Source organism: Saccopteryx bilineata, chromosome 1 (genome assembly GCF_036850765.1).
Source record: "Saccopteryx bilineata isolate mSacBil1 chromosome 1, mSacBil1_pri_phased_curated, whole genome shotgun sequence".
In the NCBI taxonomy this organism is placed as follows: Eukaryota; Metazoa; Chordata; class Mammalia; order Chiroptera; family Emballonuridae; genus Saccopteryx; species Saccopteryx bilineata.
The window spans coordinates 104,049,374-104,193,552 of record NC_089490.1 but is presented as its reverse complement, the minus strand read 5'-3'; the positions used below and the strand labels follow the sequence as shown (position 1 = coordinate 104,193,552).

The 144,179-nt window shown below is 40.7% G+C and overlaps 1 protein-coding gene across 6 annotated transcripts; it reads left to right on the top strand.

Moving 5' to 3' along the window:
* The first annotated feature begins 67,361 nt into the window (after positions 1-67,361).
* IGF1 (insulin like growth factor 1) lies at positions 67,362-138,653 on the top strand. Of its 6 annotated transcripts, XM_066263020.1 has the most exons (5): positions 67,364-67,677; positions 72,015-72,171; positions 117,293-117,474; positions 118,978-119,029; positions 133,021-138,653. In XM_066263020.1, the coding sequence occupies exons 1-5, from the start codon at positions 67,615-67,617 to the stop codon at positions 133,074-133,076; spliced, it is 510 nt and encodes a 169-aa protein (XP_066119117.1). In that variant the 5' UTR covers positions 67,364-67,614; the 3' UTR covers positions 133,077-138,653. The 6 variants fall into 6 exon arrangements, with proteins under 6 accessions (XP_066119071.1, XP_066119117.1, XP_066119089.1 ...); XM_066262974.1 differs by lacking the exon at positions 133,021-138,653 and having other exon boundaries at positions 67,362-67,677; positions 118,978-119,409; XM_066262992.1 differs by lacking the exon at positions 118,978-119,029 and having other exon boundaries at positions 67,365-67,677; positions 117,293-117,486; positions 133,017-138,653.
* Positions 138,654-144,179: the final 5,526 nt, after the last annotated feature.

The following is a 144,179-nucleotide window of genomic DNA, read 5'->3' as shown; positions in this document are numbered from 1 at the left end:
AGAAGAAGAAGAAGAAGAAGAAGAAGAAGAAGAAGAAGAAGAAGAAGGAGGAGGAGGAGGAGGAGGAGGAGGAGGAGGAGGAGGAGGAGAAGGAGAAGGAGAAGGAGAAGGAGAAAGGGAAAAGCAGAAAGAGGGAAGAGACTACTAGATCAGAGTAGGGATAAAAACTAGATGAAAAAGAGAAAAAAGTGGAAAATAAGAAAAAAGAAGAGAAAGAAATAGAAGTGTGTACAAGTAACTGATGATCATTCTCTACATAATACAAAACTTTCTGCTGGGGAAACAAGAAAGAGCTTGTAAGATGGATGGAGAGCTTTCCCCTCAGTCTCAGGCTCTCTCTCCTGATGTCTTCACCTCACGGTGCTGCGTAAATCCTTTCCTTGCCTCATTGAACATACCTAACTCCCAAGGGCATTCTGTCCCTCTTTCTAGCCCAGGACTGAATAAATCTTCTCTTCTTTGCCCTTTTGTTACCAGAGACAAGCTTTAACTTTTTAAATTAACTTTTACTAATAACCAAGGGGGAACAGAAAAAAATATATATGAAAGTGTGGCAAAATGGCTAAATGTGCCACTAAAACAGTCTAAGCTTAATTTAAGTTAGCCAAATCTAATATGCAAGGTGCCTAATTCAACCTGAATTTTTTCATTTACTCAAATAATATTTACTGATTGCCTATTAGGTGTCATGCATTGTTCTAGGTTCTGAGTATAAATCAATGAACAAGACAGAAATCCCTACCCAGAATCCTCTCTCGTCATATTTTAACAGGGCATCCTCTATGACCAATTCAACATATATCCTCTGCCTATACCTGCTTAGAATACTTTGTTTGCAAGTGACTGAAACTCTATTCATACCAGCTTAAGCAATGTTGGGAACTTTTTTGCTCATTAAAATGCTAGCTTTAGGTGTGGCTAGATTCAACACTTCAATGTTTTTTGAAGGAGTCTTTTCTTTCTCCCTCAGTTCTCTCCTTTTTTTTTTTTTTTTTTTGGCTTCATTTTCAGATGGGCATTCTTCATATGGTGGCAAAATGGTTGCTGTCAGTCCTAAACCTACTGTGTCCTTACAGTGTCTGTCCCTAAAAGAAAGAGAAAATATCTTTATTGATAATGTCAATAAAAATCCAGTGCAAATTTCTGATTGGTCAGGCTTAGGTCATGTCATCATCCTTAAATACAGTCAAATTCCAGTTTTACACTGTCCTAAGTTAAACATACAGTGGCAGTTCCAAACAAGAAGCCAAAAACAACAGTTGTTTCACAGTAGATATCCACATAGATATCCTTATTTCCTCAATTAATTAGGATCTAAGAATCAGACATTGTTGAGCATCACATTGGGAAATCAAAGGAGAAAGGTTGTATTCTTAAACAATACTAGGTTTAAAGAGCCATCCCATGAAGAATAAGCTCACTCACCCAGCTTCAATCTCACCTTCTCAACTTTTCAAGGTCTCTTTCATGTCTTCTTCATCTTTGCATCTCCTAAAGAATACTGCAAAGCAATATGTCTACAACAGGCACTCCAAAAGGATGGCTAAATTGCCCAGATGAATGCAGGAGGTGGGGGAGAGGAGAGGGAAGGAGAGGAGAGGAAAGGATAGCAAGGGAGAGGAGGGGAGGGAAAGGGAGTGGGGAGAAGAGAGGAAAAAGGAACTGGAGAGGAGAAAGGCAGTAGGAAGATATGGGGAAAGGAAAAAGAAAGAAAAGGAAGGAGAACAGAAGTGCAATACAGTGTTCAGAGACTATACCCTGAAGTCAAATATCCTGATGTTCAAATCCCACATTGCCATTACCTTGAGAACATGGACAAGACTTCAAAGACTCTGAGCCTTAATTTCATCATAGTATAATGAGCATAACAATACTTTTCTTACTGGGGTCATAAAAATTATGTGCAATGACAGTTGTAAAGCTCTTCAGCTCAATCAGCTCCTGGTACATGACATTCATTTAATGATAACTTCTAATGTTATCCTTATTTTACACTTAATGTTACTGTATGGGAGTAGGGTTATAGGGAGGGGCAAAGTGAGGCCCCCCAGAGCCTCAGATGGCTTTCAGAGGCCATGAACAGCTCTGTGCAGAGGTTCAAAATATGTTCTGGAAAAAAAAAAGTCTGCAACCAAAAAACTCAGACCATTTCTAGAACTCAATCCAAACCAAACCTTCTTGAAGGTCATAACGTGTTCTGAGGTTTCATTCCACTATTTTTCACTTATACAGTCCTCGGCCCTGCCAGGGCTGAGCTAGGATTTAAGCTCAACATAGCCAAATACCACAAGGGGGGGGGGGAGCCCAAGCCCTTTGCCCTAAATGTATTTCCAACCCAACAGAGAACTAAAAGCCCTGGAAAGCTGCAGGCAGCCTGCGATCCCAGCAGCCACCTCTTCACAGTGGACTCCGAGCATCATCCTGTGGGTCTTAGGGTGCTGACCACAGCCCCCTGATTCCACTGTTACCTCCATGGCCACAGAACCAGAGAGGACTGCTGGCAGTCCTTGCATTCTGGTGATCCAACCACAGGCTTGGTGAGAAAGGAAGGCTGCCAGAAGTGGGATAAACGATCCGATTTTTCCAGAAAGTATCTTCCCTCCAGCAAGGCCAATGTTGAATGCAGTCACAGAGCTGATCCATACCCACTTTCTCTATAGAAAAAGTACTGTATTCAGTAAACTGAATGTTTCGATTCTTGCAAAAATAAGAGGGAAAGTATGGAAGATAAGATGTGATGGCTCATTTAAAAAACTTGGTAAGAAAATTGCTTATGGAAAATAAGACAAAGAGAGGAGGGGGAGAATTAGGGATAGAGGGATGGAAGGAAAAAAGAGGGAGGGAGGGAAAGGGAGAGGGAGAGAGAGAGATCAGAACACTGACACCTGTTAAGGGAAACAAAATATAGTGTGTTATCTTTTAACACCTTGTGCTTTCCAGTGACTCCTGTGGATTTTGCTGGATATGTGGAGAATACTTGTAGGAAGAATAGATTCTAGAAAACAGCCTTTTTGCACTTAACATGAAAGGAAGGAAAGATGACCTGAAATAGAGGGATCTCTTACTAAGATGGGTAATAGCTATTGATTCCAACAAAGTTTATATCACTGATAAAATTGTGTATATGAGAGAGAGAGAGAGAGAGAGAGAGAGAGAGAGAGAGAGAGAGAACATTTTTTGAAGTCTACCATTTACTGGCTGTATGACTTTGGGAAAATATATGTAGCCTCACTTTGCTCATTTAAAAAGTGGGTATAAAGTAGAATCAAGTGATAAAGATTGAATGTGCCCAAGTATGTAATGTGCATGGTATCAGAGACATCATGATCTTCAATAACTAACAAAAAACCCCTGTTATTAGCAATATTATTCTCAAAGAGGTCTAAAACTCCAAAAGATACAGAGCACTGATCTGGGCCAATTCCAGTTCCAACAGTCTGTGTACCTTCCTACCCCAAATTCCCTACCTGCTCTCAGCCCGATGTCCTTCCCACTAACATAGAGGAAGGAGAAGACAAACTGCATGCTCTTCTCCTCTCCGGTTTTTGTCTTTCACCTCTTTCTTCAAAACCCACATACATATGTGCACACCCTTGACCAAGTGCAGTGATTGCAAGAAACAGTAATTTTGTGTCTGTGCTAAGTACTGGGATCAAAAACATGAGGAAGGTCCCTACAGTGAGACAGCATTAGGACAAGAGTGTTACAGTCATAGTCCACAGAGGTGATTCTGAGAGTCGGTGAAAGGGCTTGGAAAACCACAGATCACTGGCATTTACCCCTAAAGCTGAATTCAGTGTCTAGAAAAGATATCAGTACACTCATGTGTCTAGAAACATTATGTATAATAGCCAAGAGGTAGAAGCAATCTAAGTGTCCACTGATGGATGATGAACAAATAAATACAATGTGATACAGCACACATGCATGTGAAATATTAACCTTAAAAGATGGAAAATTCTGACACATGCTACAAAGTGGTTGAAACTTGAGGACATGATGCTATGTGAAATAAGCCAATCAAAAGACAAGCATTGCCCTGGCCGGTTGGCTCAGCGGTAGAGCGTCGGCCTGGCGTGTGGGGGACCCGGGTTTGATTCCCGGCCAGGGCACATAGTAGAAGCGCCCATTTGCTTCTCCACCCCCCTCCTCCTTCCTCTCTGTCTCTCTCTTCCCCTCCCGCAGCCAAGGCTCCATTGGAGCAAAGATGGCCTGGGCGCTGGGGATGGCTCCTTGGCCTCTGCCCCAGGCGCTAGAGTGGCTCTGGTCCTGGCAGAGCGACCCCCCCCCCCGGAGGGGCAGAGCATCGCCCCCTGGTGAGCAGAGTATCGCCCCTGGTGGGCTTGCTGGGTGGATCCCGGTCGGGCGCATGCGGGAGTCTGTCTGACTGTGTCTCTCCATTTCCAGCTTCAGAAAAATACAAAAAAAAAAAGACAAGCATTGCATGATTCCACGTATGTGAGGCACTTAGAGTTGTCGGATTTATAGAGACAGAGAATAGAATGGTGGCTGCCAGGGGCAGAAATTGTTTAATATCTATATAGTGTCAGTTTTCTAACATGAAAATAGTTCTGGAGATTGTTTAGACAACAATGTAAATATACTTATCACTACTGGGCTGTACACTGAAGAATAATTAAGGTGGTATATTGTATGTTATGTGTACATTTTACCATAATTTAAAAAACAAAACATATATCACTGGACCCCACCCTTCAAGCTCGGAGTGAGATCCAAGAATTTGCATTGCAAACAAGCTCCCAGAAGCTACTGCTGCTCTATGTTGGGGATCACACTGAGAACCAATGCTCTAAAAATCAGAAGCATTACCCCAGGCAACACTATAGCCACTGCTGGGAGCTGGTACCTTAGAACTGGGAGCTAATATATATAATGGGACTACAGTGGAAGTTCTCTGTGTTTCTAGTCCAGATGCTGAGTTGGCCCACAGGCTCCTGAGACACTGGGTAAGAAGGATAGAGACAGCCAGCTAATGTTTCTAACACAACTGTTTTTCTTGGCACTTAGCCTGGAAGCCCTTCAGGAGCAGGAACTATCTTGAGCTTCCCCAGACGTCTTGATTCTTACATCAGGCTTTTTATACAGTACATGCTAATCAATATTCATTGATTCAATCAGAGAAGGTCACTATCTGCAAAGTGGGCCACACAAGGCAAATGCACTAACTCAATAAGTATTTATGGAGCACCAACTTGGTACAGGCAATTTCAAACAGATCTAACTCCAGCTTTTTTATTATTATTATTACCACTATTATTGTGCATAAAGACCCAGAGCAGTGCTGAGCACATAATGAATTCTCCATGAGTGCAATTTTCCTCCCAGCATCCTGTTTACCAAAGGGCTATTCCAGCCTTCACTGTCTTTTTCCAGGTTCTTAGCCCTCTTCTCCTTTTTGGGCAAATAATTTTTGCTAATACTTCTTAAAGATTATTATGAAATTTCTCAATCTTCTACCCCACTCCCACAAACTACAAATATACTCATTTTTCTAAGTATTCTTGTCTTCTTCCCTCCTGTTTTAAAAGGAGAAATGTCCTTTAAGGCTAATTCTTCCACCTGTCCTTCCTCCTTTGGTCTACTTAGGCACTTATACCCATCAACCATGCCCTCCTGCCTTCTAACCCTTAAGTCTCTCTCTCTCTCCTCTGATTCTCTCACCTCAGAAAATAAATTTATTCACTAAAGAAATGAGCAAACAAGCCAACAATATGCCCCCTTTATACCCTCCATCTCTATATGGTTCCTGCTCTAACTCTCTCTCCTTTCCCAGGCAAGTTCTTGGAAATCTAGGCCACCCCTTGCTGATTTCATTTCCTCCTTCCCTCACCCACAGCAGCCTGGCTTCCAGCCACCTCTCTACTCACTCTGTTGTTGTCAAGGTCATGTTGACCTCTGTAGTTACAGACCCAATGGTAGCTCCACATGCCTCACCCTATTTGACCTTCCTAATTAAGGCATTTGGCACTCCTTCTTCCAACTTCCTCTTCCATTGACTCTGTCCCTATTTCCAACTGTCTCCAATATTCCTCTTCTTGTTCCCTGCTACTTCAAAATCTGTGTCTAAACTGAACTCTGTCTTTTCCTCCAAACTGAACTGTCCTATTCCATCTCTTATTTTTGACAAGGGCACCGCCATTTATCAGCTCACCCAAATCAGAACCTTGTAAGTCATCCTTAGATTTTCTTTCTTTATTCTCCACATTCAATTGTTCACTGAATTATCTATATTCCCTTAACATCCTTGGGATTTATTTATGTCACTTCTTTTCACTATTGCTGCCTCTTTTATTTTTCAGAATATTACAATTATCTGAATTACTTTAATAGTCTCCTGAGTGGTGGAAACATCTCCCATCCCTCTTAACAACAAACAATCCACCTTGGAGTAGACAGCAGTAGAGCACAGTGGTTAAGGCAACAAATGGCCTCTGTTTTTCACCTGCGTGATACTAAGCAAGTGATCAGTCTCCTCCATGCCTCAGTTTTTTCAACTGTAAAGTAGAGATGATAACCTTCCCTTCAGGGTTTGTACAATATCAAAAGACTTTCAGACACTTAGAACAGAGCCCCTCGCAAAGAGTTAATGTTCATTAGTTATTGTTAGTGTTACTATTATTTACTGCTGCCAGAGTAAACTTCAGTTGTCACTTCCTCATTTTGAGATGAATCTATTTCTCAACATGCAGAGAAGGTTCTCTGGGTTGTGTTCCCTTCCTGCTTCTTCATCTCCATCTCTTATGATTCATACTCCACACAGATTTCCACTCCGGTCCTATGGTGAAGACCATGCACTCTTATATTCCTGAAACATTATCTCCCTGGGGCTGGTATGCTCTAATGCTTCTTGGACACAATAAAACTCCTCTTCACCTCTCAAATGCCTTACATTGTCTGAGAAATCATGTTATTTTTCTACCATCTCCAGTTAAAAAAAACAACAACACTGATTTCCATATATTACTTCCATATCTTGCATATACTTCTATGTAAATATAATCCATGACACTGCATTGCATTTGTATATCGACATGTTTGTCTCTCTTTCTAGGATATAAGTTCTTAAGGACAGAAACTATCTTATCGGCCTCCAGGTAGACATACTGGCATATAATGTGCCTGACAATATTGACACTTTGTATTCCTGTGGAAAGAGGAGAAGGGGGCTTTTCCCTCTACTCTTGAAGTTCAGTTGTCTTTGTCTCTGCTTTGACCAAAAGAGTGTGGGGCAAGCCACATTTGGCACTTTCAAGCCTAGACCTTAAGAGAACTGGCAGCTTCTGCTCACCCGCTCCCCTTTAAAAACCAGCCCAACCACTCTGAGACCATCAAGCTACAAAGGTGCAAGGACTGTGAACAGCCACAGGGGGCCGTCTCCTCCCCATTGTCATCATTGCCACCATCTGGGGAAAACCTAGCCATGGTTCAGAACCAGTCTGTTTGCTCCTTCAGGTAGGTAAACTGACTATCCTGATTTACCTGGAAATGTCACAATATCAGCACTGAAGGTTTCATATCCCAGGAATCCCTTCAGTTCCAGGAAAACCAGGACAGTTATTCACCCTGAATTCTGAATGCCTACCACTGTTAGTCTGCTCTCCTGAATATCTGTTGCCCCCCAAGTTCTCTATGTTGGAAAAAGACACATATTACCTCCAAGACCAGCTTCCTCATAACCCAGAGAATCGCTCTCTCATCTAGTTCTCCAACCCTGCCTAGCCACATGGTACAGTAGAGCTTGCCAAAGGTTATACAATGAACACAACTAATACAATGAAGACTATTCCAAAGTTATGTAACAGAAACTCCCTCTAATTATTCAATTCCCGGTGAAATGAAAGCCCAACAGTTAAACCCCAAATGCAGTCCCTTTTTAAAACTCAAAGTATAAAAAGTTAAATACATAAAATAAAAAATCCTCTCCTCTCCAATTTCTGTCTTTGCTCAGTCTCAGCCATATGGCATTTGGGCTCCTTCCACATCTCCTGTGCTATCTCTCTCCAGAAAGAAAAAAGCTCCTCTACCTCCTGAGATGTAAAACTTCTGCTCTGCCACCTCCCCCCTCCCCCGAGCCCCTACCCACCACATAAAACCTCAAAACCTCCACAGGCAAGAGCACTACAACTCTGACGGCCTGGCATAGCGGTCTCCTTAGCACTCACCACATAGGCAGTTTAGACCTACAGTGTGGTTGTCAGCCATGAACCATCACAGGGACATGGTGCAACCTAGGAGAACAGGGTTGAGAGAAAAAAGAAATAGACTGAGGCAGGAACTTGAAAGGTAGTTCTTTCACCCAACTCAAGAAATGATGAAAGGAATGATGCCAGGGGTGGGGTTAGGGGCCGTATCCCAGTTTGTGACTCACCAATTCCAATGTCCAGGTAAAAAGATTTCATTCATTTCCTGTTCTTGGAGGTCCATGACATTTCTCCTTATATTAGAACTTGTTTCTGTGAAATTCTGTTGCCTACAACCAAGAGGACCTTGATTTAAAAAACACCATTCATAAAAAATTGCTTACTGGGAAAAGTACTTTGTCCTACAGCAAAAATCCTATCCATTTGGTTCCCTGAATTATCATCTTACACAGATCGGAACCTATCAATAAAACACACATTAAATACAATGTGAAAATGAGTTCTGAGTACATAACTGAGTAGATAAAAAGCATGAGCAGAATTTTTAAATTTTTAATGATAAAATTGCATTGTTACTCATTTATCAACTTTCTAAACTATTAACACTGTGAGATCTATAATAGCATTTCTATTTTAGGGGAAAGCTTTCATAGACATGTATCATGGCATGATTTAAGATTTATGGAATTCCAGAATGCTCAGAAACACATCTACCCAGAAATATAGCCCTGATTATAGTTCCCCAACTGCAAACATGTGAAGTAGATGAATATACAACAGATGGACCAAAGGACATTAGATGTCTTTTAAAAATAAAATAAAGCCCTAGATGCTTCGAGGATGACAGAGGAGAGAGAATCTCATATTCGAGTGGGGGTAGGAGAGTTGGATCACATATCCAGGCTGCTTGTCCCCCACATTCACTGTCCCCATGAACATTCCTCACTGAGAACAACTGGCACGGTGTGCCAGCCTGCGAAGAGGAGGGGGCGCTTCTCCCCCGGTTCACTTTCTGGTCCAAGTGTGGACACATGAGCCTTTCCTCATAGTCTGTACTACAGCTTGAGACCAAGCTGGAATGTTTAAACAAGACTTTTTCTAAAGGCTCAGGAATAACAAAGGGAAAGAAAATGCAGATGTAAGCTGAAGTCCTCCTTATCCCTTTGTTCTAGGAGAATTTCCTTTAAAGCCCTGAAATACCTCTTCCATCACCAATGACCATGGCCTTAGAAAGTCCAGGAACTTGTCAGGACCCTACAGCCTTAGGTCCGTTCTTCCTCCAGTGTCTTCTTCACAGATGCTGCTTCTGCCTTTACATCGAATCAGACAATACCCAGACATTAGCATCTATTTTATTCCTAAAAGAGCATGGTGCACACTTGCACACTCACACACCCACACAGCACAGCACCACACAATCGAACTACTAAAGATTGTACCTAGGAGCCCAGGGGAAATGAGGGCTCACAGCACACGTACCAAGCAAGTGGACAGATCTCTTCTTGAGCACTTGTCATCCCAAAATCCCCTACTGTGTTGGGGCCAGGAGGCATCTCCCTCTTTCACCATTTTCCATTGCAATGCCCAGTCTCCTCCACAGTCTCCTGTTTTCCTTCTCAACCTTTTGTCTCCACAGAAGCCACAAGAAAAGTGCATTTTCTTGTCTTGTGCATACCAGTTTAGCAACCATCTGCTATTTACACATGCCCTTGGGATCTCACCCTCCACCTCTAGAAATTTATCAAAGAACTTCTTCCACATAGGTACTGTGCATTTCTAAGAATAATTCTGCTGAATGGCACTTTCCTTGTCTTCCTACAGAAATTAGACCCAGAGAATAATATAAAACTAGAGAATCCACATTGCTCATATTACTTACCTTCAATGGACATAGACCTGATCCTATTCCAACTTCAGGCCTGCTCAGAAGGGCCTCCTGCTTGGATCGAGGAGCACAAAGTGGCTGTTACAGACTGGTCATGGGGGTGTAAAGTACAGCATGGGAAACATAGTCAATAATATTCTACTGACTGTGTCAGAGGGGTATGAGATTTCTCAGGATGTTATATAATGTCTAGTCACTGGGTTGTACACCTGAAACTAATATAACATTGTATGTCAACTACAGTTGAAAAATAAAAATATATATATTTAAAAGAAAGAAAAATAAGATAAAATCTCAGTCTGAGTTTCTAAATTTGGCATGAACTAGCTTAGCCCACCTCTTTGGTTTCATCTTTCTTCCCAGCTGTGAGTAAAATACCAGTCTTAGTGGCTCCACTCTTCGTGGACTGATTGCATTCCTTGAGTATGTCCTGACCATGTCTTCCTGTGCCCTTTGCTCCTGCTGGACTTTTATGGGATTTCAACATAAGAAGCTAAAGGGAGACAGAAGAACATGGCTAAAGGGAACAGCGTGAACAAAGACACAGATATGGGAGTTTCTGGAGCCCAGAGAAGAGATATGTTTGGTTTTTGGATCCTGGACCCTTACAATTCCATAATCATAGCTCTTATAGAAGAAACTAAATGGATCAGTGGGTCTATCTCTGGTCTTCAGGCTGGGGAAATATTTTTCCTATTTAATATATTAGACCACTGAGGCCCAAAGAGATTAAATGGGATGAATGGAGGTAGGAACTGAAATGGTTAGACAGACAGATTGGCTCATCTTATAGAAGCCTTTAATGTTAGGTTAAACAATTGTAGTAAATTTAGTCAATGAGGGGACTATCAAAATCTTTCATTATAGTAGAGACATAATTAGAGCTACTTTGGGAAAGTTTTCAAATTGTGGGATATGATCCATTAGTGGGCTACAAAGTCAGTTTCATGGGTCACGAATAAAAACAATACCAAAGTGCAAAAAAAGAAAAGAGCTTGTTGTTTGGTTTAATGTTCTGCAGTCATCAGCTTAAAATTCTTAACAGTACTGAACAAGGGCCTCTTCCCTACATTTTCATTTTTTACTGGGTCTCACTTAAGATGTAGCTGGCTTTGCCCAATATGTATATAAGAAGTGCACACAGAAAGAATGGGGGGGGGTCTTTCCTTCCTGTGGCCTTAGAAACAGTGGCAGAAATGATTTAATAATCATTACATACAAAGCTTCTTTGTCAGATGAGAAAATGGAATCCCAGAGGTTCCACTGAGGGGTGAACAATCCAAGGTTTCACAGCTGATTGGTGGGAGCGCCACTGCTTTGCACAGCTTCAGTGGGCATCAGCCCCATCATCTTAGAGGTGTACAAGTCACCACCACCCTCATTTTCTACGTGAATAGTGGTCTCTAGAGATGTGTCACATCTGGAGATGAACTCTGAACTTCATCTCCAAACCATCACGTTGTCTTCCTCTTACCATCCTAGCTCTGGGGCACATCCCACCTTTCAAAACGTTCATTCTCCTTTCTGTATCCACTTAGGAAAAAGAACTTAGGTGAGGAAAAGGCAACAATGCAAAAGGCCACCTCTGGGAACAGGTGCCCAGAGAATTGAGGAGGGTTCTAAATGATGGAAGAAACCAGAAATTCATAAAGAAAAGGAGGCTTAGATGGCATTTTTGTTATAAATTAAATTCCATACTGCTGGCAGGGAGATGAAAACACTAGAAAGGCAAAACTGGAGTGGGTGGCTGACAGCTGTAGGCAGCTGGAGTGGAGAGAGAGAACAGGGAGTCCATTAACGCACAACAGTGGGAAAAGGACTTGGAAATGATGAACAGAAATCCCTACTGAGGAGCGAGGTGACACAATTAGAGACACATAATGGGCTAATAACTCAGTTACTTAGTGCCTTTATTCTCTGCTCAAGGAGATTTAATTGGCTACTAATAATTTTGATGTGCTAACATGTGCTGCCCAAGGAATGGAACACACTGTTCAAACCTCAAGGTCATTTGAGCCAGATTTTGAGGTTTCTCCAAATAGGGCATATCTGAATCCACCTCTGGCAGGAGGTTTGATTGAGGCAAGACTTGCCTCAGAGAATAATCCTCCTGTATTCCTGTGTAGTCATTGTCTGGCCTCCGTGGATGCCTCTGGTGTTTGGGAATTTTCTTTCTGTTGGGAGATTAAAAGAAAATTGTTTAAATTTACAAACTACAACCCAGATTAAAGCTCAGCCCCAGGGGGTAGTAGCAGATGGGAAATATGAATTTAGTGAAAAAAGCATCTGAACATTTGGAGTAAATTTGAAAACAGAACCATCTGTTAAATAATCGGATCCAGTAGACTCCACACTTTGTACCACCAGCTGCTGTCAAGTAGGAGATTATGAAACCTTGTAATGAATGCTCCACTAAGCCTGTTTTCTTGTTTCAGGGTTAACTTGGGGCAGAGATGCAAGGCTGTAGGGAAGGAATTCTGGAGTCCTCTTATATAAGCGTGTCTTTCAGGTATGTGTCTTCATTTCAACTCGGTCATCCACCATGGATGAGGAGTGGCCTCGAGCCCATTGTGTGAGGCTGGGAGAGAGCCATCAGAAGTGAGCTCCACTGCTCCTCTGCTCTTTCTCAGTGTAAATCCTGACGTCCTCTTCCATGGTTCAACATGGTGGGTTAGTCTCAGGAACAACACAACAAGAGAAATAATAGCCAGGATTTATATGGATGGCAGGACCAACATTTGGGGGCTTTTTTTTTTTTCTTCTGTCTTTGCCACATAAAGGATGGGGAATTATTCAGGCAGAGCAGCAGTCAGTAACCATCCCCATGAAAAGACAAGAAGGAACATTTTCTCCATTTCTACCTTACAACGTCTCTCTTTTCTTTGGTTCATGTACAGCTCCCAAACTCTTGTTCTGAGTAGGTCTTGCTCACTTTGATGACTGAACTATTCTGGCGGCAGCCAAATAAAAGGTCCCTGTTCATTGCAGTCTCACAAGAGAACTCAGACCTAAGAGAATTAGGAGCAAAGAGTTCGATTCAAAAGTATCTTTACATCTAGTCAAAACGTGGGAGCCTTTCTCACCTCCTCTCTTTCTCTTAACTCCCACATGTAATCCATCAACAAATCCTTTTATTTCTGTCCTCAAAATGTTTCCCAAACTTCTCTCTACCCCCTCTTCACCTCTGGCACAGGTGACTGCCTCTTAACTGGTCTCAACTGTCCCACACTTGCCCCACCTCCATCCTATCTCCAGCCAGTTGCAACAGGGGTCTTTGAGAAGCTTAACTCAAATGCTGTTGTTCTCCTGCTACAATTCCTCCAGTGGCCTCTATGGCACTTAGAATAAAGTCAAATTCCTGTATAATCTGGTCAACATGATAAGAGCACTTCAGCTTCATTTATCATCATTGTTCCTCTCATTCACAACATCACAGAGACACCAGCCTTCTTGTTTCATTCATAGGGTAGACTGGTTCCTAGTTAAGGCTCTTTGCATTGGTCATCTCTATGCCCAGAACCTTTTTCCTCCTGGGTGTTCCCATGGCTTTCTCCTTCTTGCTCTGGCCACCTATGTAAAGCAGCTGCCACCTCCTGCTCCCCAAGTGTACTCTCTCCTCAATGCCTGTACAATCTCCCTCATAGGACTTAACACAATCTGAAATTGTGTAACTTATTTATCTGTTTGTTTGTTTATCACCTCTTTCTTCACTAGAATACAACCTCATTAAAGCCTGGGAATGTTTCTGAACCATTCACTCCTGTGCCCTGACTGCTGCTTCATAATGCTTATGAAATGAATGTATTCATGGCAGGAGATGGCACAATGAGATTTAGGTCTGAGGACACTCAATACATTCTCTCTTCTGAGGGCTTCCAAGTTCAGTGATTTCAGAGCATCCTTTGAAAATCTGGACCAATAGATTGCATTTGTTCAACAATTACATTCATGCTTATCAATGGACATGCTATCCATAGGTAATACACATTCCATGCAGAGCCCACTTCCCCCACTGGCAGGTAGTTATAATCACAGCAAACCTCCATGTGTGTGAGATGCCCACCCATTTCAAGGTGCCTCTTCCCAATAACTTCCTTCACCCTTTCATAGCAGCCCTCTGAAGTCATACCATTTCACCATTGGGAAATTGAGGCATGGTGACATTAGCTGTTGACATGAGGGTTCAGAGATAAGCAGGGTGCTCTTGCCTAAATCTTCTGGTTTTCCACTCAGCCAGGCTGCCTCTCATTATCTCATTTGATGCTTATACAATTTTTGAGAAGTCAGAAGGGCAAGATCATAATCCCTGTGACATTCCACTGAAGTCTTCATATCACTCATACAGGTGCCAGCCCTGGCTTGAGAACTATGTTCTGCACAGATCAAACTGGGAAACAGGATTACAAGGGGTTGTCTAAATGCCACACAAGTAACAAGGCAAGCCCTTCCAAGTTTCTGTAAAGGATGAACCTATGTTTTCTCCAACACCCTCTACCTCAATTCCCAAGTCGCCATCTTCAGGGGTTCTCTGATCCTTCTCTCTCCTTTACCACCACCCACTCTCCCACTAAGTCACCACATAGGGTGGGTTCTCCTTCCAGTCATCATTATTTCCTCTCTTGCATCACTATTCATTCCTTAGTTGTGAGCCAGTCTGACTGATTCATGTCCCTGCTCTACACTTAGGAAGTGGTACATGGCCTTGGCAAGTTCTCTCATTTCTCTATGCCCCAGTTTCCAAGTGTGCAAAACAGGGGTAGCAAGAAGAACTGATATAAAAGGAGTATTATGAGGACAAAATTTTCCAGTGTCTATAAAGCACTCAGAGCAGGGCACAGAGGAAGTATGGTGTAGTTGTAAATCATAATTATTCTCATTAGTCTTTCTAGGTCCTTGTTAGCATACTTCTGGATTCTCGTTTTAATCCTCTAACAAGAACCCTAACTTCTGTCTTGCCCAACATTTCCACCTGACACAAAATTTCTTAACATATAAAGTGGACCATTTCACTCCTTGGCTTAGAACCCTCGGTGGTATTTCGCTGATCTTTTTAATTTTATTTTTAAGATTTTATTTATTCATTTTAGAGAAGGGGAGAGAGAGGGAGGGGAGGAGCAGGAAGCATCAACTCCCATATGTGCCTTGACTGGGAAAGCCCAGGGTTTCGAACCGGCGACCTCAGCGTTCCAGGTTGATGCTTTATCCACTGAGCCACTACAGGTCAGGCTGATCTTTTTAATTTTTTAGTTTTATCTATAGGGTCATGGTCTGGCTCCTTCATCCTTCTCCCACCTCACCTTATGCCACTTCTGCTTTGCTCATTCGGTTATTGCCTTACTGGCCTTGTGCCAAGTTCTAGAACACAGTAAATTCTTTTATAGCCCAGGCCATTTGCACATATTGATCCCACTGTCTTAAACTCTTTTCCCTTTGTTCTTCATATCCTTCTGCTCTCAGCTCAGAGCAGTCCTTCTTACCTACTTTATTTGAGAGAGGGCACTCACTTCTGTTATTTTCTGACTTGGTCCTCAAGTTATTTCTTAAAAGCACTTGCCACACTTTGTAATTATTATATATATTTGTTTCTTTGCTTATTGTTGTTGTTGTTTTTTCTCTTTACACAAAATGATAATATCTTTAAGCCAGTGACTCTGTCTACCTTAGCATAACAGCAGAATTTAGAGCAATGCTCAGAACATAGGAGATTCTCTGTAAATATTTTGAATGTGTTAAGTTTGTGTGAACACGAACCAAGCAATGCTTCCAGCCCACTTCTGGGTAGACGGGTTTGAACACCAGCACAAGGACTGCTCCAAACACTCGAACTTGTTTGAGTCTGTAGACATGACATATACGAATGACGATATTTGCCCACAGCTAACGCTACTTCTAATCCCACAGATTTTATTTCTCTTTTAGTTTTTTACCACAACTTCTATTTTAGAAAAATAAGTAATGGAAAAAAAGTTTTAAAGATACTTTAAGTATCCAGCTTTGAAAAGTTCACTATTGCTTGATACTAAACACACACACACACACACACACACACACACACAGCTTTAATGAATAGAAAGAAAAGCTTCCCAGAGGAAGAAACAAAAAGAGAGGAGTAAGTTATAGACATATAAGGGGATCAGAATAATTAAATGTCACACGTAAATTTTACTAAAGAGAAATTAAAGGGATTTCATTAAATTTCACTACATTTTGAAGGGAAGGAAAATGAGGCCTATTAAAATTGATTGGGTTACTCAAAGGTGAAGGTCTTGGCTCTGTGTGTCTGTGTGTGCATATATGTCTGTGTGTGTGTGTGTGTTTGTATGTGCGTGCGCATATGTGGCTGCAGGAGGAGAGGTGGGCACATGCGTGGGCTTAAGCCCAGCAAAACCTCATCAGAGCGTAGTATAACTCTGCTGACTAGCACTTTGAAGATTTCCTGTAAGTTTATATATACAGAAAAGAGCCTATGAGTTGAATTCCCTGCTGTCTTCATACCTTCCTTACACAAATCATGACTGAGTTTCCCCTATACACCCAGAACTATACTAGGTACTGTTAAAGATGATAAAGACATACTCTTTGCACTCAGGAGACCAGCATATCTGTAGATAAAAATGATATGTAAATAACCAATGAGCCCAAAACATCACAGCTACAAAAGGAGGTACAAAATACAGTGGCAGGATAATGAATTTTGTTTAGTGGTCGCCAAAGCACAAGAGTATAGTCAGGAAGGCTTCTCAGTGGCAGTGACATCTATTTACATCCGGCTTTGAAGGATCCCTGGGAGTTTGGTGCATGATCAGGTGCAGACAGGCATACCCCACATAGACAAGAGCCAGGCGGGAGGTCCCACATTGCCATTCTGGACCCTTCAGCTTTACCATGTTTGTTTACAAACTCATGTGGCTAGTCCTGCTCAGGCCTGGTGTTGGGAGGAAGACGAATGTCCTTTGACAGTAAAAATGTGCTAAGAAAACACAAAACAGAAATGACTTTACATTCAAAGAAAGTAAACAAGCAAAAAATAAAATAAAATCAATCAATCAGAGTAGCAGAGAGTTAAAAGGACCCTTAGGATTCTCCAAGCCTATTGTTTTCCAGATGAGAAGGGGGAATTGACTAAGAGAAGGCCCTTTGCCAGACTGTGAGCACAGCAGGGAGCAGTGTGTGTACCTCCACGCCTGCACTTGATAGATCTTGGGGGAAAAGATCTATATTCACAACTGCAAAGCAGCAAACGGGAGTGAAGGCAGGTGGCTGACAAGCAGGGGCTGTTCCCCTCAAACGCTGGAGGACTTGCCACCCAGAATGCCATGTGAGGCGTTTGTGCAGCTCTCAGCCCACGCATGTGCCTCACGCCCACACAGACTTGCCCTGGCCTGGGTGGTCACGCTGCCCTTCCCTGGAAATGCATCTGCCCAGGATCTCAGAGATATCGGGGAAGCTGCTCTGACTCTGTCTCAGGCGCAACCTGACACAGGAGTTGACTTTCAGCAGCCAGGCAGGAAACATGTGGGATGAATTAATGAAGACAACCGAAGAAAACAACGGGAGACAAACTTCAGCGGGCTCCCAGACGATGAAGCCGGGTGGGCCTCAGAGCGTATCCAGGCTGCCCCTCCTCCCCAAGAGGTACCCTTCAGCCAGCCCTCAGGCCTAGAGATGTGGGACTCGAACCCAGGCATTCTGGCTCATGACTAAGGAATTATGGGTGCCGAGAGAGGGATAATAGTGAGCAGGACAGACACAGTCCGGACCTCATGGAAAGAGCTGCTCACATTTGCAGGTCAGCAATACTAGGGAGCCAGGCTGGGAGGAGCAGCAAAAGCCCTCAAGTTCATCCTTCCAGTCCGGGCAAAGTTAAGCTGGAAGACTGTGCGCCTGTGGCTTTAAATGCTCCATTACACTTGGAAGGGCTTCTTTTCCACCTAGCCTTGACCACAATTAAGTCTTTGTCCCCACCAGTGAAGCAGTAGCTGCTTTCCAGCCACACATTCCCCAGGGGTCCTGGTTTTGCTATTGTTCCTTCCCTCTCCCACCAGCCAGTGTCCTCTCTTCCACTGGCTGCCCTGGCGGAGGAAGGTTCTCCATGGGGGCATTTCATGTCTTGGCCGGTCCTATCTGGTTTGATACGGTCTGCTCTGACAGGTGTCACCAGGTGCTCATACCTGCCTGATGTAGGACATCCTCTCCTTTTGAGGAACATGGTACAAGGGGCTGGTAAGAAGAGAGAAGGAGGAGAAACAGAATGCCAGGTATCTAAGGTACTTGAAAAAGAAACAAGGAGGGCACTGGTAGAGGTTTCTTCTCACTAGAGACTGCTGTCTTAAATCCGGCTGCTGGACAGCCACACCTAAAGCGTTTGTGACATCCTGCCACTCTGGGCCATGCAGAATGAATCTCTCTCCTCCTCACGGAGCCATGTTTCTCAAAGACAGGCTTAAGGGGGCCAGGCGGGAAGTTAAAAGGAAGGTTAAATACACCTAGCACTGAAGTAGAGTCTTGGATAACCTTCGGAAAATCCAGTGTGATTATTACTTCTATTCCCATCTGAGTTTCACACCCCTCTTCCCTGCCAGAGCAGGCTTCTAGCATTTTCCCAGCTCCGCCAGTTTCCTTCTGAAGGTGATGCTTCACAGAGAGGTTGTCTCCATGGCCTTGTCTCTGTGATGGATGGCTGCCCTCATCCATCCTCCCCTCGGACCCTGCACATCTGGGCGCACTTAATCAGGTGTGTGTGAGATTGGAATGGGAAAATCGACAGCAGGGCCCCTGCCGGCTAAGCGACACGGTGAGAGGTGAAACATGAAAGCTTTTTACAAAGACTTTCAAGAAGGGGCAGCCGTGGAGTGGGGGAGGTTTTCCTTGCTATAATTTCACAGGACCTCGGCCACTTTAAATGGTGCGTTTTCAGTCACATAAGGCTTCTTTTCTTCTTTTGTTTCCCCCTTTTAATTGTTGAAAATATATGTAAAAAGGAATTTACTATTTAAACCACTTTTAAGTGTATATAGTTTTGTGGCGTTAAGTACATTGTTGTGCATCTGTCACCACCATCCATCTCCAGAACATTTCATTTTCCCAAATTAAAATTTTATACCTGTTAAATACTAACTCCCTATTCCCCTCCTACCAGCCCCTGAAAACTGCCATTCCAACTTCTGTCTCCATGAATTTGACTACTGTAAGAACCTCATACAAGTGGAATCATGCAATCTTTGTTCTTCCGTGTGTGTGGCTTATTTACTTTAGCATTATGTCTTCAAGGTTCATCCATAGTGTAACATGCACCAGAATTTCCTTCCTTTGTGAGGCTGAATAATATTCTATTGTGTGTATAGACCACATTTTGTTTATTCATTCACCTGATGACAGACACTTAGGTTGCTTCCACCTTTTGGCTATGAATATGCATGTACAAATTATCTCTTTCAAGATGCTGATTTCAATTCTTTTGGTTAAATACCTAGAAGTGGAGTTACGGGATTATAGAGTAATTATATGTTAATTTTTATTTTTTTTATTTTTATTTTTTTTCAGTGAGAGAGAGAAAAAAAAGAGAAGGACAAACAGGAATAGACAGATAAGAAGGGCAAGAGATGAGAAACATCAATTCTTCATTGCAGCACCTTGTTTGTTCATTGCTTTCTCTTATGTGCCTTGACTGGGGGGCTCCAACAGAGTGAGTGACCCCTTGCTCAAGCCAGTGACCTTGGGCTTCAGGCCTGCGACCTTTGGGCTCAAGCTGGTGAGCTCACACTCAAGCCAGTGACCTGGGGGTTTCAAACCAGGGTCCTCAGTATTCCAGGCTGATGTTCTATCTACTGTGCCACCACCTCATCAGGCTATATGTTAAAATTTTTGATAAACAGCTGTATTATTTTCCCCAGTAGCTGTACCCTTCTATATTCCCACCAGCAATGCACAGCTTTCCTATTTCTGGACAGTCTCACCAACACTTGTCATTTGCTGCTCTGTCGTTTCATTTTACTTCTCATAATAGGGCTTTCTTTCTTTTGGTTTGTCTTCCAAATGGGCAAAGAATTTTCAGTTTACCTTCTTCGATCACCATAGTAAGGGATATCGCCTTACTATGGTGATATCCATAGTATGGTGATCATATACTATGATCACCTTCATCAGTGATATTCTCGATGGTGTGGACACCCTTTTTGTGAAAATCACAGTCTCTGAAAGTCTGAATTCTGGACGGAAGTACTTTTCTAGAGTTCAGAAATTTTAGAAAAATCTGTTGAGTCTTTATGGAAAACCCTGTAGGTGATGGCCCTTTCTATCTTTGCTGAGAAAAGTTACTCTGCTTTAGGAGAAGGGAAATAAGACACAGGAATGACTAAAGTGGGAAGAAGAAATACAAACTGTAGAGGTAGACCTCTGGGAACTTGACTCCTCCCATGCCATTGCTGTGTGGCCCTGGGCAGACAGTGAACTTGCCCGGCCTCACTTACTTCATATGAAAGCGAATACAGTAGTCATATTTTGTTGTAGGAGTGGTGCTATATTTATATTAAAATTTCTTTCTATAATATGTACATATATGAAATATATATCCACACATGCATGTGTGTGTGCACTCATACACAACCACAAACACACTATTTTTCCACTAATGCTTAAACGTGATCAATTCAGACGCACTGTTTTGACTTTCCTTAAAAGCAATCATCTTTTTTCCTTGATGTCGCCCACCTTCTCTCCCTGACCCTTATAAGCATCCCCCTCTACCTATGCCGTAGCCCCTGTGAGCTACTAGTATGTATCTTTCCACAATTTCCTCCACGCTTTATGATCACATCAATACGCACGTGCTCATATGTATATGAAAAGTTGCGAACACCCTTGTAAAATGGGATGCTGTACATGCTTTCCTGCAATTTGGCTTTATCATTCAACATTTCCCCATGGGATTCCCTCTTAACCAAGTGGCAAGCACCAAGTCAATCTCTGTAATGGCTTAATCTGTGGTTTGACTGTGCTGTAATTTATTCAACCACCTCCTCTTGGTGAGCATTTGGTTTTTCTGTGCTCCACATGCCTGAGTGTCGCTCAAGGATTGTGACTCAGCAGCTCAATGGCATCCAGAGGCACCTTTTCTCACTCACAATGAGATCCAAGGGCCTCACCAGGGTCCACGACGTCCTAATTGACCCCTGCACCCTCACGTGCCCAACATGCTCTGCCTCGCTCTCTCTGCTCCGGCCACACCGGCCTCCTGGCTGCTCCTCAGAGCTGCCCTGCATGCTCCCACCTCTGTGCCCTTTGCATGTGCTGTTCTCTGGGACCTTAGGTCACTTTTCATGGATATCTGCAGAACTCACTTCTCCGGGTTCTATCTGCAGTTTCCCAGTCTAAATAAGAATCCTCATCCCCCTGCATTCCCTATCTCCTGTCCTTGCTTTATTTTCCCTCCTAGCACTTATCACTTATTCGTTTATTATCTGACTCTCCTCAGTAGAGTGTAGACTCTCTGAGGCAGGCATCTAACTGTTTTTGCTCAATCCCATATTCCCAGTATCTACAACAATGCCTGGCACTTAGGAGGGTTCGATGAATATTTATTGACTGGATCAATGAATACAGGAATAAATGAATAAACAAAACAATATAAGGCAATGTAGGATGTGGCCTATCATGGGACATAGAATAAAATCTAATCAGAACCAGAGTAGAGACCAACTAAAGTTTTACCAAGTTCTTAGTGAGGAGGAACTGAACATATCACTGGAGTTACACCGTATTTGAGACTTAGGTATTAATTAGATGTACACTAACCTATCCATTGAACTATAGAGAGCTCATTCTATGGCTCTGTGTTCTCTTAGTTAGGTCCAGACTCAAACCCTTCTGGTCCCATTACCGAGAGCTTTGTAGGTGGTAGGTTATGAATAACAAACACTGTGACAGTACCGCACAGGAGCTGAGAGCACTGGCTCAGAAGTCTGACTCCCTGGGTTTAAACCTCTGCTAATTACCTCTGTGTGAGCTTGGACAAATTACTTGATCTCTCTGGGCCTCAGCTTCCTATTCGTCAAATGGCCCATAGCAAGCACCCATGTTATATTGATTAAAGAGGTTAAGAACACAAACTCTAGAGCAGAGGTCCCCAAACTTTTTACACAGGGGGCCAGTTCACTGTCCCTCAGACAGTTGGAAGGCTGGACTATAAAAAAAAAACTATGAAAAAATCCCTATGCACACTGCACATATCTTATTTTAAAGTAAAAAAACAAAACGGGAACAAATACAATATTTAAAATAAAGAACAAGTAAATTTAAATCAACAAACTGACCAGTATTTCAATGGGAACTATGGGCCTGCTTTTGGCTAATGAGATGGTCAATGTGCTCCTCTCACTGACCACCAATGAAAGAGGTGCCCCTTCTGGAAGTGCGGGGGGGGGTGGATAAATGGCCTCAGGGGGCCGCATGCAGCCCGCGGGCTGTAGTTTGGGGACCCCTGCTCTAGAAACAGACTGCCTGGGATCAAACTGTCTTTTTACTAGCTGTGTAAACTCGGACAAGTCACTTAGCCTCTTTTTTATTCAGTTTTATCAACTGTGAAATAGGGATAATCAGTCTCCCTTCCCAAGTGTTGTGAGAATTAAATGGGTTTATATATATATATAGAACCTGATGTTACACCTGACCCATATTAAATGCCATATACCATGTTGATGTTTGCTTTCATCATTATCATCATCGTTGTTGTCATCATGGTCATTGTCATCATCATCATTACATGTTTAGCCCAGATTGTGAGCTACAGAGAATAAAGAGCAGATAAAAAGCCTCTCTTGCGTAACACTTAAGCAACACCTGTCCCTTCCCAGGCCTGTCACATATCACACAAGCACTTCTATGCTTCCCCCAGCAAACATGTCACTGGGATAGACCCTAAACCAGGTGTCCCCAAACTACAGCCCGCGGACCGCATGTGGCCCCCTGAGGCCAGTTATCCGGCCCCCGCGGCTCATCCGGAAGGGGCACCTCTTTCATTGGTGGTCAGTGAGAGGAGCACATTGACCATCTCATTAGCCAAAAGCAGGCCCATAGTTCCCATTGAAATACTGGTCAGTTTATTGACTTAAATTTACTTGTTCTTTATTTTAAATATTGTATTTGTTCCCTTTTTGTTTTTTTACTTTAAAATAAGATATGTGCAGTGTGCATAGGGATTTGTTCATAGTTGGTTTTTTTTTTTTTATAGTCCGGCCTTCTAACGGTCTGAGGGACAGTGAACTGGCCCCCTGTGTAAAAAGTTTGGGGACCCCCGCCCTAAACCATCACTTCATTCTTTTTCTCTTCATCAATAGAGTTAGTGAGATCATCCATGTACCCAAGGCATCTTGTCTTGGTCCTTAATTCTCTTTCCCTGGATGTAGACACTGCAGGTAGACCCACCTCTGAGGCTCCCAAAGTTGTGACAGTCTCTCACCAGAAGCTATGAGGAGATTGAGACCAGTAGAGGTGGAAATCAAAAACCACAGGACAGAAGCAGAGGACAGGGGTAGACACTGAAGAGCTAGCTGTTAGCTTCTCTACCTCTTTTCTCTGTAAAATGAGGTTCATAACCATACTGACTCTATAAAGTGAGGATTGAATGAAAGAAAGGGTGGAGAAAGTTAGTGTAATGCCTGGCATTCGTGAGCAATGATGGAGAGGAAGAGAAGTTGAGAGAATACAGGATGCTTGGGGCACGAAAAGCACACAGAACATGGGCTTTGGCAGAGATCAGAGACAGCAAGGGAGATGTGGGGACTGCAGGAAACTGTGTTACCTGCATCTGCTCTCCGGGGAAGATTGTCCTTGCCTGCTCCATGGAGGCAGTCTTGGCTATGTGACATTTTTGGTCAATGAAATACAAATAAGTGATGTGTCCCCTCTGGGTAGAAGCTTTAAGAGCCAGTGCATAGTTTTCTCTACACTTTTCCCTGCCTTGGTCACCATGAAGCATTTTTAAAATGGAAACTCTACCAGTCTAGAGAGCTAAACTACTGTGATGATTGGAGTCTTTTGCTGGCTTTCAATCAACATGTAACACACCCGAAAAATAAATTTTGCTTTATCCCATTGAACTATGGAATGGTTAGTTGCTGCAGTCTGAAAGCATCTTGACTTGCTGGAACCTGACATCAAGGAAGAAAATGTCAAAAGATGCATCTGATGGGTGGATAGAAGTCAAATCAGAGCCCCAGTATGCTAAGGTGCTCAAGCCTTGTCTTGCAAATCATCAGAGAGATGCTTTAGACAAGGCTTGAGCACCCTTGACGGACTCACAGTCCCATGACACATCCTTTGCCTGGTGCCTGGTGCAGGGTCACTAACAATAACACATTCTAAAAATCAGTGGCTCCTTCCTTTCCAAAAGATAAACTCACAACACTTTCATCTGGCACTTAAAAAAACACATATTAATGGCCCTACCTACCCCACTTCTTGAACATGAATTGCCCACTGTAACCACAATGGTCTACTTTACTGTCTGCAGAACATGCTTTGGCAATCTTATCTTTCACTCCCAGCTGTATTGATCCTCTTCACCCGATTTATCAAAGTCTCAGAGGAAACTCATAAACCATTGAGGAGTTGGAGCTTTGGTCCTCGTTAGTGTAATAGCACCCATAGGAACCTTATTGCCAACTTTTGAAAAATTCTCTTAGCTACTCTAGTTCTCAGGAGTAAAATGAAGATTATTAAAACAGACGCTCTTGAAGGTGATTTTCAACTATAAAATTTAGGATTTTACGTTTCAGTTTAGCTAAAGTAATTGCTCCCACTTCCAAATTCCTTTTCTCCATATTTTTCAAGTATAAGATCTACTGTTAAGGCCCCTCCCACCTCCTTCTTCTTCCCCACCTTCTCCTCTTGATCCACAGAATTTGTGATCTGTGATGCATTCATATATCCCATGATCAGGAGAACCTTTCTTCTCCAAGTCTCATATTTCCATGGGAGAGGGTCTTCTACATTAACATTTCTGGCCTTTCTTGGTGTCTCCAGTTATTTCTTCCTTGGGATAGATTTCTAACCTGATTTCTATCTGGAAGAAGGAATACTCAGCCCCTTCTAAGTGGCTGTGCACACAGCCGGAAGGCAGCCATCCGCAGACAAGGAAAAGCGCCCTCAACAGAAATTGAACTGGACCTTGATCTGGGACTCCTCAGCCTCTAGAACTGTGATAAGTAAATTCCTGTGGTTTAAACCACTCAATCTATTACTGTAGCAGCTTGAACTGACTAAGACAGTAAGGAAGTGCCATGCTGACCCTGAACTGCTTAATGTTGATTTCATTTCCATATGATACAGAATAAATTTCTATTTGACTTAAATTCTAGTCATTTTGGGTTTTCTGTCACTATCAGCAAGACTGAATTGTATGTCATATGGGCAGTGGCAGGCCTCTCCCACAGGACCAGCTCCAGGTCTAACGGCAGAGAGAAGGTCAAATGTATCCTGAACAGATGGGTCACAAAAAAGAACCAGTAAGCAGGGGCTGAGCACCAATATATTGTTCCTTCTTCTGGACACAAACATTTAGTCCATCTCATTCTGCCTTTGGCTCTCCAAATTCCTGCCTTTCTCACATGCAAAGTATTTATTCTGTCTCAACAACACCTAAAGTCTTACCTAACTCCATCATTAACTCTAAAGTCTGAAGTCTAAAGTCTCATCTAAATATCATCTAAATCAGATATGGATGGGTCTTCAGGTTTAATTCATCCTGAAGCAAATTACCACTCCAGCTGTGAACCCATCAAACCAAACAAGTTATGTGCTTTGAAAATACAATGATGGGAGACAGGCATAGATGCACATTCCCTTTCCAAGAGAAATAGGAAAGAAATTATAGATGACAGGTCCCAAGCAAGAAAACTTAACAGGGAAAACTCCATGAGATCTCAAAGGCTTAGAAATAACTGTTTTGATTTGATGCTTTCCTTCCAGACTCACTGAGACAGTGATCAAGACCTGTATTAGTTGAAGTCCTTTAGAGAAACAAAACAAGAGAGAGAGAGAGAGAGAACTGGCTGAGAAGTTCAATGATTTGCCATTTGCTTTGCAAGCTGGAGACATAGGAAAGTCAGTTTGAGTACATAGGCATGAAAATCCGGGGAGCCAATGGTGTAAGTCCCAGCTTAAGTCTGAGTGGTGGGGAAGACCCATGTCCCAGCTCTGCAGTCAGACAGAGAGATTAGATTCTTCCTTCTTCTGTCTTTTTGTTCCATTCAGGCTCTCAACATATTGGGTGATGTCCACCCATATTTGGGAAAGAAGGCTGCTTTACTAATTTCATCAATTCAAATGCTATCCTCATCTGAAAACACCCTCACAGACACACCCAGAAAATACATTTAGCCAAATATTTGGACACTCCCTAACCTGGTCAGACTGACACATAAAATTAACCATCCCAATGGTCATCAGAAAAGACTTTTTTTTTGTCTTATTGTTTTGTTATTATCAACATATAGTTAGAACCTAGTGGTGCAAGGTTGCTTCTTGAGTTCCAACCATCACATCCACCTTTCAGTCAACAGAAGGAACCAAAGGTGATAAAGAAAGCCTTCCTTTAAATGCACTTCTAGATCACTCTACTTAAGGGCATATACCACTTGAATTACATTGGACTGAACTTAATCATATGGTCATATCAAAAAACAAAGGGGGTTAGGAAATATAATCTTTATTCTGGGTGACTCTGTGCCCTACTCAAACCTGGAAATTCTATTACTAAAGAAAAAGAACTATAGTGTGTTGGGAACAGCTAGCACTCTTGGCTACCTCATTCGTAAGAGAAATCTTAGCAAGCCCACTTAGCCATTGTTTAGAACTACAGGCTCAGTTTATCAATCCTGAAGGAGAAATTTGGATCTCCTTTGGCCTGCCCCCTATGTGGCTTTCTTAATTGTTTCAAACTCAGAAGTAGAAGAAGGGATTTATTTATTGAATCCTAACACCCTCAAGATATCATAGAGATGGGTAACTGAATAGAACTGTCTCAACTCTGTTCTGTAAATAAGGTTTCAATACACCAAAGAAACATCTTCTATGCACCCTCCCAGTATAAACACTAAAAATAATTACAGATAATGTATGAAAATATGAACATTTTGATATATAACACAAGTACCTTATGAGAATAGCATAGAGCAATATTAAGATGTTTCTCAGGAGGAAAATAAATGGAAAAATATGACTTCTTAGTCTTATCCAGTCAATTCTAAAGTTAAAGACATTAGCCATACATTCCCTAAGATCGAGGACTAATACATGAAAACATACTGTGTCTTGTAATATTTTAATTAAAATAAGGCCAGAGCCAATTTAAAACTGAATTACCACCACAATTTTTTACAATAAAAATTATATCTATTTTATATTAGATAAATATGTAATTTTACATATTAGACATATTTTATGTGAAATACCAAAAAAGCTGTACATCACTTTTGTTTAAGGGCACGTATTATTCAGGAGAGACAAAAATAAAACATTTGAATAAGTAAGATTCCTTCTCTTATTCACAGAATGATTCATTTTATGTCACACACACTTCATTTTTGACTCATAAAGTATGTTGAAACAGGCTTTGTAAGACAAAATTATTGAGGCTATTTTGGGCCGCTATTCACTGCTTTTTCCTAGCCTCTCTGAATTAATAATCAGGTTTTTCCTCTTTATTATTTAGTATCCAACCAAAGTGAACTGGTCTCAACCAATCAGCATCTTGGATGATGACTCATGTGCATTCAAACGCTTAAAAAACATTGGGTCTTTAGCAATAGAAATTAAGCCTGCTTAACACACTAGGCATTGAGCTAGGTCAGGGGATAGAAAGGAAAATAAACCATGGGATCCTATTCCAGGTTTCTCCTGCTGAAAGCGTAATTGTTCAATTACATAGCCGCTAAGATCCTTTCCAGGAGAAATTTGTATTTTAACCCAAAATAATTACTGTCCCTGACTTGACAGCTAACAAACTCCCTTCATTTTCATTACGTTCATTTGAGTTGCACAGTAGCCTCAACAGAGGCCTTCATGTTTAGCCCCATTTAATAGACCAGGAAACCAAGGCTTGAGTTGAAAAGCTAGCCACCCACATCACTTTTGAGCTTCAACATCAAAATTGTCTTTGAAAATCCCAACTCCATATGTTCCTCAATTCTGGAAATCTTTCCCGAAGGTCTGGATGAAAAAGTACTGAGTGTTTTCAAAGAGTGGTGCCTGAATTTCCAGCACCAGAATCATCTGGAGCACTTGTCTGGGTCCCATCCCAGACTGATTGAGTCAGAACACCAGAAAAGCTCCAGTGAAGTGGCGGTTGAACAAACTCTCCCCGTTGCCCAGTGAGTCTCCAGCCCAGTGTAGTTTGCAATCTCCCAGAAGAGGCCCTCCGCAGGCAGTAAAGGAAGGGTCAAACATTCCAGGCTAGGAGACGTGTATAAACCAAAGGTTGGAGTTGTGGACATTCATGGCAAGCTCAGAATCCACAACAGACCAAAATGATCTATTGCATCAAATGTCTGGATGATGTCATCGACTAACCACTGAGTTGAAAACCTTGAAGGGAGGGGATAAAATGCTTTGAGAGCCCTCAGTGCCCTGAGCCTTTGCAATACCTATATTCATCAATCAGATGGGCTACAACAGCTGGAAAGTCAAAAGTTTGTCTCTTAAAACAAGGGACATTTAATTCTATCACAGACATAATCTGCTATGGGCTGCAAAGATCTACTTTCTTCTTCTGGGAGAAGGTTTTTCTCATGGAATTATATCCAGGTCCTAAACACAATGTGTATAATAATAACTGGAAGCCAGGAGACTTGGATTCAAATCCTATCTCAGCCACTGTACTAATTATATCTTTGTTTGCAAGTCACTGAGCTCTCTTAAGCTAATGGAAATTTAGTGTCAGGACCCAGGGTATCTCATAGATTACTAAAGGCAGATCTCCATTATTCTTCTCTACCTCTCTTGACAGGTCTGTTCATTTTTCTTCCCTTTACCAGAGTAGCTTTTTCTGTTGCCCTGATTATGGGATGGAACATAGCTTCCACTCTGCTCCTGATGGTAGCTATGACAGTTACTGTTCACTTACTCAGGTCACACATTATTATAAGCTCTTTATAAACATTATTTTATTTAGTCACCATAAAAATTTCTTGTAATAGGGATGACATGATTACTCGTGTCTACAGATAAAAAAACTGAGGCACAGAGATGTTAAGTAACTTGTTCAAGAACACACACTCTACTTTTGTTGTGGACTCCAGGCAGGCTGAACTCAGAGCCAGTAGATTTACACCCTGCCTTGTATTCTTTCATGCCACATACAAAGGTTTATTGGCTGTCTCTGCATATGATTTCATATTTCAAAGTAGAAGCAAATTGCCCCAGTATGACTGAGGCCTGTGCTCACAGAAGTGATGGTCTTGGAGAAGTCCTTGTGCTTCCCACACAAGTTCCCTCCATGCCTGCTAATCCAACCAAGCTTCTTCTACCATACCGGGAAGGCATATCCTGCTCAGCGTTTCCCAGAATGTGTGCTCTGAAACCCAGCTTCCCCAAGGTGCTAAGCACATGGAGAGCTCTGTGGTCCGAGAGGAAATAGTACTTACTTGATACCCCTCTTGGACACTGACAGTGAACGCTTATGTACAAGGCTATGAAAAAAAGTCCCACGGTGCAGATAACTGCTAAATTTTAACATAGCATTTCTCAACTACATTTGACTACAGAAGCTCTCCCTCATCCTTAGTATAGACACTGAGCTTTCTGCTCTACAGTAACCATGGAGGAGTATAAACTAAATTCAAAGCACACTATGTTGGTCCTTAGCTTTCATCTTTTCTTAACAGCGTATAACATTGCTGATCAAGCCCTCGCTCTCAACATGCTCTCGCCACCAACATGCTCTCCACACTCCTCCCCTTGGGCCCCTTCTACTCCTCCCAAGACCTGTGGCTTTCCATCCTATGTCAGAGTCCCTCAAGGTGAGTCTCTGATTATTATCACCCACAGCACCGATTACTATCTTCCCTGAACACCACACGTGTACCTCTTTCTGCCTACTTGACCATTTTATGTGGATAACACAAAGGCTTCAAACTCAGCATATCCTGAACTTGAACTTCCCTCTACAGTCTGATTCCTCTCCAATGTCCCCCACCTCCTGAGAGGAAATATCGTCCTCCTAAGTGAGGAAACCAGCAGCCTGTGAGTCATCATTAATATCTTTCTTTCCTTACCTCCCAAATCTACTCTAGCACCGGGTTTTATATATTTTAACTCCTAAATAGCACTTGGATACATCCATTTATTTCACGGCTCTGCAGGGAATTGGATGATCTACTTCCACCACCCTTGCTGAAGCTACCATTATGGATCACCTGCTCTACTGCACTAACTGGTCCCACTGTTTTCCCTCCTAGGCATCTATGCCTTCTGCATACCCCAGCTAGAGTTAATCTACTTGAAGCCTTTCGGTAATTTCTTGGTGATTTTAGGACAAAAACTGAAATCCTTAACATGGCCTCTAAGGTCCTGCCTCCTCTAGTCCCTGCCCTCCTCTTAGCCTCACCTCTATCCCACACCACACCCAGCCCTTGGCACCCAGTGGGTAGAGATGAAGAATGCTGGTAAACATCTTACAATCTATGGAAGAGCCCCCACAATAAGGAATTATCTTCAGATGTCAATATAGCCAAGGTTGAAACCCCTGTCCGAGCTCATCATTTCATCCCCTTTGTTAATTATTGGTTTATGACTCCTGCGGCACATGCCATTCACCTTGGCCACTATGACAGGTGCAGTGGTGAGCGCATATCCTAAATTGATCTGACGGTAGAGATGGACTTTTCTTTCTGTGGCTGGAGGAGAGACATGCTTTATCTATCTATCTATCTATCTATCTATCTATCTATCTATCTATCTATCATCTATCTATCTATCTCTTTGTAAATCTCTCCTCCTCCCCCCCTTCCTTTCTCTCTCCCTCTAGTGGTTGGAAACAGTAAAGCATGTCATTCACCTGCTTCTGACAACACCCTATGACCACATGAAAAAAGCAGCCCAAGAAACATAACTTGGGCAGCAAGGATGGTGGAGAAGGAAGTCAGCACACTTGAACTTTGTGGCATATTTTCGAGCTACTGAATCAACCAAAACGGAAGTGCACCTTACTGCTAGACTTCTTATTCACAAGACAAATAATTGTCCTAACTTTACAAGTTAATTTGAGCCATGGTCTGTATGACTTGAGATACTGTCAGGTGGATCTGTACGGTTCCTCTCAGCCTTATATAACCCAATGACTTAGTTCATCCATATGTAACCAAAATCCTTCCAGCCCAGGACATATTCAGTGGGAACATACACAACTCTAAGGGGTGCAGTAGGAGAGACAGGGAAAATTACATTTTCACCAAGTTAAAGAACACTTGAGCCACTCCGTGGTTTCTGTTCCTCTCAGATCTACTTCAGATATATTCAGGACATGACGAAGGGCAGACAATTTATTTTACTAAGATGATGACAGGTGTATCTGTGACCCCATCAACCTTGCCTTCTGCCTGTTCTTATGGCTTCAGTCCCAAACAGCTGCTCCTGTCCCCACTCTTGGTGTGCTGGGCATTCAGAGATCATCTCTCTACCACCATCATCGTCACCTTTGGCCATCACAACCCCAGCTGCTGTGGTCACTTGCCATGACTATTAAGTACTGTCTTTAGGACAAACGAACCTAATGCTGGGGTCTGTGTCAGGACAGCATTTGAACAATGTCAGTGATACCTAAGATAGCCAGCTTGTGACAGCCAGCGCTTGGCACGGACACACCTCCTCTCACTGAACTCTCACAGCCACTCAGTGATGCTGGCACTGTTATTAACCCTATTTTCCCGATGAGGTAACAGGCCACAGAAAGGTGAAATAATTTGCCAAGTCCTCACAGCTGGTAGATGAAGCCTTTTTCCTGGATCATAGAAAATGAAGGATGAAGTCCCTATGGTTTAATTGGGTTTAATTAAATCGGTCTTTTCTAAAATGGCCAATTAAAAACAAGAGCTATACAAACTAATCTAAGCCAATAGTGTGGGGAGTGATCAAATGAAAGCAGAAGTCTCCTTTGTCCCATTGTCGCTTTCCAGGTGTCCTTTCCCCTCTCTGCCAGGGTAAAAGCTGCTGGATGTTTCCAGAAGATTTTTCTTGAAGAAATTTCCTGTGCAAAGAAGCAGTTCTTCCCTTTCAATCACTATTTCCCACCTTCCCAGTCTCCCTTACAAGACAGCACTGTCTTGACAAACACCACACTTTGCCTTTTTCCTGTCCTTTCTCCGCCTCCCCTACCCCATGCCTGCAGATCTCTTTGTCCCCCTGAAAGGTCTGAAACTGCCCTTTGCCAGCTTGACTTTAGCCGAGTCAACTCAGCACAGTCATGATCATGATCACGGGATAAGAGGATGACAGCTCAGTCACCAGCATCTTGTGATGAGAGGGAGAAAAAAAAATTTTTTTTAATCCTAAAAAGCAGAAGTTTCCTGAATAGTTTTCCTGCAGCCCTATTGGGCAGCTCTCCCTTCCTCAGATCCGAGTTGTCACCCTTGATCCACAGACTCTGCCTAGTTGCTGAAAAGTCAGGGTGAGCCCTCAGCTGGACAGTTAAATAAACACATGAGGTCACTGGCAAAGAAAGACATTCCCAAGAATCTGCTTTCCTGGAAATCCCCAAGTGACAAGTGACAACAGTCCCTATTGTGAATTTAGGGTTCTACCTTTTGCTCTGCTTTTACCATGAGCTGCTGCTTATGCTTCTGTTGTTTAAGCTAAAGTGCAGCTCTCATGGGAAGGCTCTAGGGTTTCCAATAGGGCTTTCCAAGGCAGTCTGCTCTGTCTGGCAGGGGCACATACTTCCCAGCCACTGCTAATCCAGGCTCATTCTCCATCCCTCTAGTGTTTCTCAATAGCTTAGCCTAAGTATTAGTGAGGAAAAAAAATTATTCCTAAGAACCCTAAATGGAAATTGAGCAGTGGATAGTGGATCTCTCTAGGACCCAATCAATGCTGCTCACGTCTAAGAAAGACATGTGGCTGTGGCTCAGTACCTGGGGTGAGATGTCCGATCCCCCGCCTGGAGGATTCCATGGCATTGACAATTGACTGTGACTTTGAGAGACGCCCTACTTCATAAGAAGGAGACTTGGCCAGTTGGTACAAAACAAAAATGAATCGAGCTGCTTCATAACTATTTACATGCCATGAATCTATAATCCACCCATTGACTTTAGATTAGGTGACTCAGGTCTCTCCTTCCAAGATAAAGTATGAACTATAAAGACCCGATCTTGTTGTAAACACAGCACTATCTCTTTCAGTGTCCATCCTGTCCATCTTGATGCCAGCGACCTCGTTGGTTGTGCCCAACTGTCACCACCACCGCCAGACAAGCTGCCTGGTGCTCTCCACTGACACCATACTAGGATGGCTAGTTTCACTTACATTTTAAACATTTTAAATAAAAATAGACTTTTTAGTATAAGTATATTCTAAGCAATATTTGCCAATATATATCAGGAAATTCAAGTTTCACAGGGCATTCTGCAGATTTATTTGCTCAGTTTGACCACCCTGTTCCTCTACTCTTTGCTCGGTTAGCTTTGGAAAGAGGAAAATATGGGCACCCCCCACATCCCCTACACGTAAAGCTTAGGCTCACTTACTCTATCACTCCACGGGAGAGTTATCTGCAATGAGAGCTTAGAGGGTTTTTTGTTTTTTGTTTGTTTGTTTGTTTGTTTGTTTTGTCAATCTGTTTGAAGTGATTGCTCAGTGAATATTCTCTCCAAATTTCAAGACACCCAGGTGAGGGAAGAAAAATGTGTGGAGTTGTTTACACCTCCTCAGTCAGTTAACTAACTCAGAGTAAGGACTCCCTTTCTCTCCCCAACCATTAGGAAAATCTGTCCATTCTCAACACATCAGAGGTGGAACAGAGAGTTAAAATCCAGCAGCCACGTGGTGAGACTGCAAATGTCTGCTTATCATTCCTCCCTTCGTAGAAGGACCATATCTTGTGTTGTCAATTTGATTAAAGGCTTCAGCTTCAAAATAAAATTTGTATCCAAGGGGTTTTCATTTTCCCTTTGATAAATGGGCATAATTCACTTTTCTTTAATGTTATTCCAAAGAGCGTTATGTTACAATGGGGTTTTTGTGATGCCCTGAAAAACATTTTTGAAACTGTTCTTATCTTTCCAGGCTCTCACTAACAGCCACCATAGTATTCTCTTGGGCGTAAGAGTGCCTGCTCTAGCAAAAGCTTAAGATATAAGTTTATAGCCTCTGGAAGTTAGATCTCCTGGTTGGGGACTGGAGGAGACTAAAGGTAGAGTATAAATTCTTTCCCATAAAAGGCTTTATCAAATGGCTGAAACACAACATACTGGGTAACTAGTTCCAGATTCATTTTCAATCAGCATTTTGTGAGCATCAAAAAGGTGCCGGGTGGTTTACAGACCAGTGGTTCTTAACTTTGACTGCATATTAGAATCACATAGGGAGCTTTTAAAAAATCCTACTCTCTGGGGTCCACTGTCAGATTTAGGCTCAGGAGGCTTGGGGTTGGGGCTACACATTAGTGCCTTTGAGAGCTTCCCAGTGATTCTAAGCTGGAGGCAGCAGTACAGAACACTGATATATACGTTGTTTTTTCTTCTCCCCAGCTATCTGACAAGTCAGTAGGAGGATGGTCTATAACATAGGAGGGTACTGCTCACTGTAAAGCTGTCTCCCTGACCTCCTCCTCAAGCTGGGAATTAGTTTATGCTCAATTTCATACCCTGACAGCTTGAGATACCAGAGGGATGCTGGGAATTTTTTTCCTTTTTTTTTTTTTAAATTTGAATCTTCTAAAAAGAATATAAATGTTCACAGTATCTCAAAAAATTAAACTCAACATAGCAGAAATGATAGATCTATCTTAAACTTTGTGTTATCAAGTATTTAATGTACCCCAAACTGAAGAAACGGTATAATAAACCCCTACACCCCATCACTCAACTTCAATAATCACACGCATTTACCAGCCCTGTTTCCCCACTGTCCTTCAGGGTTTTTGTGCTGTGTTTTACTAGATCATTTTATAGCAAATCCCAGCCATCATATCATTTACATATGGACCTTAATTAAAGGATGAAAACTGGGACCAAACCACTCTATGGGGGAGAAAGCCTTACCAATCCTTTTGCTATTGCTTAGGACACAGGAAGCCAAGGATAAGAGGGAAGTCTTGACATTTATTCACTCCCTCAGCACAAATGCAAGTCCTACTGTGTGCTAGGCATTATGCTGTTAGCCTAATATTATTATAACACTTTATGTTTAATCCCAGCATCACTCTTCCATTCTAGAAAGACCTTTGTGTTACAGTTACCAGTTCAGAGTCAGAACACCCACGGTTCAGTTCCCCTGTCTGTTCTTCATTAGCTGTATAACCATGAAGGTAGTTTTAGGTTCTCTTTCGTGTTGTCAGTTTCCCCATTAGGTACAAAAAAGTCCCCTCACTATACTGTCAGGATGAAATAAGTTGATCCAAATGTTAAGTATACGTACTATGGGCAAGTTCCCTAAACTCCTTCTTTTTTTATAAACCCTTTATTTATTCTCAAGTGTTCCTACAGAAGTGAGTTTGTTCAGGCTGGAGCAGACACTGAGGTCGAGCAGAATGAAGGTCCAAGGGAAGGTTCACACACATCAGGTTAAGAATCCCTGAGGTACGTTTAGATGTTTCAGTACTCAGTGGGTGACTCTGTCTTTAAATGATCGATGTCTGTTTGCTTTCTCTTCTATTTTTAGATCATTTATAAACACACCAGTATCAAAGAGCAATGTCAAAGTTCAGCTGTCACACTGGACTTTGTCACTCCCTGAAGCCCGTGGCCAATGTGATCACCAGTCATAACTACTTGTTGGCAAGGTTGCAAAGAGGAGCCACACTTGTATCCTGTTAGAGAAAGTATAAACTGAGAACAGCCTTTGGGAGACAATTTGACAGTCCATATTAAAAACCCAAAAATGTATAACATTTGTACTTCAGAAATTCACCGCTAAGACTACATGGTGAGAAAGTAATTCATTAGACATTTGTTTGTAAAATCTTGATGGGAGAACCCTTCCATATCCGACATGAGATGCTTGATTAAATGAAGTATGGTTACCCACAAAACGGAATACAATTGATGATGAAATGCAATCTCTCACAATGAAATGAAAAATATAATCTATTGTTAAGTGAAAGAAGTTGATAATACACACAGTACAATGTTTATCTTTTTATTTTTAACCAAATATACCAAAGTTTAACAGTGGTTATTTCATATATCCCTCATACATATGAAGGGATTATTGGTTTTGTCATTCTTTGTGTATTTCTAGATGTTCCAGGTTTCCTGAACTTGGTATAAAGTACTTAACAACACTTTCAGAATTGGAATGTGTGTTGGGGGAGGGCGGGAAGATGCAACTCTTTGTTTCTAAGTAGTGACCTCAAAAAACAACTCTTTAAATAGTATTCCCACCTAGGGGAACCAGGCAGAGAGGAGAGACATCTGAAAATGAGGACACTCTCATTGGTAGGTTTGCAAATGGCCATTTTTCCCCCACAGTTATAAAAAGATTTAAGGATCCACTTTTGTTATTTCCCTACTCTGTATCGGTACATATTGAAAGAGTGTTATTGTGAGTTTTCCGGACTATGTGTAAAAAATTGCCTTGCTAGGTGCATTCAGCTTAGTGAATGAGACATGGAATATGCAGGCAGGAAGGAATCTTAGAAATAATTTATTCTGCTCCTCCTGTTCTTAATGAGGCATCTAAGCTCAGAGGAGCCTAATGACTTGTCTTAGGCAGTGGAGCTAGTCTTATCCTTATAGAAGACACTATGTAGTAAGTTCATTGGGGTTCACATAATGAATGGGGAAAGATTTTCACAGATTGGGGGGGGGCCTTCACAAAAAGATCCATTTGGAACAAGGTGAGGGAAAAGAAACAGTAACAAGACAAGATGGAAACTGAGTTTGCCAGCGTTCCTCTCAGAGACAGCGGGGTTTGTTCCTAGGAATGCTATGATAAGCTTGTTTGGATGAGAAGCTGAGGCCTGGGGTCCATGACACGGCTGGTTCCCAGCTTTGGAAAGGAGTGCAGAACTCCTGTGTGTTTGTTCCTTAAAAAGTGAGGAATGGGGCAAGAGGAAAGCCAGGAGAAATACTGATCACAAAAGTTGGTGAATAGGTTGTTTTTTCTGAGGATTATGAAGTAGCTGAGTTCTGTATCCAAGATGGGACACCAGCAGTCTGACTTGTCCCAGCTCTCCTCAGCTTGTCTGAGAGTTTCCCAGTTTTAGCAGTGACAGTCCCACGACCCACGAATTTCTCAGTCAGCAAGCATGTATAGTTATGGGAGTTGGCGACTTCCATCTGACATGAGTTACAAAAATTTTTTTTGAAAATCTAAGAGCCTGTCAAACTTTGCAAAACATTCTCAAGTCTTGCAACAGATTAAATGAGCAAAACGGTAAAGAAAGTGTCTCTTCCCATATCCAAAGAATATATAATTTCTAAAAAGCCAGTTCCTAAACCATAACAATACTTTTAAATACTTATGAATGTGAGAACCATAATTAGAAAGTTTATTTCTTGCCGTTCTTATACCTGAAGACCGGGGAGACATTCCCGCCCGGCCAATTGTGCAACTCACCAGACCTCTCTGCTATATGTAGAAATCACATCCCCTGTATATAAAGTCCAGCCTCAATATGGAAAGTGGAAATAGAACTGCCACACTCCTCCAAAGTATCGAGGTTTAAATGAGCTCATATGTATAATAATGACATAAAAATTGTTTATTTCTCCTGCTCTGACTGTTGAGATCTACTGTTTGCATTTCTATTTCATGTTTAGATCCTCTAAAAATAGTCTAATATTCAAGGCAGGAGAGGGGTGGATACAAAAGCCCAACAATCACAGCGCTGGGCCTGAAGGTGCTCCCTTGCCCATGTCCTGTTTTCCTCTCTCAGGTTTTATCACCTGTACTTTCCTGGCCTCTCTCATTCTCTGTAGCACCAGAATGAAGACTTGGATTGCAACTCCCTGTGCCCCTCTCGCTTCAGAGGAGAAGCTGTACTTGAGAGGAAGAGTCAGGACAGGTGGTGGAAAAGTTCCCCTAATAGCCTTTCTCATGATATTTTTATGCCACAATGGTAAGACAGAGTCAGAGACGGTGATGAGTCCAACAATAATACCATCCCTTGAACTCTCACATAAGTATTAGGGGGACCTGGTTCTAGGAAGTAGAGAATAGTGGTTCTTAGACCTGAATATACATCAGAATGACCAAGGACGTTTGTTTTAAAAACAAAAAGCAGAGATGACGTCAGAGTAATGGCGGAGTAGGAAGCGATACCGATAAATCTCCCCCAAAACTCAACAAGATCTTCAACCAGAAACAGAAAAACCTATACTTGGAGCTTCCAGATTCTTCGCAATACACCCAAAGGTATGATTGAGTGAAAAATTGGCTAAATATATAACCAAACCCCGAAGGAAATAGGGAGTAAGAAATGCTCCGCCTTCCTCACTAACCTAAACAGGGCGGCTTTCTCTGGTAACTGTGAATATAGAAACTGAGGCGGGCAAAGGGGGTGAATAGATCCAGGCCGCCGCAGCAAAAACGGCCGAACCAGGCTGTGGCTCAGAGATCCAAGCCGAGGAAAATCTGATCCTGTGGCAACCCGGGCAATACAAGCTAACACTCGCGCCAAACCCAAACAAAGAAAGACAAGCGGAGCGGCCATTTTACCCGGTCTCCTGGTCGGTGCGCAGTTAGTGGAAGAGAGATTTCTTCCTAAGCCGCGGAAGTGGGTGCCCGTGTTGCCCCACGGAGAGGCAGGGTCAGAGGCCTTTCTGTGGGCCGAGGGCAGAGTCTCTGGGCAGCCCCAGCGCCCTGGGAAAGCCACGCACGGGAGGGAGTGAGAACTACTACCAACGGTGGAGATTTTCCGTGCTGGAGGCTGTTTCACTCAGAGGGAACCGCGGCCGGCCTCATATCCTGGTGTGCGCGCGCAGATAAGGAGTGAGCGATTCCTCCGAGTGCCTCGGCAGTGCGCGCCCGTGTTATCGCACAGAGGGGCAGAGTCAGGGGCCTTTGTGTGGGCCAAAGCGGAATCTCGGGCCGCCCCAGCGCCTTGCAAAAGCCGCACACGGGGACGGAGCGAGACTCAATTCCAACGCTGCAACTTTTCCCTGCGGTTGGGGGTTTCACTCAGAGCGTGAGACTGCTGGCCGGATATCCTGGTTGCAGACAGTGAGTGAGAGTTTCCTCCAAGCGCCCCGGAAGTGGGCGCCCGCTTGTGTTACCGGATAGAGTGGCAGAGCCAGAGGTCTTCGAGTGGGCGGAAAGCCCGCCTGATTATGCTAGCAGCTCTGACTGACTGAGCCTTACCCAGAGCCCTGTGCTGAGTGGAAATAGAGTGGGGAGTTGCCAGCAATTTGAGCCTCTTACTATCCAGGCAGAGGCAGCAGCAACCCCATACCTGGACTATCAGGCTACTAATTGAGGAAGGAAAGACTAGGAGAAAGGCTCCAGGAACACGGACTCTCTCACTGTCGGAGCCTATAAATGCTAATGAGCCTCGACTCCCAACGAGAATAAAGCACAATACATGACATTGCCATAGAGACTTATCAACTGCAAACCTCTACCTGAGCGTGCCAAAGGGGCAGAACCCGGGGTACAGAGTCACCGACCAGGAAGAGGGAGAGAAAAGAAAAAGCAAGAAGATAACCTCTCAAAATCAAGAATAATCTGCAGACTTTATAACCTATCCCATTTTATTATATTTGTTCGTTTGTTTCTCTTATCTTCATTCTTGAGACTTTTTTTTCCTCCTCCAATTTGGCCGATTAACTCTCTACCGGTCTTACTCTCTCCTCTCCCTGAACTACACTACCCATAAGTGTTACATCTCCCATTATCATTTCTCTTCTCTTCCTTTCTCTCTATGAGGGTTGCACTCCAAAACCCTTAACTCTCTCTCTCTCTCTCCTTTCTCTTTTCTTCTTTTAGTGGTTCCCTCTTTTTTTCTCTCTCTCTCTTTCTTTTCTCCCTCTATATTAGTTTCTTCCTTTCTCCTTTACATCTCCTCTCATTCAAACCTCAATAACAAACAAATTATCTTATCTGGGACTCAAACCTATGTTTGTGGCATTTTGGGGGGTTTTTACTTCACCTTTTTAACTCACTAGCAGTGCTCCCATCCCTGGCTCTCCATATTATCTAGTTCTTGTTCCACTAAATACAATAGTAAGTTTTTAATTTGTCCCCCCATTTTTCCATTTTCCTCTTATTCCTCTCATCATAACTCTTAGAAAACCAACACCTAAAGCAAATCATTTTATTCTTGACCCAAATTTTTTCCTTATTTGCTTTTTGTGGGTCCATACGCTCTTTTTTTTTTCTTTTTTCTTTTTTTTTTTTCCTTTATTTTTTTGTTTTTCTTTCTCTCTTTTTTGCCCCTTTATTACTTTTCCCCAATTCAGGCCCTCCATCACAGGCATTGTTTGTTATAACTCACAGTCCACCACAAGATTTTCTCAAGAAAGAGGGGAGAGGAGAGGAGAGGAAAAAAAGAGGGGGGGAATAATTTCCTTTTTTAAAAAATTTTTATTTTATTTTATTTTTCTTTATTTCATTATTAATTTTTTTTTAAAAAAACAACTCTTTTCGATTTGTTATTTTTTTATTTTTTTTAACTTTTTATTCTTTATTAAATCTCATTAATACTATCAACAAAACCACCCTCAGATGCCATTAAGGAAGAGAAAATCGAATATCATGGATACAAAAGAAAGAGAGGTAACACAGCTAGATGAGGAAAAATCTATGGAGAAAAAATTTAATATATTGGAAACCTTGGAGCTAAATGACAGAGAATTCAAGATAGAAATCCTAAAAATCCTCCGAGATATACAAGAAAACACAGAAAGGCAATATAGGGAGCTCAGAAAACAACTCCATGAACACAAAGAATATATGTCCAAGGAAATTGAAACTATAAAAACAAATCAAACAGAGATGAAAAACTCAATTCACGAGCTGAAAAACGAAGTAACAAGCTTAGCTAATAGAACAGGTCAGATAGAAGAGAGGATTAGTGAAATAGAAGACAAGCAACTTGAGGCACAACAGAGAGAAGAAGAAAGAGACTCAAAAATTAAAAAAAATGAGATAGCCCTACAAGAATTATCTGACTCCATCAAAAAGAATAACATAAGAATAATAGGTATATCAGAGGGAGAAGAGAGAGAAAATGGAATGGAGAACATACTTAAACAAATAATTGATGAGAACTTCCCAAGCCTGTGGAAAGAACTAAAGCCTCAAGTTCAAGAAGCAAACAGAACTCCAAGTTTTCTTAACCCCAACAAACCTACTCCAAGGCATATCATAATGAAATTGACACAAACCAACAGCAAAGAAAAAATTCTCAAGGCAGCCAGGGAAAAGAAGAATACAACATATAAAGGAAGGCCCATTAGATTATCATCAGATTTCTCAGCAGAAACTCTACAAGCTAGAAGAGAGTGGACCCCAATATTTAAAGTCCTGAAAGAGAGGAACTTTCAGCCACGAATACTATACCCATCAAAGCTATCCTTCAAATACGAAGGAGAAATAAAAACATTCACAGATACAGAAAAGATGAGGGAATTTATCATCAGAAAACCCCCACTCCAGGAATTACTAAAGGGGGTTCTCCAATCAGATACAAAGAACAAAAAAAAACAGAGCCACAAGTAAAAGCTCCAAGAAGAACACAATAAAACCAAATTTAAACTGTGACAACAACAAAAAGAAAGAGGGGGAGAAGACGGAGATTAACAGTAGCAAAGGACAATGGAGTGCAAAAGTACTCACAAAATAGTTCGCTACAATGAACAGGGTAGGGACCCTTTTCATTACTCAAAGGTAACCACCATTGAAAAAACCACCACAGAAGCACATGAGATAAAAAAGATAGCAACAGAGGAAAGATGTATGGAATACAACCAAATAAAAACAAAAGATAGAAAAACGAAAGAGAAGGATCAAACAAGACACGAAACTAACAGAAAGCAAGATATAAAATGGCAATAGGGAACTCACAAGTATCAATAATTACACTAAATGTAAATGGATTAAACTCACCAATAAAAAGGCACAGAGTAGCAGAATGGATTAAAAAAGAAAATCCAACTGTATGCTGCCTACAGGAAACTCATCTAAGTAACAAGGATAAAAACAAATTCAAAGTGAAAGGCTGGAAAACAATACTCCAAGCAAATAACATCCAAAAAAAAGCAGGTGTAGCAATACTCATATCGGATAATGCTGACTACAAGACAGGAAAAGTACTCAGAGATAAAAATGGCCATTTCATAATGGCTAAGGGGACATTGAATCAAGAAGACATAACAATTCTTAATATATATGCACCAAACCAAGGAGCACCAAAATATATAAGACAGCTACTTATTGATCTTAAAACAAAACCTGACAAAAATACAATCATACTTGGAGACCTCAATACACCGCTGACGGCTCTAGATCGGTCATCCAAACAGAGAATCAACAAAGACATAGTGGCCTTAAACAAAACACTAGAGCACCTGGATATGATAGACATCTACAGGACATTTCATCCCAAAGTGACTGAGTATACATTTTTCTCCAGTGTACATGGATCATTCTCAAGAATTGACCATATGTTGGGCCACAAAAACAATATCAGCAAATTCAGAAAAATTGAAGTTGTACCAAGCATATTTTCTAATCATAAAGCCTTGAAACTAGAATTCAACTGCAAAAAAGAGGAAAAAAATCCCACAAAAATGTGGAAACTAAACAACATACTTCTAAAAAATGAATGGGTCAAAGAAGAAATAAGTGCAGAGATCAAAAGATATATACAGACTAATGAAAATGACAATACGACATATCAGAATCTATGGGATGCAGCAAAAGCAGTGATAAGAGGGAAGTTCATATCGCTTCAGGCATATATGAACAAACAAGAGAGAGCCCAAGTGAACCACTTAACTTCCCACCTTAAGGAACTAGAAAAAGAAGAACAAAGACAACCCAAAACCAGCCGAAGAAAGGAGATAATAAAAATCAGAGCAGAAATAAATTAATTAGAGAACAGAAAAACTATAGAAAAAATTAATAGAACAAGGAGCTGGTTCTTTGAAAAGATCAACAAAATTGACAAACCCTTGGCAAGACTTACCAAGGAAAAAAGAGAAAGAACTCATATAAACAAAATCCAAAATGAAAGAGGAGAAATCACCACGGACACCGTAGATATACAAAGAATTATTGTAGAATACTATGAAAAACTTTATGCCACTAAATTCAACAACCTAGAAGAAATGGATAAATTCCTAGAAAAATACAACCTTCCTAGACTGAGTCAAGAAGAAGCAGAAAGCCTAAACAGACCTATCAGTAGAGAAGAAATAGAAAAAAACATTAAAAACCTCCCCAAAAATAAAAGTCCAGGCCCTGACGGCTATACCAGCGAATTTTATCAAACATTCAAAGAAGACTTGGTTCCTATTCTACTCAAAGTCTTCCAAAAAATTGAAGAAGAAGCAATACTTCCAAACACATTTTATGAGGCCAACATAACCCTCATACCAAAACCAGGCAAGGATGGCACAAAAAAAGAAAACTACAGACCAATATCTCTAATGAATACAGATGCTAAAATACTAAACAAAATACTAGCAAATCGAATACAACAACATATTAAAAAAATAATACATCATGATCAAGTAGGATTCATCCCAGAATCTCAAGGATGGTTCAACATACGTAAAACGGTTAATGTAATACACCATATCAACAAAACAAAGAACAAAAACCACATGATCTTATCAATAGACGCAGAAAAGGCTTTCGATAAAATACAACACAATTTTATGTTTAAGACTCTCAACAAAATGGGTATAGAAGGAAAATATCTCAACATGATAAAGGCCATATATGATAAACCATCAGCTAACATCATATTAAATGGCACTAAACTGAAGGCTTTCCCCCTTAAATCAGGAACAAGACAGGGTTGTCCACTCTCTCCACTCTTATTTAATGTGGTACTAGAGGTTCTAGCCAGAGCAATCAGACAAGACAAAGAAATAAAAGGCATCCATATCGGAAAAGAAGAAGTAAAGGTATCACTTTTTGCAGATGATATGATCCTATACATCGAAAACCCCAAAGAATCCACAAAAAGACTACTAGAAACAATAAGCCAATACAGTAAGGTCGCAGGATACAAAATTAACATACAGAAGTCAATAGCCTTTCTCTATGCCAACAATGAAACAACTGAGAAGGAACTCAAAAGAATAATCCCCTTCACGATTGCAACAAAAAAAATAAAATACTTAGGAATAAACATAACAAAGAATGTAAAGGACTTATATAATGAAAACTATAAACCATTGTTAAGGGAAATCGAAAAAGATATAATGAGATGGAAGAATATACCTTGTTCTTGGCTAGGAAGAATAAATATAATCAAGATGGCTATATTACCCAAAGCAATATACAAATTTAATGCAATTCCCATCAAAATTCCAATGACATTTTTTAAGGAAATAGAGCAAAAAATCATTAGATTTATATGGAACTATAAAAAACCCCGAATAGCCAAAGCAATCCTAAAGAAAAAGAATGAAGCTGGGAGCATAACAATACCTGACTTCAAACTCTATTATAGGGCCACGACAATCAAAACAGCATGGTATTGGCAGAAAAATAGACACTCAGACCAATGGAACAGAATAGAAAGTCCAGAAATAAAACCACATATATATAGTCAAATAATTTTTGATAAAGGGGCCAACAACACACAATGGAGAAAAGAAAGCCTCTTCAATAAATGGTGCTGGGAAAACTGGAAAGCCACATGCAAAAGAATGAAACTGGACTACAGTCTCTCCCCCTGTACAAAAATGAACTCAAAATGGATCAAAGATCTAAACATAAGACCTGAAACAATTAAGTACATAGAAGAAGACATAGGTACTCAACTCATGGACCTGGGTTTTAAAGAGCATTTTATGAATTTGACTCCAATGGCAAGAGAAGTGAAGGCAAAAATTAATGAATGGGACTACATCAGACTAAGAAGTTTTTGCTCAGCAAGAGAAACTGATAACAAAATAAACAGAAAGCCAACTAAATGGGAAATGATATTTTCAAACAACAGCTCAGATAAGGGCCTAATATCCAAAATATACAAAGAACTCATAAAACTCAACAACAAACAAACAAACAATCCAATAAAAAAATGGGAAGAGGATATGAATAGACACTTCTCCCAGGAAGAAATACAAATGGCCAACAGATATATGAAAAGATGCTCATCTTCTTTAGCTATTAGAGAAATGCAAATCAAAACGGCAATGAGATACCACCTCACACCTGTTCGATTAGCTGTTATTAGCAAGTCAGGTAATAGCAAATGTTGGAGAGGCTGTGGAGAAAAAGGAACCCTCATACACTGTTGGTGGGAATGTAAAGTAGTACAACCATTATGGAAGAAAGTATGGTGGTTCCTCAAAAAACTGAAAATAGAACTACCTTATGACCCAGCAATCCCTCTACTGGGTATATATCCCCAAAACTCAGAAACATTGATACGTAAAGACACATGCAGCCCCATGTTTATTGCAGCATTGTTCACAGTGGCCAGGACATGGAAACAACCAAAAAGCCCATCAATAGATGACTGGATAAAGAAGATGTGGCACATATACACTATGGAATACTACTCAGCCATAAGAAATGATGACATCGGAACATTTACAGCAAAATGGTGGGATCTTGATAACATGATACGAAGCGAAATAAGTAAATCAGAAAAAAACAGGAACTGTATTATTCCATACGTAGGTGGGACATAATAGTGAAACTAAGAGACATTGATAAGAGTGTGGTGGTTACGGGGGGGAGGGGGGAATGGGAGAGGGATAGGGGGTGGGAGGGGCACAAAGAAAACAAGATAGAAGGTGACAGAGGACAATCTGACTTTGGGTGGTGGGTATGCAACATAATTGAACGACAAGATAACCTGGACTTGTTATCTTTGAATATATGTATCCTGATTTATTGATGTCACCCCATTAAAAAAATAAAATTATAAAATAAAAAAAAACAACAAAAAAAAAACAAAAAGCAAACAAGCAAACAAAAAGGATGTCAGGGATTGATTACAGACTTCCTCAATTCGTAGGTCTGCAATGGTCTGAATGTTTGTGTCAACCTCCACAAGCACACAAAAATTCATCCACTGAAACCCTAACTCCTCAGGTAATAGTATAAGGAAGTGGGGTGTTTAGGAGGTGATTAGGCCATGAGGAAGGCACCCTCATGGACCGGATTGGTGTCTTTACAAAAGATGCTCCAGAGAAGCCCCTTGTGAAGATACAACGAGAAGTCTGCAGCCTAGAAGAGGTCCTTCACCCAACCATGCGGCACCTTGATCTTGGACTTCCAAATTCCAGAACAGTGAGTGACACATTTCTATTGGTGGCGAGACAGCCAGCCTCTTACCATTGTGGCATTTAGTTATAACAGCTCAAACAGACTAACACGAGATTCATATTTCTACCGGGCTCCTGCATATTTAGTTACTTCCTCAGATAATTCGGATGTATAGCCAGGATGGAGATCCTTGAATTGTGCAACGGGCCTCAGACTGAGCAGTCCTAAGGCAGGTAGAATACACACTGCATTTTGAGAAAGGCTCAAACAAGATTCAGAAAAGGTGGTGCAGCTTCTACCAGGCCATCTGGGAATGCAGCACTTGGAATCCAGCTGCCATGCGTGAGAAACCCAGGCTCCTTTGTGGACAGGTCCATGCTGAAATTGCCAGCCAGGTAAGTGAATCTTCTTGTGAGGGGACCTTCCCAGCTCTGATTAGCCACCCAGGTGACCCCATGGAGAGCAAATACGAGCTGCCCCTCCCCTGAATCTTACCCCCATTGCAGACTTGTGCTAAAAATAAATGACTTTTTTTAAGCCACTAAGTTTGGGGAGTGGTTTGTCCCATAGCAATAGATAACTGTAACACTTAGCAAACCGTGGCGCTCATGTTTGACCACTGGCATTCTCACTTCACATCTGTGTTTGCAGATGCCGGAGTGCTGTGCTGTCCAGATTCTCATTCAAAGGCTGGAAGGGTTGCCCACCAACAGTTCTCAACTCCGAGGCCTCTACAGCAAACCCCTGGGCTGCAAAGAACCACCTTGCCCAAGGTCATAACTCCCTTCAAGGGCAACCTGCATCCAACATCTGATCAAGGCAGGGTTGTAAAAGCTCAGCTTCCTTACCCCATTGTGGGCCAACTCTGAAGGGCAGCCCCAGCTTCAGGGCTCTCTGTGGGGTCAGCTAAGGCCTTGCTGCTCCAACTTCTCCCTTTCCCCAGCTCATTCTTTCACTTCCTCTGCAGGTGCTGGTCCAAGACAGAAGGCCCCGAAACCTCCTGCACTCAAATCTCCACTTCAGAACCTTCTTCTTGGGGAACCCAACCGGCAACACTTACAGTGAGAATAAAACAAGATGCCTACACAAATGGTAAGCTGAAAGCATTCAAGCTGAGGCACTTGACGGGAACAGGAGAGAGGGAAGTTGGTCTATGTAAACAGCTTTTCTGAATACCTGCGGCATGGGAATATAAAAGTAGAAGTCTGTCTTTACCAAAAAACTTTAGCATTTAATAAAGGACATAGGCAAAGAAACATGAAATGACAATACAATATAACAAGTATTGTGATAGAGAGGGATTCTATCAGGACCATGGGAACCCAGAAGGCCTGGAAAGGTATTTCTGTGCGTGGAAATACACAGACCACGAGCAGCATATAGAGATTCACAGACACTGCTCAAAATACAAATGATTGGGAAATAAGTGGCACAGCTAGAAAAATTGGCAAGCAGTAGACCATGAAAGGCTTTGAGTACTCCGATTAGTGAAATGTGTTTTACTTCATAGAAAAATATGGTTTCACTGAAAGGGTTCATAAAACAGACTGCTTGAATTACACCCACGTTGTGGAAAGATCATTAGGCCACACCTTGGAAGATGATTTTACAAGTGGCAAGACTAGAAACAGGGGAATCCTTTAGGGTTTGCTGTTGCAATGATCCAGATGAGAAAGTATGATCTTTTATTATTGTTATTATGCAGTGGTGCCAACTAAGAGAAATGGGAGTCTGTACCTTCCCCTCCCCTCCAACTTCCTACCAAAGAATGGACCATCTAATCTGGACAGTCTCTGCTGAATGTGGCTGCCTGTGCTGAGTCAATTGAGCAATTAGCTGATCAATCCTCTCTTCCAGGGGGAGGCTGAGGAAGCAAAAGACACAGCAGTAGTTTACCAGTGTCGTAAGGGCACATGAGTTCCTCTATTCCCCAGCCCTCCAGAAGAAAAAGGTCCAGTTCCTCAAAATGAAGGTCTATGTTAATCAGACACTTCTGTGACTTGCTGCTGCCCGGCCAAATGTGGAGACATTCTGAGCACCCCTGAGTACTGCGTCCCTGCCCTCCTGAGTGCCATGACCACTTGAGGGACTGTCCTCAAGGGTGAGAACATTTCACTGGCAGTGTAGTATCAAGAACATCTAGTCCAACTGGGGCCAGAGTGTGTTTGTTGCTTGTGTTAGTCTCAAAAACATTCATCAGCCACCATTTCTCTGGTTCCAGGAAAGCAGAGACCTGTAAAAAATGCAACTGGGAACGGAGCCTGGAAAAGGTCACTTTCCTACTGGCTGGGAATAGAATAGTCCCAAACCAGCACATCTCAGAGCTCCAGGAAATTGCTGGCATCCTTTGAGATTAAATCCCCTCGGGACTAGAATAGAAGGTGGGAACGGAGGTAGGGGAAGGAATTTCTACTTTTTGTATTGGGATGACACTAATCCACCAAGCTATCTGTCCAGGGCTAAGAATTTCTATTTTGTTATTAACTACAATCTATACACACATACACACACACTAGTCCAATTCACTTAAAATTTTAATTTCTTAAAACAGGTGATACAAGAACGTATTTAAAAGTTAGTACAACAGATTATGGTAACAAAAATATGTTTCCTTTTTATTTTGTCTGCTTTTTCTCCCACTCCCAACTTCTAGTTTCCATGCCAAGAGAATCACTGTTCCCAACTTCTTCTGTATCCTTCTTGTGATCATATCTATATCATATCATATATGTATATAATCTCCAGTGATTTTATATATATATAATTTTATACATATTGTACTACACTATTCAAAGCTTTATGTCTTGCTTTTTTAAAATTAATGATATATGTTGGATATCTTTCTGTATCAGTACAAATAGAATCTTATTTATTTAGCAGCCATATAGGATCCCACTATATGATTGTGACATAATATATTTAACCAGCTTCCTACTGGTAGAGATTGAGATCACATCCAAAATTTTGCTACTACAAATAATTCTGCAGTGACTATTGTGTGTTTATGTGTGTTTTTTTATTCAAGTTTTTTGCATTTATCAAGGGCAAAAATTTGTACAAACACGATTTCTGCACGAAAGACATGCACATTTAAAATTGTGAAATATACTGACAAATAGGCCCTGCAGCTTTGCCCTTGATGCCCACCATCTCCCTTCTTCAGTCACTCCTGGTTTTCTGCAGCAAGCACCCGCTCCTCTTTGCCTGAGGGATTTTTCCCTAGCTCTAAAGAGTCCTTCATTCATCCACAGGGTAGACCAGCAATGGTGGGAAGAAATGGTGGGGAACACACCCAAGGACAATGCTCAGTCAATGACAAATAAGATTTGATATAAAAATATCCCATTTTCTTCATCCTTTGGCAGGGACAACTTTGCCCAATAACAGTGGAATAGAACCTCAGATGCCCCCGTAGCAACCATTTCATTAGCATTCCCTTTCATTGGCTTCTTTTCCTTTCTTCTCTCACTTCCCTACTCCCTTACCAGTGCCTCCTGGGATCACCTCCCAAATAAACTATTTGCCCTCAAATCTTTGTCTCAAGGTTGATTTCTGAGGAAGCTCAATTAAAAAGTATCCTTTATCTCAGTTGTAATAATTTGCACTTCCATCCACAATGTCTGTTCCTATCCCCAACCCAATTCCATCCCTACCCGCTACTCATGGTCAGTTTTACCATCTAATCATTTATGTAGAATGAATCACTTGTCCATTCATTCAGTTGAGGTACCTGTTGAGCTTTTTCTATATGTCAGGCCACCTGCTGACCCCTGGATACAGTATTGAGCACTGAGATCAGACAAACTTCATTATGTGCAATTCCCCTCCTCTAAATTGACACACTTCTAGGAAAGCTTAGTTCAACATTATTCCACAGTTGGAACAAAGCATTTAAAATGTATAACCTGGACTAAAGCAATAAATAACTGAGAGATTCCAATAGCCTAATCAGCAACAACTAGACTGGTTACCAAATCCTTCCCAGGTTTGCTAAGGAACAGGGTTGAAGAGACCATATATATCAGACCTTTGAAATAGGTTCAGGGACCCAGGACAGAAGATATTCTTCAGAGATTTGACATGTTGATCTCTAGACTAAGGTCTGGTTTAGGACAAAAAGAAACTGTACAGCAAAATTGTCATAAGGCTACAAATGGTCTATTCCCATGATTTATGGACATGTTTTTGTTTTTTCAGACTGCCTGTTTTCATAGCAAAGAGCTTTATTCCCAGGGTGCTAATTAATGGAGGTATTATTGTTTTTAAAAGAACAAGAAGGAAATTCACTCCTATCCTGGATAAATGCCACAGTCTGCCTTCTCTGCTCCTCAACCAGGACTGCCAAGCTCTGCTGGGAAGAAGTCCCTCCATTCTATAATCATGAACTCCAACCACAGCTGGACCCTGGATGCTTTGCATAAAGCTTGTAACTGTCCATGGTCAACTTTCTCCCATTCTTCTCAGAAGCTGTTTTAAACTTTCTCCATTTTCTTTAGATGCCTTGCTCTTTTATTCTCTCTCCTGTTCCAAATCCATGAACCTCTCTTCTACTTTAGAGAGAAAAAAACTGACGATCTAAACATGGTCTTCTCCATTCACAAACCTCAGCACTTCTCCTTCATCCCCTGCTCTTGGTTGCTGACCTCCCCACCCTAGGGCCTCACCTGTGTCCTTTGGTCCCCTCCGCTCATTAGTCTCAGCTGGCCTCTGGAGCTTCTCGAGGCTTCATTGAAGCCCTTTGTCCTCATCCAACAAATAGGCCCAAATCACTCCCATCATTAAATGAAAAGGCTTTCCCTGTCACTCTCCTTAGCTGGCTCCCTCTTTCATGTCTCTGTTAATTTAACTCCTTGAAAGAATCGTCTATCCTCACTGCCTCCACTTCTTCTCCCCATCATTCCTAACTCCCTGTGTCGTTTTCTACCCACAACACAGATACTGTTTTCTTTTCCCATATTTTAAAATCCAAAAGAAGCTTTTCAGAATCTCACCTTATTCAAAATCTGTATAGCAGTGGTTCTCAAAGGTGGTCCATAAACCAGCAAACAAAAAGAAAAGAAAAAAGAAAGAAAGACAGAAAAAGAAAAAGAAAAGAAAAGAAGGAAAGAGAGTGCATTACCTGGGAACTTGTTAGAAGCTTAAATTCTTGGCTCCTGCATGACTTCTTACTGAACTGGAAACTCTGGGTGGGACCCAGCAAGCGCTCTAGGTGACTCTGACGACACTCTGAGATAGAACCCAGTACTACTAACCTCTCTTCTTTTTTATTTTCCTGAATTTTTTATTTCTTCATTTCTTGTGCACTAGGTATTGCTGGTTCTTCTTTCACATCGTAAGCTGTTCCTTGTAGCCTCCTTCCATTCATCCCTGAATATGGTTGTTCCTGGTGCTCTATTCTCACAGAATCTCTTCCATGTGATGTCATCTATTTACAACATTTCTGGTACAACCTGTATTAGTCACAATGCTTGGTTATAAATGATAGAAAATGCAATTCAACTTAAGCAACATTGAGCAAAGTTAAACAAAAGATAAAATTTATTGGCTCATGTAACATGTTTGTCTTGATCCAGGATCTTAAATAATGTCATCAGGGTTTGGCTTCATCTGCTTTCTTTCTCAGTTTAGTTTCCATTTGAATTGGGTTTTTTTTTCCAGACTAGGTTCCCCTGTGTGGCCCCTTGAAGCTCCAAAAGTATGTGCTCACAGTTCTAGGGCATATTTCAACATTGGGATTTTCAAATAATAGCATTTGGTGACCTGGGTAAGGGTTAAAAGTCACAGCTACCCAAGCAGGAATTTGAACCCTAAACCCTCAGATTAAAAATCTGATGCTCTACCAACTGAGTTAACTGGGATGGAGTCAATTTATATAACGATATCTAGAATATAAGTATGGGAGATGGTATCTGAAAGAGAGTGGAGGAACACATGATTGTATACAAGGAAATCAAAGAGTTCATATCCAGGCTGTCAAATGGATGCTGAAGTCCTCCAGAAGGGTAACAAGAACAAGGGTGAAAAGAAAGGCAATGATTCAAATAACAAATCTTCAACAAATGAAGGGGAATGACCAAGAAGACAATGGGTAACTGCAAGAAGATGGGAGAGAAGGCGGCATATTCTGATAGCTTGTAGTCTAAAGGAGCTAGAATCAGAGTAGCTTAGGGAAGAAAGAGCAAATATCAGAAAGTAGTCTTAAGTAATAAGAAGGACACCATCATCCAGACCCTGTCATGCACAAAATACGAGAAAAAAGAAAACAGTCCCAAAGGAAGACGGGGAAAAATTATTATCCTCGAGAAACAGACAGGTTTTAATTAGAGCAAAAAGTAGATGCAAAAGAAGATGAGGAGGTAAGGGATTTTTCTGATGACATGTCCTGAGTTCCTGAGGACACATTAGAAGAATTCGGTGAAAGGAATATTAAAGATCAAGTCAGACTAAGGGATGCTCAAACAATGTAGAGTCCCCATGATAAGAAGTGACCTAGAATGTAAAGAGGGATCAAAAACATGATGGAGTTAGTCCATACGGTCTCTTAGAAGAGAGTTAGTAACCAGCTCTGGCTGTAACCTCCTTTCTGAGATGATGTAGTTTTCAGATATGGGGTGGAAAGTGTGGAAAGCAACATCGTCTTGTGAGAAAGCATGAGAAGCTCTGTTAGCCTTATACAGGATCCCAAAGCAATTCTTACTAAGCTCTGGGTAAACTGTAACCTTTCTAGGAACTCTGTATTTTTAAGGGAGGCTGTTTTCCTTAGTTGAAATGAAGAGATTTTGAGCCTCTGCTTCTCACTTTCTGTGACCCATCTTTATGCTCTTCACTTTGCCTCAGTTAATATGGTGGAACGAAGATTACAGCTGCAGCTCTCTCATCATTAGATCATCAAAATCAGATAAATAATATTCAATTTCATGTCTTTCTAAGTTAGAGCTAGTAACTGTGACAGAAGGATCAATGTTATTATTTATGATTTGAGTGAAATTTCAGAATCTAAAATTCTTTGGGGGTAATTATTTTTTTAGATTTGGTACCCACGGTGGGTTAAGGACAGATATGGTAAATTTTATAAGCAGTGATAAAATTTCTAAGGTCTTTAGCAGTCATTCATGTTAGCTGGTTTATTTCTCCAGGCTTAGATAAATTTGGAAATGCCCAAGTCAGTTTGAAACAGGTCACCTTGACCTTGACCTAGTTTTCCAACCAAAAAGAGGCCATCAGGCAACTCTGTATGCTGATAACAAAAAATAGTTTCCAAATCAGAGAACTTTATAGGTTAGTGGTTTATACTAAATATATACAAATATCCTCATACTAATAACATCTGCTTCATTAGCACCTTCTGTGTGCTCCATCTGTGAAGTAGGTATTGATATCCCAATTTTATAAGTAAGTAGTTTCTAGGGAATGGATAACTTGCCCAAGGTCATTCAAGCAGTCAGTGGTATTGCTGGGACTTAAACCTTAATCTCCCTCAACCTGGGATGGTAGGTAGAATAGCTCAGAGAGAATGAATAATTTACCTAAGGCCATAAAACTATTCAGAGATACTTCTGGAATTTAAACCCAGATCTGGAATTTAAACCCAGATCTTGTCTCATTTTCAGCAACTCTATGGGGGACAGTTGTTTATTCTTTCCCTCATGATGCTGCTTCTATTCTATAATCTGGACCATATTTAAGCTTGTTCCACCCACCCTAAAATCTGTTTTTAAACTTCTGCTTTTAAAATGTTGTCTCTCTTTTCTGAAGCATACAAATAGAGAGGAAATGCATTCCCAGGCAGGTGCCCATCAGTGTGTCCAAGAAGCCTATGTATCATGTGTCTTTTCTCCAAAGTACCACATTTGTGAGCATGTGCAGTAAAAATACACACTCCTTCCTTCTCGTTCCCTTGCCCAGTTGGGCCCAGTGTACTTCATTATTCTATACATTATCCTTATCAGCTCCCCCTCCATTTCATTGAGGTATCAAATGAATAGGCACTTGAACCTGAGATGGCTTTTAAGGTCCCTTCCAATTCTAAAACCCCATACATCTACCCATGCTGTATTTCTGATTCTTGTCTTGAAACATGATACATCAAGCACTGGTAGCAGAGTTGCCCTGCATGCTTATCTTCAGCAAAAATACGTATAGTGGTTCTGTCAAATGCTGGGTTAGCATTTCTGTAGTTTCTTCTATGATGTCAGTGATAAGGTGGAATCATGAAGAGAGAAGATGGTCATGGTTTTCTGTATTTGCCATCCCAGATTCCAAGTACCCAGAGGTAAGACGAGAAGATGATGATGATTGGTTTCCCTTTGAAGCTGGAGATAAGTATGTATTTATCAAGTTGTTCATGTTCTTCATCGAGATGTCCACAGATTGACTGTTTTTAGGAAGTGTATTGGAAATTTACCAGTTGAGCTCTATCTCCCTCATTTTATGATTTCCTATGATTTTTCTCAAATAGGTATCCACCTTCATCTAACACAATTTCAGTATGATTCTCTGAGATAGATTAAATTATTTCCTGCCAATAGACCAAAATTATCATAGTTATAATTCAGTTATATAAGCAGTAGTTCTTTATTTGCCAGTGATTTGTGTTCCAAATATCCATCTACTCCAAGGAATCAGAGCTGCACAAAGAAATAGAGGCCTGAGGATATTAATCCACTTGCTAGACTATTGGCTATGAAGTCCCACTACAGTACACATGTCCTTACTTTTATCCCCAAATTTTTTTTTTTTGGCAAACTTTTAAGAGGTCCTTCCTTTTTTTCCTGTTGGAATCAGACCTTTATAAATTCTTAGCAGTGATAAATTGCAATTTTCCCCGCTCCCTATAAAAATGATATTTTTTAAATTAAAACAAAATAATGCTTGTGGCAAAAGGAAAGAGAGAAGTAAAGTGGCAGCTCCACGGGGAAGAAGAATCAAGATGGAAGGAGGCCGTCTTACTTACATGATGATGAGAATGACTCAGGAGAGAGCGCTAACTGAGAGTACAGGAGAGAGGAAAATAATTTCTGGAGTGAGGTCCTCAAATAGCCAAGAGGAGATGCAAATGATGGTTGGCCTCAACTAAGGATGGACTTTTATGTCTGCTAGTAAGAAAGAAAACCATATATGTGGTGACAAAAAAAAATGGTGGGTAAGTGAGTATTGTGAAAGGAGCTTGCAGAAAGTCTCTTTTGGCTACCTCTATTTCTTTGATGAAACTGGATGTAAGGTCTTCAACTAAGAGTGAAGCTGGTAGTGTAGGCAATGGAGAACTTGAGAGAGAAGAGAAAATCTGAAACAGCCATCTATAAGAGAAGGTGGATAAACAGACAAGGAAAAATGGATTATGTTTGCCAGGCAAGGTCAAGGGCCCATTCTTGCCTCTCTTCCCAACAGAGGAAAAAAAAAATACATAACAGTAATCACACAATTTATAAATTGATCATGTGTTCAATTTAACAGCTGATAGTTATAGTTTCTCTAATTTGTTTGTGTTTAGTGTCTCTTAAACAAGACAGCAAGTTCCTCAAGGTCATAGATCATGTCTTGAATTTCTTTGTATTCTTACAGGGCATACCAAAGAAACTGGGCACACAGCAGAGGTTTCACAAATACTCACTGCATTTAATCAGAATCATAATGCCGATTCTCTAAAATCCGAAACTGGCCTGATGTGGCAGAGCTCACAAGCCTGACGACAACACAGCAAGAGAATGTGATTCAGGGTGATTGACTTGAGTCAATCACTTTTTGGTTTGGAGATTTTGGCTTGGTGGCCATGGTTAAGAGGGCACCAGCTGAGATACAAACATCCACACTGAAGAGTTTTCTGTTCTGTGTAGACCATAGAGGTCATTTTAGAAGACTTACTTCTGTTCATTTTAATTTCTCCAGGCAGGCATAGTGAAACCTTATCTGGCCCATGGCAAATATAGTAAAATCTCTATCTGTAGCATTCAAATGAGTTAACTGAGATTTCTTCTTAATCCATGTGCTTGTTCATTTTTCAAGAACATTTGGATATTTGTTTCCTACCTCTATGTTTTCAATTTATAGAAACTACACTTTCAAATGAGGAGAATATTTGATTCAGCTTTTAGTACTAAGCTTCTTTTGCCAGCTAAGAGGTTTGAGGCAACTTGAGATTGTAGTTTTTTATTATTGCTTTTGAAACCATGATTACTATATCAGGTCATTTTTATGTGTTGAATTTTTTTTTAAAGAACTGCTTCTGGATTCTTATATTTTAAATCTTATTTCAACTCTAAATCATCTACCCTCCCTCAAGCTTAGCCTAGTCTCTATCTGCATTCAAAATTACTTTCAGTTCATGTTGTTTAGTGAAAGCCCACAGTTAGTGCCCAGAGCTCATTTTCTCTGTGTTTCTAGGCCCCTTTTCAAAGCGGGTAAGTGCCACAGTCTATTACTCCAGGTGCTAAGTAGAATACACATAGAAGAATATAGATTGTATTTCCAGTTCTCAGCATGTTATCTATTTTGTTCAATAACTATTTTATGAATGAAGGAATAAATATATGAATAAATGTCTACATGTGCACATAAATACATGCAAGGAGAGAAGGTATGGGCAAGGCAAGCAGGGAGTTGACAAGGACAAGTCATTCCTTCTAGCTGGTGTGAGGAGAGGGTTTCAGAAGAGATGGGCAGGAGGTTTGGGGAATTGGAAAATGTGCCATTTTCAAAACTAATTCCTTTTAAAGGAGTAAGCAACACACAAAAAAATAAAAGCACCTCTTTTCCGATGTAAAAGGACATTGAACTGTCTGATTTTACAAAGGCTAGTTACTCAGTGACACAGCCGATCTGGTCTATACTTTATTTACTCTTCATGCCTCTAGACCTCTCCTGCAAAGGCTCAATTTGATGTAGAAATGAGTCTGAGCTGGGAAAGACCTCAGTTCAAGGTCCTGAGGTTTTGCCTTTGCTTGCTCTTTTTCTTATGCTCTCCCCTTCTCCCCCCTGCCTTGCACATGTTTGTTTTGTTTTGCACACATACGCTTATTTCCCTGGAACTCTGGGATTTAGCATTATAATTCCAAACATATAAGATTTCAAGTGCATCTTTATTTCAAGGACTAAAATCAGACTTCCTGGGCAAGGAGAAAGCCTCCGCTCTGCTCCCAGCACATGATTGGGACATAATGAACATCTGGACTGCGTACTCAGCTTTGCATGATGACTGATAGACCCAATCCATTGCGTTTCTCCAGGACTATAAAAACGTGTTAACATGATTACATCACACACTTCAGCTGGTTTGTATAAGGCATGATTTTGCCACGTGACATTTATTTAAGAAAGTAAATAACAGTCCCATTTAAAGTGATGCTGTAGCTCAGGGCACCCATGTCCACCCCTCCTTGGCATTTCCTGCCCATTTTGTGGACTTGACTTAATAGCTTGACACTGAGCTATGTAAACTTATTTACCAGGCAGCATAGTTCAGGCATTCCAAGAGAAAATGTGTTCTCTAGTTTGGGGTGACCCAGCTCTCAGTGTGGGTGGTTGGACTGTCCCAGTGGGTGAGATGCACCTTCTAGTCATGGGTTTCAGAAGTTACTTTCCCACCACACACACAAAAAAATCCCTCTCATATAGAGTCAGACAGCTTGGCTTTGGCATGCTTGTGACATGGTTGCCGCTGAAAAGTACAATTGAGCACTTTTCAAAGGGCTCATTGAAGATCCTATGGAATTGTTATTTATAAATTACAAAAATGAAAACATCCCACTGGTGCTAAATGCGGACATTTGCTATTGTCCGATTATTCCTGACTATACTCCGTGTCTGCTCTTGGTTCCCCTCTATCAGTGAGAAGATTTCAAACTGCAGGAGCTTTGGGTTTTCTGTTTTGCCTGTTTTGTGTTTGGATCCTAAGAGTTGGTTGGATTTGGATCACAAGAGTCCTTTGCTCCCGTGAGGCTGTCTACAGAGGCGACATGTGGCAAATCATCTGTGGTTTGATGACACTTACTTTATCTGTAAAAGCCACAAAATGAGTGGATTGGAAAATTCCAGATGTTGGAAGACATGACCAAGATAGCCTCCTGGGAAAAACAGATGCCTTCTCTTATAAGCCCCAGCCTGTCTCCAAACTTTGTAAATGCTGCAATTGCCTCTGGAGGTTTCTTGCTTTCCAAAGCCATGGAGTAAGTTTAACAACCTTGGCTCCTTGCAGAACAGCTAGCCAGTCCAGGATGTGGGGCTGCTACCTTGATGGGAACCCAAGCTGGGAAGGAGCCAGTTGGATTGGCACTGCTGTAGCCCCAGCAAGATCCAAATCTTAAGTCACCATTTTCCTTGTGAAGGATCGGGGGTGTAAAGCCAGAGAGCAATTGATTAAAGGGAACTAGTTCAGCTAGTATTCATTAGCCAGGGAAAGAGGGTAAAGGGAAGGGATAAAAAGGAACACAAAGAATAACTGGAAGCAAAATCCAAAGTACTAGTCAGTGAGCATATAATCAGGTCAAACCATCCTACCTTGAATTGCAGAAAGCTCAGCAAGCCTTTAAACACTGTTTCTAATCCAGCATAAGATCCATTTGGAAATGTCCAGATAGGAAAAGCTGTAGCTTTTTGAGAAGCCGTAAGCTGCAATGATTCTAAGGCAGGTTGACAGGGATTTCTTGTTATCTATCTCATCTAACTCTATGGATGCTTTCCTAACCTTAGGAAGTACAGACACCATACACTGAGATTCCTCTAGCCTCTAGGACTCCAAGAAGTAGAGCAAACACTAAGTGGGAAATGTTTAGGCCCTTGTGTCTCATCAGAACAAAGCTGATCCAAATCAGAGTGGGATTCAGTAGATAGGCATTTGGTAGTGTGACTTGCTTTACTGCAGATATCCACTTCTAAAGCTCCAGCAAGACTATACCCCAGAAAACCTATCCTCTGTTCTCTCTGTAATTGGAAGAATGTAAGAGGCTCCTGCCTGAGGCAGGTTTCACCTGAGCTTCCAGCTGAGACTCTTATACTTCCTGCTTCTGGAAAATAATTGCCTACTGCTGCAGCTTTGGCTGCTTGTTTTGCTTCATTAGAGGCAACTGAGTAGTATAGTGAAAAACCTGTAGGGTCCAGTTTTCTTTTCTACATATTCTGAGGCAGTAGCTCAGGCTGGAAGTGGTTGGGATGAGGACTAGTAAACATAACCCTTATCTGTTAGTTTCCCCTAAAATGCTCCAAATATGGCTCTAACCAAACTCCGTCCTAAGTGTTCACCTCTGAACTTTTTCAAACTGGTTATTTTGGAAATAACTATTACAATTCTTCTAAACTCATATTTAAAATTAATTACTCCTTTATTGAGGACCAATGAAAGTACAGCATTGTAGCATGCAGCATGTAGGGGTCATACCACAGAATTCTGAAAGAGATCATCTGTCTACTAAAACTGTGGTGTTGTGCATTAGACCACTTGCATTTGAATCCTGGCCCTAAAATTTATTAGATATGGAACCTTAGGCAAACCATTTAACTTCTCTTATCTCAATTTTCTCTTCATTTAACAAATATTTTTGAGAATCTGGCATGTTCCAAGAACTGAACCAAGCACTTTGAAATGGAAGTGGAAGTAAGGTATCTATTTTATTGAGGTATGTGAGAATTAAACAAGATAGTCAAAATGATATGAAATAAACAATTATAGATCACTGATGCTCAATAAGGGTGATGGGTATTATCAGTATTAATTGAAAAATATTCATTGGAAACCTGTTAGAAATGAAGCACTATGCTGGGGCTAGGGACATACTGAATAATAGCAGGTTATGAAGAAGCCACGATGCACATTAGCAATAGAGAAAGCTGCTGAGAAAGGGAATGTTTTGAATGGCAAGAGAAACTAAGCACAGATGTTGACGTGCATGTGTTTGAGTTCTGTAAGTGTGTGTGTATGTGTGTGCCTGTGTGTGTGTGTTGTATGCATTCTTGTTTCCCTTGGTGGTAGGGAAAAAATGAAACACTTTATTTTCTTGTCATCAGTGAGCAACATCTTTGTAAATTATTAATGGCGTAATCAAAGCAAGTGTCCTATGACTTTTTTTGGCAAAGATAAAAGAAATGTAAGTGCAGGAGCCAAAAATTTAAGAAAAACGTGTAGGAGGAAAACTTAGAATTGAGAAATATAATCAATTAACTTGAGTTTTCTTTTCTGCAATGGGGTAAAGACGATTATTATTTTCAGTTTTTGCAAGGGAAGACCAGCTAGTGCACTTTTTGAGAATCACTGGTCTGATGGTTAATTATGTGTCCACTTGGCCAGATCATGCTACCTAAATATTTGGTCAAACATTCTAGATGTTTCTGTGAAAATATATTTTAGGCAAAATTAACTTTAAAATCAGTTGACCTTGAGAAAAGCAGACTACTCTCCATAAAATGGGTGGGACTTACCCAATCAGTTGAAAGCCTTACTAGAAAAAGACTGGCCTCTCCAAAAGAAGAGAAAATATTACCAGAAAATGACCTTTGATTCAAACTGTAATTTTTTCTTGAGTTTTTAGCCTACCATTCAGATTTTGAATTTGCTAAACCTCCATAATCACATTAGGTAATTCCTTAAAATAAATTGATAAATGATAGTTTAGGTAGATAGATAGATATTGACCCCATTGGTTCTGTTTCTCTGAAGAACCCTGACTGAGACAAATGGGTTTAAATACGTATTTTGAGCTCTGAAAGAAACTCAAAGTGTGTTGTAGTTCTCTCCAAAGTGTGTTGTAGGTCTCTCTGAATGTGTGCAAAGTGTACATGGCATGTCTTTACCCCATGTTCGAGTGTCTGTGCTGGTGGAAGATGAGGTACAGTTCCCAGAGGTATATACTTTTGGATCATATGAAGATGGGTCATTACCAAGGGCTCCCCTAGGATCTGTATCTTCTCTTCTACTGATGACTCAGACTTCTGTTTATGCAGGGAACCCTACCAAGAAGTCTGAAATGTTCCCAGCAGCTACTTGCAAGTAAAGAATTGAAGCTGAGGGTCATGTGCCCTGCTCTCAAAGAACACAATGAAATCTCTTTAACTGACCCACATGAAGGGTGGAATGTTCTGACAAACTAGGTTTTCTAGGAAGTTCAGAGTTCACCAGAAACAAGACCTCTTTGCCTCAACTCTTGGGGTAGAAAAATCTTTATCAGGTATAATCATTGTTTTTTCATTAAAATCTACTTACCAGTGTAAAGACTACAATTAAATCTTTCAAAATAGAATCTCTGGCAAGAGCATTGGGTAATCACTCTACACCACAGTTCTTCTTACGCAGGGCTGCTCAGGTTGACCTAGGTTATAAGGTAACCTGGGTTTGTTGTCGTATATTTACATTGAGGCTCTGTGCCATTCTCAGAGCTAATCACAGATTTAGTTACATACGAAGTTTAGTACACAGGGGAGTCATGAGGGAGTAAAGACTCTTTCCAGCCTTGTAAAGTCTATTGATGGGAAGAGGAGAATAAAGGGCTTCCACAGTGCAGGGGTCTGAAAGCATGGATACAGCCTCAGCTGCCATATTACTACAACACTGGGGACTGCCTCATTCCTATACAACTTTCTCTATGTTGTTCCCTCTGCCTGGAATAGCTTTTACTGTTCTCGTCAAATTAATTTTTTTAAATGTAGATACATATATTTTAAATGTAGATACATATATACATGCGGTGTCTATTTCAAATACCGCATCACTTGCCCTAAATAAAAGATATTCTTAAAAACAAAACAGTATTGCCCTGGCCAGTGGGCTCAGCAGTAGAGCGTCAACCCAGTGTGTGGAAGTCCCAGTTTCGATTCCTAGTCAAGGCACACAGGAGAAGTGACCATCTGTTTCTTCACTCCTCCTTCCCCTTCTCTCCCTACCCCCCCCCCTCTCTACCCTCTCTTCCCCTCCTGTGGCCAGGGTTTGAATGGTTCAAGCAATTTGGCCCCGGGCACTGAGGATGGCTCCATGGCCTCGCCTCATAGCTCCTTTCCAGCAACAGAGCAGTGGCCCCAGATGGGCAGAGCATTGCCCTCTAGTGGGCTTGCTGGGAGGATCCCAGTCAGGGCACATGCAGGAGTCTGTTTCTCTGTCTCCCTGCCTCTCACTCAATAAAAATAATAAAATAAATAAAATAACAAAGCAGTATTAAGAAATTTTGGATGAAACCAGTGCCTGTCAAGACTTTGGGCTTAAGATCAGTTTGTTTGTTTGTTTGTTTGTTTGGCTAATTGGTTTATTGTTAAAAAGGGAAGCTTAGCAAATGTTAGGCACAGGCTAGTACCAAACTGAGACATTCTTCTTTGTGAATTCAGGGTAAAAAAATGACTGAAAATGGAATTTCCACACTTGTATGATTCTGAAATGCCATGCCTTTGGCCATCAGAGTTTTAGAGCACATTTTGAACATGGATGTGGTAGAAAGAGTGCTGGACAGACAAGAAGACTGTATTTAGGATCTATCTGTAAGCACCTAAATTTGTTTAATTAAATAAGTCCCTTTTCTATCTACCTTCACTGCCCACCCCCTCGCTTTTCAAAAGGAAGTTGGTTATTTCACTCTCAGAGAGTTTCTTTCTTATGTTAAATATTTTACTTTTATCATCATTAATTTTCCAGGCTTTTATTCTATCAACACAATGTTTTGAGCCCATACCAGGAGTTAAACATGGGGAATATAGCCATGAAGAAGATATCTGTGCCCTCATAAAGTTCATGATCTTCTTTCTCCCCTTAGCACTTTCCCTCTTTTTAAAGCAAATTGTTAAAAACCTAGATCGGTTATTTTAAAAAGATTCATAAAATGAAAGATCACTGCGGCTTAAAGCATATTTAAATCTAAAGCTTTAAAAATGCCCACTCCTTCAAAGGCTGCACATCAACGGTTAAGACTGAGGTGGCAGTTTCCCCTCATCCCAGCAGAGGGCGCGCAAATTTTTTTATTCCAAAAAAACAAAAGGCGCGTTTGTGGGTACTGCCCCTGAAGTTTGGAGTTGGTGTCTCTTCTCCTCACTTTCAATTCAACTTGGGGCAGTTGTGGCGATCCCTCTGATTCCCTCTCCACCAAGCCATCCTCGCCCCATTCAGTGACTCCTCGTCATTATGAAGAATTCGTTTGTTCCCCAAAACCACAGCAGTTTTGCTTCTGACTGCTTCCAGCATTTGCCCTTTTGACATTTTAGAAGAAATAGGATCCAAGTTTGACTTTGAAAAGAAAGTATTGGTTTCTTCAGTGAGATGATTTCTTCTCCTTTTTACTGTTTTCCCTAGCTGCAGGGAAAATGCTTCTCTAAGGATTTAAAGCAGCTCCTTTGAGCTACATAAGATCTTTCTGAGGAATAACAGAGCTCCTCTGAACAGATCTTTGGGAGCTGACATTAGTCCCCTTGTTTAGCAGCATGTTGTATTTCTGAGGTCCGGCCTTTTCCTGAGTTTTACATTCTGAATTGACAAGCTCTTGGTCTCAAACCTTGGAGAATACACTCCCAGACCAACCCTCCCCACAAACCATGATCCAGGACACAGGTCCAATAGTTTCCCCAAGTTCTTTGCCTGGTGGGTGGCCCTAGAACCTTAGTCCTCACCCTTTATTTGGTTCCAAAGTCCTCCTACTTCCAAATACCCATACTGAGCTTTTCTTGGGAGTCAGCAAAAACATTAATAAAATAAATTGTAAATATGCCCTATTGCTCATGGATATGAAATTACCTTTGGACCAGCTCCTCAGCAGTTGGCAGGGGGAAGACAGAGAACACGGCTTGAACAGAAAGAGAGGGGCCTGGGCCTTCCCCACCCGTTTTCTGTGAATCTTAGTCAGCCTGCACTTTAAGAAGATGAACTTTTTTTTTTTTTTTTAAAGAAAAGTGCCAGGAGTCTTCTGAGGCTGCAGCTTTATGCAAATACGCTACTCAAAAAGTAGGCTTTAGAATAGAGTTATTTATAAGCCATAGGCATTATACATGTAAGAATTAAAACTGTGGACCTCTGAATTTCCAGCAGTGTATGTTCTCTTGATGACCACATGCGCACAGCTGTCTATGCTGGTGGCACACAGTTCCCATATCCAGCTGTTGGATTGTGGCAGGCAGGAGATACACAATTCTTCAGTTATTTTAGAATGACCCCATATGTTTCTCTCCAGTGGGACTTCATGACCTGAACTTCTCCTGGAATTAGATTGACTACCACATCCGACTCTCTAGCAATTGGTGCATTAATTTCTTTTTCTCCTAATGAGTACAGCCCTCAGTCATGCAAAGGTGACCGCGTGGCACATGTATTGCCCTTCACTTCCACTCTGAGTCCAGAATTAGCAAAGAAAATGGCCATTTCGCTAAGAAATCGTTGCCCTGTTCTGTGGCTGGCTCACCCTACCCACAAAGACAGACCATGCCCCACACTGAAATAATACAATCATCCCTCCAGGAAATTGCTTTGCCGATTGGAAACTGAGTGCTCACAATGGAGTGTTTCCACAGAACAGCTGATGGTAATTACGACTCACTGACATTTCAGTTTTCTTTGTGACATAAAAACTGGGACATAAATTAAAACTCAATTATCCTTTAAGGGTAATTGGGGTTATAAAACCAGGAGACTGTGAGTTGGTGTGTGGATATACAGGAGCACAGAATCTGATGAAGGGGTCCGTGTTCTGTCTCCCAAAGCAGCCATTCACGTGACGTGGTTGCCCAGGGCGTGCTGGGAGGTTACACTGGACTGGGTCCCAGCCGTGGAGAAATGCGGTGAGCTTCTAGGACATCTTGGAACAATTAAAATATGCTAAAACTGCCATGGGAAAGTCCTGGCCTTCACCTGTGAATGTGCCTGGTGATGGAGCAAGGTGCTCAGCAACAAGACCAGCTGGGACCTGACACTGTGCATGTGGAAATGGCAGTTCTTTCTACCGGAGAGATAGGTATAGCTCTTTGGTTACACAATCTACAACATCAAAGTCTCTGAGAGGAGGATGGACTTTGTTTTTCACAAAGAGGGTGATCCGCAAAAAAAAAAAAAAAAAATGTAGAACAACAAAAAAGAGATTTTTGGCAAATCAAGTCACAAATTAAATGGATGGAGGGCAGTTCATTAAATGAAATGTTGCATCTTTAAGTATAGGAATTGCCCACACACCTGCTCTTCAGATCAAATTGTATCCACTGAAACTTTCTAACTTTGTACCCAAAGCCTTTCATGTTCTATCCCTCCTCCCCATTCTGGATTTTCAAAAGGGTTTCACTTCCCTGTTTTCCTAGAGAATTGGTTGTTCCCCCATAGTGTGCACTGTTCATATGTTTAAAGAAGCAGACACCCACCAGGTAACAGTGACGTTTTCTCTCTGTCTCTGCCACTCAGCCAAAAACTCTGCGGGGCCTTGACCATGATGCATGTAGCCGGGCACATAGTAGGCACTCACTACATAATGTTGACCTGGTGCACCACTGAAACAGCATCAGTGCAAAGAATTTCTAACTTTTCTTTCTGGAAGGTAAACCTTGCTGCAATTTATTAAATCACTCAGAAGACTTCAACAAACTGAACCCCCTTCCAAACCGAACCAGGCTTCCCTTTGAAGGCACTCATGCCTGCGAACAACTTTCTGTCCACACAGGGTTTTCAGCAGCCCTCTGTGTTCAGCTGATGTATCAGTATCATCGTGCCCCCTGAGAATCACAAGAGAAGAATACAAGGTCCAGGTCATTCCCACCATCCCTGGGGAACCATGTCCATCCCGACATCCAGGGAGAGTCTATAATCCACTTTCTTATCTACTACCTCACAAAACCAAAGAGAAATTGGTACAAACGGTATTGACAAGAGATCAGAACTTGATTCTCAATGACAAAGGCAAGTGTACATTATAAATAGCAAAACAGCTGGCTTGGACCATGTTGCTGGCCGCTCATCCAGTTGAGGGATTTGAATGACATCATAACCCTTGAGAGGGTATTGCTAGCCAGCTGGTGTGATTTAGAACACACAAACATTGGAGAAAGAAAACACACAAGCACGTACACACACGGAGAGTTATGCAGAAAAATATGAACAATGAGACAATACTTTGCCCCTCAGGTACCCTTCCCCCGAGGGCTAACGGGCAGCCTAGTAGAGGGAGGAAGAAAAATATTTTATCTTTCCAGTTGACTTTCCAGCTCAGCAAAGCCTTTGCCCTGTCACAGGCAAAGAGCATGAAATAGCGTTGTCCTAAAGGGACCCGATTGTGAGACTGTCTGCCCCTTTTCTAGGTTCTTGGAAATGAGACCATTCCCCTTGCTTGGCAAGTTGGACAAGAGGTCACCCCGGTGATATCTTCCCAGCTAGTTTTCCCCAGTCATTTCAGGGTTAAAATCATAGGTTTTACTTACGTTGGTCTTTTCTTCACTTCTTTCATTTAAAAAAAAAAAATTTTATGTTTGCTCTAGAACGTAAAATTGCTTGCCCATCCCCCGCGTATCTTCCTTTAATTCACTAAGGTGTGTTAACAGATGTGGGGTCTTCATGCCCAGGAGAAAGTTAATCAGACAATAGAGCCTCGTTTTCTGTGGCAGCATCAGTATTTTTAATATTTGCTCACTCTGTCACTAACACACATTCTTTTAAGGGAAAAAAATGCTTCTGTGCTCTAGTTTTAAAATGCAAAGGTATGATGTTATTTGTCACCATGCCCAAAAAAGTCCTTACTCGATAACTTTGCCAGAAGAGGGAGAGAGAGAGAAGGCAAATGTTCCCCCAGCTGTTTCCTGTCTACAGTGTCTGTGTTTTGTAGATAAATGTGAGGATTTTCTCTAAATCCCTCTTCTGTTTGCTAAATCTCACTGTCACTGCTAAATTCAGAGCAGATAGAGCCTGCGCAATGGAATAAAGTCCTCAAAATTGAAATGTGACATTGCTCTCAACATCTCCCATCTCTCTGGATTTCTTTTTGCCTCATTATTCCTGCTAACCAATTCATTTCCAGACTTTGCACTTCAGAAGCAATGGGAAAAATCAGCAGTCTTCCAACCCAATTATTTAAGTGCTGCTTTTGTGATTTCTGGAAGGTAAATATTTCTTACACTTTGATGTCATTGGGGAATTTTCTGTAGATTGTGTACTGTTTGCTTCTGCCTAGAAATGTTATTCACTTAGAATTTTCATTGTTTCAGAGCTGGAAGTTATTTATAAATTGCTGAATATGCAATTCTGTGGGATCTAAAAAATAGCTCGGGGTGATGAATGCCTATGCACAGAAATATATATGAGTAGAAACTATTGCAAGGTACTTACGATAATCCTCCACTTCTGCAGAGCGTCAGTGGTGTCATTAGAGAAGATTTCTTTAAATCCTGTCTGTGGTTCAGAGCTATACAGTGTAGATATGAACTTTGGGATTTGTTGTTGTTGTTGTTGCAGGTGCATACGTTTAATTTTAAGACCTCGTTCGTGTGTGTGTGTGTGTGTGTGTGTGTGTGTGTGTGTTAACTTGTCGGGACTTTTATTACAAGGCATGCTACATACAAAGAGTTATATTTTAGAGGATATTAAAGCTTTTAAGTATGATCTTTGGAGCTAAGGTCCCAGAAGGCTCTACATTTATGCTGGGAGAGTCAAAGTTAGAATGAAGTTTAATTTGCTCTTCCGAACAAGAACTTGTCAACTCTTGCTGACCTTGCATATCTGTATAATTTAAACAAATGCATACTGTATATGGAAAGCGGAAACTTTCTAGCAACTGCTTGTCCAAGTTTTCTGGTTTAAAGAGGACTTTCACAGCGAAGTTTGGACTTGGGGTTTTGTGTTGTAAAACTGATTTTACACTCAGAGCTGTAAAGTCTCTTTAGGTAAAATTGGCTGCCGCTGTCAATGCACCGACTTCTCGTTTCCAATCCCTGGCCCTAGTTCAAATTTCCATTCTCAGCAAAATTATATCCTTCAAGGCTTGTGTTTTTCCAATTTGCAAGCACTTTTAAGCCTCTGTCACTGGTTCCCCAGTGAAATTGCCTGAGGTCTCAATTCATAAAATGTCCCTGCCCCTTGGTATAGCATTCATCTGCTGCTTTCAAATACTCCACCACCAGGACCTTTCTGAGTAGGTGGCTTACGAGGTAAAGATCATCCTCGTCAGACACCTGATTCTGTCGCCCTTGAGATGCCAAGGCACAGGCTGGCTACTTTGCTTTGAAAAGAAATCAGGTCAAGATACATATATACTGAATGCTCTGACAGCTGGCGGCGGGGGGGGGGTGTCTCCCAGCTCAGATGATCATAAAAGAGGGAGTAAAGTGTTATGTCTGCCTTAATTACAAGTTTGGAAAACTGTCTCCAAATGAACTTTCCATGCTGTGTCCGCTGAACTTTTCAGAAGCAGAGCTAGCAAGTTGTTACTTTTCCTGTACTTTGAGCAGGAAGTGGTTTGAGGGAGGTGAGTGGTCTTTCAAATGTATTCAGGGAGTAAAGGTGTTGGGTCTAGAGGCAGAACTCACAGGCTGATTGATGTACTCTGAGTCTCCAGATATCTTTCCAAGTGTTTGAGTCAGAGGGAAGAGGATAAGGGAGACGACTGGAGCTTGGGTCACCGTTTGGGGTGTGAGGGGACAATTGTCATCCATATAATAGAAATTGGTGGCTTGATTGAAGGGAAAAGATTGACTCAAATCCCAGCTGTGCAATTTGTTCATTGTTTGAATGGACAAAAGGCAGTTTACTCAGATTCATAGCATACCTGCCTGGGTGTCCAAATGTAACTAGATGCTTTCACAAACCCCACCCACAAAGCAGCACATGTTTTTAAGTCCTCAGTTTTCTATGCACATCAGCCTCATAATACCCACCCTGACCTGCTGTAAAAGATCTGGAACAAACAAACATGGTTACACCTACAGTGAGTATTTTCTTATGACTATTGCCCTCAAATTTTGCTGGGCATTTTCATTGTAGCCCAGACATCTGGAATCAATTGCTATTCCATTTATTTAAGATAAAAAGGTCTTTTAAATTTTGGATTTGTGAAGGATTTTTGAGAAAGAGTGCTCTGATTTTTCCCCCTCTTTTTTCTCTTCTCTTTCTGGTTCTTCCTTTCTTTCTTCACATTTTTTCTTTCTGTCTCTTCATTTCTTTTGTGTTTGGCAAAACAAAAGGCCAAGGACATGATGGACATATGGGGCCACTTGCTTCAAACTTTTAACTCCTAAACAATTTCATTATTGTTTCTTCTTTGGGAACATAATATGATAAACTCTCTGGTTCTCTCTGAGTGTACTGGACTGTTTTGTGTACTAAAGGAAAAAACACTAGAGGTTCTATCTTGTCCTAGAACTGTAAGTGCTTATCTATATCTGACAATATAACTCAGCCAGAGAAAGAGAGAGAATCTGTAAAAAAAAAAATCTTAAATTCTAAATTCTTAAATGCTAGAGGTTTATATGTATTACTGGGCTTAAATATGCTATACTAAAAATAACTTTAAAATACAGTTTTGATATCTAATGATGTTCTCAATTCACTACAGCTATAAGGTGAGTACCTTTTACCTTGGATTTCATGAAAACTGAAGAACTTGAGGGTATCTGCATTTACAGGTGCTTGGCCTTGAGCATTACTATACATTCAACAAAGAAGGGAGGGTATAGAGAAATAAGATGGGTAGCATAAGATACATTTTAGAACTGGCCCATTGCCAGAGTGTGGGTTATGTGTTATAAGATCAGTTACAAGCTGCTCTTTTGAAAAGGACAATGAAGTCCAGTTGGGTTGGTTTTGCTGAGGTTTCCACTGGAAAATATTGAAGGGCAAAACCCCACTGATTATTTTATCACTAAGAAAAATGAGGATTGGATGATGACTTGCTTCTAGCAGGTTTCATGGGGTTAGAGGGTTTCCATAGGACTCCATTAAGGTCCTCTTGAGAAAATGAAAGAAATGTTCAATTTTGCCTTTACCTCCTCTTCGATTCTATGTCCAATTCTTATGATGATTGCAAATACAGTAGAAGGTGCTTTTTGTGGTCAACTGTTTAACAAGAGTCAGGGGGCTTAGGTTTTTCCCCCCTATTGCTAAGCTGAAAGTCTGGCCACAAACATGGAAACATTCATTAAAAGGATGGGGCACACTTTGCCACTGATTGAGACTTCATGGAAAGCAAGGAGAGGGGTGAAAAAAAATCAATGACTGATTCTGTTTCTCCAAAAGCAATGGGGTTGAATGCACCTGCCTTCTGGGGGGTTCAAAAAATGACTCTTTTTTTATCCTGATGGCTGCCAGCCTAGCTCCATAACCTTTTGATGGGTCCCTCACTTAACCTCTCCTGAGTGGCTCTTCCAGTGCTCCTGGAAGTGGATGCATGTAGGAAAGAGGAGGCTACCCACATTCAGAGCCTTCCTGGAGAAAACCTTTATGCCTCAAGTAGCAATACGGGAAAATACCATGGTCACCTTAACCTAGTTTCTACTACTTCCAGCGAAGACAGAAGTGTGGCCGCAAGAATCTGCTTCTGGCCGGGCTGCCAACCTGGCTGCCGATCACTGGCCAAGCCAAGTCAGCCAGGGGTCCCTCGGTATATTTTGCTATAAAATGGATACAGTGTCACATAAGTCCCTCCAAGAGATGAAGTCAGAATTCCTGTGATTTAAAAAAAAAAGCTTTTGTAGATTTTGAGCCCAGTGCTCTCCTGCTTGTGGAAGGTACTCTTTACACATGTGTTGATTTCATATTGGGCTCGACACGAAAGGCTTTAGAACACATAGTCTACTTAGCGTGAGCCAATTTCATTCCTAAATCCTTACATTTTTCTTGTTGCTGTTTTTGTTCTGTTTTACTTCCACTTGTGGTTGTGTTAACTTCTGATATCACCCCAGGTAAGAAATCTCTGACTCTCTGTCTTTCTCTCTCTCTCTTGTTTTTTTTCCTCATTAAGTGAAATAAAGAAAAATTCTGTAATGATACATAGTATTTTTACAAGTCCTTTTTTTAGCCATAGTAAATTCTCTTTTATCAGCAGCTAAGGAAGGATGTTCTGGTGAATTTAATATTCTGGTCAATAATGAATGCATATGCCATCTGCGGATGGCCAATCTTTAGAGAATTTAAATTAATAAAACATATTTGGCACCAAATCTGGCCTGAGCACAATTTAACCTTTGGTAATTCAGACGATTCAGGAACTTATAAAGAAGGGGTTCAGGGAGGCTTCCGCAAATTTCCACAGCAGCAAGGGGATTACCCACAGGTCGTTTGATGCCAAGATGTGCTCAGTGCAGGGTGGGTTCTCCTGCATGGTGTTGCATTTCTGTGCAGTGTGGTTCTAACTGGTGACAGTGATTAGATGCTGGGGGTCAGCGCACTGGTGCCCATCCCCATTCACCGAGAAGGAAACCTGACCCGCCTTCTGTTTCCTCGGCAGGTGAAGGTGCACATCATGTCCTCCTCGCACCTCTTCTACCTGGCCCTGTGCTTGCTCACCTTCACCGGCTCTGCCACGGCTGGACCGGAGACCCTGTGCGGAGCCGAGCTGGTGGACGCGCTGCAGTTCGTGTGCGGAGACAGGGGCTTTTATTTCAGTAAGTAGCCCTCCCTCTCTCGGCCCTGTGGATTTACAACCGCAGGGAGTGTGTGAATGACTGAATGACTGCCCGTGGCTGGCAGCCATCCTCAGCCTGCGATTCCTCACCTTAAAGTAAGCCTAGTGTTTCAGTGTGGCTCCGGCAGGCTCTGTACATTTCGGATGGAATCTTCCTCCTTAGGAGTTTGTCCTATTAACTACTTCCTGATGAGCTCTCCAGCAACTGTCAGCTCTGCCCTCACTATTCTATTCCCTTCAGGGAAAGGAGGGGACAAAAGGACCTGGGGGATTGAGGTTTTTGTTCTCGGGACCGTTGTGTGCACATGTAAACATATGGAAACACGTAGACCTGTTTGAAGTGCTAGGCAATTTGGACTTGGATAAGGGGTGAAGGGGGCACATCCCAGATGTCTCCATGCTACATGAAATCACCGCAAGTAGCCAGAAGGTAAACGTCCCTCCAAGGCTCAATGGCCAATACATGGGCTCTCCCTAAAATGAAAACACGAATGCCAGGTTAATTTGACCTCTATGCAAATTAACCTTGAGGTTTTATCACTGCCCTCCTTTGATGTAGCCTTTCCTGAGTCTCTCCAGTGATATCTCCATCTGGAAAAGGGTCTCTGACAAGTGTGGGGTTACTTATCCCACCAGAGAGGTCTCAGGTGATTAAAAGTCCACAGTTAATAAAAAGTAGATGGCCAAGTCAATAAACACAAACAAAGGTCAGTGCTGCCATAGGGGAACCCTTCACCTAAAGAATCCATCTCAGAAGCATCTCTCTTGTTGCACGTTACACAACAGTGACATTTAAAGCCAGATGCTCACTCTGTATAATTCTTTGGAATTTTGAAGAGTTCCAGGAAACCGATGCTCAGGTCCTCAGTGAGCATGAATCATTCTTAGAGATTCATATTGCTCAAGTGGAGACAGCTTACCTCAGTTACCCACTAAGTTTTGAATAGCTTCTGCCATGACTCACACATTTCAAGTCTCTCTCCTCTTCTTCCCGGGGAAGGTGGGTATGTGTGTGTGTGTTGGTGGGAGGTGGAACGGGGTAGGGGATGACGCTGGGATAGAGGTCCATGGATATAAGTCTGGGATGGGTGGAGGAATGGAAAGGAAGAGGCAAAAAGGAGGACTGATGATCTGTACACATTGTAGATTTGGCAACAAATACCATTTAAACTAGTGACAGAACAAGATGTGCTTTCTACTATTTGAATGGGCAAATTCCCCCTCTCTTTCCAGCCAATACTTTAATTGAGGTAATTCATCTATTTTCTGGCAATAAAGTGATTCTATCCAGTTCTTGGTTATGGTACCAATGAATGAGTTCATCAGGTGGGTTCTTTTCAAACAGCTAATTTGTTTTACGGAATCGCAAATGTGTCACATCAACATCGCTCAACAATGGGTTGTCCTTATTCCTTACTGTGCTGCTGCTGATCCACATGAAAAAAGAAATAAATGAGTAGTCCTTACTTATTATGCCCAAGAGGATTATATATTTTTTTGCCTTTACAATCCATCTGTGCCGTGATCCAATTCACTAGGTGATTGCCAAGCCTACAAGTATCTTCTGTTATGTGCCAGGTTTAATTGCCTTGTCCAGTATGATATGCTGCAGGATTTCCATGTATAGTCCATGGAAACTGGATCCTTCCAATGCCTACAGTGATTGCACTAGATGGTGAAAAGAGAGACTGGAAAGAATAATTTGGTGCCAAACAACCATGCGATACATACGTATGTTCACACCAACACTTAAGAGTATTGGACAACTATGATGGAAACCAACTTCAAGGCAATGAAAGGACTTTTTTATTCTGTTACTATAATGATCAAATGCAAACAAATGCTTTAAATTGAAAAGGGTACGGTTATCTATGGCAACACTTGATGTTTATAGTATGACTCTGGAGAGAAAAGGGTTTTATAAATTGTGTATTATTATCATCAGTATTGTCATCAAGAGCCTATGTTTCCTAAGTTTTGTCTCATATAATTCCATAACTTATGTAAATCCTTTCCCTGACATAGATCATCGTGCACAAAAGTGTTCTTGTTAACTTTTTAGTGACCTGGACAATAGTGTTTGCCTGAGAGAAGTTAGTCCCTTTAAATTCTTTAATTCAAAACATTGATGGAGCATCTGCTCTGTGTAAGACTCTATACTAGTCATCGAGATGCCTAGAAGCAAATAAGAGAGATTGACTTTGTCTTCAAGAAATTCACGGTCTAGTTGATGGTTAAGATATTACACACACACACACACACACACACACAAGTATTATATCAAGTGTCATAAGAGAAAAATTATCATGGGAGATTAGATTATAGTCTTTATGCTTTTCCCAAATATTTTGTCCCAATTTGAAGTCACCTGACTAGGATTTACCCTCTCATTGGGCTCCTTGATGTGGAGTGCTATATTCACTTACCATTAAATCCCAGTACCTAGCTCAATGCCTGGCTGCACCAGCAGTGGCTCATATTTGATTGCTGGCCTGACAAGATTGAATTGAATTGAATCCAGTTGAATGAAATAGAATCACTTGTTTGGGATCTTAGTCTTCAACACCTTCAGGAATTAATCAGATTTGCCATGTACTTTGAACAATTCTTCTCACCTTATATTTACACAGCTATTTGATAAAACTATTTTCTTTTCTTTTTTAAAAAATTAATACAACATATACTAACAAACTTAGAGGCTGCATTCTGGTTATCTCCCAGGCTACATTGATGGTCTGTTTTGTGTCTGAGCCAATTATTCTTAAAGGCATTAACTGTTGTCAACAAATTTTATTCAGTTCCTTTTTGGCCCCCAAGATTTACTGTGCATGGAGAAGTCAGCTCCAAGCATTTACAATCTTTGAAATACTTATTAGAGCAAAGCACTCCTTCTTACCTCTATCCCCTCTCAATTGACTCATTATATTTTTACCCTTACTTTCAAAGTTTTATTGTGATTGCAATTTTATTTTAAGCTGTTGGCAATTCCATTTTGAAAGTATGGATTTTTCTTTTAATAGTAGAAGGCAGTTTTTGATCTTAGTTTGAAATTCAAACATCTAAAAGAAAATTGCCTTCACATCTGTGTTGTCGTTGTTATTGTTGTTGTTGCTGTTGTTGGACCAGAATATTTACCAAGAAAAAATTTTTAACCTTATTAGAAACACCACTGAATACATTTTTCTGTCCTGCTTGTTTTATATCTCTTGACCTAGCATTGTGCATGAGCTCATATTTCTCTAACGAGCCTGAGTTCCACGAGAGCACAGTGCAAAGCAACCGTCTAGATGATTTTTTCTGTGAACATCTTCCCAGCACAAGTGAAACACTTCCTCTATAATTAATGCAGCTTCCCCAGACATTTTCTGAAATGATAGTTCCAATGAAGAGCTAATTACTGATTCTTCCCTATGCATCACAGTAAGAGAGCCCATCAACCAGTCTTGTGTGCTCATAGTCCTGTGAGAAAAATGGTGGCTTAATGGAGGTGACACAATGGCAAAAAAGCTAGTTATTATCTTACCAGAGTGACAGAGCTCTCACAGAGGGTGGCTTGTTCTAGCCTTGTTTTGGGTAAAACTGCAAGAGGAAAAGAGCTTCGAGTGAAATAGGAGACATGACGTTTATGCTAGATATAATTTTTGACAGCCATTAAACCATTTTAACATGTGTTTTAAGGGCTTGTGGAATTTCTCTCCTTGGAGATACTTTAAAAAGTGATGAACAACCAACCACCTTGGATGGTTTCAATTAAAAACAACCAGAAGAAAGAAAGTTTCTGAGGTCCTTTTTAGTTTTAAGAGTATATAAACAATCTCTTAAATAAATTGTATCTGCTTTACCTCAGCGGTCTGGAAAAAAGGAGAAGTAAATCAATTAGAAAATGAAGTTAGATACCCTTTTGGCTCTTTCAGATTTATAGTTTTTATAAAACATACATCCAATTCACAGTTATTAAGAACAGGTCTGAATAAACAAATAGCATTCTTTTTGTGTTAAAATATACTGTTTGAAGAATTTAAGTGAAACTTTGCCATCAATTTCATTCTTATTGATTGAAATAACTTTCTTAGATGTAGGTTATTATTATTAACTCAAGCTTCTATCATTTGAAATATCATGCTCAGAAAACTGCTCCCAGACCTGTCATTCATTAGCTGTATGACTTTGGCAAACATTTAAACTTGCTGGGCTGAAATGTCCTTGCCTATAAAACAAGGAGATTTTGTTAAAGTAAATGACCTTTTTTAACTTTAACAGACTCATAGTCTAGGTTGTAATTAACAAAGATTTGGAGCTATTCAAGAAAGAAGAATCTTGGATTTAAGTACTGACCAAAGGACATTTAATCTCTTTTATTTTCTTTATATAGATTCTGTTTCTCCCCAAAGACAGGAAATTATACTACTAAAGGAAAGAGGAGCCACTTTCTGCATTTGTTTTGTTTCAAGCTGGGTTTCAACCCCTCCAAGATGGACTAGAAGCTCAGTCACCACAAAAGACACACAGGTCATCTGACCAAAGGAACACACACCTCATGAAAACAGATTACCATTTTTCTTTCCTAGAAAGGACCAACTGACAGTTCTCATATACATTTGCTCACACTCTTGGACATGATGGGGACAGATGAAGTCAGATTTTAGCTGCCCTTTATTATATTAGAGAGGAAAAATAAAAATCTATAACCTTCTTAACTTTGAACAAAAGCTTTTCCCAGCTTATTGATATTGCCTTTCCAATTAAAGAAGAGACAGTACAATTTGGGGCATTCAAAGATATAGTCACCCACTATTATTAGCATTGCTTTGAGTGAGGCTGGATTTAAGCTGCACCATTGGCATTCTTTGACTTGGTACATTTCAGACTGCCAGCCATGCCTTTGTAAGACAGCTGGTCAAGTCAGGGTATGGTCACTGGCTATGGAAAAGCTTTTCTCTTTGAAACTAATTGGCACATGTGGGGTTTGACCTTAATGCTCTGACCTCATCATTAGCACAACTAAGCTAATAAGCCACAGATATTCTTAAAGAAAAACAATGTTTTTATATTGACCCTAAGTACTTGTTAATACTCTTTAAACATGTCTAATAAGACTACTGAGGGGGGCTACTGAGAAAGTTACGGTTTCTATGCAAAATTAGAAAATAATTTACATTTTTCTGACATTTCAATGTTTTCAAGACCATTTCCTCCCTGATGGAAATTATAAAAAGCAGAAGAGTGTGAGTGAAGGGTTCAAGACCAAGAGCGTGGTCTCTATTGTCAAAAATCTAGGGTTTGAATCCGAACTCTGTGACTTACTTGAGGATGACCTTGAGGAAATTACTTAATCTCTTTGTTCCTCAATTTCCTCATCTGTAAAATGAGATCTGCCTCATAGAACTGGTGTAGGGTTAAATGAGTTAATACATTAGAACATATTAACTTGGAATTTTTCCTGGCATATGGTAAGCACCATACACATGTTAGCTATTATACTTATTAATTCTCTTCTGGGATAAGTTGCAGAGTCTATTATAAAGGTTGAAATATCTGAATAGCCAATTTATTATATTATAAATTCATTCTTTTCTCTTTAGGGGCAGCTTATAAAACTTATCTGCAGTAGCAGTTGTATATAAGCTCATGAACAAGAAGAATGTCTTGTTTGACTAGTACATTTACTTTTTCAAAATCCAGTAGTATCAGCTCTCTCACCTGTGTATACTTCAGTCTTAGAAGGCAAGAAGTATCGCTTCATGGGACAAACAAGAAATGCGAGACACTGAGATTTTGTGACTTACTTCACTGGATGAATCCAGAAGAAAAGTCAAGGTCTTTTGTCTCCCAAAGGCATGTTTATCAGGCCATTCACATTGTTCAGAGGGGTAGCATAGACAGATGTTCCCAAGATCCCAGTCCTCTTTTGAGATATAAGGAGCAGAGACCCCTGAGTGACTCAGTTGACTTGAAACACTTCTTTGAAAAGAAGCATGAAGGAGGTATCCATGTAATATCACTTCCTAGAAAAGGAAAGTCTTCTTTGATGAGAGTCTGCTGTTGTTCAAGAACCTTCAGACTGGATTCTTGGACTGAGAGAGAACAGTCAGTTCACCAGGGATACCAGGATGTGCAGTGTAATTTTAGGGAGCCCCTCCTCAGTCCAGTTCAAGTTTTCCTCCTCCTCTACCAGCAAACCTTAATTTTTTCTTTCTTGCAACTATCAGTTCTGTTGTTTTTTCTCAAGATCTACTGAAGGAGGGCTGTTTATTAGAACTAAGGACCTTTCTCTGGGTGCTATGAGAGATGGGGTAAAAAAAAGAGAAGTGGTTACAAGGTACCCTAATCCCCGTAGTGCACAGGGCACAGAGAAACTTCCCTAACTTGACCATGAGAGGAGTGGTGGGAGCAGCCGGCTTTTGGAGGCAAGGCTGCTACCTGTGCAGGAATCACTTGACCAGTTGTTTGAGAACCATTGATATTGGAACATCTCGTATCTTCAGTGGCTTGTAGGTTAGACAGTTTGGAACCAACAGAGAGTTTTGGTGTTCTTCAAATTCTCTGGGCCTTCATATACCTTGTCCAGACATCATACACCATGCCAGCATTTCTCAGGACCTTTGTTAAGAGTCGACCTCATCCCTCCAGCAGCCTTCTTTCTGATTTCACAGCTCATACCAAAGAATCAGACACACTAAACACAGGCACAAGATCTCCCAAGGAGATGTCTCATTGTTCCTAACAGCAGGCTACAAAGCCTTTGCTCTTTGATGCAGCCAGACATCTTTAACAACCATAGTGGCAAAAAATCGTTTTGCACTGAGCTGCTGCCCTGGCAAAGTTCCACGCTACACCTCTCCATGAAACATCAGCGGGCTCTTACATCACAAAACATTGCTTTTGGTCTGGAAAGTTCAAATCCTCAAGCCTTTATTAGCTGTTAGACAAAGGAGATGACAACACAGCATTTTGTTTGTCTTTATCTATATGCGAGATCATGTTTAAAACATAGCAAAGAGCTGTTATTTGACATACGGTTCCTTAACTGCAGTAAGTTGTGTGCCTATTTAATGCATTGTTTAGTCTCACATTGGCTAAAGCCACTTAAAGAAGCACTTGGCAAGCTCGGGCTTTTCATTCTTGGCATAGCTGCCCCTCTTACTTTTTCACTGAACATTAAATACCAAGAAAAACCCTTCACTTACTTTGTATTTGGCATATTGCTTTATGCAATTGGCCAGAACTTTTGCACATGGCCCTCTGCATTTGTCCTATGGTGATTGATGGCTTTGCAATATTTGATCAGCAGCAGCATGGACACAAAGAGAAATTGTGCAACCAGCAGAGACCACACAGTCTTTCCAATTAAAACCTTTTACATTAAATGTTCCTGCATTCTGCAGGGGCAAAGGTTTACACGTCAAAAGGAAATGCATTGTAAAGACCCTTGAAGACACCCAAAAGCCTGATTATTGATTATGTATACATCTCTCTAATATCTCCCAATTCAAACTACCTCATTGTTCAAGGAAGTAAAATTGAAAACTGCTACAAGGTTGGAAGCCCTTGAAAAATAGTCAAACATTAAGAATGAAACTGGGAGAAGTGTCTATCCAAGGTCACACTACTAGCTAGTGACAGAGGTAGGAGACATTGTTGATTCTGTTTTCTGATTCCCATGTAGTGTTCTGCCTTTAGCACCAATGAACCAAGTACTTGGTAAGGTAAAATGATCAATAGAGGCTTGTAATCAATCCAAATGAATATAGGTCTTGGTGGCTCTCTCATTCCAACAAATTCACCTGAGACTTAAGTTAGCACTTTTGTTCCTTTGCTGTAGAAATTCACAAACTTCAGCAATTTCCTGCCTGTTACCTATAGAGCACTCAAAGCCTTCCTATTTGCTTCAGGCATTCCAAGTCCTCTTAAGGTCATAGTTTAGACTATTATTGTATATTATATTATTCTGACTCTTTGGTCACTCTCTCCAATGTCAACTTGGATAGGACTGCTTTGGAATGACTTAGCAAAGCCGTGCTCCTGGAAAATCTGAAACAGTCGGAGGAGTTGTTGGATCAGCTTTTTTTCTGGAGATTTCTCTGACGGCCCCAAGCCAAAAGAAATTTACACCTGATTTTTTTTTCCAGTTTTCCAAGCAAACACTCTATGAATCTCTTCGAACTTTCTTCTTTCCTCTGTGGTCTTTATGATGCAATAGACAAGCAGTCTGAGGGGTCTTTTTAAACTTCGAAAATGTGTTAGTCATAGAGTCAATCCTGTGAATATTGCTGAGAAGATGGCACTACCTCTGTGCCATTTACCCTGATGAAATGAGTCTTTCATCAGAGGGAGGTGATTAAGAAAGTCTGCACTGAGCCAACCGGCACACAGCCAAGTCTGGATTATCTATGAAACTGGGGAAAGGAGCAGTAAGAGTCAGAACTCTAGAATAAAGAGATTGGGGGAAGCTGTCGATTCAGCCCCCCTTGCTTCTCCCTTCTCTCCGCCCCCAGCGTCAGCCTCTTTGTAAGACAGAGGGGCATGTTTTAAGTCTTACTTCCTTTTCCAACTCCCCCACTCGCCTCTCCCAGCAGTGCCATTGGCAACAGTTTCTCAACATCAACACTATTGACATTTGAGGGCAGATCATTTTTGTTGGGGGAAGGGAGCTGTCCTGTGCCTTTTGGAATGGTTAGCACCATAGTTGGTTTCTATCCTCTGCATGCCAGTAGTCCCCTCTTCCCGGCTGAGATGATAAAAATGTCTCCAGACATTGCCAAATGTCCTTGAGTTGGGGACAGGGGAGGGAAGAAATCACCCCTCATGGAGAATTACTGGACTAGAGAAATTTTTAGAAGAGAGATATGGGGAGCCATGAATGAAAGATACATACAAACTAAGTATCAGTCACTGGTTAATCAAGACTCCATGAGCCATTGCCTAGGAGAAACAATGAGAGGAATGATTGTGGTTTTGAAAACTTTTCTCTGAAAATAAAAAGGTCTTCCTATAGGCTAAATAAAAGGTATTTGCAGGCCCTCCCTTCCACCTTACATATCATTTTTCATTTAGACCACCCAGGAGTTAATGAATGAATCTTAGAATGCTCACTTGGTATTACTGTCTATGTCCTTGCTACACAAGAAGCAGAAAAATGATAGGGCTTATCTTTTTACCACACTGAGTGAGCTTGCTTGAAGAGCTTGTCTTCATGAGGTGGTTAGGTAGTCACTGAGGTATTGCACACACAGGCAAAAGAGCTCTATTCTCCCAAGTCAGCTCTTGGTGACTTCTGCTTAACCTCAAAAAGCAGTGTTCAGCAAAAGGAATGTACTCACTAATCAGAAAAGGATCTTTGCACTCTCGGGTTGCCCATCTAGACTGCTTCCTTATCACAGCCTGACTTAGGGAAATTGAATTTTTTTAAGCTGTGGCTTTGATGAAATCAAGTGAGTTTATCACTACATGAACCAGTGACCATGTGATTCTATCCCCAAAGGTCTCACATCCAAAGGTTCCCAGAGACGGAACATTTGACATAGCTAAGACACTTCTGAACCACACAATCAAATACCCATGATGGTTGGTGGGAAATTTTCATCCTCTTTAATTTGAGCTTTCTCAGAAAAATAAACTAAGTTAAAAAAATTTTTTTCTGTCCTCCACAGCATTCAGTGGTAGAAACTTAATAAAACCCTCTGACTTGATGTTGAAAAGTCATTCCAAAAGCTATTTTCTTCTACCGATCTCCAGAATATATGCCATGACTTTCCATTTGCATCTGCCACCACTGTGGACCTGAGATTGAATGTATAGATTTTAAAAGTCTATTTGATTTGAGGTGTTGTCTCTTGAGATCCCTTCACAGTTGCCCCAATAAAACTTCTAGATCAACAGTAAGCTAATCTAGTCAACAGGGAGTTTTCAAAGGCTATCAAAGGAAGCCACCCAGATAGGTTCCACCTATGGAAACAATTATGAAAAGAGAACCTGCATTCACTGTCTCTTATTTTATCTGAGGTGCTAACACTGAAAGGAGTGGGAATAGTTAAGGGAAGGTACTCAACAAATTGTACATCCCTGGCAAATAAGCCCCTGGACAGGTATAAGTGCTAGAGTATCAGCCCTCAGAGAACACTACAAATATTGCTCTGTTTCTATTTGCCAAAGCATAATTGAAGAATTGAAGAGCTAGAAAGAGCCATAAAGAGCAATCTGGTCCAATGCTCTCACTTCTCAGATGAGGAAAGCAACATCCAGAAAAAACATGATGTGCATGAGATCATAAAGCACACTGCTGGGAAAGCCAAGACTGCAAGTCAGTCAGTCACCTCATTCTCAGTCTAGAACTCTTTGTTCCATGGAACACTTTAAACTTAACCTTAAAACTCACACGAAGGTAGCACTAGCAACCACAGTCTGTAAAGTAGAGTGAACAGCTATGTCACAGTCTTCTGGTGTAACCCATCAGAATAGTCTTTGAAAGCTCAAGCCCTTAACCATTCATAAAAACTTTTTTCCAATTTCTACCACCCATCGGATTACATCATCAAGTCCAAATATGATCAACCTGATTATAGGACTATGGATCTTCATAGACTTTAGTAGTTTGATGGGTTGGAAGCTTTAAAAAAAAGTAATGAGCTCATTTTAATTTGAAGTCATGTCATTTGGTTGACAGATTTATACATTGTGTATTGTGTGTTAAGTCAGATGCTACTCAAAACAAAAGGTATTGTCAAACCATGATTTCTGTCTCCACATATTCCTGACTTGCTAGTCTTCCATGAAGGTCTTCCATGAAGAAGCTTAAATTTTCCTACGTATTTTGAGTTTTATGTTTCTTTCCATTAAAGTTTCCAGCCATTCATAGGCATATTTAGTTTGGCAGAAAGTAGCAGTGACTCATAGAATGAAGAAATTTGAAAGCAAAGCTACTGAAAATGGATCTAATTTCTTTTTTTGGGTAATTTGGGAGCAAGCAATTGATAATTTGTCTAATTTTTTCTGGTTTCATCAGCTGCCATACTGCCAAATATTTGTTCCATATGGATGCTTTGTTATTCCTGAAACATATAACACTTTCAGCTGCAACGATATATAATATGGTCAAAGGGTAAGACTATTGTTGGCTCCTTTTCTCATTGTTTTTGGCTAGACACCCTCAATCAATGGGTATTGAGTGAAAGTACAGGATCATATTGAAAACATTTTCATCGTGTTTCTTCCTATGGATCCAGCTCTTTCACTGATGGGTTGTCAAGCCCAGCAAATGTTCCCTATTACAGGGATTATTATGTTTTCGGCATAGATGTGACTGCCAGCCCATGCTTTCCTCTTACAACTCCACTCTCAGTTTGATGGCAAGATGTATTTGGCTCTCCAAAGATTCCTTCATTTCAGTTGGTTTTTGACTCTCACTCTGGAACAGGGTATTTGGGGGACAGGTGATGAGTATATCCATGGCATACTCAGGCAATAGGCATTATTTCAGACTTACCTGAAGGTGGACAGTCCGTGGACCCTGAGTCATCTGAATCATGAGACTTGTAAAAGGTATTAGTGCCAAAAATCTGGCTGGCATTTCTGTAAACTACTAGTGCTCTGCATGCAATTATGGAAATCCTTACCAGAAAAGCCAGACAAGGGTTCAGAAATATTGCACAAAAACACCATGATGTGTAAATTAAAGACACAGAAGGACTTACTTCTAGCTGGGTCTCAGGTAGGCATTGATCACTTTAGTGTTGTAAAGTCATCCCACAAGTAATGGCTTTCAATCAATAGAAATTATTAAATGCTCAATCCAGTGAAAAAAATAATAAACCAGCAATAATAACGAAGAACAGAGAATTTATCTGTTAAAAGAAACTAGATTTTATTGAAGGCCATGGAAAGTGTTTTGTGGCCGGAAACAATTTCTTGCTTACAAGGGAAAATTTCATTTGACTAACAAATGTTCCCAGGGGCACACATCAATGTCACATAGTAAAAATATAGCTTAGTATGAAAAGACAGATTTGGAGCCTTGCTACTAAAAGCAACCTGAAAACTTGGTAGAAATGCAGAATAAGGGTCCTACTCTGGACTAATAAATACAAAAACTGCAATATAACCAGATACCCAGAGGATTTGCATGCATATTAGGATTTGAGGAGCCCTGGTCTAAGGAATCACAGAAAATAACAGGCACATGTTGATTGGTGAGTCCATCCATTAAGAGAGAGAACACAAAAAATAGGGGCCAAACACACTTGTGGTCATTAACAATATATATGCTGATTCAACTGTATCAAGTCCCAATTCTCTCAATTTGGTAGAGCCTTTTCTCAGAAGAAGTATTGAACTGCTCCAAGGATAACCCCATGGCCTGACCTTCTATGAACTGGAAATTGGAACTCCTAAGTGCTGTGGCTGCAATTTCCAACCCCATTACTGGGGCCAGAAACTGCGATCCAGTCCTTATGATCTTGCCAGTTTCTTTTCAAATAGTTACTTTTTTTTTTTTAAAGAATAGCCAAGCAAGCATCCTTAAAAAACTTTTTTTCTAATGGCACTGAGTGGACAAATGTGTGTTTTATTCATATCAAATTGTCTCCTCTGTCGTGCTCAGCCAGGTTTTAATATTATTTCTTACAACTCTAAGTTGATTAGTTTCATTAGGGCTGCTATTGGAATTTAAAAGAAATGGTTTTAAGCTAAGATAAGTAAATTTCTGTCACCTGTTGGAAGGTTAAAGGATAAATTTTGAAACCGTTTTTCAAAGAGACAACTGGATCCCCAGGTGAAAGCCTGCACTATACCTGTTCTGGAACTCAGCCGGTTCCCCAGCCAGAGCCCATGAATGGTCAAGTTATCTAAAGGCTTCAGAAAGGCATTACCCTCAGCAGGACAGGTAAGAGTGACAGGAGGCCAGTTTGTAACTTCTATTACTTGAATGACATTAGAAAAAAGGGAGGGCTTTGAACTGGGGCATTAAGAAACCTTGAATTTACTTAGTGCTTTACCACTAAATAACTTGATAAATTTGGTGACTAGTACCGTAGGTCTTAAAACCCATTTCTATTGGAACAATGATACTGAGATAAAGGAAGACATTCCACTTCTAAAGTTGGATCTCTGTGGTACCTTTTTGGATTTTCTGGGGGAGGGGGGGAATCACAGACATAGTTTTTATTTTTCACATACATTTTTGTTAAACTTAAGTACCTGCCACCTCTTGATGGTATTTAACTCTAGGATAAGGTGATATTGAACTTAGCTCAAAACTATATATTTAATTTGTTTAGACTTAACCCACAGCTTTTTAATATAACAATATCCCTGACTTTTTGGCACTCTACCCACTGAAAGAATGTTGACAAGATAAGACCTTTTTCAGAACTAATGTTTACTGTTGTTTCATAGAAATCTCTGTATTCAGTTAATAAACTCAGTTGGATGTATAGTATATTGTATGTTACTTCATTAGCATTCTTCTCTCATTACTTTTGCTCAGTGCTTTAGTAAGATGTATGGAAGTAAAATTGTAGCACCAATCAAATTAATTGTAGCTCATCAGCTGGGTACCTGCTGGGTACCTGCTCTGTGCTAAGCAATACACGATGGAAGATGAAGCCATGCCCGGAAAGATAGTTGACAAGTCCTCACGATAGCACATGAAGACTTGTCAACTATCAATCATACAGCCTCAAACTCGAGTCAGATAAAAATGTTTCTTCCCTATATTATTCTAATCCGTGCCATTCATTGAGTGCCTCTGATTAGCAAAGTACTCACGATGGAAGGAAAGAGTAAAGTATAGCTCCTACCCTCATGGAGTTAATACTCCAGAACAGACATTGCAAAATGATGCCAGACCCTACTTCTGTGCACCAGAATCTAGCTGACAGCCATGTTTTGGTTAGTCTATGCAATATATTTTTCTAATTTTGAAATTTCAAAAATCAAGAGATTTTCAATAAAAACAATATGAACAGCTTCTGTTCAGACATTGGGTGATCTAGAATTCCTGAGTGACAGCTGTCGGCTGGAGCCTTTTAGGTAGGCTATGTGCTCCTCCACTCATCACAGTGCCTTACAGGCTTGCTCTATTCATCTATACACCCATCCAGCCTAGGCACAGATTGACTCATGCCAGCCTTGCCCCCAGTCTGCAGGATCTCTCCGGACATTAACCATACACCTTTCTCTTTTACTCAGTTCAACACCCATGTATTGCTTTTGTACTGTCAACACAGCACTAGATAGCCACTGCTGCTTCAAATAAACTACAGGTAGTCAAAAAACTTATCTTTAAGGAACTTCATAGCTCTCCTCAAACATTACAAGTGTGCAACTTAGATAGACTTTAAAAGACAATCAAGTCCTTCTAGCAAACAAAGAAACCAAGTCTGAAAAAAATGAACATTCAATAATTTAGAGATGATCCAAGGCTTATTTCTTCAAGAGCAAGTGGAGTTTTTGGCCAGTGACCTTGTCAAGCAGGAAAGGCCGGGTTCCCAGCCCACGTTATGGACAAGTTACATAATCACTGAGTGTTTAGGACAGTGGAGACCATCAAACCCCACTTGTCAGACAAAGCAAATTGTAGCGCTGCAGTTTGTTTTGCACCGAGATCCAGAACAGCTGTTACCATTTCACTTGAAGATCACACGTGTCCCTCCTTCCATTCCCATCACTGTGTAGATCCTCCTCATCACTCACCAAAACTATTGCGACAGCCTCCTTAACAATTGCTCTGTGTCCAGTATTGCTTGACACCAACCATCCCACCCATGAGATTAATCTTTCTAAAGCACGGTTCTAATCACTTTATCCATTTTCTAAACAATTTCCAGTGACCATCCATGGCTAAGTAAAACTGAATCCAAACTCCCCAATTTGACATTAAGGCATTTTATATAAGGCCTCTAACACTCCAATTGTACTTCCTAATGTTTCCTTTCAGCAAAATTCACAAACTGGCAGTCTGTAAGTTGTATGCAATCTTCAGAAGTATTTTGTTTGACAAATATAGTGTTTTTATAAAACTTTAAATTATCTAGCAATATTTATTAACATCCTCTTCCCTCTAGATTGGCCCATGTTTCTGCTTTACCAAAATCCCAACCACTGTCTATTCACTTACTCTGAACCACTTGACTTCTTAATACGATTTGCTTTGTTCTGAGAGGCATGTGAGTTTACAGATACCTCCTACATATTCCAACATCCAGCCTAGATGACTCTTCCTGGACTTCCCTTCTGTTTGTCTATCAAATGTCACCTCCTCTGTAAAATCTTCTACTAGATGTCACCGCCCTTTCCTCTAAATGGCAATCATATTATTTTTACAACACTTATCTATTTTACATTGTGGTTTTTGGTAAGTGTTCATGCTTCATACCACATGGTTGATTATAAGCTCCTCGAAGTGGAGGACCGCTTTATTAATCTCTGGGAGATCCCACATACTCCTTGTACACAGTGTGGTCAGTGTCTACATGGGATTGATTGTTGTCTATTTATCTTTGGCTGTCCAGGCCTAGGTTACTTGTTTATCCATAAGAAGCCAATAACTCATTTGAAATGCAGACATGGCTGAGTCTGAAGGCCCTCATAGACTTTTAGGTATTTCAAGTAGGGAGTGAGAAGTGCCATATCTACAGGAAACTACTGAGGGAATGTAGGTAAACGGAACGTAATCCTTTTTCTTGGAAGCTGGCTGTGATCTTCTGCTTAAGGCACTGTTGTATGTCTCACAAGGAACATCGGCAAACCCTTTAGCCTGCTCAACCAAAGAGACAATGTTCGGTATCAGAAGAAGTTCTGAATATAAGGTGAGAAGACATGAACACCCTAAGGAGACCTGGCTTTGTGGGTAATAAGATGGATGCTTGCGGGCAGTCAATTCTCTTAATTATAAAATGGGTACAACCAGTCCTCCCCTCACTACAGAAAGGGGCTTTTCTCAGTATCAGGTGAGATAATACCCATGGAGTCATCACAAAATTCTCAGGGAATCACGGCCAGCTATGGGTTTCTAGAGATAATTGGAAGTGTCATTCAAATTGAAGGGCATTAGGACAGGGTACATTCTGAAGCTGCAAGTGGGTTAGCCAAGATGGCATGCATGCATTTTCCTGCAGAGATTGGGGGGACTGTCATTCCTTCTGAGGTTATGCATGCTTCTCGTGACTGAAATTACAATGAAAAAGTGGGAGTGGGTGTCTTGCTGGGCAGCGCCTCCCTCTTCCCCCATCCATGAGGAGGGATGAGAGGTTAATTAAACACATCTCTTGGGCAGCAGGAATGATCAGGGCTGTCCCCGGAACACAGTTGCTTCAAAAAGTAGGCTTTTGTTTCAGGGAAAATCTCCCACAGAGAAGGATGGAACACCAAAGAGAACTATAAATAGGACTATCATTTATGTCAATTATAAATAGATTTGTTCCCTTTTGATTAGAAGATTAATATAGCTGAAAGTCTGTAGTCAAACAGAAATGAGGGAAAAACTCCTGACAAAATATTGTTACGTGTTAATAGTTAGATTTGATACCTTTTCCTCCCTGAGGTGTTTCCTCTGATTTTCCCTAAATGAAGACATTTGAGTTTAGAATTCAATTTTTAGTCTGTGGAGTACATTTGTTCATACTTCCTAAGCTCCTCAAGATCACTCCTCACCTTCTAGATTAGAAAACACAGACACATACACGCCTTTCTTTGTGTGAAAAAATTGACTATCAGTGTTAGGAAGTCACAAGGGGTAAAACTTTCTCCTCAGATGCTCCCAAGATGGTTGCCATATGCTATTACAAAAGTTCTCTTCTAATTTTTTTCATTAAATTTATTGGGGTGACAGTGGTTAATAGGATTACATAAGTTTCAAGCGTACAGTTCTATGATACATCATCTATGTATTGCGTTGTGTGCCCCCACCCACTTCTGCCACCACACTTTGACCCCCTTGACTCTTTACTATCCCCTACCCCCCTTCTCTCTGGTAACCAGCAGACTATTTGGTTTTTCTTGCTTTTTCATTTGTTGCTTTAAGTTTTATATCTCATAGATAAGTGAAATCATATGGTTCTTAACTTTTTTGGTCTGACTTAGTTTGTTTAACATGGTAGTTTCAAGATCCATCCACGTTGTCACAAATGGCAATATTTCATCTTTCTTTATGGCTCAATAGTATTCCATTATATATGTACTATATCTTCTTTAGCTAATCCTCTATCAAAGGATATTTGGTTTTTTCATGTACAAATAATAATAATAACAACAATAGGAGATAGCAATGTAAAAAACTCTTTTCACAAAAGAGATTCTTTACCAAATTACACTGTCCGTGTGCCCCCTCAACAAATACCTGTCACCAGGGAGCATAAGGACTGAAGGGAAAGGTTATGTTGAAGAAAGACCACACCCCAAAAGCTGTTGCTTCTGAGCACTTGTCAGAGAGGCAGCCATTTTCCTTTCCTTCTGGAAGGAGTGTTATCTCTAGAGGGATCCCAGGGCTTTGGATCTGTTAGCCAATTCTTCATCCTCTGCTCCTATTCAGGATGCATTTCTTCCCAGGCCCAGGGAGAGAAATGTCCACTTCCCATCCAGCTGAGTGCTCGGTTTATCCTGGGACCCTGGAGCCCTGCAGATGAAGCAACATGGTGACTTTGTCCTTTACTATGCAAAATAGAACACTCTGGAACGCAGGTCTTCCACCTGTGAGGATGCAGGACAGAAAACCTTACCTGAGTCTACCCGCCGTGCCTCATGGATGCTCGTGATTTCAGCTAACCCAGACTCAGCATTAAGAAAGAGGCTGTGGTGAGGTAATTGGGAAGAAGGGGCAGATGCAGTGAGCAGGGACCCTCCTGGGAAACTCCTCCACCACTTTAAATGCCCTATCCCGGTCTCACTGTGGAATATTCTAAAATGAACATAGCTTGTCAACTGGAAATCTACTGCCTGACCCAAGATTCAGGGGAGATTGGGGGGGGGGGAAATCAGACTAATCAGGAATTTAGAAAGCCTGGGTCCCAACACATAAAGAAATATATTGAGTATTTTTAAAGATATAAAATTCTTAGAACTGTTGGACAGTTTTCTGTGTCTGACCTCTCTCTTCCAAGTAGCATTGCTCAACAGCCCAGCCCCCACCAGAAAGCTGACATCATGCTGTTGTGCCACCCACAGCCATCACAATGTCACTTTGCTGTGGCACTGGCTATGCATTCAGCTACTGAGAGGCCGAGCGGCTTTAGGTTTTGAGTCAGAAGTTGTGAGCAGGATTATTCCCATGAAACTTGAGCCCTTGGTTCTCCTAAAAAGTCAAAATACATTTGGATCTTGCAAATCGAGAATGCCAGAGCCAATATATTCCTCTTTAATCAAAACTCAGGAATGGCATGGTGGGTGGCTGGAGCCATGTTCTTCCCTTCCCTTCCCTTCCCTTCCCTTCCCTTCCCTTCCCTTCCCTTCCCTTCCCTTCCCTTCCCTTCCCTTCCCTTCCTTTCCCTTCCCTTCCCTTTCCCCCACACTCCCACCTAAGAGTCTACAGGGCTCAGGGCTCAAGAGCCGAAGGGGGAAGGAGCGTGTCCGGCCCTGAGCCTCCCTGCCAAGCCCGGCATCAGTTGTGGACTCTGACACAGTGGGATGTGGAAACATGAGCCTGAGATCACTGATTTGTTCCCAGACTGATAGGTAAACACAAAATAGGAAAGGCTTCTTCCCACTCCTCCTCGTACTCCCAATCAAATATTTGAGGTGCTAGCCAACAGCCTGACTCTGCATCCAGTGTTGGCCACTGACTCAGTTGACCCCCCCCCCGGGGGGGGGGGATTTTTCATCCATGTTGGATCATGCCCCTGGCTCCACCTATGAAACAATTTTCAAGCTCTCAAGAGCTTCACGGAGATCCCAGAGTCCTGACTTGTCACAGAGATGGAACGGCCTTTAGATGTGCTTAAGTGAAACATCGGCCCCCATGCAGGTGGCCAGGTTTATCTCACTCTTCCTGTGTTAGTCATCTTCCAAGGAAATGTAGACGTAACAGGAGAATGGATGAAGCGTCTGCTCCCCTGCTGCATGCCCTCCCTCTAGACCGTGACACTCCTCAGACCTCAGGAATCACCACGGAGGGTCCGTCCCAGCCTTGCTTAATGGCAAGTTGCAGAAAGCAGCTTCCAAATATTTGCCATGACGCCTGTTAAGTGTAATGAAATTACTCACACTTGTCGGGAAGTCATAGCTGGTGTTTAAGCTAGGCTTTGAAGAGACAGGACTTCGATAGATGGAGACATAATGCAAAAGCACACGAACAGCAGAGGCAAAGGCGTGGGCAGAGGGGCGTGAGCCATGCAGCCAGGGGCGTGGCTAACAGGCTCGTGGAGAGCAAAGCAAGATAAGCCCAAAGACACAGGTTAGGACAACCTTTATATTAAAGAATAATAATAAATAGCACTTTCTGAATGGTTTTTACATGCATGGTTCTGTTTTAAATATTGATATGTCTTAACTCTTAATCCTCACGAAAAACCTATAAAGTGGGTGCAATCATTATCTCACTTTACAAGTAAGGTCACAGAGAAGTCCATAATGTGTCTAAAGACACGTAGCCTCTCAGTGGGACAAAACCAGGGTTTTAACTCAAGCATCTGACTCCAGTGCCCATGGTCCTTGGCAGCCTTTACAGCACACTGTCCACAGCAAGCCTTTATTTTGCCTTTTCCCCCATCACCTCTTCCCTAGTTGTGGAGATTCAGGGCAGTATCTAAGACCAAACTTATGTGTTCCTTCCTTAGTGAGACCACTTCCAACTCTATCAGCAACAATTTATTGTCCCCTAATCCAGAATTTTCTTTCTTTGTATCTACAGTATTGTTTCCAGTCTTATATTAGAGTTAAGAACATGCTCATTTACAAACTTCTTCAGTCCAAAATGGAAATCACATTCCGTTTTATAACCTCAGATATCGGAACAGTACTTTGCATGTAGCAAGTGTTCAATTAGTGTTGCCTGAATTGTACTGAATATCAGAATCTACTGGCTGAAGCTTGCAGAAATGTCCCCTAACCCCACCATACCTCTTTAAGATCATCTTTCCTATCTTAAAACAAACAAACAAAAACAAAAAACGAAGAAATCTTGAGTCCCGCAGGGAACTCTCCCACTCCTGAAAACCTACAACCCATAAAAAAAAACTGTTTGGAAAAGCACAGTGTGGACAATCCCAGGCCACAGACCAAGAACACCATTCCAGGTTTAGCCCTGCTCAGCTGCAAAAGAATGCCAACGGTAACAGTGCTTCTACAGGGAAAAACACAGCCACGCCAGGGCGCCGTGTATCACCAAGCACCGTGGGGCTCCAGGATTTCTGAAAAGGCTCCCTTTATTCTGATATAGTTCTCAGCTTCTTGACCTCTAAATCCCACCTTCTTGTGGGAAACTCAAAAACACCCAATTTAATTAAAACCTCTCTTTTTCACATTGCAGTCACAAGTTTTCACCAGGGCGCAACGTGTTGCTAGCCCAGCAGTTTCCAGACTAGATGGTTTAGCGATGCAGGTGCTGTTTTCTTTTTAGGGCCTGTGTCCTTAAGTTGCTTTGCTGTTGAAATATCTCTTAGAAAATCTCTAAGAAAGATATGCCCTTAGATAACCTGCTCTGGCCAATTCCAGTCCAAACTCTCCCTCTTTTATCCAACTCTTTTCTGGTCTGGAAGATTCCTTTCTACCATAGTTAAGGTTAGCCAATAGAAAGAAAATGCCTTATCTTTGATTTTTTTTTAAAAAAAGTATACTTTTATGTTTGACATTACTTATCTGCAAGCTCAGAGTGTTGATAACAATAAGCACCACACTGTGCCTTGTGGAAGAATGCCAAATAAAAGTTTGAAATGGCCTGCAACTATCTAATCGGCAAGACCACTAGTAGACAGATTGAGCATGATAGAACTGCAAAGTTGAGTGCTAAAATGTGATGGATGTGTGCGCATATTTACTGAGTCTCTATTACATTTCAGGCTCTGTAGCTTATGCTGGGGACATTGAGATGAACCAAACTGACAGGGTCCCTGCCTTAGGTGCTTAGAATTTAGCCAGAAAGGTACAGACTGCTAAGAAAGAACAAGGAATGGTGAGGCCCTATGCCCTGGAATCATCTGGGAAAACAAGATAGAGCATTCCTCAAACTTTCTTTTCTTCCCAACTGTTGGCATATCTTTCTCTTCAATCTCCCACCTTCTTCTTGATGCCTTCTACAGCATGCATTGTTGCATACTTACTGTTATGGTCAGTGGTTTTAGAATCTTTGTGGCAAGGAGACCTCACTGTTAGGTTTATTTTGGGGCTCTTGGTCTTCCTTCTTTTTATCCCAACTAACCAAGGGAGGCAACTTAAATTGCGTGACATGTTGGCTTCCATCTGGAGTCAGACTCACTGTACCTCTCTGTTTTCCTGCACTTATTGAGACATTCCAGGTACATTGACGTCTCTTGTCCCAGGAAGGCCCGCAATTCCTGAGGTGTTAAGAAAAAGAAACCATATAATATCCATGGGCCTATATCTTGGCTTTCTGGAAATTTATTACCCACACTGTGTAAACAAACAAAATAGAGAATGGTAGAACATGTTAGATAGTTCTCAAATTGCTTCCTTGTTTGAGAAATTCTCATGTTCTTTGGAAGGGAGAACAACTGCTCTCTGATCCTTGAAGATAAAGTCCAAACAGAAGTCACAGACAGTGATATGACTTTATTGATTAACTCAATTCCTATCTAGGAGTCAGTTTGTCTACCTGGAAGAGGTCTGGGAATAAGTAAACTAGACTAGGTGTAGGGAACAGAACCATTGATCAAGTTCCAGATAGGACACTGTGACTAGGTCAATCTGACATTAGAATATAGACTTAGACATTTGCTTATTTTCTTACCAGTAGCCTTTTTAATTTGCCAAAATCTTTTCCTCGCTCTACTATGACACTACCAGACTAACCATCTGAGGCCTCTTTCGAGGCTGAACTTCTGTGATTCTGTATTCCTAGGTTCCAAATCCTACAAATAGCAAAGGTTTAGGAGAAATGACCCAAGACCCTTCTTCCGAAAATATATTCAAGGTATTATTAGTCTTATTAGAATTGGAGAGCATTAATCAAAGTTAGATGCATAGCTAGAAGAATAGACTGGTGACAAACAGCATATAGATCTTGAAAAAAAAATAGCAGAGAACTTGTTTAAGTGCACCAAATAAGTTTGAAAGAAACAAAAGCAAATGTGTCCTTTTTCTATATTTGCCAACATAGAGCAATAACCATAATCTCCAACGTAGATGGTGCATAGCCTTGGCCTCCAAATCCGGGATGAAAGGGATGGAGAAGTCCAGAAAAGCAGTGTTTTATCAGGTCTAATTTAGTCCTAGAACTATCAAGAGTCCATTTGTCTCCAAGTGGAGCATTGCCTGGTGGCTGTGTTTCCATTCATGGCAGAAAACTACTAAGGCCATCAGATCAAGAGAGTTCCCAAAGAAAGTCAGAAAGCAGCGCCAAAACGCGAATACGGTTCCTATTACAGCCAAAATAGTTCACTTAGTTCTTTGTGTTGCTCCCTTACTTTTTGTAATGGAGCAATTTCTATGAGGGTTGTGCAAAAATAAGAATTTTAGCTTTGAGCAGTAAGTGAGTGAACAGGGCAAGAAAAGTATAAAATTTAATGAAAAAAAGAAAGAGCGATAAGGGAACAATAAAAAAACCCTGAGAAGCAGTGCTTCCCTTTAAAGAATCTCCTGCACAAAAATCCACACCTGAAAATCAGATGTGCTCTGGATGGATTTTCTCAGTTCAGAAGAATCTAACGCTTTACTGAATTACTTTTAAAGTGCTCCAACCTAGTGACTTCACATTGCACATGGTTGGGCACTTCCTTTGGGACATTTTTTTTTTTGTCTCTAAACTAGAAGAGGTGAAAAGAAGAATCCATGAGGTGGGGGGACCTTTGGAGGTCTCTGTTTCTACTCATGTTTGTGCTCCACTTATTCCAAGTGGATATAATATGACAAGACTTAGAAACTCTAGGAAGTACAGGGGGTAAGAGTTTCTGTCAAGGATAAATGTAGAACTATGGCATTATACGGTTGGAAAAAAACTTCAAACTCATAAAAGCTCTCTACTGAGAAGTAATACTTTCTTCAACATCCTGACCAAAGGCTTCTGCTGAAATCCCCCCAAGGGATAGAACAACTCAACTGCTTCCTAGGTTCTGCGAATAGGAAACCATAGCACTGCGTGTTACAGCAATCCATGAGATGGTCGTATCTCTCTTGAATGGAAAAAGCCCCTCAGTGACTCAGCAGGGCTTCTTCTCTGAACCTTCCTGGTATTTTGTACTTGCTAAGGCTCTTATCCTCATTTTGCTTTGTATTATGGTTATTCATGGGTTATCTCATCCCCCTGCTGGATGACACAGCCATTGAAAGCCAGGGCTTTGCCTTATCCAAATATCTTTACCTACTCGACTATACTTAGGGCAGTGCCTTAAATATGCCAGGTAACAGTTTTTGTTTTTTTTTCTTTTTAAAGTGGCTTGTTTTTACATCAAATCACACTTAGTTCTGCAAGAGGACTGACCTAAAAATTATTTTTGCCACCATAGATTTACATTTCCTTAAAATTTCCTTGATATTTAATCCATGGACAATATGCTTGACACATAGTAGACAGTCAATACAATTGTGAAATGGATTTGTGAGTGAATAAATCAGTGAATGATGCTCAGAAAGTGTGCTCCCCTTTTCTCCCGAGAAGTTGAGGGAATGTTGAAAGAGTTTTTTATTCATCTGGGCCTGACTCTCCTGTTTTGGTCTAGTACTGCTGATTCTAAGGTATCATCACCATAATCCAACAGTGATGTAACATGAACTTTTGCTCTGTGTAATCACAGACCTGGGTGAATTTCCTAGAAAAGCACAGCCCCTGAACTAAACTGTTTAGACGAAATAGAAATTGGACCTCTTCCATATTGTTAAAGAGCAAGGATAGTTTTAACTCTGCTCTGCCCCTTCCATTTTGGCCTCCACGCCCCATAGCAGCACTTACAGAGTCCTGACGCAGAATTATAGCATCTCAAACTTGCCTAGTTTGTGCCTCCTCCTATTCCATCCATGCACCCTGGATGATATGTTACCTTCCTTCTAGGAAGCTCTGTATAAATGTATCTTAATGCAATGGAACAAAATTGTAATGGGGACATCTGAAATACCAATAAGGAACCAGTGATCTTCAATGAACTTTGTTCATTCAGTCAGTGGGTATGATTAAGATATTTTGCAAGTTACAGAGTTCCAGGATTATTTTGGTTTAAACAACATGGAAGTTAATTTCTTTCATGTAGGAGTCCCAAGATACAGAGTGTAGGGTGGCTGAACTATCTGCTGAACAGCAGATCTGTTCCACAAAATCTTCAGAGATCCAGGCTTCTTCTAGCTTTCTACTTTATTATCCTAACATTGTGGCCATCATCTATATGGCCCAAGATAGCTACTGGAGCATCTTGAAGCAACATTCCAGCCAGAAGTTGTCATATGATACCTTCACTTACTATATTCCATTATCTAGAATGTGAGCCACTGGCCACAAATAGCTGCAAGGGAAGCTAGGAAACAAAGTCAACTAAAAATTAGTGTTTCCATTATTATAGGAGGGAGAATGAATATTAGGCAATGAGTAGGAATCCCTGCTAGGACCATCCCTTAGGGCCTAGGAGCTTACCTATGCACTACACAATCAAAGGTTGATCTAGTATCAGCCAGATCTAGATGCCAATCCTGGCAGCACCACCTGATGAACTATTTCCCATGCTATTAAAATTGGGAAGATCATGCATTTCCCCAAACTCTGACAATCCAGAGCATCATGGCTCTCCCAATTTGTTCACTCTACGGTCTGCTGGTCAACTATTCCCCACTCCTAGTTTATCACTCTTAACTCCTGAATACAATATCCTCTATTACCGGTTCCCTTCTCTGTAGCTATTCTAAAAGGTGAATGGAGGGTAGGAAACAGCTGGAAGCAGGAGTCATGAGTGCCTGGGATTTTTGCAGGAGCTGTTGGTGACCCAAAGTGTCTTAAAGGGGTTGAGCATCATCCAATTACATCACAAATGAGCTCCACAAAAACTCGTTCTTTAAGCCCAGCAACTGAATTTCTACTCATTATTATTTCTGTAACTAAAATTTAGAATCACAGAATCATAACATATTGCAGTTGGAATAAGCCTTGAAATGTTCCTGATCCAAATGCCTCACTTACACATGGGGAAATGGATCTGCTAAAAGGTGTAGTTGACCCATCCTAGCTCACTCAAGCTGAATAATGCTGCCAGGTATCCATAACCTATGAGTAGTTTCTGTTCTTGCTCATTTTTTCACCTGCAGTCCAGCTACTGAAGACATGTGTTAAAATATTCTGCCTGTATTAAAAATGTTTTTTTCCATCTGAAGTACAAACATAGGTAGTGAGGAGGCAGTATAGAATAAGGAGGCCGAAGCCCGGGACTTCAGTCCTAGGTGGAAAGAACTGCCTGCATGACCTGCAGCGAGTTGTTTCATCCTTCAAGATATCAGGTTCCTCATTTAGCAGCAAAGGGATCTGTCTGAATGAACCCTGAAGCGCCTTGTAGCTCGGATGTTCCTTGCTTCTTGGCGGTGTCAGCTGTCTCCACCTGGATCCATGTCTTCCAGTCCCACACAAGAGGGAGAGCAGGCCCGTCCCAGTATTTGAGGAGGCCCATCAGGACAAGAGTTGGCCTCTTACTGTGGGGGCTGGAGAAGGGAAGCAGCTGAAGCAACACTATCAGTTTCCTTCCCATTCAAAAGAGCACACTCGAGGCCCTCTCAGGGGATGCCATCAGGATTCTGACAGTGTGGGGTCTGTCTTATGACGGGAATGAAGGATTACTGTAGAACAGGGGTGCTTAGTGGCCGTGATTCTGAACACAAGAACCAAAGATGGAAGGAAAGCCAAGAGGTCCTTAGGTCCAGTCCCCTGCCTCTATCTAAGCTTTCCAAGGCAGATGGTTGTCATCCTACATTTAAAAATCTCCAGGGCACCTTCCCACAATGCCCTGGGGTCCTCATGTTTCCCCCTTACAATCAAGAGATTTTTCCTGATGTTTTAGTGGAAACACTTTTAAAGTAGCATGAGTCTGCTTATCCTTGTCTAGCCTTGGAGATGAGGAAGAATACTCTTTGTAGTAATAACCCTTCTTATACCTGGCAGTGGGGCTGAAGTCACCACCTAGCCTTTTCTTTTGGGGGCTAAATCTTAATTTTCCATCCAGTTAATCATTTTTTTTTTTTACTCTTATCTGGATCTTTTCCAGCCTTCCCAAATGAGTCTTAAAATAGAAGGATGAAATCTGAGTTCCCAGTCTAATTAAAACCTCAGCAAGGCCAAGTTTTGTGGAAAGATTACTCCAGGCTTTCGTTTCATGATTCTCAGCTTTCACCCGCCTCATAATACGATTCTGTTCTAGTACTTTCCTGCTCACTCAGGGCCACAGCTATTTTGCTATAGTGCTTGCCTCTGCCAGTTGGAACCCATGTTTGTCCATTTGAAACATCTTCCTGTTTTTAATGACCTCCCTCTATTTCTGAATTATTAAAGATTATTTTAAATTCTAATCATACCTACTAATGCTTGAAGATCTTTTCCTGTCGTAGTACAATCTGAAAAACACTCCAGTCTCTTATTTCAGGTACTAAGGAAGGAGTCTCAATTTATATCAACTCTAGAAGGGACTGAGTATCACTTATTTCTCCCAAGACCCACAAGCATGGTTTGAGAAAGAAAAGCAATGCAGACCACCCCTCTCCATTCATTTATTCAACAAACTGGGTCTAAGAAAAAAAAATCAGTTTCTCTACATATTCACTAACACCTCTACACAATGTAAACAAAATGTATTCATTGTCTGCAGACCTGCGGTGGCTGCTGGGTTTAGAGCAGTAAGTGAAAAGGATTGTTCTTGCTTTGTGGATCTCACATTCCAAAGGGGGTTGGAGGAGGAGGAGGGAGACAAAGCAACCAATAAATAAACACTACCCTGTCAAATCTGGATAAATGTTTGAATGAAACAGTGAAATAATAGACCTCAGGGTGGTGCCTATCTTAGATGGGGGAGACAGGAGAGACCTCCCCAAGGAGGGGGTTCTCAAGACCCATGGCTTAGCAGGCAGAGTTCTGCTATTCTGAACCAACTTCCTTTAGCAAACCCAACTTTCCTCCTGGACCTAGAACTAACTTTTGCTGGGATGTTAATGGCTGATAATATGCCATTTCTTAGTTTAAGTTAATTATTTACATTTCCAAAGGACTCTTTTATCACTTATTTAATCAAAAGGTTAAACAGAAAGAATTTCGGAATACGAGTGCTTTAGTTCCTCAGAAAATTAATGGACATTCTTGGAAAACGGCTCCAGAAGGCCATTAAGTGGGGAGAGTGGACTTCACTGACATCAAACAAATTTCTTCCTGTAGAACTTCTCAGACGCTTCAATTAGGCTGTTGAACTTTAAGATTTTCCAAAGTGTGATGATGTTTGCAGCTGATTCCTAACCTTTCCACATGGAACCTCTTGAAGAACTCTCTTGGGTGAACGCTGGGCTGAGGAGCTACCTTGAGTCCTTTGAAGTGTTTTGATGTTGGACTTGGCATTTGGGATATGATTCTAATCACAGCAGCCAAAGTGCAGGCCAGCCCTGGTGTTTCTAAAAGGTATAACGCGCACAAGACTAGCTACTCTGGGAGCCTGACCTTCTCTACTTTCCTCAAATCACTGAGCCTTCTGAGAATCTTTTTTTTTTAATTAAATTTATTGGAGTGACAGTGGTTAATAGGATTACATAGATTTCAAGTGTACAATTCTACAATACATCTATATATTGCATTGCGTGCCCACCACCAAAGGCAAATCATCTTCTGTCTTCATATATACGACCCCCTTTACCTTTCCATACTTCCTCAGCCCTGTTCCCTCTGGTAACCACTATACTGTTGTCTGTGTCTATAATTTTTTTGCTTGTCTGTCTCATTTGTTCATTTGTTTCTTTCAGTTTTATATTCCACATATAAGTGAAATCATGTAGTTCTTTTATTTAATTTATTGGGGTGACATTGGTTAATAAAATTATATAGGTTAACTTTTCTTACCTACTTCACTTAGCACGATATTCTCAAAAGCCATTCATGTTGTCTCAAATGGCAGTATTCCATCTTGAGAGGCTTTTGAGTGTCTGAATTTCTTCTTTCCAGGAAAACCCACAACCATACATAATTTCACATTATGAAGAGGTCTCACAGGCCTCCCACCAGCATTCATCCATGGACTGGAGGGTTTCTAAGGACCTGTGGGTGCTAGAGTGCTAATAAGTTTCTGCTCTCAGATCATGTTGACCTCTTCGTCCACATTTTTTATTAGCCTATGGGTTTCTTGGGACCAGACCAAATATCTTATCTCTGTCCAAGCTTCCTGCAGCCTTCGTAGAGTACCCAGTACACAAGGGCGCCCGATTAGTGTCCCTGTACTTGTTGCCACCTCCCCAGAGTGTCCCATGGTGATTGTTGCCTGAGAAACAGCCAGGGAAGGTGGGGAGACCCTTCAACGTAAAAGCACCATACCCACCAACCCTGGGGATACCCACTTGGCTTCCCAATTAGTAAATGAGGTCATTTTCCCTCTGATCCTTTCCATTTGAAACAGATCTGTGAAGAAGGCGTGTGAGGAATGACCTAGTGAGGAAACTGGAAGGAAGTGACTAGAAAGGGACTCATTAAACACCCAACTCCTTCTTTGAGGGGAATGGAAACAGAGACCTAGAGGAAAGTTATAATGGCCATGCCAGCAGAGCCCTGTGTTCCTCCCAGGGCTCCCAATATGGATTTCCTGCCTGCGGGGCACCATTTGATTTAAAGCTATGGGAGCCTCACACACGCAGGAGAAGAGCTGAGAAAGAACTAGAGCAACCTTTGCCCTCTTCCCGCCACTGCTGTGTGGAAGCAGCCAGATTAATTAACCCAGTTTCCTCTGCAGGATTGATCCCGACACTCGCTTGAGAGACTCCAATGATTATCTGTCACCTGAGTGACAAATACAAATTGTGATTTTTTTCTTTTTCTTTTTGCAAACCCCAATGTCCTTTGGTTTATGCAACCACCTCGGTTCTCTAGGCACTGGTGGGTGGCGTCCTTCCCTTTTTGCCTCCTTTGCCATGAGTTTTGAACAACCTGTGAATGGATGCTTTGATGATGTGGTCCTGAAGCTGTGCCCCCAGCCCCGTTCGGCCTCTCTGCATCACCCTGGGAGATTGGAAAAGGTGAAGGCGCAGAACAGGTAGATAAGAGTCCTCGGAAAGTCTGTCTTCTGAAGTTAAGTTTTATCATTGTGCAGATTGGCTCCAATACCTACCCACCTGACAATGTTGAAAGCCTAAAAATAAATTGAACCTGGTGCTTAGTCAAGGCAGCTTTCCATATCACAGGGCAGCCCTGTGCTCCTGGCTTCACGTGTGGCAGGGGAATTGGCTGAGGCTCTGATGTCCTTCCCTGTGACCTGGCTTGCTGTTTTCAGGTGCAAGCTGAAGTCAGAGTGACACAGATTGAGCCAATAAAAGATGCAGGAAAGGGATAAAGACCAACATGTGTTTTTCGTTTCAGTTTAGTTTCTTGGGACGGTTACGACTTATTTCCCTTCTTGCGATAAAAGTGGTTCTGCTACTAGACTAACATACGAATGCCTTAATTAGGCAATTATCAAAAGAGATATGAAGATTTTCTGGAGTTTTTTAAGTGTCAGAGGTCTTTCCCAAGACTCCAGGCCTCCCTGGCCGCCCCGTCCTGTCTAGGGCTCTGCTCCTTACTCATATATTCTATAGACACGCGAGAAGTTTGCCTCAGACTGAGGAGTCAGCATCATCTGAGAACTCGTTGGAAATGCAGGTTCTCAGATACCGCTCAGACCCATTGATACAGCAGCTACGTGGGTGGGACCCCATCATGATGTTTTAACCAGCCGTCTAGGGGATACTGAGGCAGGCTCACATTTGAGAAGCACTGAGATATATCATTACGGAACCACCCACCCCGCTGCCTGCTAGTCATGTTGGGCTCTGGCTCCTTCAGGAGCCCCCAAAGATTTACAAGCCTGAAATACATCCTTCTCTGGGGTTTAGGGAACAAGTCTGTGGTGGAGAAGTTTTACCACCGTTTCTACCCTTAAGATGCTTCAAATCAAGTTTGGGAATTGGGCCCATCCTCATAAAACAAAAAATAAAGGTTTTTAGATAGTTAAGTGCTGGTTTATGATGCACAAAGGAATCGTTTTACACCTTCAGAGAGGTTAGTGAAAATGAAGTCCTCAGACAAGAATTCTCACTGGGGCCTAAAAAGCAGCTGCTCTCACTCAACTCAGACTTTATTGCTCGGGCAGGTGTCATTTAAACTGGTGAATTCAGCAACCCTGCACTAGTTTTCTTTATCATTGTCACTGTTATCAAGATTATAAAGGGGACCTGTTGCCTCATTTTTGTCTGTTTTGTTCATGTTGAATCCTCAGTACTGAGAGCAGTGTCCAGGACATAGTAAGTGCTCAATAAACATTGGGGACTGTATGACTTATCAGCAGGAGAGAAATAATGTGGCCAGAGGACAGATGTAGTTGGCCAGATTTGGGGATGGACGGGGAGGCAGATCATCAGGGATATTACTCCTGAAAGAAGGTCAGAGACAGCAGACTGGGCAGGAGCCTGGTGACCCAGACAGGACCTGGGTTCAGGAGGAGCACAGAAGCAGGTTTGCTATTTAGAACAGATTGCCTGCTCCACACAGTGGGGTGTGGTGCTGTCTCAGCTTCTTGGGCTCCCCCTCTCCCCACCCTAGAGAAGAAAACCCACAGGTACTTGGTGATTTTGGAAGTTGAGAACCCAGGTCACTTGTCATCAATTTCATTTTCCCTAGTTTTTCTATTACTTGGCAAACCTTTGGATGCCAAGCCCAAGTCCTGGTTCCACCATGTTTTCTTCAGAGGAAACTGCACTAGTAATTGAAAACAGAGACTGGATCCCTGGTTCTCATTCATGGGATGCAGGTAGGATTCCTGTTTGTGCTCCACCTTGGCTGTCTCTTCTAATCTTGGAAGAAAATGTGGTTGTAATACTCTGCTTTGGGCCTTTGCTCTTCTTTTCTGGTCCTTGTGCAAAATTGTGAAATTTCATCAAAAATATTAAATCCTTATGGCTGAGTAGTATTCCATGATGACATCGGATCATTTACAATAACATGGATGGACTTTGATAACGTTATACTGAGTGAAATAAGTAAATCAGAAAAAACTAAGAACTGTATGATTCCATACATAGATGGGACATAAAAATGAGACTCAGAGACATGGACAAGAATGTGATGGTAACTGGGAAGGGGAGGAGAGGGGGAGGAAAGAAAGGGAGGGGGTAGAGGGAGGGGAGGGGCACAAAAAAACAGATAGAAGGTGACAGAAGACAATTTGACTTTGTGTGAGGGGTATGCAACATAATCAAATGTCAGAATAATCTGGAGATGTTTTCTCTAAACATATGAACCCTGATTTATCAATGTCACCTCATTAAAATTAATTTTTAAAAAAAGAGAAAAAAACAAAACCAAAAAATATTAAATCCATTAACTGCTAGGGGGAAAAAATAGCTTTGTCTGATAATATCTGTTAACTGAGTAATTCCATTCCTGGAAATTAACTCTTATAAGTGATCTAAAGGGATAGAAAGTGATGGGCAGAGACACTGCAATATTAGTTAAAATCTTGATAAAACTGGAAATGGCATACATGTCTAATAATGGGAAAGTGGTTAAAGAAATAAATGATGGAAGAGCTACTCAATAAACTATTCTGCAGCTTTAAAATGATAATTATGAAGATATGTGGCCACAGGCAAAGTGCTTGCAATATAATGTAGATAACGTGATTTGTTAGAATGCCAAGATTATGGGTAAAATGCATGTATTTCAGTTCCTGATAAAGTTTTTATAATCTGGTGCCATGCAAGGAGACGGGAAACCAGCTGGTCTGGTGGCATTACAGAGCCAACTGCCCTGTCTGACACGGGGAGGAACCATGGTGTACTGGGTGAGAAGTGAGCGTCCAAACTCCCGCCCTGCCCTCAGTGGCAGGATTGCACAAACTTCTCTCTCAAGGGCAAAAGCCATGCACGACAGTCCTGCCAGTACTCTCTGGAGAGCGCTTAGGACAAAACCCTTATCTACCACATAGGCTCAAACCCGGGATTGGTGGGCTGACGAAGATGACCTCACTCATACCTTAATGGCTATTAGCATTATGTAACTTTGAGAATTCTAGTAACAGTGGCAACTTCAGAGTTTTCCTCACTTGGGAAGTCTCCCAATTATAATAATAATAATTATTATTATAATCATAATGTCTACTCCATGTAGTCACTGTAGGATGTAAATGAGATGAGACATGAAAAGTAATATTTGCTATAGTAGCTTGATAGAAAGTATGCAAAAAAGGGAAGCTATTGGTAGCAGATTATTGCAAGGTCCCCTGTTGTTTTAAACATCAAATAACTAAGTTTAAATATAAAATGAACAGAAGAATGAAATGCCCCCTCTCTAGCTGAAGAAGAAATGTGCATTTAATGGAAGAATTTCTTATCTCATTTGATTATTTCTTTGGGTCTGATTATAGTTTCTTCTCTTTCATTAGCTAATCAGTATCCTCTCAGTTTCTCAAGTGTTCTTACTGCATGAAGTTGTCTGCCCTACTATGTGTAAGTCACATTAGGGAGCTAAATTATGCCCAAACCAGGTAGCATGGTCTGCATAGTAACTCTGACATTTGAAGAAATGCATCATTTCAGATAGAACACTAGGAGACAGAGATACTCTTGGTGATGCCACAGATGACTAACTTAGATGGAGATGAGAAGGCTGGGAAGCCAAGAGCCATAGCCAAGGACAAGAGGGGAATTTGATTAAAAGACATCAACAGGCTGAAAGGAGAAGTCCAGTGTGATTTGTAGCCTGCTGAGTCCCAAGAAAAAAGATGTGGCCAGAGGGCACAGATGTTCTGAAGAATGAGAGGAATTTCTGATGATTTGAAGTCTGACTGCAGGAAATGCCTGCCGGGAGCAGTATCAGGGAACTGTGGACGCACCAGTTCAATGAGAAGATACTAGAGACTAAGACTTCACCAGTGACCTTTACCAAAGTCTCATCTTACACCAAAGCAAAGAATGAGGAGCAACAGGAGGACTAGAAGTTGCCTGAAAAGGAAGAAAAAATCAATAAATTAGCAAATCTTAGACATAGTTTAAAATGTTTCTACACCAGCAGTCCCTTTTTCTATCATGCTTTTCTTTAAAAGTCATTGCCAATGACTTCAGCTCACAGTTCAGGAATGAGGACAGGTGTAGCTCTCTCCACATTCTCTTATCAGAACCTACTTCGCAGTCAAAACACTTCACCTCTCTCCTCTTACCCCCACTATACGGAAGCTGCTATGAAACCTTGAGGGGTCATTTCTTCTCATCAACCTAACGGTTTATATAAGCCATTTCTATACAAATATGCCTCTAATTGACATCATGGGGACTGCAGAGACCATACCCATCTAGAGCTTGATGGTTTCGATGGTCTCTTCCTTCTCACAGGTGTGAGAAGTTGGAAAGTAGGCACAGAAGGTCCTCGACTTACTATGATTCTACTTAATGATTTTTCAGCTTTACAGTGATGTGATAATGATATGCATTCAGGAGCACCTATATTTTGAATTCTGAATTTTGTTCTTTTCCTGGGCTAGCAATACATGGTGATGTTGGACAACCAGCTAACATCGTGACTACAAGGGTAAATAATTGATACTCTCTAGTGTAATATTAAATGCATTTTCAACTTAAGATATTTTCAAATTATGATGGATTTACCTGAATATAACCCCATCATAAGTCGAGGAGCATCTGTCTTCCTGGAAACCTGGTAAGAGAGAATGGAGGCTGCCCTGCCCATCAGAAGAGAGCACTTTGCCCCTGACCAGGGGCCCTCACTTCCAGCTGGTTAGGACAGAGCTAATTAAGCCTAAATATTAGCAGAAGAAGTGCCTCTATTCAGCCTTCTGAACACAGATCTGAGCAGACAGAAGGCAAGTGTTGAGGGAAATCAAATGTCCACAAGCCATTGTCCTGGCCGAGTGTCCCTGCCCAAAAGAGCCTCCCCAGCTCTCTGACACATTAGGCCTCACGTTGCTTGCTCTTGATGAAGCTAACTAATTCTGCAACCATGGTAGGTTTTGTGAGAAATTGAAAATGACTGCTGGGGAAATTGTCCCCAGTTCTCAGAAAGGAAATTCACAGAAGTGAGTGACTGGCTAGAAGGCCAACTGACCGTTGCCTCGGAATGGGGTCCCAGAGCGATGTGGTCATTCCTAGTGTTTTTGAGGAGTGAGGAAAAATAAAAAAGTTTGATTTTTTTCAGCTAATATCACAAAATATAAAATATTTTTCTTTGCTGAATTTAGTAAAATAGATAAGAGAATCAGAGAAGTTTCTTGATTGATAACAGTACTTGCTAGAAAGCATTTAGTGAGGTTTGGAGGTATAGGCATGATATTGGTCCCAGATGAAATAAAGATGAGAACAGGATTTAGCTTGGGGGAAAACTGTAGCTTGAGCAACCCTTTCTTTCTTCTTATTCAGAGTCACTTCTTCAGTTCAGAAAAATAATAGATTTGGGGGTGGGGTAGTGAGGTTGATTAAAAGCTAGCAGGCTCAGTGATTGCCAGGTTACTAAGAAGCCTCTTAAATTGACTTTGAGTTTGCAATCATGTCCAAAGATATATGAAATTCTAAAATACAATAATTTTAGGAAAGAAAAGCACTTAAAGTCTCTTGGTCATATTTAAGCAATCAAATATTAAGAGAAAAGTTATAGCAGCAAAATTCTATAAGGAAATAAAGAAACAAAGGAAGGATGGTCTGAAAAGTCCAGATTTTAGCTGGAAGTTCCAGAAATAATATAATCACTCCCTAAGTGAACCATTCTTCCTGAGTCTGCATACCTGCTTGGTATTTTGATGAATGATACTGAAACTTGCTTGTACAGATTTAAAAATTTTACTAACCTTAACATTATTTTATTTTCTCAAAAGGAAAGGGGAGGATAGTATTTGAAAAGACATGTTTATAACAGTCATCTTCTAGTTTTGTCCTCTGGATGGAAGTTGGGTACCAATGGCAGAGATAATGACTTGCCTAGGAACCCATTCATATTATTGGAGATGAGATAATATTCAGTCAAAGCTGGAATTTTCAAGTGAATCTACACATCTGTCCTGTTGGAAGGAACTGAATATTATGCAGGGGATGTATATACCATTGACAGACACCAAGAAAACTAGTGAAATAAGATGTTGGTGGCTCAGTGGTAGAGTGTCAGCCTGGTGTGTGGATGTCCTGGGTTCAATTCCTAGTCAGGGCCCATAGGAGAAGCACCCATCTGCTTCTCCACCCCTCTCCTTCCTCTTCTCTCTCTTTTTCTCTCTCTCTTCCCCTCCTGCAGCCATGGCTCAATTAGAGCAAGTTGGCCCTGGGAGCTGAGGATGGCTCCATGGCCTTCACCTCAGGTGCTAAGAAGAGCTCTGTTGCTGAGCAATAGAGCAACATTCCAAATGGGCAGAGCATCGCCCCCTAGTGGGTTTGCTGGGTAGATCTGGTCAGTCAGGTCACATGCAGGAGTCTGTCTCTGCCTCCCCTCCTCTCACTGGATAAAAAAAAAAAAAATGTTGGCCATATTGAGCACCAGGAAGTTCAACATTCTGGTCAACAATATTGATAACCCTCCCAGGGCTTGTCACTTACTCCTCTTTGAAGATGCAGCTTTGTGATGTGTGTTGGTAAAGAGCCATGCATAGGGATTTCTAGAAAAAGGCTTCTCACTCTAATTCTCCTTTCCAAGCATCCACACCAGTGAGGGCCACCCCTTTTTCTTATTCCTTAAAGCCTTTAGGAGCCTGGTTTTCAAAATGTACTTTGATTCTCTCCACTGTTTCAAGAGCTCCAACAAATTACTCTTATCCTCCTCATCCTCCTTCTAATTACAAGGGCAGTCTGTCTGAAGCTGGCTGTGCAGTCCCCAACAATGGTTTTATTCCCTACCCTTACTCCAGCCTACCTCCATATTGAACATTCCCCCCATGTTTCTCCACTAAGCTCAACCCTGATCCTTAATTTCCTTAAATTCAGCCTACAAATTTTGTTTTTATCTAAAAGTAAACTTGCCCTGGCCGGTTGGCTCAGCGGTAGAGCATCGGCCTGGCGTGCGGGGGACCCGGGTTCGATTCCCGGCCAGGGCACATAGGAGAAGCGCCCATTTGCTTCTCCACCCCCCCTTCCTCTCTGTCTCTCTCTTCCCCTCCCGCAGCAGAGGCTCCATTGGAGCAAAAGATGGCGGGGGGGGGGGGGCAGAGCATCGCCCCCTAGTGGGCAGAGCGTTGCCCCTGGTGGGCGTGCTGGGTGGATCCCGGTCGGGCGCATGCGGGAGTCTAACTGTCTCTCCCCGTTTCCAGCTTTAGAAAAATACAAAAAAAAAAAAAAAAGTAAACTTGACAAAGAAGAAACTTCTGGTTCTCTCATCAAACTTTTCTTCACTATTTATTTTTCCTAATTTTAGGGAAAAACACTGATATGGCATATGTACCTTATTAATTAAAAAGTGGGTAGTATAACCATACAAAGATAATCCTTAGAGTCATATTGTTAGAAGAAGTGCTCAACATTATTATCTCGTACTTTGGTAGCCTACAAGAGAAAACTGAATCTCAGAGAGTTTGGATGACTTGTGAGTTCGCACAAAGCATCTGGGGCTGAGATCCAATGTTGTTTTCAGTATGGCACATGGTCTTCTTTTCACTCCCTCTCTCCATATTGCTCTGTGCTGGGTGCTATAGAAACACCTCCCTGGACCTTTCAATTCAGAAACAACACTGCTGGCATGAAAGGAACATCTCATACAACCCGGTGGGCACTGATGTGCACACCATGCAGTTATTTGTATCATGTAATGCCTTAACCATCTTCTCCTCCCTCCTTCCTCCTTCTCTCCCTGTGTTCTGTTGGTCGCTGACTCTAGCTGTTTCTGCTCAGCGGTGATGCCCAGGACTCTTTCTGCTGCTGCGGAGGCTGTCTTCCAAGAGCTCAGCCCCTGATGCAGGCCTCGATGCCTCCCCTTACAGGGCCTCCCCCTCCTGACACTTTCTCTTCAGACACGCCAGACTTCCCTGGCAGACCTTACCCCTTCACCTGCCATCCTGACCATGTTATACCCACCCCTGGGAAAATCTCCAGACATGCCCTGAGCAAAACACAGAGGCCCGAGTAGGGAGATCTGACAGGGAGCAGGGCCCCTGAGAACACAGGGCAGGTGCCAAGTTGCAAAGAAAAGAGAAATGATAGACTTTACAGTGAAACTAAAAATAAAGAGAACGTGTTTTCATACCCCTCCTGCCAATCCGTCTCCTGTGGCACCCGAAAGAGGGGCGTTGGCCTCTATTCACTATTCACGAGGGCCTTCTGTTTTGCCTACAAGGCATCTCTTCCCACATCTGAAATAATGAACTAACAATGACAGTGTAAGTAGAGGAGATAACGCTAGTGGCATGGCTACAATCTCCAGTGTGGAGCCAGTCATCTGGCAATTTCCGTCACATTCTTTTCTCAAAAGAAATGAGAGAACGAAAATCCACGTACGTGATTCCTCAACATTCCCTTCTTATTCTTTCTCTTGTGGTATGTTTTCATCCCATTCCAGCATGTATCCAAGATGGAGTAGTGATTACATGGGCCTGGTGATATTATATACTCAGTGGCTGCTTATTCCCAAAGCATGGTTGGCAGGAGATGGAGTTTTCGGTCTCAGTCCTTGCGGGGAGAGAACTGAACTCTAATTCCTAGTCTACCATGAACTCCACATAGCATGAGCTTCTGTCCAAAAGTTCATCGGGGAGTGAAAAGAATGTCAATGGCTGCCAATAGCAGGAGACTGGAAAACATGGGTGAAGAAGAGGAAAGAAAGAGGTATGGCATGAAAGGAAGAAAGAGCAGAGAAATACACTTGCTGGTGGACAGTGACTGTCTGTTTTGCCCACCTCATGCCTTGAAGTATTGTTTTGAAATAAGTATGCTAACACTAAAAACCCAATTATTTTAGACAGTGGGTTATTTGGAAAAAAATCAAAGGTAACAAGAGGTCAAGAGATGACCATGTAACTTTGCCTTGTTTGACTTGGTTGCAGGATTCATTCTCATAAAGTGTCTATTTCAGATTTAAACACTCAAGATGGTGTACAAGGGTGGGCAAAAGTAGGTGTATAATTGTGAGTATGCAAAACACAGAGTTCTCGCATTATTATTTATTGCTTATTGTATTATTTATTTGTATTACAACTGTAAACCTACTTTTGCCCGACCCTATATACAATCAATGTAAAGCTTGGGTAGCCTTTCAAAGAACAATTATTTATTCATTTTAGTGGAGAAAAGTTCTTCTTTATCTAGAAAGGTCTTTTTCAACCAAACTTTGGGAAGGGTGCATTTTTAAGAGAAAAAGAGGAAGCAACCTACCCAGCTAGGAAGCCAGCTGTGTCAGCCTACTCAATCGATCAATACTAATAATACTTATAGCTAACATTTATTTAGAGTTTACTACATAGCAGACATTGTGAAAAATGCTTTACATACATTCTCATATAATCTTCACAATAGCCCTGGGAGTTTCTCTTATGTCTATTTTACATAAAAAGTTCTGAGTCCCAGACAATTTGGTGCCTTGTCTAAGGTGAACACTGAATAAGTGGTAGTATCCAGATAGCCACTCCACATATTGCATCCTTCCTTGGTATGACAAATGTCACAGGCAGATCATACTCAAATCCTATAGTATGTTCTAAGTAATCAAAGCTACATAACTACAAAGTGGTAGCTAACTTATATGGCAGACCCAACTGAAATAATTCAAACATATAAATGACCTTTTGGCATCTGATTATCTTTTACCTTAGATGTTGATAAACCAAACCATTCCCTTGGGACAACATTTCTGTCCAGCAAAGCATCTCTCTTGCCAAAGTATAATTTTGTTGGCTACATCTATCTCCTCTCAGCCCTGGAAACAGACCTAAGCTAGTAAATTGTGCTGTCCTGGCAAGACACTCATCCTCCAGGGCACTGTGTCAGGCTAAAGTAATACATCACGTTGCTTCCCACTCTGTCGGCCCATTTCTCCAGAGTTCCCAATCAGTAATGTTTCTCCTCTGAATCTCTAATCTCTTGTCCATAGGTACTACACTCTAGCTGCCTGGCCTTGGAGGCAGAAGCAGGCTGAATAGCACTGCCCTTTTCACACCTGCCCTTGAGTTGGAGCTTCCAAAAGAAAAGAGGGTTTGAAGAAGGGGGCAGCCCCCTCAAGCTCTGGTTTGTTCCTTTTAGATCCAAAGATACACAAACATCTATTTGATTGGGCAACGGGAAGACTTTGGTCTTTTGGATGATAAGGATTTAGTAGCTGCAAAAGAGTTGCTGAGTGCTGGGGGGGGGGGGGTGGCAAGTCAAACAGGGTCATGATTCCTAGAAAAGATGACCTTGTCCAATTGAGAAGTAGTAGGACCAGCAAACACTGGCAATTAAAAATTAACACAGGCCAAAGTGAAATTGATGCTTACATTTGATAGGTTTTCAAGAAAAGCTTATGACATGCAGTTCATAGAAAAGAGAACATTTTCTGTGTCCACTTTCACAGATGCCAAAGGTTACTCTTACTTGGAAAAATCTTTCTGCAGAAAAGCAGAAATATGTGTACAGGTCCGTTAGCCCCATGTAAGGTGGTCAGGAAGTATATACTTTAGAAAGATGTCTTTCAAAAACAAGTTTAATTTCAAAATGGTTGGCAATAGCTTTGATAGTAATGGTAAGTCACTTAATTCCTGATATATGTTTAAATATATATGTGAACATACCCATGTTATTCTAAATGCATAATTGGCTAGTTTACAGTAGTGAAAGCTTCTTTCCATATCTTTACCAAGCTAATGACTACATGTATCTCAAAAGTGCTTTAATTCAAGTGTGATTTTCATAGAATTGTTTCAAATATAATATTTATTTTTAAAATTATTTTTATTTTTTTAATTTAGAAATTAAATTTAATAGGGTGGCATTGGTTCATAAGAACATATAGGTTTTAGGTAAACATCTCTATAGCATTAGAACACTTGATTGCACTGTGTGTCCATGACCCAAAGTCAAATCATTTTCCATCACTATTTGTCCCTCTTTCCTCTCCTCCTCTCTCCCCTATCCCGCCGGTGACCACTTCACTTTTGTCTTTGTCAATAAATCCCAGTTTTATATTTTGCCTCTCTGTGAAATTATATAGTTCTTAGCTTTTCCTGATTTACTTATTTCACTTACACAGAATTTCCATTGAATTTTTAAAAGGTAATATTGACTTACCAAAAAGCTTTAAGCAAAATGTGAATCCTATTAATTCAGAAAATAATTACCATTTAAGGTAGTATTACATTTTGAGCCTAGATCATAGTCTTATCACAATTTTCCTTATATTAGGAATTCATGAAAAGAGTCCAGTTTTCCATAGAAAGCTAAGAAATATTGAGAAGTGATTTTTACTTTTCTCGAAATGAAAATAGCAATTGAAATGCTAACATGGAGACAACTTTAAAATTATTCCCATTTTACCCACCTTTCCTACCACTGTCCTGTGCAAAATTAGGTCAACTGAGTGAATTTTTATGAGATAAGGTAGTCCACAGAACAATGTTGCTCTAAGAAACTAACCATTCTGAATTATTTTAAGTTGTCATCATATCTGAAAGTTTGGGATAAATTGTTGGTGTGGGAAACCTAACTTTCTGCCTTCTATAGATGTTAACTATAATATTTAATCATGTAATCAATCCTCAGTTAACCAAAGTTAAATGCAAATTTGTTTTTTACAAGTTAATAATCTCATTTGTGTTTACCATAAGAAACATAACTGTGAATTTTCTAGAAATAGCCCTTGAAATCCAATTTGAATTGTCTTACTTCTTATTTCTTGCTTTCAAATTATGATCAAATTTAGAACCTTCCTTTGTCAGCAGTTTTTAGAGAACTGTCTTATGCCTCAGAACCAGATGAGTAACAAGTATATATCTTCAGAACTGCATAGTTACCTATTTGAAAATTTTTTGCATTTTTCATTATTTAAATAATGATTCTTCAAAATCAACATCTTCTCTTTTTAGTGGTAAAAATCAAAATAATTAAAGTAAAGAGTTCTCAGTAAACAGGAGGGGAAGTTTCAAAGGAAATGAAAGTCGAGGACAAGGTTCCAGCTGCATTCCCAGGAACCTATAAGAAACGCACCCATATGTAGTACCAGTGGGGGCCGTACCATTTTTACCAGTGACGAATGACCAGAGCTGCCTGGTCAAAGAGTGATGACCCTAATTAAATCTCAGCATTACACCTTCTCCTTCAGAGATGGAGGGAAGCGAGGTGCTTGCAACCAGGATAAAATGTGAGACTCAGCTAATTGGTGCGGTTTTGATGATGCCACAATTCTGCCCCAAAGCCTTGTAACTAGCAAGTTTGCCCTGAAGATTATTGAATTACTTCTCTGACCATGCATTATTTAAAGGGGAGTGCTATTATTATAGAAGCCAGATGTTTAACCATTGGAATTCTGTCTGTTGGCCAACTTTTAAGATACCACAGTGCAGTGTGACTACATATCTACCCACAGTGGAGTCAAGGCCTAGGTTAGGTAGTGGCCAACTAAGCTATCTTTGGTCTGCACACTCTTTAGAAAAATTACTGCCAAAATAAATATATAAACATGTAAACTTTCAGTGTCAAGGCTTTGTCAACAAGGACAACTCTGTTAAATTTTGCATATGCCTGTTCACTCTTATGGCTGAGTGCATAGACACTTCATAAAGCTGGTACAACAGGACTCTAGGACTGGACCTTCTTGTAGAAAGGACTAGCCCAGTCACCTGTAACAAAAGTTTTAGTATCAGGTAAGAAAAAAATGAGTTATGTATCTTGGGGAGCTTCAATGACAAATAGAAATCTAATGTTTACCTTCTAAGTTAGAAAACATTCCAACCTCTTTCTTGAAGACAATGCAAATAGCTCCCAACCATACTGAATATTTGGCCTAGGTGGGTTTTCTTCTGCATTTCTTCACTTATACAGAGTCTCTGAAATAGAAAGGATCATGGCAGTCATGCACTATGTTCATTACAGAAATATCATTCTGGGATATCTCACAGGTGTCCATACAACCTGTACTTAACTGCTTCCAGCAATGGGAAGTTCATTGCTTTTTTTAAAAAAAAAAAAAAATCTGTCCCATTTTTAAAACTTTTGAATTCAAATGGTTAGTTGTTTTTATTTTCTTATATTAAGTCAATATGTGTTTCCTGCTCGCCTACCAAGTTTCACCTGCCCACTGGAGTAGAATTATATAATGCCTAATGGGGAGCTTTTAAAGAAAAGGATGAAACAATTTACTCTATCGCATTTAAAAATTAGTCCTAATGACCATAGCTGCCATTTAGAGGTCATTAACAATTCTTATTTTTCTCAGAATTGGTACTGGAGCCAATTATGTGACTGCCTTTCTAGTAAACCACATTGTATCAGGTTTCTAGTTTTAGCCCATAGCAGCTAGTGTCTTTATTTTGTTTCTGGAAAAAGCCGTAATGTGAGGCATTTGAAGATAAAGGGCAAGACTTTGACTTGCAACTGTGGCCTCTCAATTAGTGAAAAATGATTTTTTTTTTGTTGTTAAATATCTTGATGTAGAACCAGAAACCAAGCCCATAAGACACTTCAAAGGACTAATTAAACTTTAAAAGGCAAATAGGTAAAAACTTATATTCATATATCTCCAGTGAAGTACAATTAGTCCATTGTAGACACTATGAATAGACAAAAAAAAACAAAAAAAAAAAACACCCTTCTAAGATTGTGGTAGGATAACTGATAATTACATTTCTGGCAAAACTCAAGTCTTTATGCCACTATTTCAACAACATTAAAAAATAATATAGACACATGACAAACTTTCTTTATAAAACATTCAGTAAAGTCCTAAATTTCTCTGTTCCCAAATTCATTGACTTCTGAATTAAAAGAGCCCAGCTGTTTTATAGACTGAGTGACCTGCTCTAGCTGGTCTTCTGATGGCACTGAAGCCCTGTGAGGCTCCCCTGGGGGCCGCTGCCCGCTCCCTCCCAAGCCTCTCAAACCCGAGGAGCCCACAGGGTTTGCCCCCATCTAAAGCAGCAGGCCCCACCCAAAGAGACCACAGACTGAACCCTCACTGAGGTACTACCTTCTGCTGCCCTCAAAATGACAATAAACCTGCAGTATGAGACAGAGGCCTCCTCAGGCTCCTGTGCCAAGCATCAGGAAACATCTGAGTTTTTAGAGGATGCCACCAACAGTTGGCCCTTTAAACAACAAGGCTGCCAAACTCTTTTCGCAATAGGCCATGACCCTGGGTCTGATCTCCCCCAACTAGGGAGTTCAAAATATACACTGGGGATTTTGACTTGCGAAATTCCATCCTAAAGAACGGTGCCACTAGTACGCAAACACAAGACTTTTTTTATTTAAAATATAATGCTGTCTTGTGTCAGGAATTAAGATTGAATATATGTCAGATTGATTAATTGGATTCTGTTGGATCAATGGTTTACAAATTTTCTTCCATGAAGCCTGAATATCAGTGGAGAGAACCCAGCTCCCCACCCCTGTATCTCCCAAGGCAGAGCCAGGGAAGGTTCACTTTTACCTGTTTTATATATTGGTGTAAAAGCAAGATTTTAACAAATAGCTTACAAAGAATTCAAGTACATTTTAAGGTCCATGTAAGCTTGTTTTGCTCTTTCTTTTCGTTGTAGAGCCAGGAAAAGTGTGTTCAAATCAAAACAAACAAACAAAAATATAAAACCAAACCAAAATCTACTTGCCAAGTAAAGAGGTCTAATTGATTTGCAAATATCAAGAGAAGTTTGACTCATGGTGTTCCCTATGGGCAATCCAAATCATATCAAAGGTGGACATTTGGTTCATTCTGTCTTGGACTAATAATTATTCTATAAGAAAACAGAATTGCTTGTCTTGGTCTCTCTGGGGTGATAGAAGAGGGAGCCCTATCACATTGGTATTATCATGAGTTCCAAGTTTCAAGGTGTCTGGATGCAATCAAGAATAACGTTGTTTCCTCACAAACCATAGAATGTACTGGAAAGCAGTGATCAGAGGAAGCAAACCAATATTTATTTAAGATCTACTATGTATCTGGTGATACACTAAGTATATACTTTCCATACATTATCTTATGTTATCCTCAAACAATCATATCATTAACCCCATTTTACAAATGAGTAAGCTGAGGCCCAGGAGGCTTGAATGACGTCCAGAGTTGTACAACAGGTCCCTACACTCTAGGAGGCACTTGGACTTTGCAGAGAGATCTGAGTTTAAATCTTACTTCTCAGCCTCCACATCAGGAAAATAGGAGTCTTTTCTAGATTTAAAACCTCATTGATGCTCGTTCTGATTTTACAGTGGAAGCAGTTACGCTAAAGAGTAAACATCTGAGGCACCCCACATGTTAAAACTATGCAGATTTGCTAAAAAGGTTAAGGAAACTGGACACATGATCTTTTCATTCATATCCCTAGCAGCCTTTCAACTAAGCTACTGTAAAAGGGAAGGCTAGGATTGGGCATACACAAAATTCTTGACTAAACGTTGCTGAGAATTTCAAGAAAATTAACTCTAAGTGAGTTGTGAATAAGTTAGTGCTAAAGAGCCTGATACAGACTCCAGGAAATATATTAGAATCCAGGAAGATCTATGGGGACAAGAATTGTAGAAAAACCTTCAGAAAAGGGTTGACCTGTGTGAGTGGAGTAGTTGTGGGAAGAGGGGAGTCATCAGAGGCTGGGTGGAATCATGAAGATGGAATAGTCCACTCTAAATCCAGGCTATTCTGCATTTGATTCATACAGACAAGCCCACAGGGTACGGCTCCAGCAGTCGGAGGGCGCCTCAGCTAGGCATTGTGGACGAGTGCTGCTTCCGGAGCTGTGATCTGAGGAGGCTGGAGATGTACTGTGCACCACTCAAGCCTGCCAAGGCGGCCCGCTCTGTCCGTGCCCAGCGCCACACCGACATGCCCAAGGCTCAGAAGGTAAGCCAGCAGGTGCGATCCAGCCATCCTCAAGAGCTCTGTGTGTTATATGTGTGGGTGGGCCAACAGTAATTATGTCCCATAGTCTCCTGACTTACAAGTCAAAATAGCTCCATTTGCACCCTAAATTCTATCCCTTTTCCCTCCACATTGCATATTCCTCCTTCTATTGCCTTGGATGAGCTGATACCCAGAAGGTGGTGGAGAACAGTGACTAACCATAGGCTTTGGAATCAAACAAAACTTAAGTCCTGGCTTCCCAATCACCAGCTGAGAGGCCTTAGCAAAATAATGGAACCTATGCAAGCCTTACTTTCATCCATAAAATCATCGGGATAATGGTAATAGCTACCTCATCAGGTAGCTGTAAGAATTAAGTTAATGCACTACACAACTGTCAGACAAGTGTTAACATCTGTCATAACTGTAATTAAGAACAAAGCCTGGAAATTTTCAAGTCCTGGTATTCTGCAAAGGTACAAAAAAACACAACACTCTAAAATGGGAACTATCTGAAACTCCCATTCAGATGGGAGTTTGGCAAACAAAATTTTTAAAAAATATTAAAAAATAGAAATTTATCTTTGGTTCAAAAAAATACCTGGAAATTTCTAATAATCAAAATTTGCAGTTGTCTTTTTTTTTTAAGAGCTAGACTTTAAACAAACCTCAGAGGTACCGTCTCTGCCACCAAAAGTTTGTAAATCATCTGATGCACATTAGCCCCTTGATAAGTTTTTGTCGAATGGGTGAATGAATGAGTGAACATATGAATATAAGTAATTAACTAAAAGTTCAGTCATGGAGTAGCAAGAATGAGAACTAAAGAGAAGGTGAAGGAGGAAAAGAAAGCGAAGAAGGTTAAGTAAGGAAAAGTGTCTCCTTGGGGACTCTGTTGACAAAATAAAAAACCAAACCAAACAAACCAAAATAAAAGCCCACCACATGTGGCTTTTTTAATCTTTGGAGCCAAAACTAGCATTGTGCAGAAAGCCCAAGAGGAGAGACCAAGACTTTTACAATGACACCTTTGCTGCTTCCCCATCCTCAACTGCAGCAGAGGCTAAAGGAGGTGGGGGGTGGGGTGGCTGAGCAGAGATGTGACTCCAGGGAGCCACCCTGAGGGATGGAAAGGGACTGGGCACAACCTGTGCAGAGAAAACAGCAGCCATGGTCAGGAAGCAAGCACCGCAGAAGTTACTTTTAGGTGAATGAGTCAGGAAAGTCATGCTGGGGGTGGTAAAGGCAGGATAATTCTTCTTCTTCCCAGGTGACCCAGTGCCTCTCAATTTCTACTTGGGGAGAGGGTGAGGGTCAGAGATAAGTCCCAAAGTTCTAGAATGTCGGGTACAATGACTGAGGTATAGACACATGTCTGACACCAGTGCTGTCTCCCACATCCTACGGAGCCTGGGCGTTCTGGGCTGACTCAAACGCTCTGTCTTCTGGGATGCCAAGGGAACCGCCTGTTCTCAATTGCAATTATTTTTGTGATGTTTACAGTATCAGCCCTCATCTACCAACAAGAAAACGAAGTCTCAGAGGAGAAGGAAAGGTGGGCCAAAGAAACACCCAGGAGGGGAACAGAAGGAGGGGACGGAAGCAAGTCAGCAGATGAAAGGAAAGAAGACAGAGCAGAGAAGGGAGACTGGTGCTAGAAACTGAACGCAGAAGCAAAGAGGAAAATGGAGGAGAAAAGCAGAGAGAGGCAAGGACAATGAGAGAGAAGCAGACAGCGAAAGAGAACAGTGGGCAATGCTATAGAGGAAATGAAGAACGGTAGCCTAGTGGAGCTAGATAATGCCTGTGACGGAAGGAAGAGAAGGAGCCGGTTGTAGGATGTGGCTTTTAAACATGGAAAAAATGGAAAAGAAGCATGTAATGCCAAAGGAAAGTCCAAAGAAAGACAGTGGCAAGAGTGAAAAAAAGAACAGAAAATTATAAAAGATAAGCCACAGTTTCCTCCCCCACAAAAAAAAACAACTAAATAAAGGAATTAAGATTTTAAAAAAATCAAGGCTTTTATATGCATTTTAAAATTTTGTGTGAATCTATTCTAGAAGAATGGCTCATATCAATATATGTTCAGAATTAAATATTAACCCCCAAATCTCTGCAAGACTGAATTGTGTCATGGAAGTTCCCAGATTTCTTTTCCTGCTATGTCCTTGGAGGCTGCATTTCTTAGTCAAGTCCAGATTTGGGCCAAAGGCCATCCAGTATTTGCTTAAAGACCTGTGAGCCCTGTGAGGTAACCTAGGAAGAGGAGGTCATTGAATATATATATATTTTTTTGCACTTTGGAATCAGATTTAAAAATGTATTAGTCTACTAGGGTTGCCATAACAAAGGACCACAGAGTTGGTGGCCTAAACAATAGAAATTTATTTTCACATACTTCCTGAGGCTGGAAGTCCAAGATCAAGGTGTTGGCAGGGTTGGTTCTTCTGAGAAATATTAGGGAAGGAGGTGTTTCAGGCCTTTCTCCATGGCTTGTGATTGGCCTTCCCTTGTGTCTTCACATCATCTTCCCTCCATGCATATCTGTGTGCCCAAATTTCCTCCTTTTATAAGGACACTGGTCAGATTGGTTTAGGACCCACCATTTTAAGGTACTGGAGGTGGGGACTTCAACATATGAATTTGGGGGGGGTGGCACCATTCAGCCCATTACAGAAGACTTCTGATGTGTGACTACTGCTTTCATCCATCTCCTATAAAATGCTCTTGCTCTGTTTCTCTCTTTTTCTCTCAAACATACACATACTCACAGATTTTTAAATCTGCAGTTCTAAGAGTTTCTACTTCATGGAAATACTGTGACCATATTAGAGCTGCAAAAGGCCTTGAAAATAATTTGGTTCAATCTTTTCATTTTAAAGATAAGGAGGTATTGATATCCAGAAATGGGTAAAGATGTGGTTAGGCTCTGAGCTGCCCACCTTCCAACCAGCAGAAAACAGCACACAGTCAACATGAACTAATAAGAAATCACTCAAGGACCTACTACTAAAAAGGTGACAATTGCAACCTTTAAAATCAAATGTACTTTATAGTGAATGTCATGTATCAGTAAGCCCCCTCAATACTCTCTTGAAGTAGGCAGAGTATTAGTCATCATTTACAATGCTTTTGTTTCAATTCTTTCTCATAAGATAAATTGATGATTGTGTGTAAAACTTACGGAGATAGGTAAAAAATTAGGGTCCTAAAATAAAATGGTTGAAAAAAATATTTTTATTAAGTACCTACAATATGCAAACCTTTTTCTTAGGCATGAAGGAGAATTATAAACATTGGAGAGGCAGTAAAACATAGTTGGTTAAGAGTACAGAATCTAGACTCAGACTGCCTAGGTTCAAATCCTGACTGGCTTACTGGTGGTATGACCTTGGGCAAATTATGTAGCTTATCTATGCCTCAGTTCCTTCATCTATCAAAGAGAGTCTACCTAACTGAATATGACTGACTCTACATCATATGATTGTAAGGGTCTGAGTTGTGTGTGTGTGTGTGTGTGTGTGTGTGTACAAATATATATTTTAGTGAATAAGTTAGTGTCTGCTACATAGTAAACACTATTAAAGTTTTTTTTAATATATTTTACTTAATTCTAAAAATTAGAGCCATCCAAAAAAAGAAATAGGTCTCCTCAAGTGGAAGTAGGTCTCACATCACCTAAAAATTCAAGCTCAAGCTGTCAAACTTTTCAGGTACATGGTAGTGAGTTTTAAGCATATGATGGGAAAAGAGAACTCAGTGATCTAAGACCCCTTCCAAATAGAGAACCCCAGTTCTACAAATAATTACGACCTAAAAAGGAAGCTCAGCTATCCCATGTGAAGAACACTTTTCTTTTTAGGTCATAGAATGAAATTTCAGAAAACCACCATTTTTGTCAAGCAATTCAAATCAAATGTAAAACGTGTTTTCATTTGATGGTGCCTGAAGAAAATTTAATTGTAGTATAAACTCCAGCTCATACTAGTTTTAAGTCAAATTGCCAAAGTAAATAGAAATGTGGGATATTTCCAGGCTCACACCACTTCTGGGACATTTCAGTTTCTAGGGCTGCCTACCCAGTGCCTTTCACAAGCATTTGATCTTCTTTCAAACATCTCTTGAAAACAAACAAAACCTCATACAGCTTCTAGTGTGAGTGCTGTTACGATGGAAGGGCGGAGAAGGAGGCAAAGAAAGGGGCTCCAGAGCCTTTTCCCTTCTCTGCCCTCCATCCCCAGACCACCTCCTTCCCACCAACCACCAAAAGGAACAGTGTTCTCCTAAGTGAAACATTCTGCAATTTCTCGTGTCCATTAGCCTCCATGGGAGTAGAAGAGGTTTATTCTCTTTACTTGCCTATAGAAAGGAAATAGGCCTTTTTGCAATATTTACTAGATAACAGGGAGTTGACTTTTTAAAAAAGATATTACTGAATTTATTGGAATGACTTTAATCAAATTATATAGGTTTCAGGTATACAATTCTATCATACATCATCTGTATATTGTATTGTATGTTCACCACCCCAAGTCAAGTGTCCTTCTGTCATCATGTAGTCCCCTTTTACTCTCTTCTAATCACCACATTGTTGTCTGTGTCTATGAGAGCTGACTTTTTTTTTTTTTTTTTTTTTTTTTTTTTTTCATTTTTCTGAAGCTGGAAACAGGGAGAGACAGACAGACTCCCGCATGCGCCCGACCGGGATCCACCCGGCACACCCACCATGGGGCGACGCTCTGCCCACCAGGGGGCGATGCTCTGCCCCTCTGGGGCGTCGCCATGTTGGCGACCAGAGCCACTCTAGCGCCTGAGGCAGAGGCCACAGAGCCATCCCCAGCGCCCGGGCCATCTTTGCTCCAATGGAGCCTTGGCTGCGGGAGGGGAAGAGAGAGACAGAGAGGAAAGCGCGGTGGAGGGGTGGAGAAGCAAATGGGCGCTTCTCCTGTGTGCCCTGGCCGGGAATCGAACCCGGGTCCTCCGCACGCTAGGCCGACGCTCTACCGCTGAGCCAACCGGCCAGGGCGAGAGCTGACTTTTAATCCAAGTGCAAAGTTGATAGTCTGAAGTTCAAGTAAAAGGCATTGGTAGAAATCATGTTTAGAGGAAGTGGAATGCTCTTTATGAGGTTTGTGGTACACACTGTAGAATTCTTCAGCTTGTAGGCTCACCAGCTATTGATTCCTTTGAAAATCAGAGACAATATTTATTGACCTGAGCAAGATAAGACCATTGTTTTAATCAAGTGAGAGGCAGGGAGTTAGAGAGACAGACCCCTACATAACCCCGATCAGGATCCACCAGGCAACCCTCATCTGAAGCTGAGGTTCTGCCCATCTGGGGATGCTGCTTTGTTGCTCAGCAACTGAGTTATTTTAGTGCCTGAGGCAAGGCCATGGAGCCATCCTCAGTGCCTGGGGCCAACTTGCTCATTGACCCATGGCTGCAGGAGTGGGAAAGAGAGAGAGAGAGAAAAGAAGAAGGAGGAGGAGGAGTCAAGAAGCAGATGGTTGCTTCTTCTGTGTTCCCTTATCAGGAATCAAACCCAGAACTTCCACATACCAGGCTGATGCTCTACCACTGACCCAACTGGTCAGGGCCAAGATAAGTCCATTTTTAAATAAGGAGCAGGTGGGGTTAGCAAAGCTTCTTCACAGTGGCTCCTGACCTTCTAGACCTGCAAGGTCAAAATCAGTTTCTCTATTCTGAAGGGCCTTTCTGAAGTCTGAGCACCTTTCCCTGATGCCCACATGTTTGGGGTTCTTCAATAAGCAGGGCTCTTTCAATGCTTTCGTGCTGCCTCCTTTTTAGCCAGCAACCAAAAGAGGTGATTGAGAAATGAAGACTTAGATTTAAACTCAATAAGGGGAAAATAGAAATTGAGAACAGCAGGGAAATAATGGGAGACGTGGGGCAATGGGTCTAAGAGTCTGTCTGGTGCTTCCAGAGAACAGCTAGGAGAGTCCTCACCATACTGGGAACTCAACTGTAGCTCTGACGGGCTATTGCTAGACAAGTAACAAGAGCTAGCAACCATTTTGGAAATTGCATCTTTAGTTTATTAACTAATGTGGTTCTAGTTTTAAAAACCATTGGTCACGGAACTAACTCTTGAGAAAATGATGGTAAATAAGAATGCTAAAGGTGCATTGAACTAATTTTAATTTTAAATGCTCTTGGTGTTAATATGGAATCTGTAATTAACTGCAGCAAATAGTTGGGGTGCGGGGGCATATTTTCTCTTCTTTACTTTTTATTTGTCTAGTGTGTGTGTATGGAATTTTATTTGTTGCATCCACTGGGGATTTGGGGTGAATCACATTTTAAAATTACAGGTAAAAACAGTTTTCTGGCTTTTCTTTCAGTGAAGTTAAATTGTTCTGTAACATTTAATCATCATTCAGGAAATGCATAATTCCTTTCTATTCTCCAAAGTTCTAAGCCTAAATTAAATGTTATTCATAAAATAAAGGGGACATTATCAAAAGAGAATAAAGAAGTTCATTTTTATTTTATGGCATCTTCTAAGGATCCAGGAACTTCAACCACTTCCAGTTTGATCTAGCCAGAATCTAGGTCAGAATCCAATAACTTTCATATAGAACCAATATGCAATTTAGAAATTTTGAGGTCAAATTCTTGACACAGCACAATTGAAGGTCAGTGGATCCAGCCATCTTCCTTCCAGAATCCTTTGTCTCTATCTCTCCAAGAGGATGCGATTATTGGCAAACACTATCAAATGACTTTTCCACCACTTTCCCCTCTGTGACCATGAACATCTACTTTTCTCTACTTGCTCTGGCATACACTTTGTTCCTACAGGATTGGAACAAACATTTATTTGAGCAGACACAGGTCATTGTTGCTCTGGCTCCTCTAACTGGTAGTGTCAGGATTTCCATAGGGAAGTAAGATGTTATGAACAAAATCTATGAAAGATTGAACATGATGGCGACCTTTTTCTCTGGTAAAATAACCCCAAAATTTCCAATGAGAGACTAAGAGATTTTATATCAAACCCAAACTGGCCAAGTGGCTCAAGCTTCCAGTCTGGGATTCAATATTCCAAAAGTTTTTACAAAATTCTATGTAAAATATATAAATGCTCATGTGAGGCTTTCTATCTGGCCAACTCTAAGACATCAAGTTATTAAAGACCAACCAGTCCAGCCATCTATGAAAATGCAAAATGCTATTTTCACAGTTGTAGATAACAATTACAGTAGGACAAAAATTTCTAATGATTAAGAACAAGCCCATGGCAAGTTGAGGGTTGGGTAAGCATTGCTAATCAGCTGACAACTGACTTGGGAACATACACTATTTATAACATGATGCGAGTGTGGCATGCTTGAATAATTCATGAAGCATTTCAAGACTAGAAAATAGAAAAGTATAAGTGGTTCAATAAATGCATAGCATTATATTATTTTGTGAGTATTATTTGACTAAGGCCACTATTAGATAATCTGGTTTGTAATAGGTAAATAACAATGTTTATTTCTTCTTTGAAAATACACTAGAATGCAGGTAGTTGTTTTGAAGTATTTTTGGCACAATAAAACACTTCTGTTTTTTTACAACTGTATGCATGCATAAATGGTTCTTGTGCCATTTTCTGTCTTGGAAAAGCACTGGCTGGTACTAGGCATGTTTACTTTTATATGCTGAAGGCTTCCATCAACCTCAAACAGATGCAAATCACTTCAACTTCTCATAGTGCTATTTTGTTCATCCTCAAAGTTAAGGAGAGCCTTCCAAACTTCCAAGTTTTTAATTCAGTGAGGAGAAAAATTTAGCACACAGCATATCTTGTGGGGGGGGGGGTTTAGTTGGATTTAATGGGATGGTATTGGTTAATAAAATTACATAGGTTTCAGGTGCACATTATCTGTAGATTGCATTGTGTGTTCAACCATGCCAAGTCTCTTTCCATCACAATCTATCCTCCCTAAGCCCTTATCTGCCTCCTTCCCACATCTCCTTCACTTCTGATAGTCACTATGCCACTGTCTGTGTCTATGAGGTTTTTTGTTTGCTTGTTTTGCTTAATTCCTTCATCTTTTTCACCCAGCCCAGCAACTGCCCTCCCCTCTGACAGCTGTCAGTCTGCGGAGCACAGTATTTGACTCTTTCGCCAGATTTGGTGCATACACCAAGAATGAGTAGAAGAGGGCAACACCTTTCCCTACTAACCCTGTGAACTCATCACTGTTGCAAGGCAATAACACCAAAAGGTGAACTTCTCCCAGCACATTGTAATATAAATTACTGCATACATTGGTTTAAATATGCTAGCATAAGTTGTACATCAGATGAAATAATCACATTTTGGCTTAATAGAAAAATAAATCAAATTCAGTTTTTAGATAAAAATGTGCTGAATCTTTAGCACATATCATTGAAATTGCTAGAATCTGGTATTTCACTTTTTAAAATACCACAACATTTTAACCTTTTCAACAAGTCCAAAATCAACTCCCACTGGGAAAGATGGTGCGCTTAAACTTGTTTTTTTTAATTTAAAAATGTAACACAAACACAAACAGCTAACTAAACAAGCTGCCCATAAAATCAACAGTCAAAGCATACCTGTACCCTGAGGTATTTTACAACACCTTTTAAGACTACTAAAGGCAACAGAAATACTTCCAGCCAGTAAGGGAAAATGCCCCTCAGCATTTCTTTTCTTTTTTTTTTTCCAGGCTTTTAAACCATTTTGTTAGTGATTTCTTACATCACAGGCAGACGTATTTGAAATAGAGTTGTGGTTTGCTTTGAAGAGTATGAAAGTTGTTCAGTTAGGATAATTATGGAATAATAATGGGAAAAATGCAAACGCCCTAGTTCCTGGAGATGCCTAGGCATGTACTAGCCCCTTGAAAAAAGAGCTTCATACCTGACATCCCAGCACTCAAGGGGGTTCTGGGCACCCAGTTGCTAGCTACTCTTTCTCCAGACAGAGAAGGGACAGCAGCAGCCTAGCAAGGAATGTGCTTTGACAATGGTAACTACCAAAAAAAAAAAAAAAAGGTAACATCAACAACAATAGCTAGTATTTATTAGGGATATGTCCTTATTTCATCTTTAAGCTTGTAGGGTAAATACTATAATTATCCCCATTGTACAGATTAGAAATTTTGGGCTGAGTAAGGTCAAATGTCTTGCCAAGGTCTTGCTTTAAAAGTGGCCAGACCAGAACCCATACTCAGGATGGACTCCAGTGTGGTCACCGTGCACTTCACTCTCGCTCCTGTCTGTAGCTCTTTGTTGGTATTTACCTTAGCACAACCCAGCAATTGTAAGTTCTGTGGCAGGAGGGGGCTCTGTGCTCTTTGACCTTGTCCAGAGCACAGCAGGTGGTAGGGAGGTTTGTTGTTGATTTAAATGAAGTCTATTCCACCAATTGTTAAATCAACTTAACAAGCATTTCCTGGTTTGTTACTTTGCTCAAAGCACCAGTATCTGGGTATATACAGAGGTGAAAGACCATGCTACTGCCCTCAAGGGGCCTACTTGTTAGTGGGGAAACAAACATATACATAATTTACTCTGCAGAACATCAGTGTTCTAACAAAGGTAGACCCAGCATGGATTCTCAACAGCCCGAAGTCAGAGCAGAGTCACGTTGCTAATACGTTCACCAAATGGACCTAACCCACCCTGACTAGTTGGCTCAGTGGTAGAGCGTTGGCCTGTTGTGTGAATGTTCTGGGTTTGACTCCAAATCAGGACACACAGGAGACGCAACCATCTGTCTCTTCACCTCCCTCTCTCTCCTGCTCTCTCTCTCTCCTCCTCCTCCTCCCGTAGCCATGGCTGGATTCCTATGAGCAAAGTTGGTCTTGGGCACTGAGGATGGCTCCGTGGCCTCTGCCTCAGGCTCTAAAACAATGGCTCTGTCGCTGAGCAATGGAACAACGGTCCCAGATGGCATTGCCCCCTAGTGGGCTTGTCAGGTGGATGCTGGTCAGGGTGCATGTGGGAGTCTGTCTGTCTGCCTCCCCTCCTCTCACTAAAATAAAATTTTTAAACATGGATTTAACCCAAGGGCCCTTCCAATGGTAGGCTCTCTTGCATACAACTATAGATATCTCTCTGTGCCACATAAATGTGTGAGATCACGTGCCATCATAGCCACATTATGAGGTGGGCACTCCTACTCCACCCTTTCATTTTACAGAAGAGGAAACTGGGCCCTGTGATTGTCAAAGGTCACACAATTCCTGTGTGGGGATCTGGGATCTAAGCCACAAGTGGAAGCCCAGGTCCTCCAAGAAACAGGGATGTTTTTCAGAAAAAAAAACAAGAGTCTGGGCTGATCAACACTGTGTCCAGCCTACAGAGCTCTCATTTTTTGCTAAAGAGGCAGCCTCTCTAGCAGAAGAGCAAGTCTCTCAAAACGTGCACCTTGACCTTTGCTTTGAAAAGTTACATTCCAAAGTGCTCAGTAAATCACATGACACACTCATTATGCTTGGCTCCCAGAGGGGAAAGGCTGACCTAACTCTTGCATTTCAACTTGTGATTCCCCAAAGTAAAGAGATAATAAAGTTGATACTGAGACACCTAAACTGTCCTCTGTAATTCCACATGTCTTCAGGCCAAGCTGGCAAAATAGCTAGAGCACATCCTTTCCAACAGGTAGTCCTGATGCCTGGACATCTTTTCAATCAGCCACTGCTCTTTTTATATTTTTTCCTATTTTTCCCTTTTTAGGAGGTCAATGCTGAGTTAGGACCCTATGTACAATAGACTAATAGTATTCCATGCTGGAAGGTATTTCCCCAGTGTTTGTATAGGGCGCCAGGCTTTCCTTAGACTTCATGTCATACAATACTCAACTTGTTAGGAGTGGGTAGAGGTGGAAACGTAAGTCTATTGAAAAATATCACTGCTTTCTCCCTGAAATATAAGAGTCTATTATCATTCCTTTATTTAGATTCTGTCTCTGGGGCAAAAATCACATTAAGCTAGTCAGGGAGAAAGGAAGTGTTTGTAATCCCCATGGGGTCGACTTTAGCTAACTGGATGCTGTGCTGCTTCCCTCCATCCATAACCACACAAAGGGGGCTCCCCTCACAGTTGTAGTAAGGAGGGGACCGACCCCTTAAGCCGGCCTCTTTCACTACCTGGTATCATACGCGGCTCATGATGTTATCAACTACAGTTACTGGAGGGAGATTTGGACCTTGAGACACCAGATATTGTGCCTCTTGGGGAGAAAGTATGGCAGAGCAGCTAACCAGTGAGCTCCAGAATCAGAAGGAACTGATGCAAATCCCAACCACAGTCACCTCTTCACTGCAAAGAAACTAGGCAAGTTGTAAGATAAAATGGGCAAAACACTAGTACCTACCTCCAAAAGAACTAGCAGAAATAAATAAGAAAAAATATTCAGTTAACATATGTAATACAGTATCTAGCACATTATATAGGTTCAAGTGATGGAATTGTTATTCTTTTGTTAAAACAGTAAATTGTTTTATTAGTCGTAGGTCTATCAGTTTGTTCCTATGTACCTCAAGCAATTTACTAATTAGCAATCCTCAGGTTGTATATGAGACTGATGCAAATGACATTATCTCCAAGGTTATTGTGAAGATTCTGTGAGATTACTGTGTAAACTGTAAAGTGTCTGCAAATGTTCATCAATATTATTATTGTCATTGTTATTAGCACCTTCTTAATCAGACAGTTTGTGGATAGTTTTCCTTTGAAATGCTAGGAGCTAGGATTAGAGCCAAGAGATAACAGAAGAATGAGAATGACCCCTTCAAGGTGTTTTTCAGCTTTATAAATATCTATGTGTGGTACATAATGTGTAAAAACTTATATTGCAAATCGAGCCCTTCTCAAACTTATTCCCTGATGAGTTAGTTGCTCAACCCTTTCTTCAGGGAAGTAAATTTCCTCAACCAACCCTGGTGAGCTGGAGAATCAACATTATCTTTTTTAAAATAATCTTAGTTTACCTGGTGTCAATAGGAAAGAGTATTACTCACTACCGTTTTTCTTTCAAAAATCTGTCTAGTTGCGTACTAGAAACAGCTTCAGCTGGTTTGTTTGTCTTGGACAAGCTGTTGAGGTGAAAAGTTTTTGCTTGGCTCAATGTGGGACAGTTTCATAACCCTTCGAGAAGTGCACCGAAGGTGGGTGCTAGCTCCAGTGGCCACTTGTGACATGCCTCCACTTGCTGCCCATTGTCGAGGGTGGCCAGTGTAATTAAATTAAGACAATGAGCCAAGCAACAGATGCAACTGAGACCAAATCCCTGAGTGCTTTTGTTGTGTTACTGTCATTGAGACAAAGAAGTCACATTGTGACAACCTGGGAATAGAGCCAAATGCAAACCAGAGGACGTCCCAGCTGGCTTTGCATGGCCTCCACCGAATGTGTGTGTGCATGGGAACCATGCTGCCTGAGCAGCGTCGGCTTTCCTCAAGTAAGCTTCTGCCCATGGCTTTGCCGGGATGCCGACACAGACCCAGAAGAAATAGACCAGATCCCTGTGTGCAGACCTTGCCCGTCAGCTTTGAGACCAAAGGAAACGACTCTCTCAGTCGGCAAAAGGGATAGCATCTATCTGGTCAGCTGGTCTAACCTCAGTTCCTCTTGCTGCAGCCCTCATGAATTTGAAGAGTAAAGCATAGAAGATACCTGAATTTCTTCTTCTGGAACTCTGGGATTTCATTTGGCTTGAGAGGAAAACTAAAGATGAAACACCTCTCATGTAGTTTTCTTTTCATTTGTTATTATTTCATTCTAGTTTTATTATTATTTCCTAGTTGTTATTATTTCATCCTAGTGAGTATTTTCCTAGTTTGGGTATTTTCCACAATCTTAAAAATATTTTTCCTAAATTGGTACACCTTTTAAAAAAAGAAAAAAAAACCCCTCAAATTAGCATATTTTTAGGCTTGTTAATTTGGTTAGTTTGGTAGAGAGATAGTATCCTTAATAATAGCTATTTGGGGTTTTGATAGCCACAAGCCTAATCAGCAGTCTACTGAGAATTGAACAGAAATGTTTCAAAGAGTTTGGTACGACAGTGACCCTATTCTGCAGGCCCATGTGCCTTTCTGACATTTTTCTGAAGAGCTCCTTTAAGAAAGCAAAATAAGATGTAAGATTAGGAATACAAATCTACTGGTAGTTTAACAGTAGATGTTTTATTCAGCAAGAAATACATGTGAAGTAGACTTGATAAAAATGTCCACTTAACATGATACTTGGGGAAAAGTGCCAGGACCTTAAATGAATGCCATTTCAAACTATTTTATACAAATGCTCAGTTTCCACAAACTTTTTCTCAATGACCACTGAGCTAGATATTTTGATAAACATTTTTATACAATGATGCCATATTCCTTCTATTTGCTGACTACAGGATATTGACCATCAACTTACAAAGTGCTAACTGGCTTTTATAAAGAACTTGGTGATGACTCCAATATTCCAGGTAGAGCTGAAAAACATGCATAAGAAAAATTACCCAATCCTCATGGGCCTTAGCCTGGATTAGTGGTTGACTCTCCCCAGCGTCTCATTCTGTCCAGGTATCAGGGCCTTTACAATGATCTCTAAGCTCCTAGCAATGACTGGGTGATTGGCCATTATCTTAGCCAGAAGGAAGACTTTGGAGATTCCAGTCACCATGGAAAGAATTCTTGTTCTTGCTCTTGATAGGAACTTGTTCTCAGACAAAGGCCACTGTGGATCTTTCAACCCAGTTCTATGCCAATAATTATCTATTACACTCTCCAATAAGGACCTTCAGGCTAGAGGTGAAACCAAGAGAAGCCCCCTATGAATATGCATGCAAATGCCACTTCCTCCTGGATTTAATTTTACACCTATGTGTCTAAATAAATTTTGTTTTTTAAATATATTCAAGGATAAAATAACAATTGTAGGAAAAGTATAAGTTGATTCTGCACATTATTAGAGAGTCCATTATACTTGTTTATCCATTCATTGAATTTGCTCTATAGCTATGGACTGAGCACCTGCAAAATCCTGGCTCTGTTCCAAACATGGGGCTGTACAGTGAACAGATAGATAAATCCCTACTGTCTCTCACAGGGCTTCTGTTCTAAGCAAAACTCAGCGTTCCTTGGATGGAAGCATTGCTTGCTTATGAGTGAATGGCAGCACCAAAGCAATAAAGATGAAAAATGATAATAAGAAGAGTGAGATAATAATAATAATACTTATGTAGTGCTTACCACACGCCAGACTATTATGAGTGCTTTTAGGTACTAATTAATTCTAATCCTAATCCTTAATCCTATGAGGCAAAAACTATTATTATCCTAGTTTGTGGATGAAATCGAGACACAAGAAATTGTCACTTGAAGAAGTTCACATAGCTAAAAAATAGAAGAGCTAGAATATGAGCCAAAGCTCAGTATGTCTAGGATTTTAAAGACTGTAAATTAATGACAAGTTTACCCAATCTTCTACTTCTAAAACACTGCTTTTCTCCAAAGGGCAAAAAGATTTTTAAAAATGAAAAAATATATCCTCTTTTTATAAAAATTAAAACTAAATAAAATGCAATGAAACAATAGTGAAAAACTCCAGAATATATTTTTCCCCTAAGAAAAGATGCTCTAGGCAGAAGACTGAATTTTTCAGGGTTTCCTTTCTACCAATGAATCTACGATAGCAGCAAATGAATATAAACATGTCTTTCTGTGGTTAAAAAGCAATCTGTGGTCCATAAGGCCACCAGGGGTACATGCAGGTAGCTTGAGTGAGGTTTAACTAAATTAAAAACTAACAACCTATTTACTTAAATAAGTCTTCCTCAGAAAAACCTAGCCCAAGCTCTCTGTTAGATTGACTTTGAGGCATAAGATATAAAAGTTTGAGACCCAGTGTTGGAAGGAGATGGGTAGGTTACATAAAACTTCACCAACTTTTTTTTTATTTCTATTTAGATGATTAAATTTAACAGGGTGACATTGGTCAACTAGAGTACATAGATTTGGGGTAAATATCTCCACATCATTTGGACAGTCGATAATGTTGTATACCCATCACCCAAAGTCAAGTCATCCTCCATCAGCTTATATTTGTCCCTCTTTATGTCCTTCCCCCTCCCCCTCATTCTTCCCCCTTCCCCCTCCCCCTAGTAACCACTGCACTCCTGTTTATGTCCATGAGTCTCAATTTTGTGTCCCACCTATGTATAGAATCATACAGTTCTTAGCTTTTTCTGATTTACTTATTTCTCTCAGTATAATGTTTTCAAGGTCTATCCATGTTGTTGTAAATTATACTATGTCATCATTTCTTATGGCTGAGTAGTATTCCATTGTATATATGTATCACATCTTTATCTAATCCTCTATTGAAGGGCATTTCAGTTGTTTTCATGTCTTGACCACTGTGAATAATGCTGTGATGAACATGGGGGTGCATGTGTCTTTACATACCAATTTTTTTTAGTTTTGTGGGTATATACCCAGTAGAGGAATTGCTGGGTCATAAACTTCACCAACTTAATATCACTTTTTCTCCCTTACTTTTAGGAAGTACATTTGAAGAACGCAAGTAGAGGGAATGCTGGAAATAAGAACTATAGAATGTAGGAAGACCTTCCTGAAGAGTGAAGAATGACATGCCACCGGCAGGATGCTTTGCTCTGCACAAGTTACCTGTTAAACACCAGAAGACGTACCAAAAAAATAAGTTTGATAACATTTCAAAATATGGGCATTCCCCCAATGAAATACACAAGTAAACATTTCAAGCATTGTCTTTAGGAGTGATTGTTAAAAGCTTTGCACCTTGCAAAAATGGTCCTGGAGTTGATAGATTGATGTTGATCCTTTATCAATAATGTTCTATAGAGAAAAAATATCTATATCTATATCTATATATATATAAATATATATCTTAGTCCTTGCCTCTCAAGAGCCACAAATGCATGGGTTTTGTCTAGATCCAGTTGCACTAAATTCATCTCTGAATCATGACTGCTGGAGCCATTCAATCCACAGTCTTATCTAAATGGTTTATTAATTTTTTTATTTGCACTTCTTTCTACACAACACAGGCTTTGTTTTACAGTGTCTGGTAACTTTGTTTTTCTATCTCTGCCCACCCCCCTTGATCACCATTATATTTGCTGAATTTGGCCTCCTCCATAGCAGCAGCAAGCAGTCAAGTAGCACACCAATTTTTTACCCACAAGATTCTATCTGTGGCATGTGTACCATATATAAGTTGGGTACATTTCTTTTAGATGAAAAGCTATATTTTTCCACATCTTGCTTGAAAAAAAGAACGCAAATAGTTGCAACTTTGAGGCCAAATGTTTTTAAGTGTATGTGTTAAGCATAGAAAGTCTCAAACTCTCAATAGTTCCTTCAAACAATGAGTTAGTGTGCAACTTAATTAGTAACTTCTCCCTTTTCATTTCTTTCCATATAGAGCACTATATAAATTTCGCATATCAACCATACAGGATATATCCAACAGTATGTAAAACTCTTTTTTAGTACAATGGTGCTATTTTGTAGTTTGTTATATGAAAGAGTCTGGCCAAAATGGTAAAAGGTGAAAGCAAAATAATCGGATGCCTGGAGCCTAAGACGGCACAGAGGGGAAGGGTACTAAAATCTATCCATCTGGGAGAGAGGGCAAAGTACCCTGATTATGCCTTCCAAGAGAAATTTACAACACAAAGTCCGCTGATGCAAATTTGTTTGGCGAGTCCAGAGAGGAGTGGAAAAAGTAGACTAGGAATTTAAGAGTCCTGGTTTCTTTTTCTCACTGAAGAAACAAACATCTGCCGACTCGGCCATGGACTCACCACTTTGTGACCTTGGGCAAGTCACTTCACCTCTCTGTGCCTCAGTTTCCTCATCTGCAAAATGGGGCAATACACCATCTACCTACCTCACAGGGGTGGTATGAGAATTAAAAAGATAAAGCTCCAGATTATTATCTTGGGTTGCTATGAGGGTGCAAGTTCAGAGCCCTTGAGTTGCTGGGATGCAAGGAATTCTGTAAACAACTCATTCAGAGCATAACTAAAAAATTGATTAGCCAAATGCTCCTGACATGCCAATTCTTGTCAAGAAAATAATTCAATTAAGTATCCAACTAACTAGATTTTAAAACCTAGCAAGCAGCTCGATCTCTTTTTAAAACACTTTTCAAAATAAGTTAGAAACATTTGATTAACCACTTGATTTTGAATTCTGCACTTAGGTTTATAAATACAAAGTAAAAATAAAAAAAGAAGAAAAACAAAAAGATTTCTACCAGCAAAAGGGTGATTGCTCAATTTGTTAGCACTCACTGACTGTTCCAGGCAGTTATTAGAAATCTAGTGATTTTTTTAAATATCATAAATAATACTCTATTCATTTTAAGAAACACAGTTATTCCTTCTTTAGAAAATCTATAAAATGGTCCAAGATTTCAACTATTGAAATAGCTAATAAAAAGTCAGTTTTCTTATTTAATTTTGCTTTTATCCTTGTCCATATACTTATACACACACACACACACACACACACACACACATGTATGTTCTAAAGGTATTTTTTGTTAAAATATACTTGACTAGAGTTGCTAGTTGAGAAGTAAAAATTTCCCTCACAACTAGAAATTTCCCTTCATGTCTGCTTGAAAGAGTGGCCTCTAGCCGTCCATGGATGTAGCTTACCATTCAGCTAAAATTTGGTATCAAGAAAGTCTGGTGGTGAGGACAGGCCTGTGGTAACCTGAAAACTGTTTCCTGTCTACATAACATTTTCCTCTTAGAACAATCAGTCACCCACCATTTATATCTTTTATCTGCCTTAGAACTTTCTGGTAAAAAACAACCAGGTTTGATTATTTCATGAATAGTGTATCCCTTTTATTCTTGTAAAATATATAGAAATAACATCTTTAGTTTTTAGCCTACTGATTCACCTCAAGGTTCAGAGGCAATAAATAAATAAATAAATAAATAAATAAATAAATGGATAGACTTCATGGATTTAGAACATATGCCAAAAAAAAAGAGGCCTATTTAGTGGGTGCCTCTGTGGTGTTATTTGAATTGAGCATCTCTGGTATGCGATCACTATTGACAGATGTAAAACGCACTCTAAGCCATTTTTGCCCTTCATCTGTTTTGCAAACATACAGTGTCTGTGCAGTGAGGTGCTGGACCCCTCTTCCCAAAATGGCACTTTTAATTTTATTTCTTATTACTAGAGTGTACCTTTTCCCAACAACACTTTGCATGCAATCCTCTGCTGACCTATGCATTTCCAGACCTAGCTAGACAAAGTAATTCTAAGAATGTCTATGACTTATTTGATTCACTCACTAATTCTGTCACAGCCCATATGCCCCAGTGAGGAAAAGCTTGAATATGCAGAGACATCATATTTCTTAACTTTCTCTAACACATAATCTTCTCCAACTGTATCATAAATCAACTAATTAAAAATTGACTAATTATTATAATAGTCCACTATTTTATTTTCAAATGAATTAAAATTAGAAGGCAATTTGATGCAAACTCTATAAGTCATATGGTCACCATACACTACAGCAGAATGACTCAGAATTGACAGAAAAGGAGCCCCTAAAATATCACAACTCAAAACTTGATAAGCTTTGCTTTAGAATTTTAAAAGGAGGCAATTTCAAGATGTTTCTGAAAGAGTCATATATATTAACTTTGGAAGGATAGGCTCATTTCCAATTAAAATGACAATAGAATACAGAGGTCAAATTTCTGCTCCCACTTCCCCAGAGAGTATAATGCATTATCGGAACACTGTAAAATAAAGCTTCCCTGAAAAACCTAGTGCATCTTTCCATCAACATCCACTCTTCCAGAGCTAAAAAAAAAAAAAAAACTCTCCCAACACATCACACACACACACACATTCATCCTTAGAGTTCAACAGAATACTGAGGGGAAAATCACTTCCTTGAAAAATCTTATCAAAAAAAAAATTCCTAGCCTCCCCAAGAATCCTTGCCCTCCTGGGAATGTCAATGTTTGTGTAGATGAAAGCATCTCACACACTACGGCTCCAGGGTTTGTGTTATATAATGTATGCACTTGGGAGTAGGATTCCCACTGAAGATGTCACACAATTTTGCTTTCCCATTTATTGTTTGGCCAGCTATGCCAATGTGGTGCTATTGTTTCTTTAAGAAAGTACTTGACTAAAAAAAAAAAAATGGAAAAAAAGAAAAAAAGGAAGCATAGACATATTTTTTTAAAGTATAAAAACAACAATTCTATAGCTAGATGGCTTAATAAAGCAGCATTAGGTCTAGTCACCACCACCTTTCAACTTTTTATCACTCACAGGTAGTAGACAGTTCACCAAATTGTGAGTTTGGGGGTTTAGGGGCAGAAGATGGAAATTTTTTAGAATCGGAAGACTCCATTACTTTGTTGGCTCTCACACTCAGCAAAATTAGCACTAAGGTACTAGCTCTGAACACCCTGATCAAGAGCAGGGAATATAAATGGGGGAAGGGAGGGATTTCTTACAGGCAATGGCAGAACCAAAAGGATGATTAAATTACTTAGAGATTTTAGAGCTTTCCACTCTAAAACAGATATTCAGCAAGTGGAGGAAAAAAAAAAGAGAGAGAAACAATGCATAGATTCACCGGCTAAAAATAGCTTCTGCCACATCCCCCTTGAATAAATCTTTGTCATTTATTGGTTTATAAAAGATATTCTCCCATCATCTAAACATCTCAAAGAGCAATAGCTCCCATGAAAAGCAACCACTGATCTCACTGGGAAGTGTTGGAAAGTATTTCCTTATGAGATGGGAGTTATCTACTGAAAAGGAAAGAGAATACTTTATGAGAAATCATTGAAAGAGATGGCTAACAATCTGTGAAGATTTTTTTGTTTGTTTTTTACTCTATACCGTCTTTAAGAATATCTTAATATTCAAAAATGACTTGGTTCTTTCTTCTTTTTTTTATATTGGAATGAGGAATGATATGTAAACCCATATAGACTCTTTAAAACTATAGGCTATATAGAAATGTATGTTTGACTTGTTGAAACTATAATCAGACTATTTAAAATGTTTTTGCTAGGTTTTAATCTTAAAAGATTGTGCTAATTTATTAGAGGCAAACCTTCTTGGGCTCTCTTCGTAAGAGAGAATGTTCCCATTCAAAACACCTGGGTCTTCCTAGCAATGTTTTCAAAAGATAAATCTGACTTATGCAGCATTACATCATCATTTTTAAATTTTTAAAATTTTTAAACATAAGAATTATGATTCTTTACCCCCTCTCCTGAAATGATCATAAAGTCCAGAATCTGAGGAGGCAAAAACAAGAAGAAATTTTGTTGGTTCTTTGTTTCTTGTTTGTTTATTTGTTTTCGATGCTAGTATTTAATCCTATAATGCATATTTGCTTATCAATATTTTAATATTCTGAAAGACTTTCCTGTTAGGTATTAGAAACTGATACATAGATATCTTTTTTTGTATGCTTTCTATTTAAAAAAAAAAAGGAGATGAGAAGACGGAAGCTTTAAGTGCGTATGGTACAAGATAAAGATGTCAATTTAAATAACCAAGTCCTATCTGGAACAATACTTTTTGTTAGAAAACTTCTCATAAATAAGACAGAGACCCAGAGGATTTTTGAAACTGTCTTTATTCCTCCTAGTCCTTATTCATCTAGTATCTTCCTCAAAATTTAATAGAGGGCTAACTGACCAAGCTGAAGCCCTAGAATTAAAGGGACTTATTTAAAAACGTACATTTTTACATGTTGCTTCTTAATTTATGATGTCATATTGATCTTAAATGTGGTCTTTCTCCCCCATTCCTCAGTTGTCATTGATAAGGTCTTTCAAAGGAGAAAAAACACCATTTTTTAATTAATAAAAAGGAACACAAAAGTCCAAATATCACTGCTTTATTGAAATATGAGTTAACATGGAGGAGCTAGAGTTCCTTCTACTTAACTCCGGCAGAATCACCTTCAAAATGACCTTCACAATCCTTAGATCTGCCCTTTATTAAGTTGTCCAGGACAACTGTATCCTAAAAATAAACAGTACTCATTTTTTTTTTTTGTCCCAAATGCACTGGTATAAAAGTAGGAAAAATGAAAACAGGACTCGAAAATCCCTTCCAAGCCACCCACTGGCCCCACTCACTCTCCCACAGCAAAGCCACTTCCGTTAATCCCTTAATCTGATTTTGTTTGGGTATTTATCTTGTACCTGCTGCTATACACACTGCAGGAGGGACTCAGAAACCTCAAACCGTCTACCCACATCTCTTCTCTGTGTCTGTGTATCATTAAAATGTCTATTCAAAATATCAAAAAACTTTCAAACATCATGCAGCTCGTATTCAGTTTACATAAGGGCCCCAAATACCATGTCAGATCTCTTTCTGCTAAACAGATTAATAAACTACAAGAAATGGGATTACATCATGTGTTTTACTTCAAATGTTTTTACCACACTTATAAAGCAAATGTGATAAACTTACAGACACTGAATTAATTTTCCCTGCTACTCTGAAACCAGAAACTAGTGATTGGTCATTCATGATAGCTGTCTTAGTTCAAAAGCATATTTTTATTAAATTAACTCTGATTGATTTGAAATTATCATTGATTAATGGCAGAGAAATATCAACCCTAATGACTTTGAAAAATGTAACTAACTGAATCATTATCTTACATTTACTGTTTAATAAGCATATTTTGAAAATGTATGGCTAGAGCGTCATAATAAAGTGATATATCTTTCTTTAGTAATTACATTAAAATTAATCATGTTTGAATAATTGTTTCTCTTGGACAATGTTGGTGTCATGTGTCATTCCTGAAGAATTTTATTGCTATATAGCATTGTATTAATCGGGGTCATTGCAACAAATAAACATGAAAACTTACCCAGAAAAATAAAACTAATCACATACCAGAATAGAGATATCTTGTAGAATTCACAGATTATATTTTAAAACAAATGCTTCAGATAACTTTTGCAAACTATATGAGATATTAGAATTATAAAATATCTTCATTAACAATGAACTAGGTGTAAGTAACTGACCTCATTCATATAACCCAACGGTGAGTTATAATCCAGGACACAAAGCATTTGGGAAAAGGTTTTCTACCATATATGGTACATATAATATACAAATAGCATTTAATGTACTTTCATATTGAGAGATTTTATAAAAATGTGACCTCTCAGCACTGAGTTTTTGTTTCAATAAGTCTTTCTAATTCTTCACTGACTAGATGCCATTAATATCAAACTCACAGCAGCATTCGTAGAAGATGTGGAAAAATTAGTAATTTCCCTATTGTTTAAAAGCATCTCATCTCATTTGCCTGTTCTTAAACCCTCTGTGAGCTATTTGGAAAGTCAGCTAAATGTAAAATAAAGCCTCATGAGATTTATGCTAGATATTAAGGAACTAACAATAATACTGAAGCTTCTTTTTTTTATTGTCCCTAGTGCAGCCCATGGTCACTCCCAACTTTACTCCCTCAAAGTTCCTGGGACTCTCCCTAGGACTAATGTTCTCAGGGCCTCTTTGTTATCTTTCTGTCCAGCATCTTGCCTCCTGTGGCACTGAGCTTCCAAATGCATTGCTTCTCTTTCCCCTCTACCCTGGACAACATCTTTCTCCCTTCCCTTTTCGTCTGTACACAGTTGGCTAGTCTGGTACAGCCTTTCACTAAAGGTTTTCTGGATGACAAAGTGGGAAGGCAGTTAGCCACAGGGCACAAAATGGCTGCCAATGTCAAACATCATCACTGTTACTAAATTCCATTAAGGAATTTCTGGCTGCTCGTGTGTCTCCTGTCATCTTAGTGAGATCCCTTCCTCTCTTCGGCACAATTTCCCAGGAATTACTTCCAGTCCAACTCTCCACTCTTTCTCTTAGGAAGAACTTTCAAGAAGATTCTATTACCTTCTTATGCAAAGCCATCTTTCCCCATCACAGCTTCGTCTGGAGTGGGGGTGGGGGTAAGGCCCCACTGAAGATGGTGAAAACAAAAGGGTAATTCTGTCCCTAAGAGGAATTCTGCTTTCCTTCAAGGTCAACTAAGTCAAAACAGCCTTTTTTTTAGATGATATTATTTCTTTCCTGTAAGATCTGTACGAGTGATAATTACCATGACATCCTGACGATGATGGTTAATAGTTGTCAAGTGCTTATATGGGTCAGTCACTATACCAAGTGGTTTACCTCTATTATCTCATTAGTCCTTACAGAAATTTGAAGAGTCAAGCACTGTTAGAACCCTATTTTATGGATGAGGAAATGGAAGCTCAATGACAACTTACTGAAGGTCACAAACAGTCGAGGCAGGCTGGAATCTGGAGCCAAGGAATCAAACCTGTCTTTTTGCTATTTTCCACTCACTCATGCCCCAATCCAGACATGAGGACAGTTCCATATACTGACTGAGACATCCTTGTTCAGATTTGGCTTTACAAACTATAGGCAGATTTATAGCTAAATGCACCTTTCAGGGATAAGCCATTTTTAAATATGATATTATTAAGATAAATAATCATTTCTGCTCAATAACAAATATCCTTAACTGGGTTTTCAACCTTATCCATTGTCATTCGTTGCCCCATTCCCATTGCAATGTCAGCCATGGTCCCTCACATCATGTATATGACATCCCATGGTAAACCAGCCTTGGGATGCCTCAGTGAGAAAGGGTGTGTGGTGAGCCCTTCTACAGCCCACACATAACTATTTCCACATAAGTGAAAGTAGAAGCTCATCATAAAGAAGTTTGCCAAAAGCTCTGGCAACTACACATGAACCATTTTCTTGACAGCTTATCAAAGTCAGCGTGGTCTCAAGGGCATGGTTGAATCAGGGCTTCCACAGACAAAACTGGACTTTTGGAGGGAGTTTTATGAGCCCCATAGTCCTATACCCTTGCCCTTCAATAAGGCATTCGTCATCCCACTACATGGTTGCCAACGGGTACAATGCTAGCCCTTTGTGGCATTTTAGAAAGGTGCAAGGACATTTGGGGCTGTTGCTCACAATGATTGATGAGGGCATTACTGGCATTCATTGAGCAGGAGTTTTGGATCTAGAAATTTTATGTAGATGACAAAGTTATTTACAATTGCCTAAGCCTAGATTATAACTCCAATTTATTATTTATCAACTCAAAGTACTTTTGCATGATTTTAATCTTAAACTGGATTTCCCAGGAATGCAATTGCCATGTTAAGTCAAGGGAAAGGTGGTACTTTACTTCATGTGGAAGATTACCACGTGTTGTCCACTGTTTTAGAACAAAACCATCATGGAGGCAATGCTAATTGACTACTTGAATCTCTCCACTCTCCACCTGCACAGGTCTGCTGGCAGAGTCACATCTGAGCTTGGCCACGTAGGTGCAAACATCTGACCACTTCATTTCATTTTCAAATACAGGTGTGCCTGAGCATTTCTGGCTTATAATGTATGTTATTTTACAATAAATAGCTTTCATTTTAGTTCTCCTTGATAGTATAGTTCAGGCATCATTTTGATTTTTGTTGACATTGTATATGTCAGTATTACCTATGAATTTCACTTTGGGACATGAAAGGAAGTATCATAAAAAACTCATTATAAAAAGGGGAGTTGCTTGACCAGGCAGTGGCACAGTGGATAGAGCGTCAGACTGGAACGCAGAGGACCCAGGTTCGAAACCCCAAGGTCACCAGCTTGAGTGTGGGCTCATCTGGTTTGAGCAAGGCTCACTAGCTTGAGTCCAAGGTCTCTGGCTTGAGCAAGGGGTCATTTGGTCTGCAGTAGCCCCATGGTCAAGGTACATATGAGAAAGCAATCAATGAACAACTAAGGTGCTGCAATGAAGAATTGATGCTTCTCATTTCTCTCCCTTCCTGTCTATCTGTCCCTATCTGTTCCTCTTTCTCTTTCTCACTGTCTCTGTCACAAAAACAATAAAATAAAAATAAAAAGATAAAATAAAAAAGGGAGCTTTGGGTCTGATAGGGCTCAACCACTGGGATATGTACACACACCAGTCATGAGCTTCTCTGGGTCATAATGGCAGGACGGATGGCAGAGCTTCGACCCTCTTCTCAGCGAGGCATCTTAAAGTGCAAAGTTGAGCTGAAAGCTGGTGTCTTCTTTCTCACCTTGTTTATGAATAGAGATCAAACCTCTTTGGGATCCAATAAAGGGTAATGGTTATAGTGAATACAACATCTGGTTTCTAAATGTTCTTTGCTTCACTCTGTGATGGGATGAGATGATGTTAAAAAGAATAAAGCAATCACTAAAAACAAAAACAGATGTAAATTGGATTGGAGACAATTGCAACAGTACATCAGGAGTAAAATTCGACCTTGGATTTCAAGTAAGGTAGGAAATGTGGCTTAGAAGGGAGGTTTCTCTCTTTTTAATGGTTACTACCAAGAAAGTAAAAGATTGAGTTACTGTCTTGTAATTTCCTAATGCTGTTCTGTTCCTTTAACTCAGTGGCTCCAGCTTGGCCCCACAACATCCTCCAGAGGGAATTGGGGGGGGGGTGTTCTTTCCAAGTAGAAATTAGAGGGTGGGGATGTCATAGTTTCTATTCATGGCTACCTTACTATGTGAGTGCTGTGCCTGAAGCTATCATTTCCCCTCACAAACATGGAACTCTGCTTTTGAAGCCCAGACCTCTCAAACATGAGAGAGAGATAGAGAAAGAGAAAGATAGAGAGAGAGAGAGAGAGAGAGAGAGAGAGATTGCTCCTCTAGAGAGGGAGGAAGACAATAGTAACAGGACTGACACCCAGGATTGTGTTGTCATCCCCTTATTTGGCCCATAGCCACCCTCATAGAACCTAAAATACTTAAAGATAAGGTTACCCAAAGACCAAATCTCTCTCCTTATTTCTTCTGCCTCTCTGCTTTAAAAGTCAGTCTTTTAGAAATGGATATATTCCTATCTCCCCACCGCCTGCCCCCAGCCAAATAAATTCTCTTAAGCTGTTAATATTAAAAAATACCTTCTGGTATGTAGACCCCACTGCTGTAGTAAAAGGTACAGTGAAATCATTTCATCCATATGGATGCTAGAATGTACAGGTTGTTGATCTGTTTGCTCTCATATTTGTTTCCCAACATTCCCCCATGGCTTTGGCTCCACAAAACTACATTTCCCAGCCCCTATGGTCTCTGCTTCCTGGGTAGGTTTGGCAAATAGCCGGCACTAACAGAGACGGGGCAGGAGGAAGGAAGCAGCTAGGCTACTCCTGCCCTTTCCTGTCTCTGCCCTTTGACAGTAACTGCAGTTCCTTCCTCCATGGTCCCTGCCCCCCACCGCAAGCGGTACCACGTCCTCCCATCTGTTTAGATGGTTTTTCTTAGGTGGGAACACCACATGCTCTCCGTGTCTATGTTCTAGTGATGGTACTGACTTCCTGGTGTTATTCATCACTGGGTTGACTCTCCTCTCTCATTTGTCTACTCAGCCTTTCCATCGCCTGTCCTAAATACTCTATTTAATATACCTATAGTGATTTGGGCTCCGCTGCTGACCCTAACTAACAGTCACAGGAGTAACAATGGTAAGAAGCACAGGCACTGAAATCAAGCAGCTAGGGGTCTGTCTTGTGCTCGGATACTTCCAGCTGAGTGCTCTGAACAAATCAAAACAGCTTCTGGGAGGCTGTTTCCTCT

Coding starts and splice junctions, on each gene's coding strand:
- IGF1 (XM_066262974.1), top strand. CDS start 67,615: ATGGGAAAAATCAGCAGTCTTCCAACCCAATTATTTAAGTGCTGCTTT. Junction 67,678..72,014: donor GCTTTTGTGATTTCTGGAAG/GTAAATATTTCT, acceptor TTTCCTCGGCAG/GTGAAGGTGCACATCATGTC. Junction 72,172..117,292: donor AGACAGGGGCTTTTATTTCA/GTAAGTAGCCCT, acceptor TGATTCATACAG/ACAAGCCCACAGGGTACGGC.